General features: G+C 42.8%; 1 long non-coding RNA gene across 1 annotated transcript; it reads right to left on the reverse strand.

The window, feature by feature from the left end:
* Positions 1-18,723: 18,723 nt before the first annotated feature.
* Positions 18,724-96,407, reverse strand: LOC117877169. Its single transcript, XR_004645634.1, has 5 exons — positions 96,292-96,407; positions 52,213-52,372; positions 19,966-20,130; positions 19,385-19,447; positions 18,724-19,161 (listed from the first exon to the last, which is right to left on the reverse strand). It is a non-coding gene; the product is annotated as an uncharacterized LOC117877169 (long non-coding RNA).
* Between the last annotated feature and the right edge of the window lie 47,772 nt (positions 96,408-144,179).

A 144,179-nucleotide genomic window follows, 5' to 3' on the forward strand; every position in this document is an offset into this window, starting at 1 on the left:
GTTGACCTTTTGAATGCATTTCTGCTGGCGGGTATAAGAGTGTTGTCTTTCCATCAGAAGATCTGATATCACAGCTCCATGAAAGAGAGAAGGAAACTTTCTGTTTTACATTAGAGATGAAAAACTTTGACTGCGAAAAGGGTCAAACTTCTCAAAATGATTTAATAGGCAGCAGGTTTAAAATAAACATAAGGAAGTTCTTCTTCACACACTGCACAGTTAGCCTGGGGAACTCGTTGCCATGGATGTTGTGAAGCCCCAAAGTATAAACTGGGTTCAAAAAAGAATCAGTTAAGTTCATGGAGGTGGGTCCATCAAGGCTATTGGCCAAGATGGTCAGCAACCCCATGCTCTGGGTGTTCCTAAACTTCCAACTGGCAGAAGCTGGGGCTGGACAACAGGGGATGGATCACTCGAAATTTCCCTGTTCTGTTTGTAGCGCTGACAGACCCTGGTCATTGTGGGCCAGGTTCAAACCTGGAAGCTCTGGAGCTTAATGCACAAGCCTCCACTGCATGAGCTAAAAGAGACATCTCTTTTAGCCAAGGCTGTAGCAGACTCATCAATCTCTAGCTGGTCTAGCCGTCACTAGAAGGGGACAGAGTGCCACACCAAGCAGCCATGGATTACATGTCATTCCCTCTGAAGCATCCAGCACACATTCGTAGAAGATTATAATTTAGAAATGTTCCTTCATAAGGGACAGTATTATGAACATAGCAATTTGGAGATGTTCCCTGGAGGCGGGGGGGAGGGAGGGAATATCACATGGCTGTATGCAGCAGTTCACCAGAGTTGCTCTCCAATTTGTTTTATTCCTTTCTCATTCACTGGCTTGTTATTTAATGAACCTGAAGATCATCACAGCTACTGTTGGAAGACAGGATACTGTGTTAGATGGACCTTTGGGCTGAGGTAGTGTGACTGTTCGTATGACTCTAAACCAGGTATTACAGCACAGCTAACTATGAGACATGAAGAAGTATTGTGTAAAGTGCTCTGTGCTCCTCATGAAAGAAGGAAAAAAAAGATAAGCACAACATAGCAGGCCACAGGGGTGCAAATGGAAAACATAATACAAATTTGATTCTGTTGGGTTCTACCCATTGGCAATTCCCACTGAGACCAAACAGCTCTGACAAGACAGGCGGAATGGAGTCAGCACTGGTTTTGCAGTCCCAGCTCTGCAGCACTAATGGCGGAAGAATATGCCTCCTGCTTTCTTCTTGGAGGTGGGCTGGATATGTTGAGGGGATCTGAGGAATGCAGATCCAGTCAGCAGAGAGCCAGGCCTGCCCTTCTGGGAGCTGCAGAGAGCCTGCCTGAGTCCTGTTGTGCCACCGACCGGACTTTTTAATGGCCCGGTCAGCGGTTCTGACCGGAGCTGCCAGGGTCCCTTTTTGAAAGGAGACGCCTGGCAACCCTATTCGGATTAGGCCTGCATTGAACAAGGACGTTATATTGGCAGCTATGTAATGATGGGAACATCCCACAGTTGCCTTTCTCCACCCTGCAGCTCCTGGTTCCATTTCAGTTTTACTGTGCTGTTATACCCCTGCCTACTGCACGGTGGAGGAGACGATGTTCTTCTGTTTTTACTTTCTCCTTCTCTACTTGCGCGGCTAATCAGTACATTTCAGAGCCTGGTGTCTAATTTAAAGTTCTCACAACGTTTGCTCATCCTGAGAATTGCATAATCTTTTTTAGTAGCTAAAATGAATCTGGGTGCTGAATATTCATGCTGTCTTTAGTATATGTGGCTAGGTCAACTGACCGGGTTACCCCAAGCAGCAGATAATGGACCAGATCCTCAGCTGGTGTAAATCAGTGTAGCCTCTTAGATCCATGCCAATATATACCACCTGACAATCTGGCCCACATTTTGGTATGAGGGCTAAGCTACACTCCAGACACTGTTTTTAAAAAACAATATTTCATTGCTACTGGATACCAGGCTTAACTTTATAAAATGTAATATTTTGAATCCATCCTTTTTCCAAGCCAGATTCCTGAATATCCAGCCTTAGTAACAGCACTAATATTTATTGCAATCTTCCTACACTACCCAAGGAAAAGAAACCAGAGAGGCTGAGAAACCTGGCATGGCAAATAAAACAAGTAACAATAGACAGTTGTGTAGCACAATTTATTTTCATTGATGAGGGGAAATGCCAGGAGAGATTTAATACCTGGGGAGTGGTGTCCAATTCTTTTGTCCTGAGGCTTTTCAATCATTACAGGCTAGCTGAGATTTTTATGAGATGAGACTGAATCCTTAGTCTATCTTTAACTACACAGCATCAAACCACAGGCTGAGGAAACTGGATAAAATACACTTCATGACAACACTGCAGCATCTCTCTGCAAATGTCAGCCCTATAATTAGCAATTCAGTTATCATTAATTGTGGGAATGAGTTACTAAACATCAATCAATACTATTTCCATGTAGCCGGAATGTATATATTTTATAGAACCTAATGTGTAAGCCATATGAAATACATAAAGTGTACCCCATTTTCCATTACATTTGTCAAATGCCTGACCCCTTTTCCAACAAATGTAAATAGTTGAGCCCAGCTGTATTATGATCAGACAACTACCAGATGGGGGACTATGTGGAACAGTCAGTGAATACATTAGCTATTTGTCTCTATAAACATGCTTTTAAATTGTGATAGGTCATGAGGGAAGACAAAGGTGTATTCACTCCCAAAGCCATAGGGCCATATTATAGCGAGTCTCATATGATAGCGAGTCTCTTGTCAAAAAACCACACAACTGGAAAGGCCTGGGTATTTCAGGTTGGGATGAGGTGCACTGGCAAAGTTACATTTCATAGATGCTAAGGCCAGAAGAGACCATCGTGATCAACTAGTCTGACCTCTACCATAATCTAGGCCATAGAACTTTAATTCCTGTTTGAACCAGAACATCTTTTTTAGGAAAACATCCAATCTTGATTTTAAAATTCCCAGTAATGGAGACTCTACCACAGTCCTTGGTAAACTGTTCCAGTAGTTAATTACCTTCTCTGTTAAAAAATGTACTGCTTATTTATAGTCTGAATTTGTCAGCTTCCAGCCATTGGATCTTGTTATACCTTTGTCTGCTAGACTGAAGAGCCCATTATCAAATATTTATTCCCCATGTAGATACCCTTAACTTTCTCTTTGTTACACTCCATGAGCTCAATCTATTTATTTTATCATTATAATCCTTTAATTATTCTCGTGTCTCTTCTCTGAACTCTCTCCAACTGATCAACATTCTTCTTGAATTGTGGACACGAAAACTGGACACAATAATCCAGCAGTAGTCACACCAGTGCCAAACACAGAGGAATTATAACCACTCTATTCTCAATGAATATTACCCGATTTATACATCTGAGGATCACATTAGCCTTTTTGGCCATAGCATTGCACTCAAAGTTCATGTTCAGTTTATTATCCAGCATGGCCTCCAAGTCCTTTTCAGAGTGACTGCTTCCCAGGATAAAATAAAGAAAATGATCTTGAATGCTTATGGATCAATGTCCGAACAGATAAAGCACAAGATCAGATATTAGGTGGTGTCTCTGCCACATGTTACCTGGATTGCCTTGGGCAAGATACTTAGGCTCTCTGTGTTTCAATTCCCCATCTATACTTTGTTTCTTTTCTCCTACACATCTCTCAAACATCACTATGAGGATAAATTTATTATTCATCCATTGTTTGTGAGGGACCCACATATTAGTTAATGGGGGCAGTATTAGTAGATTAGCTCTTTCCTTTAATGAGCATCACATTCAAACATATAAGATAATCAGAAATTTTGTTTGGATGGGGGGGGGGGAGAAGAAGGTGGAAAAATTAATCTATGAATTGTCTCTCCAGCATGTGCACTGTAGCACTTCCATGGGACTGTCAAAAGCACAGAGTCCAAACTAGCTGCTTGTTTTCCTTCTGCTTAAAGGTCAAACCTGAGAACAAGAAAAAGAAGTGATTGATAACCTTCGGGCAGCGTTTCTTAATCTGTTCAGGTTGATGATCCCTCAAAGTCAAAATTTTTCATGATCCCCTTTGATTTACGGAAAAAGTAAGATGAAAACATACCAATGATAACCCTATATAGGGTGACCAGATGTCCCAATTTTATAGGGACAGTCCCGATATTCGGGGCTTTTTTCTTATATGGGCACCTATTACCCCCCACGCCCTCTCCGACTTTCACAATTTCTATCTGGTCACCCAAACCCTATATAATAAATTTGTGTGTGTTTCAAGAGCTTGGCTGAGAATACTTGACCTTGAAAGATAATGTAGGAATACAGGCCCACCTTAGATTTGGGTGAACTTTGCTTTAAAAGTGAGTTGGGATATTAGCATAAGCAATTGGCCCAAAGTAAGTAATCAAAAGGAATGAGATCACGAGAAAGAAGAATTGTGTGAAACTTGTAGTGACCTTCAAAATACCAGTGTTATCGTACTTAAGGTTTGGGCTGAAGTAATAGAAATAAACCACTTAATTGGGTACCAGGGACAATATGTAGTTGGCTATATAAGTTTGTTTTATGTATTATAAAAAACTGCTTCATCGGCCTAGCTAAGTTCTTATAATTGGCAATGACTTCACATGTTTGTTAAAGGGTATAAAAAAGTAAACTTTTAAAGGGTTCATTGCTAATACCTGCCTGACCAAGTTGGAGCCAACCAATATGGGACTAAGCACCCAAGTTAAGCCCATTTATAAGTAACCTGATTAAATGCTTATAAATGTTTTGTTACTGTTTGGATATAGTAAATTGCTTATTATTTAAACTTGTTAGGCATGTTTAGAGGAACTATATAAATACCATTCAGCCTTTAGATTTAATACCAGAATTTATGGTCAAATTAGTGTTGTGGTAATATCCTGCATAAATAATAATAATTCCAACAGGTAAAAAGTATGCAGGCAGTTTGCTTTAGATAGTCATAACATTTCCAGTGCCTTGCGGCCTCACTGAGTGTCTTTCATGACCCTCCTGGGATTCATGACTCACTGGTTGAGAAACACTGTCTTAAAGGTTCAGAGCCAGGCTGCCTCAAAGGCAAATGTATGAAGCCGACACATTCTGCAGACCCCATTAATTCTTGAGACTGTGCTCATTTTTAAAAAGTATAAATTAAAAAGACAGAATATGCAAAATAAGAAAATACGATAGCTGTTTAATGATAGAAGAACGGGGTGTGCAAAATGCATACCCAGCATTTCCATGATCACTAATGGGAAGTACGTGCACATATTGAGAGGAGAATACACTCCAAGGAATTCAAAGCATTTAGAACTTTTCTGCAGAATTTCAAACTCTGAACTTGTTATAGACAAATATTATGTTCTGTTGTTGAAATAGCTGCTACTGTACAAACTAATTGAACATAAAACCGAGATTACAGAATGGCACAATGTGTCCGGCACAGGGCGTGAATAAAGAGGAGAGGAATAGGTCTATAAAGATTAAGACTCAGATTTGCAATGAGGTTAAGGAAGTTAGATGCCTAACTCCCATTGAACTTGATGAGCACAGATTTCTCTGTTACCTACATATAAAACAAATGCTTACTTCACATGAACGTGGCCATCTTCTTACTCAAACCTCCTCAATGGCATGCTACTGGGAAAGGCTCACAAACTCCTGAATTCCAAGATGACAACTCTTGTCTGCTCCCAAAAATCACTTGGGGATTGTGTTGTCAAAGCTCAAAGAAGCAGGCCTGACTATAAAAGACTCCAAGTGTAAAATAAGACCAGCAAAGTTTCCTTACTCGGGTCACTGGGAATATGATATGGAGACTATACATACGTATAAAGGGAAAAGAAAATACGGGGACAGATGCTCTGTCCAGGAAAGAGGCCTCTGACCTGCTGCCTCTGGGTCAGCCACTGGCTAACCCTCCAGCAGTTTTGTAAGTGGGAGGAGCATCCCTATGCAAGAGGGCAAGGGACCCACTGGTATCTGATAAGAAGACTCAATTGGACTAACTAGTTCAGTGTACGCCAACTCACTAGTGTGATAATCTGCATCAAAAATGTGTCATGTAACACAGTGGTTCCCAAACTTTCTTCCCCATCGACCCCTTTGGCATCTTACTAAGTGTCCTAGATCCCTTTCATTTCCAGCACTACCAGAATGCCCCCGCCAGCGTCACCTCACACACATAGTTTGTGAGAGGTCACGCTGTGCAGAGGGCAACATTTTGAGAACAAAATTGCATCCTCCATGTGACAAAAATGTTGGCATGCTGTCCCAGTGCGTTCTGGCCCTGGCTTAAGGGACAGACCCCTGCATAACCCATGATAGACCCCCAGAGGTCTGCAGGCCCCACATTGGGAACTACTGATGTAAGGTATCTATAGAAAGCTAAAACATATTGATCATTATTATTTAATGATGTATGTACAGGGGGATAAATACAAAATTACAAACATATTTTGAATTACGTTCTTAAAATAGGGCTGAAGTCACTACACCCTACCCTAGACAAAGAAATGTGGTTATGCCACCTTGAATGTACTTCCAAAATACATGAAGAGAAAATGGGAATGTATTTACATAAAAAGCAAACAAAACCATCAAGCTAACAAGGGGTGCAAATAAAAACTCAGCAACACAGCATGGGGAGGAGATTGCAGGAACAGGTCAATTTGCATTTTAGCAAACACCAGCAGAGAAATAAACCAGCATGGAACCTCCTTCACCACCAGACCCCATGTCACCTTCCTCACTGCTTGAATAAACTTTACTTGAGTGGGTGGGGGGGAACGTAACCTTCAGAAGAATCCATGTCAAAGGTTCACTGGACTATAAAAAGAGAGGGGCAAAGAATCCTAGTGAGCTTCCACCTAAGAAGACAAAGGAACCAGCACTTTGGACTTTGTGGGAGATCCTGACCAAGGGAATGGCCAGCCATCTTGCTGACAGGTACCTTGAACCAAGACTGTAGTTTTGTTAAGTCTCTAAAAAGCACTTTTCACTTTTATTTGCTTGTAACCATTTCTAAATCTATCCTTAAATTCACATTTCCTTTTGTTAATGAACTTGTTTTACTTTTAAATTTAAATCAACCCAGTGTTTTGTTTGAATTGAAGTGACAGTTAACTACAGTTAAAGTGATTAGCTGTGCAGTTTGTCTCTTTAGAGAAGTAAACTAAACTTACTATTCCTCGGAATGGTTTAGGAAAGGGTTGGACATTGCAGAACACATGGTTTTTGGCTAACACCCCTCCCCCACGAATGTTTTTCATATGAATATAGTCTACCAGAGTTCATCTGCCTTTAAAACAATAAAAATAGTCACATCTAATACGCATCTAGGATCTTTAAATTAGTATACACACAAGTCCACATGGTTCACTCTGCAAGGCTGTGCCTTCATTAATGCATTTCCCCAGTAGTTACTCAGTCCAGCTTACACCTTTCTAATTTAGCTGTAGCCTGCTCTTCCCTAAAATAAGCATGGAACTGTTTTAGTATGACCTGGGTTGTGGAGTATTTCCGCTTCTTCTTGAAACTCACCTTTTCCTCTTGCTTTCAGCCTAAAAGGGTTAAGGTAACAATCCAGAAGGGTTTCAGAAATGGAAATCCACTTTGAGAAATGAAGGTGGTTGAAATTTTTTATTGACAGACTAGTTTCTGACATTTGTCAAAATTGAAATGTTTAATGGGAATGTGTCTATTTTGATAGATTTTTACAGGAAAAAGTCTAAATGAATCATTTGACTCTCTCATTCTGGTTCAATATGGTAAAAACTTTTCATTTAATGTTGACATCTATATTATTATTATATATTATAATCTATATTATTATCTAATAATCTATATTATTATACATTATGTTATAATGTTTTCACATTATCCAAATGAAATATTTCAATGTTTTAAAAATGAAACATTGTAATGTTTCCAAATCAACATATTTTCAAAATTTCCGTTCCATGAGAAATTTACAATTTTTGACTTTCATTCAGATTCAGAATAAAAACATATTTGAAGAGTCCCATAGAATGGAAATTCTGTTTTCTAATCAGCGCTATTGAAAAGTGTAGATGTGGACATTTCTATATTACCCTGCAGCAGCAGCTGATGTATGCAAAGTCATATGATATTACTCCACAATGGAAGACCTGCAGTGACATTTGGGATAGAATTTATCCCAGACCCAAATGCATCCCCATTTTAGTAGTGACTGTGAATTTTAAGGGCACAGCTTTGCATTCAGAGATACCCTTTGATGGGAATTACACATGCATATATCTAAGGGCAGAATTAGGCTCAAAGCTACTACAATGAGTACACTGCCACCCTAAGCATAATGGGTCAGTTTCATCTCCAATGGAATGCCAATAAGTTCAGTGAGCCAAGTTAGGGACTATAAGGTTGCATGAATATATGTACAGCTAGCATTTGTTCAAGGGTGGTTAAGGCTCTCCAAGTGACTAGAGGATTCAAATGGAATAAAAGAAATACTTCACAACCATAAAAAAGTGCTGAAGCTTCCTAGCAACTAGCTTGTGATGCTAATAACCTGGTTTAGTATACAAAGCTAAGCCATAATCTACATTTGCATTGCAAGAGATCTACTCTTCTGCTCTGTATGCGACATTCCATTGTTTACAAGTTACCATTGACGTGGGAGCTAACAAAGAAGCACTTTTAAAGTAGAGGTTTGTGATTAGCTTTTGTTTCCAATTGCATAAACAACTACAATAACAGATGGGAAAATTACTAAGGAACAGAAGAGAATGAATTTCCCATGCCATTATCCCTCATAGATGGAAGGCGCAAAATAACACCTATTCTATTACAAGTCTGGCACAATGGGCTTCTGTCTTTGGGCCAGATGTGAACTGCTTTTTATAGAAAAGTGGAAATCTAATTAGAACACATTGTAGAATGACTGACCTTACGCTCATCTGAATTTTCATTAAAGTTTCTACATAAAGCAATTGATATGTTGCAGGATGCAGCTGTCAGCTTCAAAAGCTACTTTTTCAAAGCTCTAGGAAAGAATTAATTGGAAGGTAGGGTTACCACATTTCAGGTTCCCAAAAATAGGACACTGCTGGAGGAGGGAGAGTGGGAGCTGGAGGTGGGGTAGAGTTGGTGGGTGCTGGAGTGGGTATTTGGGGGGTGTTGGAGGCGTGTGTTAGTGTACCATGAGGGGATATTTGGGGGGCAGTGCTGAAAGGGCGCGTATCCTGGGAGAGGGTATTTCAGGGGTGCTGGAGGGATATTTGGGGGGTTATGGGAAGGGTGTGTGTGTGTGTACTGGCAGTGGTATTTACATTCTTAAGTCATGTGTATTTGGTTTTTTAAAATGATTTCCTTAAACAGCCTTTAGTTCATTATTCCAAAATAGATTACATTTTTGGACAAGGACATCAAAGTGCTGCTGCACACAGAGTGACTCATGTAGGTGTCATAAGAACTGAGCATACAGTATGCGCCAATTCATTTCTAGTTCCAATTAAACTAGTAATTGTAAGTGCTGGGAGCCCAGAACTTTTTCTTGCTCTGCCAGATAGCAGAACAAAAAGCCGGTATCTAAGGTGTTGTCTGTCATGTTTTATCTGAGCAAGGCACTTACATATTTCAGTAGTGCCAAGAATGTCAGCTTCCAACTTCACATGCAAAATGGCAATTTCCATTAATCAGTGATTAAGTAGGATATAGTCCAGAGGAACAGGTTGCTCTAAAAGCTTAATATCAACTGAACATCTGTCAGTAGATTATCTAATATATCTGAGAACACTGTGTGATTTCACTAAGAATTTCAGAAGCAGAAATGTCAAAAGAAATTTTGATTATGATTAATGATCTTCTATAAATGCCAATAAGTCAATATACTAATGGTTTTCTTCTTTATTCCCCACTTGTAATTCGGGTACCCTTTCAAGACCCAAAATGTGACATTTACTTCTCAGGCAGGAAGGTTTTGAAACCTTTCTCCTCAAAAATGCAAATGTCTAGAATGAGCGTGTCCCATACTTTTTATTAGAACAGAGCAATTCTACAGATAACTTGTTAAAATTGGTTTTTGTTGGATAGAGAGCTCCTAAATTCAGAGAGCTCATAACTTGAACACAGAAAGTAAGCACATGACAAAAATATGAAATGGAGAATCAGGGATTTATTTGATCTCCTTTCTGCACATGAAGGTTTAATACATAATGAACTATAATGTTAAAATAAAGTGTCAGTCTGAAAACAACACTGACATATACACAATAGGATGTCATGAAGAAGCCCATTAAAAAAAGGCCATACCACATTTTGGAATATAAAACATTATCTCTTTGCACTTATAAAACTCCCCTCCGCCCCACTAGAGTAATATATTGCATGAAATCCATATAACAATAAATAATATAGCAATGTTTGGAGTATTCTTGAGTAATTATAACAAATATTTCCAGAGAAGTACTGACAATAGCAAGCCTGGCCCTTTTGGATCCTGCAGTACAGCTCCCAAGTCTGTTTTTAGCAATGAAATGAAATATCTTGCAATGATCGTGCAAGGGTCTTATAAAGCAAAGAAGAAATGAAGAGGTGGTAACTTGGCCAGCACAGATATTACCTCAGCAAAGTCTAGAACAGAAACCTAGGCATAGTAATCCACATAATTCATCCCTCCAAGCCGTAAGCTTCTCCATGACTAATATGTCTCAAATATTTGTGAATCTCTTTGGGCTGGATTATAGTGTGGACTACACAATCCATGCAGGGAAGCAAGGATCCCCTTTTGCTCCTGCTTGGGCTATGTGGACTTTGGGTCTGGGTGTGCAGGAGTAAGTGGGAACTGCACTCTTGCCTAACCCCCCTTCCCAGAACAGATAGTTGGGCTATAGAAGGGACTGAACAAAGCCTTGTCTCCACCTTCCAATATACCAGACAGGGTTATACATTGCTACTGATATAGGCCAGGAGCAAATTCCTACTCCCCAGAACACCAGGAAGAAATTGTTCCTCAGAGAGGTATGTTTGTGTGTTATGCCTCCCAGCACTACTCCTGGGGTGGTGGAGCTCATGCATCATCTCCCTCCCGCCCCTCCTTGCTCACAGTCAAGCCTAAAGGCACAGCCCAGCCCTTTGGCAGTGAGAATGGACAGCTTTTTCTCTACTGAGCAGCAAAAATTATTTTGACTGCCAACAAAACAAGCTGGAACATTTTTCATCCTTGCTGCACCTGCCTAATGAAATCACAGAATTCTCTGCAGGGGCAACTTTGTTCATCAGCAAAGGCCTTTACAAACATTCATTAACCTTCACAGCACTCCTCTAGGCAGGAAAGTATTAATATTCCAATTTAAAGATGTTACAGAAACTGAGGTCCAGAGAGGCTACATGAGTGAGCAGAATAGCACATGCATCACAGGGCTAGAGTGTGCCCGCATGTCACTCAAGGATTCCCCCCTGCTCTGCTGAGTAAGATTTTCCTGATCTTCTCTGGTGAGGACTGCAGCCCCGACTCTTTGCATGCTCCCCACTGCAAGCAAATAGTTGGGGAGAGAATGAAGAGAGGTGAGGAGTGGGGAGGAATCTTGGCTCTGTTCTCCCCTTCTACCATCACTCTCTGATCAGAGTCACTAGGTAGGTGTGAGGGGGGGAAAGTAATCTGTGGCCTCTCAGACACTGTAGTAAATCACTTACCCCCACCCCCGTCACTGGGAGCAAAGGGAGAAATTGTGTCCTTTCATCTCCTTGAGTTGTGCAAGGCTGAAGGGAACCCCCCAGCTCCCTCTCCCATCCCACACATACTTTCCATGCTATAAAGAACGGGTTACTGCCATACTTTTTTCCCCTTTCAACCGAGATAATTCAAAAATGGCTGTATTTTCACAAGCATGTAAATCACAGGAACCAAATCAGGCTCTTTAAAAAGCTGACATCACATTTTTTTGAGATTTCAACATTTTATCCCGCAATTTGCGATGAGGACAATTTTCAAAATCTCAAATGCTCATAGGCCAGGAAAACCATTTCCCACACAGCTCTATCTGGAGTCTTTGGATAAGACTCTGAAATTTTGTCTGTTTCTCCAAACTAAACCTCTGAGGTTCACTGATCACTAATTTTTATTTAGAAATTTAATTTCATAATGCCAGCAAGAAAAACCCAGGCAGCATAGTACAGAATGATCACCATGCTTCTGCAATGATAGATCGGTCAGCCTTTGGATGTATGCTTTTGTAATATTACTCAAAGTGTGCTATAATCACCTAGCAATACACTGCCTATCATTAATTATTGCTGCTGTTATAACGGAGACAAAGAGTAGCTTAAAGAAGCAGTTCCCTTTCAGACATGAACACTCTGGACAGATAGGTACATAAATAAAAGAATAAAGGAGGAAAATAAAAGAAAGTAGAAAAGCCAAAGTCAGGGATTATAGAATATATTTTGTTTTAACAGAGTTAAAATGTTGTGTACAAAAAAAATCATCGTTTAAAATCATGACAATATGAATTTAACAGCAAATGGCAGAGACTCAGAATTTAAACTTTCAAAAAGTTTGTTTTGTTTTCCTTTTGTTTTCTGTATTTTACTTCCTACCTCTGTCATCTGTCTCATCAAAACCTGAGATACATTGCATTTTGTCTGTCAACCAGTGTAGTTATTAGAGGGATTTGCTTTTTGTTGCTTTAACCAAATCTAGCAACTGCAAACAAATTGTCTTTTTGTGCATCACTGAGGCATTAATAATCTACTGAAGGATGAACCTGATAACCTTGATCAGTACGTGCTACACATAAATTGGGTGTACCTCATGAAGAGTAATAATACTCAATCATTTATCTCGACTAACATGTAAAGGCCACAAAGTTCAGAATATAGACGTTATTAGAAACAGTGGATGCGATCTTAATATGAAATATATTGTGACAAAGTTCCTCCTCTATCTTGGTGGGTCCTGTGCTTATTGGCGGATTTTCTTGCCTCAGAAATTCACCACGTGGGTTGGGGAACAGCCCAGAGACCTTCCCCTCTGGAAGAACCCAGAGTCCAGGTCAATTGGGAGGTTTGGGGGGAACCCGGGCCCGCCCTCTACTCCGGGTTCCCGCCCAGGGTCCTGTGGACTGCAGCTGTCTATAGTGCCTCCTGTAACAACTGCATGACAGCTACAATTCCCTGAGCTACTTCCCCATGGCCTCCTCCAAATACCTTCCTTATTCTCAACACAGGACCTTCCTCCTGGTGTCTGATAACACTTGTGCTCCTCAGTCCTCCAGCAGCACACCCTCTCAGCTCCTTGCGCCTCTTACTCCCAGCTCCTCACACTCTCGCACTACAAACTGAACTAAGCTCCTTTTAAAACCCAGGTGCCCTAATTAGCCTGCCTTAATTGATTCTAGCAGCTTTTTCTTAATTGGCTCCAGGTGTCCTAATTAACCTGCCTGCCTTAACTAGTTCTAGCAGGTTCCTGATTACTCTAGAGCAGCCCCTTCTCTGGTCACTCAGGGAACAGAAAACTACTCATCCAGTCAGTATATTTGCCCTCTACCAGACTTCTGCACCCCACTGGTCTGGGTCTGTCACATATCCCTCCCCCCTGCTCAACACCAAGGGCTTGGGCAGCTTGGGACGCCAGACAATGCACACTTGACAAGCCATCGGCGTTGCCATGACGGTTCCCTATTCTGTGTTGCACACGGAACTGGAAAGGTTGGAGGGATAAGAACCATCTGGTCACCCTTGTGTTCTTCTCCTTGTTCCGCTGCATCCATTGAAGAGGGACATGGTCGGTCACAAAGACAAATCTGTGCCCGAGCAGGTAGTAGCGCAATGTTTCCATGGCCCATTTTACAGTGAGGCATTCTCTCTCCACCACTGCATATTTTTGTTCCCTTGGAAGGAGTTTCTGACTGAGGTATAGAATTGGGTGTTCCTCCTCCCCGACCATCTGTGATGGAACGGCACCCAACCCTACTTCAGATGCATCCATCTGCAGGATAAACTCCTTGGTGAAATCAGGGGCTATCAGTACGGGGTTGTTGCAGAGGGCAGTCCATAGGTCTGTGAATGCTTCCTCTGCTGCGTCAGACCATCTCACCAGATCAGGTTCACGGGCTTTCACTAGGTCTGTCAGGGGGCTTGCCCTTGTGGCAAAGTGGGGGATAAATCGTCGGCAATACCCCACCACATCTAGGAACGCCCAGACTTGTTTCTTGCGACTTGGTCAGGTCAATTTTGGATGGCCTCTAACGTCTTCATTTGGGGTTTTACCAAACCTTTACCCACAATGTAGCCAAGATATTTGGCCTTTGTAAACCCTACAGCGCTCTTGGCAGGGTTTGCTGTAAGGCCAGCTCACCTGAAGGTATCAAGGACTGCCTCCACCTTCTCCAGGTGGGTTTCCCAGTCTGGGGTAGGAATGACCACATCGTCCAAGTAGGCAGCAGCATAACTGTTATGCGGGCATAATAGCTTGTCCATGAGGCGCTGGAAGGTAGCTGGGGCCCCATGTAGTCCAAAAGGGAGGACAGTATATTGAAAAAGACCCTCTGGTGTAGAGAACACAGTCTTTTCCTTTGAGTCTTCCACAAGGGGAATCTGCCAGTACCCCTTTGTCAAGTCTAGGGTAGTCAAGTACCGGGCATTACCCAAACGGTCCACTAGCTCATCTGTGCGAGGTATGGGGTACGCGTCAAACTGGGATACTTCGTTTAGTCACCGGAAGTCTTTGCAAAATCTTGTGGTGCCCTCGGGTTTGGGCACCAGCACGATTGGGCTGGACCACTGACTGAGATTCTTCGATGATCCCCAATGCCAGCATTTTTTTTTACTTCTGCTTTTATTTCCTCCCTTTTTGCTGCTGGCACCCGATAGGGCCTCATTGTTACTCTGGCCTCAGGGTTCGTGGCGATGTGGTGATAGGTCTCGGTTGTTAGACCCGGTTTTGTCGAGAACACATCTTGGTTCCAGAAGATCATCTCAGACACCTCATTCTTCTGGTCTGGTGTTAAATTGGGAAACACTCTCACCTGTTTGGAAGGCTTATTTTCCTGGGTTACGTCTTTTTGGACCGTTGTGCATGCCTCTTGTGCATGCCAGGGTTTCAGAAGGTTAACGTGATAAATCTGTTCTTGTTTTCTGCATCCTGGCTGCCGCACATTGTAGGTTACTGCCCCCATGGGTTCAACCACCTCATAGGGCCCCTGCCATTGGGCCAGAAGCTTGCTTTCTGCCGTGGGTACCAACACCATAACCCGATCCCCTGGTTGGAACTGTCGCACTTTTGCCTGGCGATTGTAATGGGTTCGCTGGGCCTCCTGGGCCTTCTCCAAATGTTCCCGTACAATAGAGGTAACCCGGGCTATCTGGTCTCGCATCTGCATTACATGCTGTATTATATTTCTCCCCTCATTGGGTTCCTCTTCCCAGATCTCTTTGGCGATATCTAGTATGCCCTGGGGGTGACATCCGTATAATAACTCGAAGGGGGAAAACCCAGTTGAGGCCTGAAGTACCTCCTGGATAGCGAGCATAAGGTAGGGTAGTAGGGTGTCCCAGTCCTTCCCTTCCCGACTTACCACCTTCCTTATCATAGCCTTGAGGGTTCGGTTAAACCTTTCTACCAACCCATCAGTCTGCGGATGGTAGAGTGAAGTTCTCAGGGTTTGTATATGCAGAAGCGTACAGAGGTCCTTCATTAGCTTCGACATAAATGGGGTTCCTTGGTTGGTTAATATCTCCTTCAGTAGCCCCATTCGGGCAAAGATCCCCACCAGCTCTTTGGCTATAGTTTTAGAGGCCGTGTTCTGCAGGGGGACAGCTTCTGGGTAGCGAGTAGCATAGTCCAAAACAACAAGTATATATTGGTGGCCCCGAGCCGTCTTCTCCAGGGGTTCCACTAGGTCCATGGCTATTCGCTGGAAGGGGACCTCTATGATGGGAAGGGGCACTAAAGGTGCCCTCAAGTGGGGACGGGGACTGTGCAGCTAACCCTCCGGGCAGGAGGCACAGTACCTCCGCACTTCTTCATGTACTCCGGGCCAGAAGAACCGTCGTAGGACTCGTGCTAGGGTCTTCTCTACCCCCAAATGCTCCCCAAAAAGATGACTATGAGCAAGCCTTAATACAGCATTCTGGTGTTTTTGAGGTACTAGGATCTGCTGTACCTTCTGCCCCTGTACTGGTGCAACCTGGTATAAGAGATCCTTCTTCATTATGAAGTAGTGTCCTGGTCCCTGGGTTTTCCCTTCCACAGGGACCCCATCTATTTCAGTCACCTCCTTCCTAATGTTGTCATACCTTGGGTCTTCTGCCTGGTCCCGTCCAAAATTTCCTCTCCCGGGGCTAATCTGCCCAAGATCTAGGGGCCCAGTCTCTGTTGCCTCTACTGGTTCAGAAGCATTAGGGTGGGAGTGAGACACAGGTGCTTCTCCCTCCTGCGTGGCCTCCTTTTCAGCACTTGGGTCTGCCTACCTAGAAGAGCAACTCTCTGGCTTTGGGTCAGTATTCAGGTTCCCAAGGCCTTAGCTGCCCTTCTTTCCCTTTTTGTCTTTCTACCCTGTCTAGGAGTGGAGAACAAATCTGGGGATATTTCAGAGAAGATTGGGGGTTGACAGTCTGCTGTGGATGCCTCAATTTTAGGGTTCCCATCTTTCTCCAATCCCCCTACTGGGAGTAAGTTTCCAGACCCTGGGAAGTCCCTCCCTATGAGCACCGGGTATGGGAGTTTAGGGACTACATCTGCTGCTACCTCAGTAGTGTTCCTTGGATCTCAATTTTTACTGGGATGGTGGGGTAGTAACTAACTGTCCCATGGACACATGTTATCCCCGTACGTTTAGCCTGCAGCAACTGACTATGCTTCACGAGCTTCCCTGAGATAAGCGTGATAGCACTCCCTGAATCAACCAGTGCCGTGGTCTCTACCCCATTTAGTTTCACTGGTCTGGTATACATATGTGGGGTTAGTGAGACCCCCCACAAGGTGGATTAGGGAGCATGGATCTGCCCAGTTCCCCAGGTTACACTGCATAGGCTCCTCAGCATTGGGACACTGTGCAGCTATGTGTCCCCACTCCCCGCAGGCATAACATCTGTATGGAGCCCTAGGCATTCCCCGGTCTCTTGGTTTGGGCAGTCTAACATCACGATCCTCTTCTCCCTCAGTGCTCTGACTCTTTGTGGCCCCTGATGGGCCTTCAGCCTCTCTCTTTTTCCACCTGGGCCCTCCTGGTGGCCCAATCACCCGAACTTTAGGGCTTGGTGCTGCTAGTTTAACCTGGGGTGCCTCTTCCTTAACTGGTCGGGTCAGCTCCCTTGCAGTCCTTCGCCTTTCTACCAGGGCGACAACCTCGTCATAGGTGGAGGGTTCGTTCTGGCTTACCCAGGCACGAAGGTCTGGTGGTAGTCCCCTCATGTATCGGTAGGTGACCAGAACTGCTAGTATCTCTTCCGGACTCTGGGACTCTGTTTTCAACCACTTTCGTGCGAGATGGATGAGGTCATAGAATTGGGACTGCGGGGTTTTGTCTTCCTGGTACCTCCAACCGTGATACTGCGGGGCCGGCATTGCTGTCATTACCCCAGATTTGGCCAGGATCTCTGCTTTCAGCTGGGGGTAGTCTGCCGCAGCCCCTTCAGGCAGATCATGGTAGGCCTTCTGGGCCTCCCCACACAGGAATGGGGCAAGGATGCCAGACCACTGATCTCGAGGCCAGGCATCCCGTAGGGCTGTCCTCTCAAAGGCCAGAAGGTATGCCTCTACATCATCCTCCCGTGTGATTTGCTGCAGCCAATGTCTGGCCAGTATGAGCTGTGTCCCATCATGGCCGCGATTCAGCTCTATAAGGGACTTTACCTGGTTTACCGGTTCCCACAACATAGCTCGGTCTTGAGCAGCCTGGTCCATCAGCAGGCGATTACTCTCTTGCTGCAGCCGCTCTGCCTCCTGTTGGGCGACTGCCTGGACACGGGTAGCCTCCTGCTGGACCGCCATAGCTTGTGTCAGTGCCCGCACTACGTCATCCATTGTGGTGAAAAAAAAGTAAACCCTCTCCTTTTTTTTTTTTAAATCACCCTCCTTCTTCTGCCACGCTGTGCACCCCAAGATCCCACCCCTGACACCAGTGTGACAAAGTTCCTCCTCTATCTTGGTGGGTCCTGCGCTTATTGGCGGATTTTCTTGCCTCAGAGATTCACCATGTGGGTTGGGGAACAGCCCAGAGACCTTCCCCTCTGGAAGAACCCAGAGTCCAGGTCAATTGGGAGGTTTGGGGGGTAACCCGGGCCCGCCCTCTACTCTGGGTTCCAGCCCAGGGCCCTGTGGACTGCAGCTGTCTATAGTGTCTCCCGTAATAGCTGCATGACAGCTACAATTCCCTGGGCTACTTCCCCATGGCCTCCTCCAAATACCTTCCTTATTCTCGCCACAGGACCTTCCTCCTGGTGTCTGATAACACTTGTGCTCCTCAGTCCTCCAGCAGCACACCTTCTCACTCTCAGCTCCTTGCACCTCTTACTCCCAGCTCCTCACACTCTCGCACTACAAACTGAACTGAGCTCTTTTTAAAACCCAGGTGCCCTAATTAGCCCGCCTTAATTGATTCTAGCAGCTTTTTCTTAATTGGCTTCAGGTGTCCTAATTAACCTGCCTGCCTTAACTGGTTCTAGCAGGTTCCTGATTACTCTAGTGCAGCCCCTTCTCTGGTTACTCAGGGAACAGAAAACTATTCATCCAGTGACCAGTATATTTGCCCTCTACCGGACTCCTGTACCCCACTGGTCTGGGTCTGTCACAATATATAGCAGAAATAGTTGTAACAGAGGGAATTGTAACCCTGCTGCTAAAATATTAAACTGATATTTAAAAGAAACCTTCCATTATTTTTCTCTGTGAGAAGTCAGAAATAACAAACGGAAATAACTAGCTCACTGTAGGCATAAAAGTCAAGCATTTTCTTTCTGCCCATTTCAGAAACAGCAAATCAAATCCTTGTTTATTTGGGGGAGAAGTAGGTTGGAAGAAAATCAAAGGCACAGATTGATTTCTGGCCATAATGGAAATCTCATTACTATCTGGTTGCAGACAAAGAGGGAAAAAACACTCACTTGTGCAAGTTAGGAAATGGAGATGATTGAGAGCACTTCACAGATCCTTCAGAACAGTTCAGTTCATCACATAATCTGTTGGGCAAAGAAAAGTGGTTACTAAGGCACATTTATGGAACCTTGTTTGCCAGCTGAGAAATATGGGGAGTGTTTAGAGTGGAAAATCATTTTTCACCCACCATTTTATCATTGATTATGACTTTTGCTTGGGTGGAAGGGTTTGCTAGTGGAAACTGATTTTGTTTTGTTAAACTAAGAGTGGTATATCACAGCAGGAGAGAGAAGGTTAAGAGCTCACCTTAACCTTACTCTTGTGATGCCAGCAATCATTGTCACAATAGGAGGTGTTGGAAGGACCAGTCTGAGGGCAACAGAAGAAATATCAAACCAAAAGCGTTTTATAATATTTCCCTCAAAAGGGCAAAACATAACTGTTCCTTCACGGGCTTTCACTTCACTTAAATATCCCCACAGCAATTATCTATTTTTCCTCATGAAGGCACAAAACAAGAGATGGGGGAGAGTAAGAATTGAAAGGATGATGTGAGCCAGGATGAGCGACAGAGGAAGTAAAGAGTGAGGGACATGGCACAGAACTGTGAAGGATGGGAAGAGATTACTTGACTCCAAACAAAGGAAAGCAAGCATCATTTTTCAGAGCAAGAATAAAAGCCCAGGGCAGATGAACGGGAAAATGTTAGCAATAAAGGCAGGGATAGATACGGTGAGAGAACCATTTGAGTTCATATGCACAATGAGATGACATACTATCAGGCCTTTTTCCTGTGGTTGTTGTGATGGATAATATTCAAAAGGTTTGGTTAAGCGAAGTTCAAAGGCTTCTCAGAATCTCTAACCCTAGGTAAGTCCCCCACTCACCTCTCTCCTGCCATCTAGGTGTGCCGAATCACATCTCTCAAACACGGATAGCAGGAATACTGCACTCAGTTATGTGCAATGCAGTCTGGATAGATCACTCAAGAGTTACTAGCACAGGGGTCCAGACAACTGGAAACCCCAACTCTTGTTTGAAGGCTCAGGTACCTGGATAACAGAAAGGGAAGGAAGGTCAGCTCAGAGGCAGAGATTCAGACTGAGTTGGATGGACTTTGGAAACTAGTTGAACTGAGGAGAGGTGGCACTATCTAACCAAGAAAATCACAAGAAAAAGAGAGGGCCTGAGACTGTTGCCAAAAACCTGCTTTATTACTCCCTAATTTTCACTGTTTTTCCCCTCTACTGTCACCCACTATTCCTTGTATCCTGTGTCTCTGTTGATGAGTGGTTTTGCCCATAGCCAAATACTGAGGCCAGGTCTACAGTACAGATCTATATCAGTATAACTATGTTGCTCAGGGGTGTGAAAAATCCAACATAGTTATACTGACCGAACCCCGTATGTAGACAGCGCTAGGTAGGTAGGAGAACTTCTCCTGCTGACACAGCTACTGCCTTCTGGGAAGGTGGATTAACTATGCCGATGGGAGAAGCTCTCCTGTCAACATAGGAGCATCTTCACTAAAGCACTACAGCGGCGTAGCTTCTCCCATCAGCATAGGTACTCCACCTCCCCGAGAGGCAGAAGCTATGTTGACTGGAAAAGCTCTCCCAGCTACATAGCACTGTCTGACTACACCAGGGGTTAGGTAGTTATAACACCCCTGAGTAACGCAGTTATATCAACATAAGTTTGCTTTGTAGAGCAGGTGTTAGGAAGCAAAAAGAGTAAACTCCATAACATAGAGAAGCAAGAAAGGGAAGTGGAGTTACTGAGGAAGTTAGTGGTGGTACTGATGAGATGACTCAGCTATAATAGATAGAGTTCAGCATGGACTGAACATTTGTCTGGCTTACCACCTCATCCATCTAATTTTAGCCTCCAGCCTGTTATTTGCTTTAGTTTGCTTGGCTTAGCTTGATTTTGGGGAGGGGTGGGGGGGAGTGACTTGCTCAGGGTCATACAGCCAGTCTGTTAACCAGTAGAACCCAGGTTTCCTAAACCATAGTCCAGTCATCTATGCACTAGACCACATTGCCTATCTCTATTTGTATTCGTGACCATAAACTGTGATCTTCACTATTAATCCTAACACTAACAGCCTTCAATTCAAAAAGATTCTACTAGAACTAATCACTGAAAATGTACTGGGGAAGTGTATGCACATTTACGTTGTTTACAGCCCAAGCAAATTATTTGTATAGTGCAATCTGCAGTAAAGTCTGTTTTTATTTACTTTTTACAATAGTTTGCATAGTTATGATAGTGTTTTCCAAAATAAAATATGAATTGCCTATGTACATTTATGTTAATTTATTGCCCAGAAATGAGTGCTCTATTTATCCTAAATGCTAGGTTATCCCTGAGACTGTCAAACTCCTTTTTTTTTTTTCAGGGAAGCATTTTTTTGGTTCTCTATTTTTATGCTTGGTCAGTAATTGTGTGTTCATGCTGTTTCTTTGGATAGCACCGATAAATCACAATGTAATTAATGGAAGGAAATACAGTGATGTGTATGAAACAGTCCCAGGATCCCACAATACAGAAATCCTACATCTTTTACCATGTAATTTGTTTGGAAGCCCTGAACTATTTCAGAAAGGGCCCTTTTCAATTTCTAGAGAGAATTGGTTCCCCGCAATTCTCCTAAGTCTGATTTGATCCTTCCATAATGTCACAAAGGCTAAGTCCTGTATGATGGCGATCACTCTGACAGCTTTGAGATCCACAGTGGTGTCAAACAGGGATGTATTTTGGTGCCAGAACTCTTCAGTATGTTCATCTCTTTGCTACTTTGTCATGCTTTCTCATGTGGTACTGAGGGCGTACATCTCCATACAAGATCAGATGGAAGACTCTTCAATGTTGTAATGTCTCAGAGCAAAAAGCAAAGTCAAACACCTGCTAATAAGAGAATTTCTTTTTGCCAATGATGCAGTGTTCAATGCACAGAGTGAAGGGAAGCTTCAGCAACCTTGCAATAGCTTTGCACTAGATTGTGATGAATTTGGACTAAACATCAGTCTAAAGAAACAATTATTAAGGCACAAGGTGTGTTGACTGCACCTGACTAACAACACACTAGAAGATGTGCACACAAGTTCTTCTATCTAGAATCAACTGTAATGGGTAAAGTATCTCTTAATTATTAACTTAATTCTCGCATTGGAAAGGCAGCTACCATATTTGACCTATTGACCAAGCATATGTCAGATAACAGGGAACTAATAATGAACATCAAGATGCAGGTCTACCAGATGTGCATTTTGAGCATGCCACTGTATGGTGGCAAGATGTGGACCAACTACAGCAAGCATGAGAGGAGGCTAAACACCTTCCATACCCTCTTTGCCATGGGAAACCAAAGTTTCTGACACCGACGTAAGTGAGAAAGCAAAATTGAGATATATAATCACTATTCTCAAGCACAGATGTTTCAGTTGCCTGGGTCATCTGCACCAAATGAATGATGCATTCCAAAGAAGCTCATGTCTGGAGAACTTGAGGATGCTCCAGGGCCACTGGGCAAACCTACAAGGACGTTTTCAACAGGAACTTGAAAAACTTCAACATCGACACTGCAAGATTGGAAAACATAGCTAGCAATAGGCTACATGGGAGGTCTGATCTATGCCAGGGAATCAAAGAGGCTGAAGAGAGATGATTGAGAGAGAGGAAAGTGCAGAAGGCCTCAAGCACTAGTAGAGAATCAGCTTCATTCTCTGGCCCTGAGCTTACGCCTGCACTATTTGTGTCAAGGGCTGTTGCTCAACAATTGGACTTTTTAGCCATTCATGATGCTGCAGCATGACACACAGTAACTGAATTGCTTTCGCACTTACAACATCGTCTTTCGAGATGGATGGTTGCCACTCTTTGGAAGCCTCTGGGATTCTGACAATTAATTCCATAATATCTCATTTTCAGGTACCTCTCTGGTGCCAGTTAGCGGGAGGTTGAGGTGGCAAATCTGCCCCCACCCCCATGGTTTTTGCCCTTGTTCAAAGTAACATAGGCTGCAGAGCCAGTGCAGGGGCAAGGGGCAGAGAATGGCCCAACCACTTAAGCAGTGGTCACATACTAAATCTGTACAGCTACTGCCAGAGCAGTCTGGAGCATCAACTCAACTGCATGGTCACAACATCAATGAAATCTGACCCAGCCACCCTCTGTTCAAATGAAGGGGTGCGGCCAGGCCAAATTTCAATGAGTGGCATTGTGACATAGCACATGGGGAGTCTGATCCTGTGCAGTGAAGCAGAGGGGAGTCTGCTGAGAACTCAGCTCCTGGTAGCACTGCTCATGCACTGTGTGGATAAAAGAGAGGGGAGACTCCCTAGGTCAGGGGAGACCTGGGGTCGCTGCAGGAGATGGGGCTGGTGAGGTGGGAAGTGAGTAGGGACTGGAATGGGGAATCTAACAGGGAGGAAGAGACCGGAATTTACCCCTCTACCCCACCCAAGAGATATATGAATTGGTGCCATTGCCTCTCGATGGACCTCCCTGAATGGCCAATTTGTTATAATTATCTGAAAAGCTAGAACAAGAAATTATCCCATTGTAGAAGAGCAAGAAGTACTCATGTGATCATTTCCTTAACCCCCACCCCAATTTAAATAAAACACAGTAGCAGGCCCAGCATATTTAAGATGAAGGGCTTCTCCCACCCTACTACCCCCATATGGGTATATGTCAGTCTCTGGCAGCACTGATAGCCACCTTCAGCAGCAGAGTTCCTGTCAATCCTCTGAGGGTATGTCTACACTATGAAATTAGGTCAAATTTATAGAAGTCGATTTTTTAGGAAGCGATTTTATACAGTCGATTGTGTGTGTGTCCACTAAGTGCATTAAGTCGCATTAAGTCGGCAGAGTGTGTCCACAGTACCGAGGCTAGCGTCGACTTTCGGAGAGTTGCACTGTGGGTAGCTAGCCCACAGTTCCCGCAGTCTCTGCGACCCATTGGAATTCTGGGTTGAGCTCCCACTGCCTGATGGGGCAAAAACATTGTCGCGGGTGGTTTTGGGTACATGTCGTCAGTCGCTCCTCCCTCCATGAGAGCAACAGCAGACAATTGTTTCGCGCCTTTTTTCCGCGCAGACGCCATACCATGGCAAGCATGCAGCCTGCTCAGCTCAGCCGCTGTTGTGTCCTGCGTGCTGCTGGCAGGGCCTCCAAGAGCAGGTTCCGGCCCTGGTGAAAAAAAATTTTGGGGCCCCCCAGCAAGGGCGGACTGGCTAAACAGGGCCAATGAGAGGGGGAAAGCCGGGCCCCCTTCTGGACCGCCGGGCCCCGGTAATTTGTACCAACTTCCCCCCATCTCGTCGGCCCTGGCTGCTGGCAGCAGACGGTACAATAGGGCTGCAAACCATCGTCACGCTTCCTCTGCCATTCTGCTCTCCTGCAGATGCCATACCACAGCAAGCATGGAGCCCGCGCAGATCACCGTGGCAGTTATGAGCACTGTAAACTTCTCGCGCATTATCCTACAGTATATGCAGCACCAGACCCTGCAAAAGCAGGCGAGGAGGCGACGGCAGCGCGGTGATAAGAGTGATGAGGACATGGACACAGACTTCTCTCAAAGCACGGGCCCTGGCAATTTGGACATCACAGGGGCAGATTCATGCCATGGAACATCGAGTCTGGGCCCGGGAAACAAGCACAGACTGGTGGGACCGCAAAGTGCAGGTCTGGGATGATTCCCAGTGGCTCCGAAACTTTCGCATGCGTAAGGGCACTTTCATGGAACTTTGTGACTTGCTTTCCCCTGCCCTGAAGCGCAAGAATAGCAAAATGAGAGCAGCCCTCACAGTTCTCAAGCGAGTGGTGATAGCCCTCTGGAAGCTTGCAATGCCAGACAGCTACCGGTCAGTCGGGAATCAGTTTGGAATGGGCAAATCTACTGTGGGGATTGCTGTGATCCAAGTAGCCAACGCAATCACTGAGCTGCTGCTATCAAGAGTAGTGACTCTGGGGGTCATGAGCAGGTCATTGTGGATGGCTTTGCTGCAATGAGGTTCCCTAACTGTGGTGGGGCGATAGACGGAACGCACCCTGGACAGTAGTCAGGAGCTGTTCAACTATAGGCTGAGCAAGTGTAGAATGGTGGTAGAATGTGCATTTGGACATTTAAAAGCTCGCTGGCGCAGTTTACTGACTTGGTTAGACCTAAGCGAAACCAATATTCCCATCATTATTACTGCTTGCTGTGTGCTCCACAATATCTGTGAGAGTAAGGGGGAGACGTTTATGGCGGGGTGGGAGGCTGAGGCAAATCGCCTGGCCGCTGATTATGTGCAGCCTGACACCAGGACAGTTAGAAGAGCACAGCAGGGCGCACTGCGCATCAGAGAAGCTTTGAAAACCAGTTTCATGACTGGCCAGGCTGCGGTGTGAAAGTTCTGTTTGCTTCTCCTTGATGAAAACCTGCCCCCTTGGTTCACTCTACTTCCCTTTAAGCCAACTGCCCTCCCCTTCCCCCTTCGATCACCACTTGCAGAGGCAATAAAGTCATTATTGTTTCAAATTCATGCATTCTTTATTAATTAATCACAGAAATAGGGGGATAACTGCCAAGGTAGCCTGGGAGGGGTGGTGGAGGAGGGAAGCACCAGGTGGGGTGGTGGAGGAGGGGAGGAGGGAAGAACAAGGCCACACTGCACTTCAAAACTTATTGAATGCCAGCCTTCTGTTGCTTGGGCAGTCCTCTGGGGTGGAGTGGCTGGGTGCTCAGAGCCCCCTGACCCCCCTGCATTCTTGGGCGTTTGGGTGAGGAGGCTATGGAACTTCGGAAGGAGGGCAGTTGGTTACACAGGGGCTACAGTGGAGGTCTGTGCTCCTGCTGCCTTTCCTGCACCTCAACCATACACCGGAGCATATCAGTTTGATCCTCCAGTAGGAAATGGCTTCGTTGTGTACGGGTGCAGGGTTAAATCGATTTAATGCTGCTAATTTCGACCTAAACTCGTACTGTAGACCAGGGCTTTGAGGAAGCTTCTTGCATCACCTATTCAGCACAGTAGCCTGGCAGGCGGTACAACAATCATCACTGAAAACTTAAACATTTACCCACAGTTAGCACATGATAACATAGTACAGGGAAATGCTGCTGTGTCTCAAATATCTCTCTAGGGTAACTGCAGCAACTGCTGCCTTTTAATGGTGATAACTTTAGTGAAAATTCCGAAAAGCTTAACAGAATGGGGAAAATAGTATAGAAGAAATGAGAGTGGAAGAGAAGAGGAAAAGTGGAAGAGTTTAAGAAGGAGGAGAGAAAATGACAACACTGTAAAAAGGGTTAAGCAGACAACACCAGGCGAAAGAGAAAAGGAGTAATAGAGAAAAGAAGGAAATTAGGCTGGGAAAGAGGAGAAAAAGAAAGAGGTAGATAGAGATAGAAGGTTTAGTCTACACACTAGGGTGACCAGACGTCCCGATTTTATCGGGACTGTCCCGATTTTTACTTGTTTGTCCCGCGTCCCGACTGATGTTTGGTCAGGACACTGGACAAAGAAGCAATTTTTGCCCTCCGCTCCGGCTCGCGCTTCCCCCCGTCCCGACTCCGCCCCCTTCTTCCCCCATTGGATAGCTCTCCAAATCCCCGCCCTGGCCCTGCCTCTTCCCCACGCACGCCGCTTGCGCGCCAATTAGCTGTATGGCGGCGGCGCAAGCACTGGAGGGAGGCCGGACACCAGCGTGTGTAGCGCGGCCGCCATGAAGATTAAGAAGGTGGTGCGGTGCAGCAGCTGTGCCTGGAGGCCAGCGGAGGAGGGATGTGTGGAGGGGGGATGGAGGGAGGCTGGTCGGGCAGTTGCTCCGAGTCTGCACCTCTCTCTTGGCGCAGTGGCTGTGGGGGGGTCCGGGGTGCAAGCGCTGTAACCCGAAACCTCCCCCCCCGTGAGTGGAGCGGAGGCGGCGGGGGAAGAAGGAAGCGGCTCGGCTCGGCAGTCCCACACACACCAAGGGGGGAGCGCTCCGGTTTGTTCACTGGAGCTTATGGCAGCTACAGGGTGGGGAAGGGGGGGTCTGTGCCTCCTCTGCGGGGCTCTCTCGGCCCCGGGTGGGTTCTTGCTGTCCCCTGCTCCTGCGGCCTTCCCGGCCCCACCCCCCGGGACTTTGCCTCCTGCACCAGCCTTTGTGTGCGGAGGCGGAACAAGGCCCTGCCGGGAGAGAGGCTGGCTTTTAGGGCAGAGGAGCAGCCGAGTGCTGCATCTCTGATTGCAGAGCTGGGGGCCCAGCCAGCGGCTGCAGAGGGTTGCGGCGGGGCGGGGGGGGGGGGGCGCACTTTGGCAGCTTTTTTTTTTTTTGCTCCACCCCCCGGCGTCCCGATATTGGCATCTGGTCACCCTACTAGACACCAAATGTTATACTGTTATAAGTATGGGTAAAAATCATACTCTAATCAACAGAGTACTAGTACAATCCCTAGTGTAGATGTAGTTAATATAACAGTGTCTTATAGCAGTACAGCTTATTCCCCTTCCCATATAGGAATAGCTATACAGTGTAGAGCACCTTTCTACCAGTGTCCACATTAGGGGGTTATACCACTAAAACTATACTGGTCTGGTTAAAACAACAAACATTTCTAGTGTAGACACGTCCTTACCAGTCATTTACTTCCCATTGTTAAATGCTAATGAATCTCCCTAAATTGGAATGCCACAGTCGGAAATCCAGATACCCACTTTACAGAGGGGGAGAGGAATATAGTGAGTGAATTTCACTGAATGGGAATTCTTAGTGGGTTGGCCAGTCAAGTGTATTTAATTCATCATCAGGACAAACCCTTTCTTTAAACAGAGAAGTCCTACAAAAACAATCCTCACAACTTTTTTTTTTTTTAAAGAACTATGACAACTCCTTATGTATTTTTAGACCAGAAGCAGCAGGGGGATACATTCATGATAATCATAGATTGCGTAGCTACCAGAATTTTAATGGGTTTTTATGAACAACTGGCACAAGCTCTCTCTCCGTATATATGTAATTACTCTACCGTCTTTATTTTTACACATTCAATATGAAAAAAAACTCTAAAACAACAGATAGAGCTCTCTCACTGTTGCCTCAAATATCTAAACTGGCTCTGACTGTATTTGAAACGTGAACAATATCATTAGAACTGAACTTTTTCTAGTACTTTCATTTTAGTGATATTGAATTAGTCTTTGCCCCCCCAATACATTATATATATTAAATCTACAGTAGTTAAACATATATATTGCATGCTTTTAACACATTGGTTTTGATTTTTTATATACCATAATATTGAGTATACAACACAAATACGGTAATATACCAAGATTGTCTTAAGTGATAAACTCATAGAGCTATATCCTTGGGTACACCATAGCAATGTTGAACATACACAGGGGCAGGGAGACAATTAGGGGAAGGAGAATGTATAAGTGACTTTCCACCACATTTCTGCTCACACTGACCCTGGGGGCTGCAAGAAGCTGAATAAACTCATAGAACAAGTTGGAGCAGTCTTGGGGCAGTTCTGATTTTCCCCTGCAGATAGTGGCCTTCAAGGAGGCCTGTTCTACCCCCAGTCTCCCCCAGGATCATCAAGTTCATACTGCCTCAGCCCTAACCCTGAGATATCCCCTTCCTGTCCTCAGCCCACCCCTAAATGCCCCCTATGCTGGGAGGTTTTGGAAAGACTGGACCTGGATTGGCTATGCCAGCTCAAGGCCCCCCATGTTAGGGGAATCTTCAGCTGCTGTCTTATAGCAGTTGAAACAGTGCAGGGGTGACTTATAAGAAGCCAAATATCTGCCACTTAGTGTGCCTGTTAGTGCATAAACCTCCCCTCTAATTAAATGTGTAAAATAATTTATTAGCACCAACATCGAAAGTGTCAGGGACTTTTTAACCCAGACGGCAAGGTTCATTGTCTGACCGCAGAGTGAGAGACAGGCAACACCAGCAAGGTCCAATACAAGCTCTTTATTGAAGAGTGCACACAACAATAGAGAGCGGCCCGTCTCCAGAGAGAACCAGCACACCTCTACAACAACTAGTGAGATTATATAGACAGTCCCGTCGCGTCATAGTTAAGCAACTTAAACCCCCGAACCCCCCTTTACTAGTTAAAAGCTTCTGACATCTATGCATATCTATCTTCATTGACAGTACAAACAGTTCATGATGCCTCAGCAGCTTCTTATCAATATCTTCGTCATGTGCCAGAGGCTGAGAACAAAGAAGGAGTTAGGTACAGATAAAACCCAAAAACAGGGAGTAACAGGGAGTGGGGACTCCGAGTCTCCATCTGTTTAAACAAACTGTTCCTGGTACTTCGGTTACAAGAACGCGGCCCTTCCTCCTATCTTATCTCCTACAGTTTGAGCAAGCGGGCCCCTAGGCCTCACGGAGGAAAAAAAAGAAATGGCCTACCAACTACTGTTAGCCTGACTATGATTAAGCTAGCCAGACAATGTTTTATACCCCATAATTCTACGGGCCTAACAAAAGCAAGGGGTGCTGTGATAATCAGAGTCCAGACATCCAGAGGGAGAACAGAAGGTTTAAACTCCCAAAATGAGCAGCTGAACCAACTGATTGCACATTGTATTATTGCACTATAACAGTATATTGAGTATGGTCTTTTATGAAAGCTTATAGTGTTCTGAACTTGATAGTCATTAGGAGATATGTATACAGACTGTGGTTATGAATCTGTGTATTTATGTATATAGAAAACTGTGCTCATAATGTGTACTACAACTTCAATTATGCCTCTCAGCAGGGAGAGGCACCTCCTATGCCAGGTGTTTACATGAAACTGGCTCCAAGTATCCATCCATTGTCCAGCTCAGAAAAAGACAATGATGAACCATTAGAGTTAATGGGAAGACATTGTGACATCCTGGTTATCAAGCCAAGAGAGAATCATGAATCACTATGCCAGGAGAGGGAACAAAAGAAAACCAAGGTTGGAACTGAGGTTTGTCATCCAGAAGCTGAGGGACAGTCTCCAGGTGGGAAGCTGTCCCTGAATGCTGGATCCGCCCTATAGCTAGGCGGTATGCTTGAGGTAGTGTTCAATGTCAATAGGTAACTTGTATTACGAAACGGTTTTATCTAATATGGGAGCATAAAGCCTGAGGTTGTGTCTTTATGTTTGCTTTCTGTGTAACTTGTATATGTATGCTTTCCCCTTACTATTTTACCTTTGAATCTGTGATTTTTCTATTAAATAAAGTTTTTGTTTATTTTTATCTCAAGCAGGTCCCTGTTGTGCAAACTGCATGGAGTGTAAGTGTAAAAGTAAGCTGCTCTCTGGGGGACTGGTTTCATGCTTTTGGGGGTAACAACAAACCAGAAGGGAATGGTCTGAGTGTCTGCTGCTTAAGAACTTGTGGAGGATGGATTTGGGATGACTCAGAAGTTGATAAAAACAACAAAGAGTCTGGTGGCACCTTAAAGACTAACAGATTTATTTGGGCATAAGCTTTCGTGAGTAAAAACCTCACTTCTTCGGATGCATAGAGTGAAAGCTACAGATGCAGGCATTATATACAGACACATGGAGAGCAGGGAGTTACTTCACAAGTGGCGAACCAGTGTTGACAAGGCCAATTCAATCAGGGTGGATGTAGTCCACTCCCAATAATAGATGAGGAGGTGTCAATTCCAGGAGAGGAAAAGCTGCTTCTGTAGTGAGCCAGCCACTCCCAATCCCTATTCAAGCCCAGATTAATGGTGTTGAATTTGCAAATGAATTTTAGTTCTGCTGTTTCTCTTTGAAGTCTGTTTCTGAAGTTTTTTTGTTCAATGACAGTGACTTTTAAATCTGTGATAGAATGACCAGGGAGATTGAAGTGTTCACTTACTGGCTTGTGTATGTTACCATTCCTGATGTCCGATTTGTGTCCATTTATTCTTTTGCGGAGGGACTGTCCGGTTTGGCCAATGTACATGGCAGAGGGGCATTGCTGGCACATGATGGCATATATGACATTAGTGGATGTGCAGGTGAATGAGCCCCTGATGGTGTGGCTGATGTGGTTGGGTCCTCTGATGCTGTTGCCAGAGTAGATATGGGGACAGAGTAGGCAACGAGGTTTGCTACAGGGATAGGTTCCTGGGTTGGTGTTTCTGTGGTGTGGTGTGTAGTTGCTGGTGAGTATTTGCTTCAGGTTGGGGGGTTGTCTGTAAGCAAGGACTGGCCTGCCTCCCAAGGTCTGTGAGAGTGAGGGATCATTTTCCAGGATAGGTTGTAGGTCGTGGATAATGCGCTGGAGAGGTTTTAGCTGGGGGCTGTATGTGATGGCCAGTGGTGTTCTGTTATTGTCCTTGTTGGGCCTGTCCTGTAGTAGGTGATTTCTGGGTACCCGTCTTGCTCTGTCAATCTGTTTCCTCACTTCCCCAGGTGGGTATTGTAGTTTTACGAATGCTTGATAAAGATCTTGTAGGTGTTTGTCTCTGTCTGAGGGGTTGGAGCAAATTCGGTTGTATCTTAGGGCTTGGCTGTAGACAATGGATCGTGTGATGTGTCTTGGATGGAAGCTGGAGGCATGTAGGTACGTATAGCGGTCAGTAGGTTTCCGGTATAGGGTGGTGTTTATGTGACCATCACTTATTTGTACTGTAGTGTCCAGGAAGTGGATCTCTTGTGTGGACTTCTTCAAAAAACAACAAAGAGTCTGGTGGCACCTTAAAGACTAACAGGTTTATTTGGGCATAAGCTTTCGTGAAGAATTCCACCTGGACTTCAACAATTTCCACCCCACCATCAACCTCAGCCTGGACCAGTCCACACAAGAGATCCACTTCCTGGACACTACAGTACAAATAAGTGATGGTCACATAAACACCACCCTATACCGGAAACCTACTGACCGCTATACGTACCTACATGCCTCCAGCTTCCATCCAAGACACATCACACGATCCATTGTCTACAGCCAAGCCCTAAGATACAACCGAATTTGCTCCAACCCCTCAGACAGAGACAAACACCTACAAGATCTTTATCAAGCATTCGTAAAACTACAATACCCACCTGGGGAAGTGAGGAAACAGATTGACAGAGCAAGACGGGTACCCAGAAATCACCTACTACAGGACAGGCCCAACAAGGACAATAACAGAACACCACTGGCCATCACATACAGCCCCCAGCTAAAACCTCTCCAGCGCATTATCCACGACCTACAACCTATCCTGGAAAATGATCCCTCACTCTCACAGACCTTGGGAGGCAGGCCAGTCCTTGCTTACAGACAACCCCCCAACCTGAAGCAAATACTCACCAGCAACTACACACCACACCACAGAAACACCAACCCAGGAACCTATCCCTGTAGCAAACCTCGTTGCCTACTCTGTCCCCATATCTACTCTGGCAACAGCATCAGAGGACCCAACCACATCAGCCACACCATCAGGGGCTCATTCACCTGCACATCCACTAATGTCATATATGCCATCATGTGCCAGCAATGCCCCTCTGCCATGTACATTGGCCAAACCGGACAGTCCCTCCGCAAAAGAATAAATGGACACAAATCGGACATCAGGAATGGTAACATACACAAGCCAGTAAGTGAACACTTCAATCTCCCTGGTCATTCTATCACAGATTTAAAAGTCACTGTCATTGAACAAAAAAACTTCAGAAACAGACTTCAAAGAGAAACAGCAGAACTAAAATTCATTTGCAAATTCAACACCATTAATCTGGGCTTGAATAGGGACTGGGAGTGGCTGGCTCACTACAGAAGCAGCTTTTCCTCTCCTGGAATTGACACCTCCTCATCTATTATTGGGAGTGGACTACATCCACCCTGATTGAATTGGCCTAGTCAACACTGGTTCGCCACTTGTGAAGTAACTCCCTGCTCTCCATGTGTCTGTATATAATGCCTGCATCTGTAGCTTTCACTCTATGCATCCGAAGAAGTGAGGTTTTTACTCACGAAAGCTTATGCCCAAATAAATCTGTTAGTCTTTAAGGTGCCACCAGACTCTTTGTTGTTTTTGTAGATACAGACTAACACGGCTACCCCCTGATCAGAAGTTGATGTCACCCTGCAAGGAATAATAGATTAATGAGAGAGAGTGTGTCTGCTGCTTAAGAACTTGTGGAGGATGGATTTGGGATGACTCAGAAGTAGATGTCACCCTGCAAGGAATAATAGATTAATAGATAATAAAAGATTAAGGTGAGACCTTATTCTTGTGGGCTGGCTACTAGTGTCAGGGATCTGAACCATAGCTACATGACACAAAGGGGCCCTGAAGTAACAGGGCAGGTAGTGACAGAGCCCTGTACCATCTTAGGTGGTCCCCAAAAGGTCACAGGTACTTACTAACTGCAGCTGATCAAAAATTTTCCATTAAAAAAAATGATGGAAAATTGGACTTTAGACGAAATGAAAATGTTTGCAGAAAGTGTCTGCTTTTCTCAGAAAAAGAAATCGAATTTTCGTCAGAAAACTGAAAAAATGTAAACTGAAAAGCATTTTGACAATAAAATCAAAATTTCTCAGTTTTAATTTCTTGAATAGTTCACAAAAATCTTATGTGATATATTTGAGCTTGGCACAAAGTAGTGAATTCTAGAAGTCTAACACACAATGATGATGATGATGATTTATACTTCACAGTTATCTATCAAATAATCTCAGATATTTTGATAGTATTTTCCTTTTGAGACCATGAAGGAATTTGCCAAGGGTCTATTTGGTTTAATCCAATAATATTTGTAAAGCTGGAAAACACTATTGGGTAACCAAGGCACAGAAAAATTAAGTCACTACTTCTCGGTCACATAGTTGTAGCTGAGCGTGGACAAAAATCCAGATCTCCCAGCTTCCAGGTCCCATTACTTTACTTTAGGACCATAGTTCCTATCCTAATTTCTCAGGAAGTAGTCAACACAGACGGCAGTAGAACACTACCAAGGATTTTCTGTTTTTGAAGGTATAAATATGTTTCAACCTGTAGCTGGCTATAGCGCAAATCCTATGTCCCTTTCAATTTTCATAAAATTGAAAGCATATTACACACACACTGACACACACACACACAATTTATTTTCCTTTGCCATCTGTAACAAGAAAAATCAGTTTTGTTTTGAGTACAAAGTGTTAGGAAAGCTAATCTGCTACTAGCAATTTGGCCAGATGCCAAATATTTTTCTCTTTGGACACTTAACTGCTCACACAGTAAATTAATTTATTTCCCCCTGTCAGAGCATATTTGGAATTTTGTATTTGTACTGATGAATCGCTATTTAAAAGGACCTGAATAATTATTGTAGCACCTTCTCCTCACTATTTTATCTCTTTTTCATAAATACATGGGTAAAAGGTTTAATATCTATTAGAGTATAGAACTCTACATACAGGGCCAGATTTTGTGCCCAGTACAGCTTCTTTGCACAGCACTATCAGGGCAATCTGACCATGGAGGATCATCCCTACATAGGGGAATTCTCTGGTGGTATGGAACCAGCATAGTTCCATGCCTTCCCCCAATGTAGGGGATGTGGTCAGATCAAGAAGGGTTTGGTTAGGGCTTCCCTATGCCCTGCGAAACCTAGATAACATTTTGGCTCCTTGGAGCTACTTGCACATGGAGCAATTTTCAGTAACCTATAGCCTGCTCTTACCAACTCAACATTCAGCCTCTCCAGAACTGGAAGAATACAAAGCCAATCTTTACACTACCCTCCATCTGTTCTGTATCCCCCAAGCCAAAGCCACGGATTGGAACCACAGTGTATTCATATAATGGTATCCTTTAATGAGGCTTACAATTATTCTCTTAATTACTAACAAAACAGTCATTTTGGCATAGAGCTCTTCAAATTAAAGACAGAAGTAATAAATCAAAATCCTACATACAAACAATGGGATGGTGAAGTTCAGATTTAGATCTAAAAGTCACAGCTAAATGCCTCTCTCCTTTTCACCATATGCAGGGCATGGATCAGCGTTCACATCACATTCCCCATCAGTACACGGCCCAAGCTAGGGAAGCGAATGATCCATCCAGCAGACCAAATTTGGTGATGAATCCTGGTCACATGCAACCTGAGGCACATTGTGCCTACACTCAGAAGACCATATGAACTCAGATGATTCACATGCAAACTGCTGAGCCATTGTATACTGGTTATTTGGGGTTAGATTTTCAAAGGAGTTGAGGGCCAGATTTTCAACTCCTCAGTATTCACAATGGAAACCAGATTATCCAAAGAGCTCAGGTCCCATTTTGGCACCTAATGAAGAACTAGATTTCCAAAAGTGCTCAGCAATCATCAGTTCCTGGAGTGATGCCGATGGCCAGATTTTCAAAAGAGCTCAGAAAACTGGGTACTGAGACCTTTTGAAAAGCTGACCCTTAAAGCCCATTCACTTTCCTTTTAGCTGCTGTTATACCAATAGAATAAAAACCAGCAGGATCTTATTAAGAGGGATAAGGCAAAGATGCCACATTTATTGTAAATATAATGATAAAGCAAAAGATAAAAGTAAACAAGGTTGTTTTGACTACTTATTCCTATCACTACGTATTCCTTCACACACACACACACACACACCCCTATATCTATATAGATTCATTCACACAATCATTCATTCAAGTTCTGTATAGGTGTTATAGTTACCAGCCTAGAAGTTGCTCATGCCAAGTTACTGGCCAGGTATCTTGGTCATGAGGATGGAGCCAAGTCTGTGTCAGGTGCACCTGATGCTCCTGGAGGCTGGCAGCAGAACCAGAGACTCCAAATCCTCAGTCTTGAGAGTCCATTCCTATAGGAATTAATTCCTATGTTAGTCTATGGTAGCTGTTTCATTCTGCTGTTGCTGACTCAATCAGCAGATGGCACACTCCTGGGCACATTCCTGGTGGCTCCAAACTGTTCAAAGTTTGTGTTTCTCATCCTTCCAGGTGATGGGGTGGATCCCAGTTTACCCTCCGGGGGTTCTGGCGATCCACTTTACACATTCTTCGGCCGATGGATACTTCCTTTCTAGGCTGGCATCTCTCTAACCATTCATCAACATACATTCCATATCTTAACCATATTTTAATTTACTGTCTCCACCACTTTCAGGGTGTGTGCTAATTCATTTGAGACTCCCGGCCCTTTAATTATAGAGGATGGGAGTCTAGGAGCCATTGCTGTTACAATGAAGTGAAAGTCACTTAACAGCTTATAGTGTTTGTTTACATTGTATCAATTACTTCAAGAACAAAGTCAATTAACTTGTTTGTAAGTTTTACATAGTAATAAAGTATCTTTCACAAGATAGATATAATCAATGGTTTCTACAGAGAGTAGCTTACAAGTTTTAACAGAAGACCCAAGAGATTTTTGTACTTGGTGAAACTGTTGGATTTTAAAGTGTGGGGGACAAATTATTGGGGGGGTCACTGTCACTTGGGGGAATCACTGTTAGTACCTACTTTAATATCCCTACATAATCCCCCTTTTGACACTACGATATTTATATAATCGTTAGTGTCACTTTCTTTTTAACCTGTTTAAGAGAAGGTATTGTGAGGCAACATGAGTTTGTGATTTCAATTTAGCGTACATTCTTTTTATCTGAAAACACATGCCACACATACCAATTATACAAATACAATTTAATATTAAGACTACTATCAATGAGTGTAGCATTACTGATAGGATGCCAGTGGTAGTCGGGGACCATCCAGAGATTATATCATATCAGTGGTAGGTTATTATTTGTTTCTCTGCGGTGGCAATTCGTAACATGTCCCCATTGGCATGTATAATATGAATAGTCCGATTTCCTATTTGGTTATCTGCCTGTTCTAAAAATTTGGTCACTTCTTTGCTTTTAATGAGGCTATCAGTAAGGTCTTGCCATCTAATTCCAAGGTCAATTGAGAAGTCGGCTAGCTCAGCTGTTGGTGTTAGCTGGGACTTTTTTGGCAGCGGTAAATAGTAAGTGTGATTTCTAGTAAAAACAGTACTGACATTGCATTTACATTCATCTACTGGGGGGTTGCTAACACTCCCATCCTCCCAAAATAATTCCTCCCATGAGTGGATACATACACATTGTCCATTGTACAATACTTTGGTGTCATTGTCCAATTCTTCCCACATACATGATCCCAACGAAACATCTTTACTACAAGGCTCTGGGGCAACAGGTAAGGTGAGGCATACCCACTTTTGAGGAGTCCATTTGGTACAACCTCTAGTGTCCAATAGTTTTCCTCCCTCCCCGGCCCACTGGCTTGAGGTCCGAGGCAGCCAGAATGATCCCATGTGTAATATGGGGAGTGGGCTAACCTTCCATACCTTTGCCTCCAGAGACTATTGATGTGCTATTTTTACAATTATTTCCCCAATTAACAAGTCTGATTTCACAGTGCTGGAAACATACTGCATCCAGTCATATTGGTAAGTATCAAACAGACATCATTTCCTTTGTTTTAACAAATGCATTAAAACCTTAATATTACCCCAAATTACCCAAAACATTTCATGTTCCAAAGTAAATAGGGCAAGTATCTGCATTTCAGTGCATCCCATAGCTATAGCCGTTTGCATACAGATCACTGCTGCTCTTACAACACTCCGCCCCTTGATCTATGATAATTACAGTACAGTAGTTGTTGTCGTTTTAGGGCACAGGTGATCTGTTGTAAACAAACCAAACAATTATAACCAGGTGAGTATAACTAAAATCATTACAATTGACTAAACACCAGATATAATATAAACAGAAATGCAAACAATCACAATCATAATAATTGGGAATACAATAAAACCATTACCATTACAATAATTGGGTACATTGACTAACAAAATGAGGCCCAAGTTTGATACTGCAATAGCCATCAAACAATAAATGTTAACCCTAACCCTTAAATATACACAAGAAATAAGATTTGTAGGAATACCAGTATCAATAACAAAACTTAACAAAATGCTTATTAGAGAATCTAATAAAAAATAAACCTGATGCATTGGGGCCCAAAGTCTTTTGGACACAAGTGGTGGTTGATAAGTTGGATGGACATGGGGGAAGTAGAGAGAGGAAAAGACATTTGCCCTGTCTAGTGTAGTATCCCCTCTTTGTCTGGACCCAATGCTAGCACAGGACACCACTAGAGACAGACATAGAACATGCAACACAACACAGAACATGCAACACAGAACACTGAACACAGACTTTGTCGCGACACTATAACCATGGTATTTTATAACTCTTCAGCTGGCACCAGCTCTCCTGATGTTCTGGTTCAGATCCTGAAAGATAGAAGCTTGGAAACAAATTAGCACAGTGCTCCCACCATGGCAGAACCTGATTAGTCTCTGCCACAGTGTGTTCGGTACTTGGGGCTGCACAAATGCTAATTAAGTTGTGCATTTCTTTGTGAGTTTACTTTTTTTTTGGGGGGGGGGGGCATTTTAAAATCCCCAGCCACTTTGCCATGGCCTGGAGGTCTGAGGCAGAAGCAGGCATTATTGTTACTGTTGCAATGGCATTCTGGCCCTGGGAGGAGGAATCTACCCAAATATTCTCAATATTCCCCTTCCCAAACTCCAGAGGGGTCCCAAAAATCTGCCTCTTCTGGGGTCTTAAATGTTCCTTCTTCTGATGTTACTGCTGCTGTAAGGTTTGAGAGTGTTGTTTTAACTCTCTGTACCCAACCTTAAGGGCATTTAACTGGATTTGGGTACTAATGGACATACATTTTATTTCTCTGCTTTTGCAGCAGAGGCTTGTAAAAATGAAAAACTGCACCAAGATTTACATTTAGCCAATTGAAGGAATACCTTGTTACAGGTTTTCCATAGAAGCCAAACTGCAGCTGCTTCCTTTTGTTTTTACAGAGTTTTCATGTACCATGTTATATATGCCATCGTGTGCCAGCAATGCCCCTCTGCTATGTACATTGGCCAATGACAGTCACTACGCAAGAGGATAAATGGACACAAGTCAGATATCAGGAATGGCAATATACAAAAACCTGTAGAAGAACACTTCAACCTCCCTGGCCACACAATAGCAGATGTAAAGGTAGCCATCTTACAGCAAAAAAAAAAAAAAAAAAAGAAAAGAAAAGAAAAAAAAAAGAAAAAAAAAAAACCAAAACCAACCTTCAGGACCAGACTCCAAAGAGAAACTGCTGAGCTCCAGTTCATTTGCAGAATTGACACCATCAGATCAGGATTAATCAAAGACTGTGAATGGCTATCCAACTATAGAAGCAGTTTCTCCTCCCTTGGTGTTCACACCTCAACTGCTAACAGAGCACCTCACCCTCCCTGATTGAACTAACCTCATTATCTCCATACTGATTTATACCTGCCTCTGGAAATTTCCATTACTTGCATCTGAAGTGAGGTTCTTTCCCACAAAAGCTTATGATCCCAATACTGCTGTTAGTCTTAAAGGTGCCACAGGACCCTCTGTTGCTTTTTACAGATTCAGACTAACACGGCTACCCCTCTGATACTTCATGTACCCTTGTTAAAGTGACAGTCTGATTACACAGAGCCATCTTAAGGCTTAGTGTTTCTAACAGTGCTTCTTTTAGTTTTGTGCACCTCACCCCTGCTGTTGCTTCAGAGGGGCACTGTTAATTTCTTATTCTTTTACTACTGCTCTCATCTGCTATTTTGTTACACACACATAAACACAAACACCCCAAAACAAGCAAAACAAAAACACCAAACAAAAAGAATTCAGAATCTCTCCCTATTTTCCTGGGTTTAATTGCCCTGCTGCAGTCACACCACTGTCTCCACCACCTTCAGAGTGTGTGCTAATTCATTTGAGACTCCCGGACCGTTAATTACAGAGGGTGGGGGTCTAGGAGCCATTGCTGTTACAATGAAGTGAAAGTCACTTAGCGGCTTATAGTGTTTGTTTACATTGTTCTTGAAGTAATTGATACAAAGTCAATTAACTTGTTTGTAAGTTTTACATAGTAATAAAGTATCTTTCACGGGATAGATACAATCAATGGTTTCTACAGAGAGTAGCTTACAAGTTTTAACAGAAGACCCAAGAGATTTTTGTACTCTGTGAAACTGTTGGATTTTAAAGTGTGGGGGACAAATTATTGGGGGGTCACTGTCAGGGCCGGCTTTAGGCCGATTCAGCTGAATTGGGCCCCACGCCAAGAGGGCCCCGCGCTGCAGCTGTCCACCCCACCCCCAGCTCACTTCCCCCTCCTCCCCTCCCCTGCACACTCCGCCCCCTCCCCTGCTTCCCGCGAATCTCTGATTCACGGGAAGTCTGAGACGAAGCAGGGGCGGGCCGGCAGCACGAGGTAAGCTGGGGTGGTGCGGGCGGGAGAAGGGCTCCGGGGAGGCGCGGCCCGTTCCCGCAGGGCTAGCTCCAGGCACCAGCCCACCAAGCTTGTGCTTGGGGTGGCACCTGGACGGGGGCGGCGCGGTGCTCTGGCTCCGGCCGCCAGGGAGAGTGGAGCCCCGGCCGGGCTCGCCGCCCTCCTCCCGACGCTCTGGCCACCGGGGAGAGCAGAGCACCGGCTGGGCTCGCCGCCCTCTCCTGCCGTGCTCGGGGGAGGGGGCGGCGGGAGGCTTTTTTGCCTTGGGCGGCAAAAAAGCCAGAGCTGGCCCTGATTCCAAAGCCACACAGGCATGACTAAATCTGGCTCATGACTTTGCTCACACACTTTGCCTTGCTGTATGTACTATTGGATGTGCTTCTAGTCCTGAGGTTTTGAACCCACAGAAGGATCAGATCCATACTTGGTCTATCAAAGGATTTAGACCAGAATCTTCAGAAAGGTCAGCACCCATAAGTGGGAGACAGAGTTTCAAAATTGCTCAGCTCCCATTTAGGCAACAAAATAAATGGCCAGAGGCAGGCCCCACTCACAGAAGTTGGCAAGAAGCGGGCTGCTAGAAGTAGGTGCATCCACACATAAGTGCTAATAAAAGGAACTTGTGCCAAGATGGCATCAGAACACTCCACAGAGATAACGAGGAACTGGCAGGTGCATTTTAAAGACAGGGTCAAAAGGACATTATGATGGACAAATCTGTTTGAAACAACATGATCAAAGGGGGACACAGCACCCTAACGAGTCAAGGGGCTGTACCTCAATACGTCAGTAGGGATGAGTAATCTGTCCTGTAACTGTATAAAAGTAGGTCTCAGAATGCACATCTTTGTCCGGCCTAGGGGGCAATGGAGTGTCCTGCCACTGACTGAGCTGTGTCCATTGCCAGGGGCCACATATTTGTAGTATGTCCTGTAGAGTCTATAGGAAACTATTCCTGTGCTTCGTTGGACAATAAACCTGGCTCGGGTTCCTTCATACTTTACTAGAGTCTGTGGTCTTTGGGGGTTCTCTCGGAGTTTGCTGTGTCAGCTATCTCCGCCGAACTGGGGCAGCACATAGAGGGAACATGCACTCAGCCGACTGTTATCATCATTGAACAAGAGCAGAGCACCACACCGGTAGCTACTGACAACATAAGTAAGGGTGACAGAGGCAGGCCCATTATTAATTTTGTTAAAAATCTTCTATCATTACTCCTGCAGTTCATGTGCTAGCCCATTAATAGATCAAATCAGAACTTGTAGAAGCCATATGTGTTCTTGAAAGTAACAGGAAGCAGTGAATACTCATTTCTGCCATTTTAGGGAGAGAATGACAAGAAGGTGGCCAATAGAATAACGGAATATAATTCCACCTGTAAAACACAGTTTAGCCAACAAACTTTTTTCACATTTTCAACTGTTATGACAAATATTGAAAATGCAAGTCTTATTTTTTAGAACAAATATTTCCTAAAATGGATCTCAAGTATTCTACAGAAACATTTAAATAAAAAGAGAAATTAAATACTACCATGAACAATAACTCCAAAGATTATAAACAATTGTAAACTTTCTAACACCAATGAACTTCCGGAGTAATTCCAGTGAAGTCAATGGAATTATTCTGGATCTGCATTGATGTATCTAACAAAATATTTCCTCACCATTTGGGTTTATTGCTGTATTAAAAAAGAGAGAGAGAGAGAGAGAGAGAAAGATGATGTGTCAGTAACTGTAGTGTAATGTATGGGCTTATGCATGAATACATCAAAAGGGATCTTTGGCAAACTGTCAAAGAATATTTGGAATTAGAAAATATGAGATCCTGCCTTGAATACCGTGTACTTGAATGGATAGGAAAATAATATCATTTGCTTCTACTTCACGTTCCTTATGTCAAAACCTTTATTTTTTTCATCATTTTCTGATTACTTTTCCTTCCATGCTCTTTGCCATCATTTTAGCAATTCCTTCTGCTTATTTTTCTTTTCATGTCTTTGAAAAGTAACCAAAAATCTTCAGATTTTCTTCTTCCCATAGAAATGGAGATATTTTTCAACTCTTTCATAAAAGTACATCCTGCAAATGACTTACTCTTTTCTCATCCTGTGAATAACTGATTTGCTACATCTCTTAAGGAAGAATTTATTGTTTAGAAATAACTGAAAATGACATTTCCCCCCTTTTCCCAGATGAACAGAGAGAGACATTTGACTTATTGCTGACTTTAATTAAAGTGTGAAGGCTGATTTTATTTCAGAATTTCTTATAAATCATCTTCTTAGTTTGTTGATTACTATTTTAAAAAATAGACATTTGATTTATTGCAATCATCCTAGTAGGGAGTGGAGACACTGATTCTCAAACTTAACATAAAGGAGCAATTTGAAACATCTGTTTGATAGATTACCTTCTTAACTATGAGATTGAAATCTTGGGATATTCCTCACACCTGGGAGGTTTTCATTAGAAGCAGCTATACCAACTGAAAATCAGGAGGACATTATTGGGTTTTTCCATATTTGGATGCGTCTGTCCCATTAAAAGTAGCTAATTTTCTCAAAGGTGAGGGAAGACTAAAACAAAGGCAACAGTGTAGAGACGTGCAAGGAAATTTAAGGAGAGTTCACTGGAGTGGATTAGATGTGTTAGTGGGCTGGCATGTTCTCTCTTCATCCCTGGAGATTGGAATTCATGGTCTACTGGACATTTGACCACATTTCAAAGTGTTATGCCATTTAATACAATTGATCATCTCTTTTCTGGAAAAGCTTATATTAAAATGACAAAGGAAAGGTGTAAAGGCTACCTTTCGGCATTGCCTGATCTTGCACAACCCTTGCATGCAATATGCTTGCTGCAGTCAGTGCTTAGACCCCACACACTCATAAGTGCCCAGTTCATACAAATGTTTTCTTTAAGGGCTCTGGCGCTTTTGGAAGGTTCAGAACGTTAGGGCTGGTCAACACTGAAAACTTGCATCGACATAGCTACATCTCTTAGAGATATGTAGTTAAGCTGACCTAACCCCTGGTGTAGAGAGTGCTAGGTCGACAGAAGAATTATTCCCACGACCTAGCTACCACCTCTTGGGGAGGTTGATTAACTACAACCCCACCCATCACTTTAGTGAGTGTCTGTTCCGTAGCATTTTAAGTGTGGACAAAACCCTCTAACCACAGGAATAGCATAAAACCCTACGAAGAAGGCTAGTATTTTAATATTGGGCACCTCTTTTCAGTTCCTGCCACCAGTAGTGCCGGATCCTTCTTTTTCAGACTCATTTGTGTGTCTGAGGCTGATGTGCCCGGAGCAGATGGAAATACTCTGCAGCCTGGTGATTTGAGCTGCATGATCATTTCCTGATAAGGGCTTGGCACTGTTTCTTCATGGCCTGCAGTGAGTTTTAGAACACTATATATTTTATACTACATGATTATTAGTTGGTCTTTTCTCCCTTCACCTCTATACATAACACTTTGTATAAGCGATTACATTTTTTTGTTTTGTTTTTACTTTACGCAACTGATAAAAATTTTGCATCAAAATGTCACAGGACTGTGTGATAATGTATGTCACAGATACAACCAGGTGCCCCCTTGCTGGCCACTCACCAGACTGCTGTGAAGGAGATCCAGACCTCTATGTCCCTGGATCCCACAGGTCTTTTAAGCCCCTGGAGCCACTGCCCCAACCTTGGGGTCCCCAAGCATATTCTCAGGGCACAAGCCTGCTACCTAGCACCCCATCCTGAGAATTGGACCCCCCTCTGTCCAGCCACCTAGCACCTCTGGGTGCAACACTGACCCTTCAGACTACCCAAGAGTCTTGAAGGAGTTTAAATAGCCCCCTCTCCCAGAACTTCACCCAAAAGATGTATAGCTTCTGGTTTAGTGTAACTGTCTCAGGGACATGTAGCAGTTGTGAAGCAGTTAACATATAGAAAGATACTTTGTGCAGAGTCTAACACAGTTGCTCCTTTACTTAATCATATAAAGCACAAGAGAGTACAGAACAAATAGGGTGACCAGATATCCCGATTTTATAGGGACAGTCCCGATATTTGGGGCTTTGTCTTATATAGGTGCCTATCACCCCCATCCCCGTCCCGATTTTTCACACTTGCTGTCTGGTCACCCTAAGAGCAAACAAAGCAACTACACGAACATTCCTGCCTCATTTTCCCTGCATCTAGGGCATGCTTTGGTCTGGGGTCAGAGTCCCTTGGGTTGTCCAGAGTCCTTGGCCCCCATACCCTATGAGGCTGCAACATGTTGGATGACGTGATCTCTCCTGCCCAAAGCTTTCTCTACCTGTCTGGCTCACTCTGTTCCTGTAAGGCTCATTATATAAAGCCACCGATCCTCTCAGTCTTTCTTTGTTCTGTCTTTTGGGTAACTTTCCACTGCTCCTACTTTCTCTTTTTCATTCAGAGGAGTCAGCTAAACTGGATTTCCTGCTTTTCAGCATTACCTTTATGTAGTTAAAGTACTGTCATTAACCTTAAGTATTTCACATTGTCCCTCTCTGGTGTGTATCTGCTACAGGACTTGTCAGCAGTGGTAGATAAACAGACATATAGGTACTCATTATACAGCAGTTTTTCATAATACAACTTCACAGTACCATCCAGAATTCATAAGCAGGACAGACACGGCTCCAATTTGTCACAACATACTATAAATATCAAGGAAAAAATTAAAGGCAAACTAAAGATTTGGTGTAGAGGTTTTCTAATTAGTTGCCAACAACAGCAGGGATGCTGTTTTGTTGATTCAACTATTAGAGTGATATAAAAATCAACTGGAATTAATATAGTCTGAGTGTCTTATCCCATAGGCGCAGACTCTGTGGGTGCTCCAACCCTGGAGCACCCACGGAAGAAAAAGCACCCACCAGCAGCCCCCCCCAGTGAGCGCCTTCCCCTCCCCCCAGTGCCTCCCGCCCATCATAATCAACCATTCCATGGCATCCAGGAGGTGCGGGGGGGAGGGGACAGAGCAAGGGCAGAGCGGGGCAGAGGGCGGAATGGGGCAGGAAGAGGTGGAGTGGGGGCAGGAAGAGGTGGGATGGGATGGAGTGGGAGCAGGGCCTGGGGTGGAACGGGAGTTCAAGCACCACTGGACACCTAAGAAAGACAACACCTATGCCTTACCCTGCAGAAATTTAAGCACATTAGTAACTTTTATACACACAAGGGAGTCCTGCTGAAGTCAAGGGGACCACTCATGTGTAAAATTTACTGATGTGTTTAAATTTCCACAGGATTTGGCTTTACCACAGTACATAAACTGCAGTCTTCATTTATTTCAGATTTCTCTTTAAGAAAGGTGAAAATTCATTGTTTTTTCTTAAGAGTCCAGGGCTACCCCAGTCAGTGCTGGATAATAGTTCCCTAGGCACTGTTAAGTTTAGCTGTAATTCTAGTTATTAAATTCACAGATGACAAGTATATGAAAATCCAGAAATAGGAAATTTCCCAATATGTTCTCATTTTGCACTGTAGCCTGTCAGCCTAAAAGCATGAAAAATGCACTTGTGTGGTGGCTGGTTTATGATCCACTCTGTAAGGCATAATAGCTACAACAAGAAAGATGTGAAAAGCATGAAAAATAATACCGTATGCTTCAATTTTGTAACTGAAGTGTGATACTGTCTGATATTTTGTCCAGCTTCAGAAAAGGCAAATAATAAGTTTTGCCTCTCTGAAAAGCAGAAAAATGAAATACTGAAAATGCATCTCATTACTGGAATCTTAGTTTTCTAAAATCATCCAACCTAAATTACACTAGTAGAATGTGGATTTAGGAACATATTTCAAATTAATACTTATTCTGTACTCAAATTTCTTTTCTTTCCAGTGACTTTAGTGTAAATGGAATTGACCGCAGTAAAATCCCTGGATACTTGAGTCTTCTTTAACCACAACATAATAAATAGAATGGAACATATAGTAAGGAGATATATATTGTGACAAAGTTCCTCCTCTATCTTGGTGGGTCCTGTGCTTATTGGCGGATTTTCTTGCCTCAGAGATTCACCATGTGGGTTGGGGAACAGCCCAGAGACCTTCCTCTCTGGAAGAACCCACAATCCAGGTCAATTGGGAGGTTTGGGGGGAACACAGGCCCGCCCTCTACTCCGGGTTCCAGCCCAGGGTCCTGTGGACTGCAGCTGTCTATAGTGCCTTCTGTAACAGCTACATGACAGCTACAACTTCCTGGGCTACTTCCCCATGGCCTCCTCCAAACACCTTCCTTAGTCACACCACGGGACGTTCCTCCTGGTGTCTGATAACGCTCGTGCTCCTCAGTCCTCCAGCAGCACACCCTCTCCCTCTCAGCTCCTTGCACCTCTTGCTCCCAGCTCCTCACACTCACACCACAAACTGAAGTGAACTCCTTTTTAAAGCCCAGATGCCCTGATTAGCCTGCCTTAATTGATTCTAGCAGTTTCTTCTTAATTGGCTCCAGGTGTCCTAATTAGTCTGCCTGCCTTAACTGTGGCTAAGCTGGTTCTAGCAGGTTCCTGATTACTCTAGTGCAGCCCCTGCTCTGGTCACTCAGGGAACAGAAAACTACTCATCCAGTGAGCAGTATATTTGCCCTCTACCAGACTCCTGTACCCCACTGGTCTGGGTCTGTCACAATATACATACAGAACATGAAAAGGTGGAAGTAACCATACCAACTCTAAGAGGCTAATTAATTATAGGTTATCTTAATTAATTAGCCTCTTAGAGTTGATATGGCTACTTCCACCTTTTCATGTTCTGTATGTATATATATCTCCTTACTATATGTTCCAGTCTATGCATCTGAAGAAGTGGATTGTAGCCCACGAAAGCTTATGCTCAAATAAATTTGTTAGTCTCTAAGGTGCCGCAAGTACTCCTGTTCTTTTTGCGGATACAGACTAACACGGCTGCTACTCTGAAACCTAACATAATAAATGACAGTGCAATCTTCCCCATGAGTATGTCTCAACTGTAAATCATAGAATCATAGGACTGGAAGGGATCTCGAGAGGTCATCTAGTCCAGTCCCCTGGAAATCCTTGATCTCTCTGCTGAGCCTGTAAACAGGAGAGGCGGGGGGTGGAGGGGAGAGGAAAATTTGTACCAATTCTGTTAGTGGCCTTTTCACCGGGACCTCTGTCCACTAGGAACTGGACTGACAACAAATTTATATGAGAGGTCATTGACCAATTAATAGGTGACAAACTGTGGTGTGTCTGATACTCATGAAAAGCAGCTGTCAGAAGTAGCTACTGGCTAGCAACAACATCATTCCACCAGCACGTGATCAGCCAATACCTTTGTTCAGGTTATTATTTGTATTATAACAGTAGTGAGTAAATGCCCCAACTGAAATCAGATCCCCATTCTGCTAGGTGCTATATATATTTTCTACCACTACACTAAAGAGCTTACAGTCTAAATAGGTGAGAGAGAGACACAGTGAGTGAACAGAAGTATAATTCTTCCTCTTTTACAGACTGTGAACTGAGGCACACAGAGATAGAATTATTTGCCCAGCGGCACATGAAAAGTCTCTTTCAGAGTCCTAGGCCATCATTTTAATCACCATATCATCTTGCCTTACTACAAAACTATTGGGCAAAGCCCAAGTTCTGGTGATGCAATGCATCAAACTTGGTATTCGGTGGTGGAGTACTTTGTCACTTTGTTTTTTGTGGGATAGAGGAGCTCAGATAATGCTCTCTTTGAACATGCAGTTCACTTAAGTTCTTTTTAGAATCAATGGTTTTATTGCACCCCACCCTCTTCCAGAGCCGCGCACACCCACACACACTAGAAGTAGCAACTTTCCATCAGCTGCTGGGGAGCAGGGCTGGTGGCTGGGACCCAAGCCCCGGGCAGGGAGTGGAGGCCTGGGCATGGGGCCAGCGGCCCCGTGTAAAACCTGGGGGTGCTGCAGCACCTCCTGCACCCCTAGTTCCTGTGCCTATGCTTTCAATCACTACTAACTGGGCCAGGTACCTATGTGTGCCTTAAAGGTACAAGGCTCCATTGTCCATTACCAATCCTTTGAGTCATCCACTCCCCTTTGTGTTTTCTTGTGGTCTGATCCTCTGCTCTTTATCGTTTTCTGACTACTTTGCACGATGAGCTCTTTGCAATTATTTTACTAATCTACGTGCTTATTTTTCTTTTCACGTCTAGAGAAATAACTGAAGTGTTCAGATAAAATATGACCATTTATTACTTTCATTGTTCAAACAAAAAATCTATCAGAAGGAATTTTGAGATATGTCATTATATCTATATATATATATATTGCAGAAGACATTTAAATGTATTTTTAGATTAATTCAGTCAAATGCTTTTTTACAATTCGCTGGTTGAAATAATCATTGTCTCTAACCAATGCAGAACATTCAAATTATTCACAGCCCAAGGTTTTTATTGCTTAGCATAATCTTTTTCTTTTAACTGCTTCAGAAAATCTGAAGCCTAAATGTGATTTTACTCAAACTGGGTGTCATGCTGGAGAAATCCACATGGTGAGGGAAGATTTTGGCTACTGGCATAGAAAATTCTAACAATTCACATCTGGAAAGAGATAGGAAACTCGGTGAGGATAGATACATGAAAAGAACAGCTCTAGTTAGCCTGGATTATGGTGCATCATCCAAGAGTCCTAGAAACCCACCTGTAACGTTTTACACAAGTTAGGACTCAGGAGCAAGGGAAAGCTAACTCAAGCGACCAAGATTTAAATGGGAGGTTGGCCTGGACAGAAAGGCAGGTCTAATGCCTACTTCAGCAATTCTCTTCAGCATAGAGTTTATAAATTCCACAAGCAATGGTTGACTTTCTGGACCAGTGGGAAAGTGGGTGAGGTAATATCTTTTATTGGACCAACTTCTGCCGTTGAGAGAGACAAACTTTCAAGTTTACACAAATGTTTTCTTCAGGTCTTTAGCAGTGATATATTTGTGCATTATCAGAACAAAATTAGGAAGGCTCAACTGTTTTTGAAAAATAGAAAATCTAAATTCAGACAAAGAAAACTTGAAAAATTCCAGCACAAAAAGGAAATTGTGAACAGTAAAAATAACTGAAAATGTGGGGCTAGAATAGAAGTTGCATTTTTTTTTCAGTATACAGAGAGGTCTCTTTACTATTTATATGTTATATTAGGTAGCCTATAGGTATAGGTATTTGCTAGGTAAGGCATAGGTATAAGTTAAGACAGTCATGCAATGAGCCTACAAGTGTCAAGGCTTGTAAGACAGTAGCTTAGTTAAATTAACGGAGGCAACAGACCCCAAAAGCCTCAGTGTAAGCAGCTAACCAGGAATAACCCTAGATCATAAGTAAGGCTGCGAGTCTTTAACAAAGGTCATGGAAGTCACGTATTCCGTGACTTTCCGGGAATTCCGTGTGACTTCTGCGGGTAGTGTGGCTGTCCTCGGGGCCGCCTGAGCAGCTGGAGTGGCCCTGAGGCCAGCCGTACTGGCCGCTCCTTGGGTGGCCCCAGGCAGCTGGTCCTGGGCGCTGCCCCGGAGCAGCAGTCCAGAAGCAGCAGCATCGCCCCGGGCCCCTGCCCAGAAGAGCGGCGGTGGCAGTGGGGCCCTGGGCTGCCCCCCGCTTGGCGCAGCAGCCCCCCTCCCCCAGAAGCAGCCGTGCAGCCCTGGGCCACCCCACGCCTCCCCGGAGCAGTAGCGATCGCCAGAGCACCTCCCTCCCCAGAGCTCCTGCTGGAGCGCCCGCCCCTCTCCCCCAGCACCTAAGATTTAGTTTGGGGTATTTAGTAAAAGTTCTGGAGAGGTCACTGGCCATGACTTTTGTTTATTGCCCGTGACCTGACCATGACTTTTGTTAAAATAACCAGTGACTAAATTGTAGCCTGTCATAACTATAAAGGGAAGGGTAACAGCCCTCCTGTGTACAATACTATAAAATCCCTCCTGGCCAGAGACTCCAAAATCCTTTTACCTGTAAAGGGTTAAGAAGCTCAGGTAACCTGGCTGACACCTGACCCAAAGGACCAATAAGGGGACAAGATACATTCAAATCTTGGTGGGGGGAAGGCTTTTGTTTGTGCTCTTTGTTTTTGGGGAGAGTTCGCTCTTGGGACTAAGAGGGACCAGACATCAATCCATGCTCTCCAAATCTTTCTGAACAAGTCTCTCATATTTCAAACTTGTAAGTACAGCCAGGCAAGGCGTGTTAGTTTTATCTTTTTCTCAACTTGTAAATGTACCTTTTACTAGGGTGTTTACCTCTGTTTGCTGTAACTTTGAACCTAAGGCTAGAGGGGGGTTCCACTGGGCTCTTTAAGTTTGATTACCCTGTAAAGTTATTTTCCATCCTGATTTTACAGAGATGATTTTTACCTTTTTCTTTAATTAAAAGCCTTCTTTTTAAGAACCTGATTGATTTTCCTTGTTTTTAGATCCAAGGGGGTTGGATTTTGATCCACCAGGAGTTGGTGGGAGGAAGGAGGGGGGATGGTTAATTTCTCCTTGTTTTAAGATCCAAGGGGTTTGGAGCTGTAGTCACCAGGGAATTGGTGAAGAGTCTCTCAAGGCTACCCAGGGAAGGGAATTAGCACATTGGGAATGGTGGCAGTGGACCAGATCTAAGCTGGTAATTAAGCTTAGAAGTTTTCATGCAGGCCCCCACATCTGTACCCTAAAGTTCAGAGTGGGGAAGGAGCCTTGACATAGCCTTATTCATAAGCTGTCACAAGAACGAATGTAATACAGAAATATGACTAAACTGCTGACAGCTAACCACAAGATGCCAGTTGATATCCGATTTAGATATTTTAAGTTAGGGACAACAGCAACTGTCTGACCACAAGAATGCCATAGTAACTAACTGATAATGCTAATAAGTTTGAGGTGAAAGGCCTCGTAACCTACGAGAGAAGGGTACCCCAACATTAGTAGGGTGAGGAAATACAGATAAGGAAACGGGTCTGAAACCCCTACTGAATATGAATTAGGCATAAAGGGAGTCAGCATAATGCATTATAAAAGCTGTATCCTGGCCTCTGTGCTTGGGGAGATGCCAGGACAAGCTCCAGCAATGATGATGATGATGGTGAGGATGATAAGTTTGATGAATACCACTTGGGGTTTTTCCGCAAAGGCTGGTGTGAGTATATGGATGCTCAGATGCTCATTTCATATGATCGCTACCTTCTTTGCTGGGTTGGAGTGTTTGTGACTTTGCTAATTGTGCTAATAAAGATATTACAAAGCCATAAAGCCTTTGCTAAGTGTGAGTGTCTCTACCATGCACGTCGTGTTCTCATCCTAATAACAACTCTGGGTCTGATCCTGAGGCAAGTCCTTGCCAAACCACAGAATGTTAAATTGGGCATTCTAATTAACATATAATCAATCAATAGATCAGGTAACAATTAAAATCCTTATGCTGCAAACACTTCAAAATTTAACTTTAAGCTCCTGGACCCCATTTCAGCAAGGTACTTAAGTATGTGCCTAATTTTAAACCTGCAAATAATCCCTACATGGCCCAAGTCAATGGGCACAATTCAGCAAGCTACTTATCAGCACTAGAGCTGAATGACAAAAGTAATTTCCATTCTGCAGGAAATTCTGATATTTCTATATTCGTTCTAATCCAAAACTAGGATGAAAAGTCAAAATACAGAAGGAACAAAGTTCAGAAAAAACTGTATTTGGAAATACTGAACCAATGTGTTTTGATATTTTTAAATCAAAACAAAATGTTTTGACATTCTCAGATCAAACCCTTTTTTTGTTTTGTTTTGTAAAACCAAGTGAAACATTCCATATTGGGTCAGTTTTATATTACCTGTGTCTGCTTGAGCAGCCGTAGCTCCTCATGGGAGTTGTACTCCAGATGTCTCATGCCCCGATTCTCACTTGTGGGCTGGGCTCTCTGGCTAGATGATATTGCTATGCTCCATTTTCTCTCTACTGGCTGAGCTGCTGCAGTGCAAGTTCATGTTGACCTGAACAAAACAAGTAATTCAATTTTCCTGATCAGAAATCAAAAAGTTTCAGCAAAACCAACATTTTTCCGTGGAAAATTTTGATTTTGCAGAAATCACATTTTCCACTGAAAAATATTAGGTGAAAAATTCCTGACCAGTTCTACGGAGCACATGCCTAACTTTAAGCTGTCTCACTGCAGTCAGTGTCTACTTGTGCTTGAAGAAAGACACATGCTTAAGCACCCAGTTAAATCAGGGTCCTGAATATTTCTATTGACTTCAATGGAACTACTGAGCTACTAAATATGTGTTTGCAGCAGTGTAGCCTAAAATGGCTACTTCAATCAAATAGCTATGACTAAAGGGACAGTCCATTTTATCACTAGGTATAAATACTAAAATATTTATCTACATGTTATTCTCTGCTTACAAAGAGCTTCATAGGCTCTGATCCTTCCAAGTATGCACTTGCTTAACTTTTCTCAGATCATCAATAGTCCTACTGCTTTTAGTAAAGTTAAACACGTTTGCAGGATTGATGCCATAGTTTTAGAACAGCTAACAGTTTGGAAATTTACAATTGAAAGCATCAGTAAATGACAGTTCTTTGTTTTGATTTTTTTTATTTATAATTCTTATACTAACAAATTCATCTTAGCTCAGAAGGTAAAAGCAATTGCAGAAATTCTTTTCAATACCGATAGATTTTAATGAACATTACCATTTGTAATCTGTGGAAAACAAAGTATCTACACTGTATACTTTCACTACCCTGAAGTTTTTTCATACATTTTGTAACAACATTATTATATTACTTATTATTTGTATTATCGTAGCAACCCAGAGCCCTAGTAATGGACCAGGACCGCATCATGCTAGGCACTGTAGAAACACAGAATAAAAAGATGGTCTCCACCACAATGAGCTTATGATATAGGAAAACAGATAACAGATGGACACACAGACTAAAGACTGCCATGAGCGCAAGGTACCAATCAGGCAATATTGGTCAGCATGATAGGCAGCGGTTTCCATACACTAGCAGCCTAGCCGCTGTCAAGTTTTTTTGTAGGCATCATGGCAAAGGAGAGTTTTAAGGAGAGATCTGAAGAAAAATTAAGTGGCTTTGCAGATGTTTACAGGGTTCTTCTCCCAAGTGCAAGAGAAAGCATCAAGGTGTTTGCAATTTTAACAAGTGGATGATGGAGGCTGGTTTTATGGGCCAGTTGGAGGTCGGAGCCAACCTCTCAATACTGAATGAGAGTTAAAAAGTAGTTTGGGGGTAGGCGATGAAGGGCACTCAAAATAAAAGACAAGAAGTATATGTTTTTTATCTATAGTGTATTAAATGGCTACATTTGTGTGTAGGAATAGCAAAAAGTACAATACAATTTTATTCTCCTAGGGTGACTAAAGCAAAAGTCATGTTAAATGACTTCTGAACTTTGCATCCAAGATGTACTGGATTCAGAATTAGACACAAAGAGTTTGGTTAACTAACCAAATAATTAGTATATTTTCCCTCTTCTTCCCCTTCCTCATTCATTGCCTCCAAATCTTTGTATGAACCAATCCTCTAGAGTCATTGAGGTAATTGATGGCCAGTTTTTGGACCCAATCCAGGTGACCCTGCACCTGTGCAGTACCTCATTGTCTTCCATGGGACTTTGTGTAGGCATAAAGATCTGTGTATACAGATCTGACTGAAAGATTGGGGCCTTAGTGACCCCTTCTGTCCTTTTCAATAATGCATTATTTGCTTTATTCACCCTTCGGCTATTTTACTAACTTCATTTCAACATTTTGTTATTTACAATGGAGCCAGGTGAACTTTGGGAGACTAAGCAGAAGGAGAGTCTCTGAAATTATCTATTTTGGGATGCTTTAGGCTATATTACTGTTTATACAAGATCTAGCCTTATACAGGGAACAGTGGTTCTTTTGACTTTTGTGCTATTCTGTTAGCACAAAAAAAAAAAAAACACCTATTTTCACTGAAGCTATACTTGGCATTGGCCTGGAGGCATTACAGAATTTTGTACAGAAATTCACAAAACTCTTTCCCACTCAGTATGCTATAGCACCTGCTTCTCTTTGTATCCCTCATTTTCAAATTCATTATTCAACATTAATCTGTATTGAACTACAATTATCATCTATGTGTCTAATTGATGTAAATTTGTGGTTGGGTTGGGTTGTTTGCTTGCTTGTTTGTCCTTCTTCCTTCACCACAATCCTCCTCCCCTTCTCCTGAGTTGCATAAATTCACTGTTTCTTTGAGTTTAGAATCATCCCAAATCTTAGAAATCTTAGCCAAGATTTTCAGAAGTACCTAGGGGGTAACACTGTTAAAGCACCTAAATCACACTTAGGAGCCAAAGTCCTATGCTCAAAAGTGATTTACTGCTAGATGTTCAAAAATATTAGGCACCTAAAGATTCAAATAGAGATCTAGTGGAACCTTCAAAAACTTCTCGGCAGGTGAGATGCCTAACTCTTATTAATTTCAATGGGATTTAGGCACCTAGGCTGCTTAGGCACTTTTTGTAAATCCTAATAGGCACTTATCTGCATCTGTACATGGCCAAATACCTTTGAAAATAAGCCTCTCTGAAAGTCAGTAGGACGTAGGCTTCTAAGTGCCTAACTCAGTTTTGAAGATGGGATTTAAGTGCTTCTGAAAATTGTACACCAAGTAATTTTGGCTGCTTCAGTTTTCGGGTACCCATCTTGAGACACCTTAAAGAGGCCTGATTTTCAGCATTCACTTAAAGAAACCAAGGCTTAGATTAATGCATGAAGTCCTACTGAGATACCATTCCACTGCCACTTTTAAAGATTTCATCTCTCTACTTGTTTAACTTAGGTTGTTTTTAATTTAGCCAGCTGGTGTTATCCTTGTGATATTACACACTGTATCTATTCATCAACTCCCCAATCTTCCTCCCTACACCTCCATGGTGACAGCTGTCAGTGGTTACATCACAGTTTGGAAAGGGGAGCATAGCTGTTCTGAACTGCAGTTGGAACAATTTCCTTGATCGCTTGGTAAATGATTTATTGGGACTTTAAGTTCTCTTGGTACAAAACTATAAAATATATTTATCACAAAATAATACTCCTACAAAAAATCTGCACATGTCCAGATACTGCAGTGATTATAAATTAACAGATGGACTAGAACAGTTTTAAAATGACAACTCTCCCCACCCTCCCCCGCCACTTGCTGTATGGTATGAAAGGGGAGATTTTGACTCAGGCTTGATATGTGAAATATGGGACTGTTCTGCCATTTTCAGGGTGGAAAGGAATAATTTACTACAAGTCCCAGGTATCACCCCTCATTACAAAATTCCCTCTACTCTCCCATAGCTGGTCCCAATTCTTCTAATAAATTTTACCAAAGTGACCCCAGTGCCTCAACCAATGGCCTTTGCTAACAGTCTACAGTCATACAGCCACAATCCTGGCCAGAACTAAGGACTTTTGATGCTGCTTGAGCTTGGTCAGAGCTTTGGGGGGCAGCATTTTCTTTGGTGGTGACCACGGCGGCTGGATCTTCGGCCGCGCCGGTCGTCGTCAGCATTTAGGCGGAGGGAGCTGGGCAGGAGGGTGCGGGGAGGGCTGCTTGCAGCAAGTGTGGGGGGGGGCAGCACGCAGGGGAACTCCCCGCCCCAGCTCACCTCTGCTCCGCCTCCTCCCCTGAGCATGCCGCCCCGCTCTGCTTCTCTCCCTCCCAGGCTTGTGGTGCCAAACAGCTGATTGGCACCGCAAGCCTGGGAGGCGGGAGAAGTGGAGCAGTGACAGTGTGCTCGGGGAGGAGGCAGAGCAGAAGTGAGCTGGGGTGGGGAGCTGCTGCACGGCTCCCCGGGTGGGGGAGGCGCCTCAGGGCGTGGAGGGGGTGGGGAGCTGCCGCTGGGGAGGTGCCTCAGGGGGGGAGGGCGGGGGAGCTGCCGCAGGGCTCGGGGAGGGGGCGGAGCAGAGGTGAGCTGGGGTGGGGAGCTGCCGCACGGCTCCCCGGGCGGGGGGGGAGCTGCCACGGGTGAGGTGCCTCAGAGCGGGGGGGTGGAGAGCTGCCGCCGGGGAGGTGCCTCAGGAGGGGAGGGCGGGGGAGCTGCCGCAGGGCTCGGGGAGGGGGCGGAGCAGAGGTGAGCTGGGGTGGGGAACTGCCGCACGGCTCCCTGGGCTGGGGGGGTGGGCAGCTGTCGCAAGGGGGGGGACGCCCCGGGGGGGGGAGGGGGAGCTGCCGCAGAGCTCAGGGAGGCGGGAGGTGCAAGGTGGAAGTTTCGCCTAGGGCACGAAACATCCTTGCACTGGCCCTGGGTATTCCGACTTTATATCCTACACTTCTGGGTCTCTGTACTGCAAGAACCAAGCCTGAACCTGCATTTGATCTTGTTGGGTTTCCTAGGAAACTATCCATGCTATCTCTAGAAACCTAAGTGCTTCCTTTGTCATTCCACAATTCTTACCTGAGCCACTGTAAGGATAATTGAAATACTACATGATCTATGTTTTTATCCTTTTTTACAGGGCTTTGTAATCTGCATAAACACATCCTGATCTTCCCTAGTATATTGCCCTTGAGTTTTGTACAATCATTTTTTCTACATTTACCTTTTACATCAATCCCTGCTGTCTCTTCTATGGGATCCTGTCTGCATATACAATTTCTTCAGAGATAATGTCCTTTTTTAAGTCAAATAGATCTGTTGGAATAAGAAGTCTGAATTTTCTACAGTTCCTGTATCCTTGTAATTTATTATCCCAATCATTTTCTAAATCTAGTCAGGTTTACTTGAGAATGCTATTATTTTTTACACATAAATTATGGTTTGCTTTATGTTTCCTGAATCTACATAAACATACTTGGGCTAATATTTGTGTGAGTTTTGTTCCAAGAGTGATTGTCCTTTCTTTCTTTTTGTTCAATAACATTTAGATCAGCTTAAATCTCCCATTTAAGTATTTTTGTTTGGTGGATGCATGTTGCATTCACAGCATGTTGGCTTACTTAGCTCTTGAACATGTTACTTCAAGTGTCACAATGAGAGTTCTGAAATCTGGCCCCAACTGTGGGTCCTGACTACCTGAAAATCTGGCCCTTATATAGGATTCTGTTAGAAGCATAGTGATCAAGTAAAACAATATCTGCATTTTTATCAGAGGAACAATTGCCTTAGGTATTAGTGGTTTGAGCATTGGCCTGATAAACCCAGAGTTGTGAGTTCAATCCTTGAGGGGGCCATTTAGGGATCTGAGGGGAAAAAAAACAAAAACTGTCAGGGACAGTACTAGTCCTGCTAGTGAAGGCAGGGGACTGGACTCAATGACCTTTCAAGGTTCCTTCCAGCTCTATGAGATAGGTATAGCTCCATATTTTTAGATCTAGTCATGCATACACGAATACTTACCAACCTATCAGAATGTAAGAGCTTTCATTCAGAAAATTTTCCTACAAGCACATATCAGACCCTTGAGTTTTATTCTGATGGGGATAATTTTCAGCTGAACTTTGGAGCACGTGCTATATTCTCATGCCACAAGGTATTCCTTTTTTACAATGCTTATTTGTATAATAGATCTTTTTTGCTTCTGGTACATATTGCTCTTTAATAATAAAATTATTATATCATTATATTATATTGTATTGTTTCCTCCCTTATGCTTCCAGATGGAAGATGGACTTTCTTTTTAAAAAAATGTAGGCCCAAATTCTCCCCTCAGTTACAGCGTTGTTGCATGAACTGCATGGAGTTTCACAGATGTAACTGAAGACTGAATTTAGCTTATACTATACAAATGTCTCCCCCATAGTGGTGCTAATTTGGTTTTCTTTTTGAAAATCATTATGTGGTGAAATATTACAACCAAGGAAGTTAACAATGGATGATTCAAAGCAGGAACTTTGATAATATCCCGCTCAGTCTTGTAATCTATTTTGGGATATTAGAAAAGAATAGAACCCGTTCAGCTACTATACATAGGTCTTCACCACTCTACTCTACCCTCATTATTTTTCTGTTTTAAAATCTATTTTCTAATAGATCTTTCCCTCTACTGGGTCATTCTTGCAGTCTGCATCTAACTTTGCTCATGTTTCATCAATAAATCTTTCACACACATTGATCCTCCTTGAAAACCTCTATCTCCTTGTGCACCAGAAGTCTCCAGCACTAAGCTTCCATCACATTTAGAATTCCACCTGAGCTTCCCATTGTTTTAAAATCTGTACCGCACACAGTATATGCCACAGCTCTGGTAGCTGGAACGCAGCCTGGTTCATTATGATGGACTTGCCAATAAAAACGTTTAGAGACTAAAAGGACCATCCTTTATTGCAGTGGTTTGGGGTACGCAGAGGTCCTCCAGGCAGTACATGTCAACACATCTAGATCTGTGTTTCTCAATCTGGGGGTTACAGGATGGGTTTGGGGGCAGGGGTCACAAGTGCATGGCCAGAATTACGGGGTGGCAGGCAGGGCAATTGCTTAGAGCCCCATGCCACAGGGGCCCCCGCGAAGCTAAGTTACATGCTTCAGCCCCAGGTGGCGGGGCTTGGGCTTCAGGCTCCTGAAATGGGTACAGTAGTTGAGAAAGCTTTATTGCACAGAACGCGAGAGATCAAGAGGGAGTGTGTACCAGACTAGCTTGTCTCAAATGTGACATCTTGATAGAAAACTCAGCCTCCCATTTCTACCTTTTGTGATTACAATCAAGAAAGAAATACTGGCTCGGAGAGTTAGGATGGGAAACATTAGAAAAGAAAATCCAGAATAAGTGAAATGAACATAGATTTTACATGCTAAGAAAAGTTTTAGGAAGAAGCTTCATGTCAACAATACTTCTTTTTCATTTCCTCATTCTTTTGCCTCCTGCTTTTAATTATCCCCAGCACTCAAGTTTTCTTGAAATAGTCTGAAACAGAACTATTTTCCTCATAAAGAAGAAAGAGTGGTCTTGAGGTGAAGGGGGTGGGGGGAGACTGCAGTCCTGGCAGGGCACAGCAGAGACTCCCAGCCAGAGCTCTGCTCTGCCCCATCAGGACTACAGCCCCGCCGACACCTTGCACCTGCAGGGAGTAGGGGTCACCAGTCCTGGCTGTAACAGTGCAGGGAGCCCCCTGCAGCTCCATTGTCATGGCCCCACCCACTCACTCCCAGGACAGTGGGACTGCAGAAGGCTCCTTGTGCTGCCACAGGAGCCATTCAGCAGCAGGGTGACCTCCCTTGCTGCTGGGGGTTCATCCTCCTGCTCCTCCTCCTCCTCCTCCTCCTCCCAGTCCTGATCAGGAGACTGTGCTCTATTATTCAGATCTCCACAGCACTGGACTCTCTTCCTTGCCCCCCACCATGAAATACATGGAGGACAAGGAAGGGATTCTGATAATGCGGCGGTTAGGATAATAGAGTTTTGGATAAACGGGAGTATATGATACTACAAGAAATGTTTTGTGCAAAACCTTTTCTGTCTCTGGTTCTCCGTGTACTGTATTTGCTACAGATATTTGCTATTATTCATCATTAACCAGTGTGATGGGTCACTTTAGTCCCGTGGTGTTGTTTCTGTTCCTTGATTGGAAAAAGTGTAATAAAGAAGGCATGCACTGTTTGCAGATTTAGAAAAAGCTTAACTGGCAGGATTAGTATTGTAGCCATGTTGGTCCCAGCATATTAGAGAGACAAGATGGATGAGGTAATATATTTTATTGGACCAACTCCTGCTGGTGAGTGAGACAAGGCTACATCTACACTAGAAATTTAAAAGCGCTGCTGCGGGAGCGCTCCCATGGCAGCACTTTGAAGTGTGAGTGTGGCCACGCGCAAGCGCTGCAGAGAGCTCTCCCAGCACTCCTGGTAATCCACCTCCACGAGGGGAACAGCTGGGAGCGTGGCTCAGAGCCTGTCCACACTAGCACTTTAAAGCACTCAAACTTGCTGCGCTCAGGAGGGTGATTTCTCACACCCCTGAGCCAGCAAGTTAGAGCGCTATAAAATGTAAGTGTAGACAAGCCCAAGCTTTCAAGTTTACACATAACCTGCTCTTTTTTCAGGTCTGGGAAACTAGCTCAGAGTGTCACTGCTAAATACAAGGGCTATGGCTACACTGGTGCTTTACAGCGCTGCAACTTGCTGTGCTCAGGGGGGGTGTCTTTTCACACCCCTGAGCGAGAAAGTTACAGCCCTGTAAAGTACCAATGTAAACAGTGTCCCAGAGCTGGGAGCCGCGCTCCCAGCACTGTAAGCTAATCCCCTCGGGGAGGTGGAGTACCTGCAGCACTGGGAGAGCTCCCTCCCAGCGCTGGCGCTGCGACCACACTCGCACTTCAAAGCACTGCTGCGGGAGCGCTTTGAAGTTTTGAGTGTAGTCATGGCCAAGATGGAACAGATTGTTTAGCATAAGTAGTCAACACACATTTCAAGGGACCATTCAAGTAGTTAACACATATTTCAAGGGACCATTCAAGGTGAAGTCCCTTGAAATATGTGTTAACTACTTATGCTAAACAATCTGTTCCATCTGCTATTTAGCAGTGATAGCTTGAGTTAGTTTCCCATACCTGAAAAAGAACAGGCTCTGTGTAAGCTTGAAAGCTTGTCTCACTCACCAGCAGAAGTTGGTCCAATAAAAGATATTACCTCATCTACTTGTCTCAGCAGGATTAGGGAATTTTTAAGACAACTTTTTCTTTTTCTGGTCACTTGAATCATGGCTAGCGTATTTCTAAGTCACCTTTGCAATCAGTATATTCACAATCACAGATTACGGCAGAGATGTTCACAGTCACCTAATTAGTGCCCTAACTGGCTTTGAAAACATCATCCTATGTACATCTATACAATTGTGAAGATCCGGTGCCTGTTTGCTATACTTGGAGATGCACAGGGTGTATGTGTGGGCAGAACTGAGAAGCATAAGTGCAAATGAAACACCCTAGGCTGCTAAATCATATCTTAAAAAAAATAAAATAGAATCACTGCAAAAAATATGCAGCATCCCTGCAGAGTGAAAGCAGATGAAAGTCTACTGTATTCAGGAGGGATATTTGTGTTCCTACACTCTGTATTTGTATAATACGTATCAGCACACTTTCCATTGGCAGCCTACCAAAAATAAAGAACTAAATCCTAATCAGTTTCTATATTTCTGAACTTGAGGACCATCTGGACTCTGAAGAGAAATGGTGAGAGAACTTGCAATAGGGAAGATGACTTTGACTGTAGGGAATATGCTATATCACACCAAAATAAATCTATTGTTTTGGACAATACATAGATGATGGGCAGTACAGGTGGCAGAAGAGCTATTAAAGACAACTCGTGGGGAGCTCTGACTCTTAGATCAATTAAGGTGGGAGAGCAGGAGAATGCAAGCTATTATCTTGCATCCACAGAAAAGGCTGTATGTATTTTGTTGAGCACTAAGGTTTTAGATTAGTTCTGGGCCCCCCTTGTCTTTTGGGATCATTATAAACATGTATGTATCTCAGTTGTAACACCTGGTGCACGAGCACAGCCAAAACACACAGGGTGCATATACAAAGGTGGCTTAAATTGCTCCTTGGGCTGCCTACAGCTTGGTACTGCTCTGCACATGTAGTTCTCACTGCACTACATTAAGGCAGCCTGCAGGTTGCTCTAGATTACTGGATTTAACAGCCACAGGGATGCTGCAAATATGGCCTAGGAGCAAAATGACTTAGGGGCAGCCTTCTCAGCCACCTTTTTCAGTAACTGTACCCTCACTCCTGCTATAACCAAACATCAGGAAGGGCATATGGCATAGAAGTATCTATGTTGTCTCCATACTATGACAGGGTCACTCTTCGGTGTGACTAACCCACAATATTATCCTTCAGTGGTAGGAGTTCAGGCTTATTTTGAGGGGCTTTTGTAATTTCGTGATAAAATACCGGCAGCTCAGGAATTATGCCCGAGCCATCTGACGCTTCCCTTTTTGGCTGCTAGTGGCCACTGTGCCGTTTGTGCTACAGGCAGTCATAGCACCTCGTTGAGCAGGTAGGAGCTGTAGAACAGGTGCAGGAAGACAGGGTTGCCCCATCCCCCCATATCACAGTGCAGTGCAGGAGGTATGGGGGTAATGAAAGTAGCACAGGGGAAGCCCCCTCCCCTGCAGGTTGGAGAGAGGGGGCAACTGCTAGAACCAGCTAGAGCCATGGGAGGGGCTGATGGAATGGAGGGCCGTGGGAGTCTGCTGAGAGGAATGCGGGGAACCTGCTAGAAGACTGGGGGTTATGGAAGCCAGGAAGAAGGGGGGGCTCTGGGCAGTGGGGAAGAGGAGGAAGTTGAGGAGCAGGTGCACAGGGAAGCCAATACCTGCATATATATAGATAGATAGATATAGATATATGTGTGTGTGCACGTGCGTGCATGTTGTGTTCATTTAAGATAAAATGTTCAGCCTGTAATCATCACTCACACATAGAGGTGTGGGCTGAGGGCATCCAGAAAAACAGACCAAACCCCATGATTTATTCCTTTTAAAAACAATAATTAATAACAATCACATTAGCATTAGGCCCATCTCATGATTTCTGAATTCACAGGGTTGGCTCTATTGAGGTTCCACTGCTATGGTCCTCCCTGGCCAGCCAAAATGGATTTATGGCCAAATCATGTTTACAGTGCAACATAAAGCCGTGTTGCAAACTCTCACAGTTTCATGGCAAGTTTCAGGAGTTGATGTTTTACTTAAAGCTGTAGTATATAGGAACGGGGTAGTATCCCCATTAAATAATTTGTGACCGTTCTAATAGCCCTTACTGTCTTCTATGTTTCAGAAGCCACCAGAACCCTCCCAGAGCAGAACTGTATCTATGAATCTAGGCCTTCTATGTTGTATATGTTTAGGAAACACTGTTATTTGGATCTCTCTGTGCCTGTATGGTTCCTTCATATTATGACTGCTGTGTAAAGAGTAAAAGCCACAACAAAATCCCCAAATTCTTAAAGATAAGTGATTACATGTGAGAATCTCAATTTAAAAAAAAATAATAGCCAAATTGATATATTTTGTTATATCAAGAGAATAGCTTGAAATTGTGACTGTAATGCACCCTAAAGGTTCAAAATTCACAAAACAAATAAAAAGAACCCAGAATTTATCTTTTAAAACTCTCATGATGCTTTGGGCCCTGACTCATGATTTTTGATACTTTGGGTTGGTACAACAGATAAAGAAACCACATAAAACCTGAGGATTTGGGGCTGTGCTTTGTTTGACTAATATCAAATTCAAAATGTGTGATTTCATTTATATTTTTATTGCTTGATTTTAAGAGTGCAGTTTAATAGGACAAAAGAAGACACCCTGATTCTAACAATATTGTATGTGGTCATTATTCAGGGACAACAGTTAAAGAACCACAAATCTCCAGCCAGTTAGAAATTAGCATGTTCACATATAAACAGCATGGTTGTGAAACATTGCACCAGTCGAGTCTCGCCTGGTTTTCATTACAAAAGTATTGTCCAGCTCCAGAACAATAGCAGAGAGTGGATTAAATAGCTTAATAAGTCTTTCATATTGCCAAATATTCTGGTTTGGTACTAGTAGAGAACATCTTTCACTGTAATACAGAGTATTTATCAGATAAAATTATTGCAACTGCCTAGGTCATTTTAGATAATAGAGGTAACATCTACACAAAAATGTTGTCACAAGTTCAACATCTCACTCTTTGAAAACAAAGATCTGTGCTTTGCTTTGGCATGAATCCAGTATCCTGCAACATACAGAAACACAGCTGAAAATCCAGATGGAAATAGAAATGTTCAGTTTCACTTTCTGGAGTGTAATCTGATATTTCCAGGTAGCCCAAAACCAACGGATACTCTCCAAAAATCTCCATGACATTTTTTCTTTATATCTGAAAGACACCAACCGGTGGTGGAAAAAACAATTCTCCAATTTAAATTGAGGCAATATTCAATGCAGAGTGACATGTGACCTCTAATCTGATGTCTGAAAAGCTGTTAGCTGTTTATCAATCTTGAAAATGAGGAATCGTGTTCTTCTATCTACTCACAGGTAGTAAGTTGTGTTTACTGCTACTGATTGGCTAAGAAATGCACACACAGCTAGTCTATACTAAAACATCCTATTACTTTTGTTACCTTGTCCTCCCTCACACCATCGCCTACCTGTTTGTTTGTGGTCATCTACCTGTTATGTTTTGCCTATTAAACTGTATGTGCTTTGGGGCAGGGACTGTTATTTACTACATGTGTGCCCAATGCCTAGCAGGGTAGGGCCCTGACCTGGAAGAAGCCCTAGATGTACAGTCTCAGCATGAATTAACAATAGCAATATTAAATTCTCCTCCTCCTCGGCAGCATCTTTCTACCTTTCACTTCTCATTCATGCTACTGGTCCATCACAAATGGTTTTTTCCAATCAAATGAGAAAGGCATACAGACAATGGGAAAGCTGCATGTGTTCCCTTTGGAGGACAGGCCACATTTAACAAGGCTACAGTTTGGCCAGCCCTGAAATCTAATCCTAAAATAAAAAAATAAAAAAGAGCTTTAACTATAAATGCCTGCGAGCTACAGAATACATTTCTTAAATCATTGGATCGAGGCAGCTGGTAAATTCGGTTGATATAGTATGAATAAAAAATGGTGCAAGTAAAAAGTAGATAGCATCTGTCAGAAATGTTCAGTATAACATCCGTCACAATAGTCCTGGAAATTTAATGGGATATAAAAGCCAGGCAATGTATGGTGGTAAAAAAAAACCACATATATGCTTTTGATTTACTTCAGGTGCACACATGAGGATTTTAAATCTAGCGACTTTATGCCTCTGTCAACACAATTAAGTCCTATATAAACAAATTTGCATTCCATTTCCACGGTGTCTCTTGTAATATTAAATTACCAACTGTCCTTCCTCATTTGGAAGGTCTCAGCAAGAGGTGGCTTATTTTACACCGTTCTAAAATAGACCACCTAGTACATATTTTACTTTTGTAAAAGGTTTTTTTCATTACTTTCTGATGGATGTAAACATGCTTCCAATTGGATGCAACCTTCACTTCTCTAGAAGCACATACACTGTTAAAGAGCAGGATGCAATTTCCTAAGCCTGCAGCAGAGATAGTTTACAGCACATTTTTAATCTGTTCGGTATAGTGCTGAATAGGGCTGCAAATTTTCAGGAAATGTGAAATACAGCTTGATAAACAGCTTTATGGCCATGCTTTTTTCCAAAAGTCCCTATATTTTTCAGGTTTAAATACTGTGAGGAATAAGGTTTGACATTCAGATTCAACTGGAACATGGTTAAAACCATCTGAAGATAATTTACCGTGATCCATTGCTGCCCTGCCAAGCTGCATCATTTTCTGCTCTAAATCACTTGAATAAAGCCACCCTAATGATGTAATAAATGGAGAAGCCACTCCATGTGGAGTACAGTACAAGGTCCCTAAAGAACAAAGCGTCTCTTTGGTGTTGGAACACAGAATGCTGCCTATCAAGATAAACAGGGCTGTTTTACGAACAAAAAATAATCTTTTGACTATGATTTATTCTGTGGCTCTTGTCCTAGTTCCCTCATTCATGTACATCACAAAATTGCTTGGCATTTTCAGTAGTATCTGTTAGAGAATCATGGGAAGCTCTGGACTGGAGTAGCAGTGGGTCTCATATGTCAGGAATGAGATGCATAGACAGATGAGCAGAGGACTCTGCCCTGCCCTAACTCACACTGTGCCAGGCTGACCTTACTATTTGTCCTTCAGTTCCAGGAAGAGTAAATTCATCCATAAACAAGGGAGGAATGAAAAGTTTAAAGGAAGCGACAGTTTAAAATTCATGAAAAGAGGAATGTTTGCACAGCATTTATCATTGTTGAAGGATAACAAGATAATGTATTAACCATTCACAAACACACACTCCCTTGCCCAATCCCAGCAGTTACCGCCAGCTGGAGTTGTCGGAGCTCAGAGTTGAACTCCAAGGCATTTTCAATGGAAGCCTATCATTTTTAGAACTCATTCCAGCTATGGTCCACAGTTGGGCAGCATTTAAGATGTAATGCAACTGCTTAGCCTGGTATTTTCACAGGCAGGGGATTGGTTGTTGGAGGTCAAAGGAGAAACAGGATAGAATTGGAGCTTACCAATTTCATGTCTATATTACCAAACCATTTGTAATTTTCCATTTTCTAATTTTTGTCTCAGCATCTAGATATAACATATAATAGGTACTGTATACATTTGCATATTAAATATAAAAATAAATACATGGGGATATATGGTCTCACACACAATCGGGGGTGATGAAATGCAACATATCTTGGCCTTTGGGTGTTGTAATTATAAAATTTGCAAACACAGCTGGACAGTGAAGGGAACAATGACCCACTGTCATAGACAAAACCTTTGCCATTCTGAATGCCAAATCCTGTGACTGCCAGTGTGATAATTTTATTTATTTGTTTATTTTTAAGAGAAAAGGAATACTAAGAGCATCTCCTCTTCACTCCACTCCTACAAAGCTTTCTGACTTTGGTTCACTGATGCTACTTCACCTTTTGATCATAAAAGCAAAAAAACATTTTTCATTGTTTTCAGCCAAAAATAGTTTTTCATTGAAAAGTTGAAAATTGTTGAAGGAAAGATGACACTTCAGGCAACAACAAAAAAAGTTGTTTAATTGAAAACCCAATTTTCTGTCAAAAACGTTTCAGTGGAAAAATTTTCACTAGCCCCACTCAGCATCACTAGCTGGAGCATTCAAGACCCAAACTTCCATGGATGCTTTAGCAATAGAAAGGTCACCTCAGTCTATGCAACCCGCTTCCTCATAGAAGCAAGAACTCTCAGTGATTTCACCACAAGAGTCCCATACATGAACTGAGCCCTTCTCCCACACAACTTTGGATCAATCCAGAGGATCATGCAAACTTCCAGATCTTTTCATGACCCCTTGGTTTGTTGTCTGTCCACATTATAGACTTCATAAGTTCTCCAGGTAGAGAGCCACTGGCCCAGTAGAACACAAGGAGCATGGAAATTCCACATACTTCTGCAGAATTTCTGAGGTCCTCACCTCAAGATGGAACAAACTGCCTAGGGAGGTTGTGGAAGCTCCTTCACAAGAGATTTTCAGGAGGAGGCTTGGATGGTTTAGACACAAAAAATCCTGCATCTTGGCAGGGGATTAGACTAGATGACACTTGCAGTCCCTTCTAACCATACAATTCTATATTGCTTATCAACAATTCTATATTGCTTATCTTCCGTGGGGAAGTTTAGACTTGAAATTAGACGAAGGTTTCTGACCGTCAGAGGGGTGAAATATTGGAACGGCCTTCCGAGGGAAACGGTGGGGGCGAGGGACCTGTCTGGTTTTAAGATTAAGTTAGATAAGTTTATGGAGGGAATAGTTTAATGGTAAAACATATTAGCTGAGGAATACCGAGCAATGGTAGGTAAATAGTATAATGGCTAACAAGGGTTAGGCTGGAGACTCTTGCCTACATGCTCGGGGTCTTACTGATCACCATATTTGGGGTCGGGAAGGAATTTTCCTCCAGGGTAGATTGGCTGAGGCCCTGGAGGTTTTTCGCCTTCCTCCGCAGCATGGGGCAGGGATCGCTAGCAGGAGGGTTCTCTGCCAATTGAAGTCACTAAAACACAGGATTTGGGGACTTCATCAGCAGAGTTAAGGGAAGGGTAGGGACGGTTTTGTGTCCTACAGCATGCAGGGGGTCAGACCAGATGATCATAATGGTCCCTTCTGACCTTAAAGTCTATGAGTCTAACACCACTGCGGATTACCATAGCCAGACAAACAAAAATAAAAACCTGCCTCACTCTTTGTACTTGTCTCCATGTATGTGGGAGATAGAGCAGAACACCATCATCATTACTCTTATGGGGCTAAATTCTGCCCTCTATTAGGCTTGTGTAACCCTATTTTAGAGATATTGCGTGATTATAGGTAAGGACAGAATTTAGTTCATTGTTTCCAAATGGTGGGCCATATCCTGCAGTCCTTACTCAAGACTCTACCCATTGACTGTAGTGGGAGTTGTGTGCAAGTAAGTCTTGAAGATGGCTGGATTTGGCCCACAAAGACCACTCATATAGCTGTGTGGCTTGTAGCTGCGACACTCAAGTAGCAGAATGGCAGCCAGCTTGTGCCTCATAGTCCCAATCTGTTTCCCAGTTTTCTCGTAGGATAGGAGCAGGGGGAGTCTATACCTAGTGGATCGTATTTCCCCTGATGTGCTGGCACAGGTGCACAAGGCATTTTAGAGGACAGAGCCAAGGCTCTAGCCTTTCTTTATAGACTACTGCCCACATACTTAGAGAAGATGTAGCAACCCCATAGAGGCTGCTTTCCCCTCCATGCTGCTCCTTGTGGTCAGGGTAACTAGGGCAGGGAACCAGGAGTGTCTGATGTCTCTTTACTCTCCTGAACAGTCATACAATATGGGCCACCATCTGGTGGTAAGTAACTTATAATAGCTTTCAGAGACTTCAAATTGAAGCAATGAGATTTGAAGAGATTTTGCCATGTGTACCATTCCTCCATTCAAGAAGTTCTCTGTCAAACATAAATCAGGATTTGTGACATTCAGAAGATAACTATAGGATCAAGGGATAATTAGTTGCATTCAATTAACTGTTAGTTTAGTGCAGAAGAATAATTTTTTGTATCTGGGACTACATAACAGCCAGTGAGCACTAGAATAGACGCTATGAAGATTTGTCTTAGTCTTTTGCTCACTAAAGGCTAATGGGAGTAGCCCTTCAATAGTGGTGCTCAATTGGCCAAGTTAATTCCTGATATAACTCCATTGATTCAAGACAAGGATGAATTTGGTTTATTGTTTTCATTGAGTTTTGCCCGAGTAAAAACTATAGGAACAAGCTTTGTTTTGTCATTTTACAGTCATTTGCCCGCAAGGGTACTGTAATGTTACAGCATGAATTATGAGATTTTGCAAAAGAATCACTTATTTCCTGAGTATCCATCAGTATGAACAGAAACCTGAAAATTCTCTCTGGGTATCATAATTTCTGCTAATGGGCTGCACACTGTCAATGCAACATAGAATAGCAACTTCATATGTGCTAATTATTCCAGTGGTATCAACCTGCAGGTGGCACCAAGTTTTAAAGTATTTGCACATTTCTCACAGATGGCACCAATTCTATTTCACTTTGTGGAACAAGCACTGTAGAAAGATGTATTCAGAAGCCTATTTTGCTTTGGAAAGGCTGATGAAAACTATGTTTTGCTTACAGCAGAATTCCTGAGCAAATGCTATAGGCAGTTTTGCCTGACTACAAAACCTTTGTAAAAGCAAATTTTATGTTTTTTTTCTCCTTATATGTATGATACTTGCCACACATTTCTACACGTTTGAGTTTCATTTCCCCAGGTAATCCCAAATACCTCAGTTTACAGTCTGAAATTTGGGGAAAAGGTAGATACATTCCACTCAGCAAGTTCCATGAAACAGGTGCATAATAGCTAAGAGAGAGACATTTTGCAACTGATGCTTCACGGAGACGCAGAGCAGTAATCTTAGCTGCTAAAGATTACACTGGGAAGGTTACTTACTTAAAAAAGTTACTTTGGTCTATTTGTGAAGTGCTTTATGAAAGGATTAATGGGATTAGCAAAGAGTGATTTTTGTTTAACCCAAGGTGTGAGGAATTTATATGTAACCCCTACTTGGAGTTTCCCAGCTCCTGGCATTTGGGTCTGAGCCTCTGAGGGGTTGTGTGTGTGTGGGGAGGGGCTCTATCAAAAGGACAACAACTATGATAGCTACCAAAGCCCTTAGATCACTGTCCCAGCATGCTTGGCATGAGGGCTGGAGACAGAAGAGACTAGACCCCCTTGCTGGGGCCAATTATGGAGGCTTCTGCCCTGTGTGATCAGGACAAGCAGTCCACTGGACCAGTGACAAGACAGGGCTACACCACACCAAGCAAGTTATCTGGGGAAAAGGCGACAAATTGTAAACAAAGATTTTGAAAGCTGGGAGAGACACAGCATGGTTCAAAGAGTGTGAGTCGCTGCTAAATTTCCTCTTCCCCAAAGGCAGTAGTACTGCTCTGAGACTCCGGCTGCAGGGATCCGGTGGCTCCAGCACTGCAGTGATCAGTATTGAGAGAGACCCAACCCAGCACCAGCTGCTTAGAGCCAGCTGAGACCCCAGAAGGATTTCAGACCAGGGAAAACCAGCGAGCCCATTTGGAGTCAGGAGAAGACCTAGAACCACCAAGGGGAGAAGCAAAAACAAAGTGACTTTTGTTCAAGCTGTCCAGTGCCACAGTGCTGCTACACTTCATCTCAGGACAATAGAGTCTTGGCCAAACTATCTGCCTCAGGAAGGTGTGAGGGAGGGAGTTGGATTTAGAGGCGTTTCTGAGCATTAGGAAGTGGGGAATTTGTTAGTTAACCTTAATCTTTTCCTTCCCAAGAGCCTATTTTCCTGTTCACAATAAAGTCCCTCACTCTTTTATGCTGTTAATTTTGGCATGTCGTTCCTTCGCTGGTGCTTATTTTACTTACTTTATTATCCTTTTCATACCAGGCTTTACTCTCTTTTCCAGCTTGTGGTATTATCATTGATTCCTCAAAGGACAATACACCTGTGTATTGGGCACAGCAAGGAGCCTTTTTGAGTGGAGGCACCAAACACTCTCACCCTCAAAAAACCCCCCAAACTCGTTCGAGAACTGAGGAGATGCCACTCCAAATATTGGTGGTACCAAGCACCTGGGAGAGAAAAGAGAGGAGACTTAACCCATGCTTCAGGGGAGGGGCTTCATATAACATTATGATGAAATTTCTAAGCAGGGAGCTGACATTCGCATCAAACTCCTTCCCACAGATCTATGATCTTCCAGTGTCACAGAGACACACCTTCCCCTGGCCAAGTTTAATTGGCACCCAGCTTTAATTATGGTAGGTGTATTGTAATATGCTCCATAGCCTACTCCTGGATTGCTTAGTCCCCAGGGCTGGCTTTAGGCCGATTCCCCTGAATCGGACCCCACGCCTCAGGCTCATCTGGCGGCAGTCCGCTCCGGCGGCATTTCGGCGGTGGGGGGGGGGGGGCCCCCGGGGTCCTTGGCACCTTTTCGGCGGCGGGGGGGGGGTCCGCTCTGGGGTCTTCACCAGCATTTCAGCGGCATTTCGGCAGCGGGGGGGGGGGGTCCTTCAGTGCCGCGGAAGATGCGGACCCCCCTCCACAGAAGTGCTGCCGAAGACCTGGACCGCCGCCTGGTATTGGAATCAGGCCCCGCAGGTCCTAAAGCCTGCCCTGTTAGTCCCTATCCGGTTGAATGTGCCTATATAATGGGAAAATGTGGCCCTCCTTATGGTAATATTATGGACTATTAGTCCATCTGTGAATTAGAGACATAGGGAAATATCAGAGATCTCAGGCTGGCTAAATAAAGGTTCACCTTTGCACTCATTACTACAGAGTCCAATTTTTGTATACCACACAAAAAATCTACATATATCTAAACATTTATACTGCCTTCATTGCTATGCTACTGATACCTAGTTCTGTGTGGGACTGTACAGGTATGCAGCTCAGACTCTGCACTGTTTCCTTTCTTTTTCTAATGCAGAGTCCAGGAAAATATTTTAAAATTTAGCCCTTACATTTCTGAATGTCCTGTCTAGTCTTATCTCAATCCTGTACCCCCAATGCAAGCAAAATACCTAGTGATTTCAATCAGATTTAAATAGGCTTGGCAGAATTAGATTTTTTTTATAATTTTGACATATAATATTGATGTTTATTTTAAGCATTTTTTCACTTATCTATTTAACTTTGCACAGTTGCAAGAAATGAAGGGCTTTACACATGTTTTTTTCAATTTTTATCCATTTGAATTTTCAAAATTGCAGGAAACAAGGGGTTGGGAGTGTCAGACAATTATGTAATGACAGTAAACACTAAGATTCAAACCATTAGAGTTTTATAAGCTGCCTGTTTTAGCAAAGCTTAAATACGTGCTGTATGCAACTTTCATTATAACTAATTTATACACATTGAGGGGGGCCTCATGAGGTCAAGCAGCATTTTTTTTAATTAGTCTATCTGCACATTTCAGTTATCATCAATGGAAATATTTTTTCATTAGTTTGTGTGTGTACACTGAAATTAATATTTACCAATAAAAATCTAATCCTTCCATGCTTATATTTACATGTGGACCTTGCTGTGGTATGACCATGATCCTGCAAACACATATATATGTGAACAGTCCCACTGAAGCTAACAGGACTATTGACATGTGTAAATTACTCGTATGCATAAAAATTTGCAGGATCTGTATGTATCTCTTTCCACAGGCAGAAACAGAAAGTGGTATTTTATAATAGGAGTGGAAGTGGCCACTATTATCATTAAGGCTATATAAACTTCTATTCAAACCCTGTTTCTGCCACCCACAGGTTTTTGTTTTGTTTTTTTTAATCACTTTTCAGGCTGAAATTTTCTAGTGTTGATCTCTGCCCAAAGGTGAATTTATTTGGAAAGTCTGAACAAAAACAGTACAGACTTTTTGAGAACAAAGAGCATTTAAAAAATAAAATACACTTTCCCTTTAAAAAAGTGTGATTTTGAACAGCTCTGAAGATGAAATAGCTGAGGGTTCTAAGGTTGAAATGTGGCATGGAAGGAACCTTCCCTGAAGAGAAGTGCCTCCAAGTGTTCAAGAAGCAACTGATTTTTTATTTCAAGAGCCTTTGAAAATTGTTTTCTCTTAAACTTTTGAAGTGCACAACTAAAAAAAAGCACAATGCTTAAAAAAAACCCACAGCAAAAGGGTTCTTGGGATGAAACAAGAGCTCAAAGCCCTTGCCTCAGTCATTGAGCATTGTCATTATTTCTATTTACTTTGCATATGTAAGTGTCATCACCTTCTCATGGATGAGTACAGAACATTATGTTTTAAATCTAATCAGGCAGAGACCTTCTAAAACAAGTTTCAGCTTGCTGCTAGATAAAAAGCACCCTTTCAAATATGTAATATCTAAAGACATAGACCCTTAACACTGCTGTAATAGAAGAATTGTTGAGGTAAAAGGGACTCTGGGAAAATATATTCAGTTTCACATGTTATACCAATAGAATAAAAACCAGCAGGATCTTATTAAGAGGGATAAGGCAAAGATGCCACATTTATTGTAAATATAATGATAAAGCAAAAGATAAAAGTAAACAACGTTGTTTGACTACTTATTCCTATCACTACTTATTCCTTATACACACAACACACACACACACATATATATATATATTCATTCATTCAAGTTCTGTCTGTATAGGTGTTATAGTTACCAGCCTAGAAGTTGCTCATGCCAAGTTACTGGCCAGGTATCTTGGTCATGAGGATGGAACCGAGTCTGTGTCAGGTGCACCTGATGCTCCTAGAGGTTGGCAGCAGAACCAGAGACTTAAAGTCCTCAGTCTTTAGAGTCCATTTTTATAGGAATTAATTCCTATGTTAGTCTATGGGAACTGTTTCATCCTGCTGTTGCTGACTCAATCAGCAGATGGCACATTCCTGGTGGCTCCACACTGTCCAAAGTTTGTGTTTCTCATCCTTCCAGGTGATGGGGTGGATCCCAGTTTACCCTCCGGGGATTGTCTGGTAGTCCATTTGACACATTCTGCGGCTGATGGATATTCCCTTTTTAGGCTGGCACCTTCCTAACCATTCATGTACATCAAGCATTCATCAACATATATTCCATATCTTAACCATATTTTAATTTACTGTCTCCACCACTTTCGGGGTGTGTGCTAATTCATTTGAGACTCCCAGCCCTTTAATCACAGAGGGTGGGGGTCTGTCCTAGGAGCCGTTGCTGTTAAATGAAGTGAAAGTCACTTAACAGCTTAAGGCTCACAGCAGGGGTGGTAACATAGTGTTCACTTCAAGAACAAAGTCAATTAACTTGTTTGTAAGTTTTACATAGTAATAAAGTATCTTTCACAGGACAGATACAATCAATGGTTTCTACAGATGTAGTTTACAAGTTTTAACAGAAGACCCAAGAGTTTTTTGTACTTGGTGAAACTGTTGGATTTTAAAGTGTGGGGGACAAATTGGGGGGCGGGGGGGTCACTGTCACTTGAGGGAATCACTGTTAGTACCTTCTTTAATATCCCTACACACAATCACACAAATCATTATTATATCAATTTGGCACGTGCCAAACGAGCATCCCAGAACAAAGTGCCTTTGTTCACCTCTTACAGATTGTGAGCTATGATTAATATGCAACTTAGTCTTTGTCCAAACCACGTCATCTAAAATGACAATAAAGAACTAGTGTGCAGAGTTCAAAATAAATACAACAAACTCACAACTGTCACATGTCTGTCCGTAGCTTTACTATACTTGCACCTGTTCCACAGTAAAAATGGAATGCTGGTTTCCCAGAAGTGTGTACTCAGTGATGGAATGTACCTCAAGTGCTTGATCATATGTTTCCTCTTCTGGAATGTAAGAACGTCCAAGGTATTAGCCCAGGCAACTGAGGGCATACACCCAGGCCTGAATTCTCAGTTACACTGAGGCCATTTTATACCATTCTGGCAGCACAAAGAAGTTTTAATGTTGTCACCATGCCTCACAAATGTATATGAGAATCAAGCCCTCACTCTCACCTCAAGTCAAAGATGAAAATGAATAAAAATGAAGGACTAGTCACAAGGTATTAGTAGCCATATTAAAAAGAAAAAAGGTTTCACTATAAATCTTTGAAACTGATACCAAAGATGAAAAGTCTGTCCACAGTCAATCTGACTGGTAAAACCAACAACTTCAAAATCAAGTTTTATATCACCTTCCTCCTCCCAGATGAAAATAAAACCTTCAATAAATGCCAGGCTGCAATGCCAATAATGTGGGATATTTCTACTAGCTTTTATGGAGAGATCAATGAACAGAGATACCTTGTTTCATTGTGCTTTGCAGGTCATAAATGACCATGTAATAACATATTAGTTAGTGAATGGGTAATTGGGTCACTCCCCCGCCCCCCATCTTGTAACTTTTTGGCGTGATCACACCTACTGTACTTGGATTTAGTTAAAGTATACCTATCAAGCAATCTGCCAAAATAAATCGGCACTTTTAGTCACAGATTTACTTTTTATCAGTAGCTGCAAAGTGCTATTGTTCTTATTTAAAAAAACAACAAAGAGTCTGGTGGCACCTTAAAGACTAACAGATTTATTTGGGCATAAGCTTTCGTGAGTAAAAACCTCACTTCTTCGGATGCATAGAGTGAAAGCTACAGATGCAGGCATTATATACAGACACATGGAGAGCAGGGAGTTACTTCACAAGTGGCGAACCAGTGTTGACAAGGCCAATTCAATCAGGGTGGATGTAGTCCACTCCCAATAATAGATGAGGAGGTGTCAATTCCAGGAGAGGAAAAGCTGCTTCTGTAGTGAGCCAGCCACTCCCAATCCCTATTCAAGCCCAGATTAATGGTGTTGAATTTGCAAATGAATTTTAGTTCTGCTGTTTCTCTTTGAAGTCTGTTTCTGAAGTTTTTTTGTTCAATGACAGTGACTTTTAAATCTGTGATAGAATGACCAGGGAGATTGAAGTGTTCGCTTACTGGCTTGTGTATGTTACCATTCCTGATGTCCGATTTGTGTCCATTTATTCTTTTGCGGAGGGACTGTCCGGTTTGGCCAATGTACATGGCAGAGGGGCATTGCTGGCACATGATGGCATATATGACATTAGTGGATGTGCAGGTGAATGAGCCCCTGATGGTGTGGCTGATGTGGTTGGGTCCTCTGATGCTGTTGCCAGAGTAGATATGGGGACAGAGTAGGCAACGAGGTTTGCTACAGGGATAGGTTCCTGGGTTGGTGTTTCTGTGGTGTGGTGTGTAGTTGCTGGTGAGTATTTGCTTCAGGTTGGGGGGTTGTCTGTAAGCAAGGACTGGCCTGCCTCCCAAGGTCTGTGAGAGTGAGGGATCATTTTCCAGGATAGGTTGTAGGTCGTGGATAATGCGCTGGAGAGGTTTTAGCTGGGGGCTGTATGTGATGGCCAGTGGTGTTCTGTTATTGTCCTTGTTGGGCCTGTCCTGTAGTAGGTGATTTCTGGGTACCCGTCTTGCTCTGTCAATCTGTTTCCTCACTTCCCCAGGTGGGTATTGTAGTTTTACGAATGCTTGATAAAGATCTTGTAGGTGTTTGTCTCTGTCTGAGGGGTTGGAGCAAATTCGGTTGTATCTTAGGGCTTGGCTGTAGACAATGGATCGTATGATGTGTCTTGGATGGAAGCTGGAGGCATGTAGGTACGTATAGCGGTCAGTAGGTTTCCGGTATAGGGTGGTGTTTATGTGACCATCACTTATTTGTACTGTAGTGTCCAGGAAGTGGATCTCTTGTGTGGACTGGCCCAGGCTGAGGTTGATGGTGGGGTGGAAATTGTTGAAGTCCAGGTGGAATTCTTCAAGGGCCTCCTTTCCGTGGGTCCATATGATGAAGATGTCATCAATGTAGCGCAAGTAGAGGAGGGGCACTAGGAGACGAGAGCTGAGGAAGCGTTGTTCTAAGTCAGCCATAAAAATGTTGGCATACTGTGGGGCCATGCGGGTACCCATAGCAGTGCCACTGACTTGAAGGTATAAGTTGTCCCCAAATCTGAAGTGGTTGTGGGTGAGGACAAAGTCACAAAGCTCAGCCACCAGGCTTGCTGTGGCCTCATCAGGGATACTGTTCCTGACAGCTTGTAGTCCATCCTCATGTGGAATATTGGTATAAAGTGCTTCTACATCCATGGTGGCCAGGATGGTGTTTTCAGGAAGAACGTCAATGCACTGTAGTTTCCTCAGGAAGTCGGTGGTGTCCCGAAGATAGCTGGGAGTGCTGGTAGCATAGGGTCTGAGGAGAGTGTCCAAATAGCCAGATAATCCTGCTGTCAGAGTACCAATGCCTGAGATGATGGGGCGTCCAGGGTTTCCGGGTTTATGGATCTTGGGTAGCAGATAGAATACCCCTGGTCGGGGTTCTGGGGGTGTGTCCATGTAGATTTGTTCCCGTACTGTAGCTGGGAGTTTCTTGAGCAGATGGTGTAGTTTCTTTTGGTATTCCTCAGTAGGATCAGAGGATAGTAGCCTGTAGAATGTGGTCTTGGAGAGTTGCCTGGCAGCCTCCTGTTCATAATCTGACCTGTTCATTATGACTACAGCACCTCCTTTGTCAGCCCCTTTGATGATAATGTCAGAGTTGTTTCTGAGGCTGTGGATGGCATTGCGTTCTGTACGGCTGAGGTTATGGGACAAGTGATGTTGTTTGTCCACAATTTCAGCCTGTGCATGTCTGCGGAAACACTCTATGTAGAGGTCCAGTCTGTCATTTCGACCATCAGGAGGAGTCCACGCAGAGTTCCTCTTCTTGTAGTGTTGGTAGGAAGGTTCCTGTGGGTCAGTGCACTGTTCAGTGGTGCGTTGAAAATATTCCTTGAGTCGGAGACGACGAAAGTAGGCTTCCAAATCACCGCAGAACTGTATCATGTTCGTGGGGATGGTGGGACAGAAAGAGAGTCCCCGAGATAGGACAGACTCTTCTGCTGGGCTAAGTGTGTGGTTGGAAAGATTGACAATGTTGTTAGATGAGTTGAGGGTACCATTGTTATAGCCCCCAGTGGCAGGAGTTGGAAACACCAGATGGCTGTGTGCAGCAGTTCACCAGAGAGACACTCTCCAGTTTGTTTTATTAAAGTTTTATTCCTGTCTCATTCACTGATTTGTTATTTAATGAACCCCAAAATTGTTAAAGGGGTATGATGTGGAGAGGGAAACAAGAGGGTTGGAGAGTAAGCCCACCCTGCACTCAGTCTACAGTGGCTGCTCCTGTCCCTTGGGGTGGGACTTGGCTTCCTGCTCCAACCAATTGGTTCATGTCACGGAGTCATGTGACACATGTATCTATGTGCAAGCAGGGCCCCACTCCCAAGAAAGCCCTGAAACTTTCCTGGCCCTGGTGCCGCTGGATAGCGTGCCAAGAGCTAGGCTATGGTGGACCAGATAAAATGATCTGGCAAGTGAATGCAGCCACCAGGCCACCAGTTGTCCGTCTCTGTTCTAGGCACTTTCCAAGCCAAGAAAAAGCCTTGGGCCCTGTCCCATATTGCTCACAATTTACAGACAGAAAAATAATCTGTCTGATAATAATCTAGTTAAGAGAGAAAAAATAGTCGTGTGGTTAAAGCACTGAACTGGGACTAACACCACCACACACGCACAACTGACTCATCTGGCTCCACAGCTTTTTGGAGTTATTCTATTAAGAAGTGACTACAAAGATGGAAAAAAGACATCTGAGATTCCTGATATATGCAGTTTCATTAGTTCTCCTGCCCCCATCCCAACCTTCTAGATCAAAGAAAAAAGTACAATGAAACTGATAAAAACCTCAGAGGTTGACCACAATTGTCCAGGGAGCCTTAGGAGATATATTTTAACGGCTGCTTAATATGGGGTTTACACACTGGAGGTGGCCCCACATGCTCAGTGGTTTGAGCATTGGTCTACTAAACCCAGGGTTGTGAGTTCAATCCTTGAAGGGGCCACTTAGGGATCTGGGGCAAATATCAGTACTTGGTCCTGCTAGTGAAGGCAGGGGGCTGGACTCGATGACCTTTCAAGGTCCCTTCCAGTTCTAGGAGATAGGATATCTCCATTAATTCAAATCTGTCTACATTTAATTCAAATTCATCTTGAACTGTATTGTGATAGGTGTTGGGAGGATTAATTTATCTTTGTAAAGTGTTTGAAGACCAAAGCCAAGTATATATTCCATTTTTGGCCACTATATTTTTGAAAAAGCTAACAAATTTAAGCTCTGCTTCACAAAGAAAACCACATGCAGCATTATTATACAACTTGCATAGGGACAAATCCTGCTCCCACTAAAGTCAATGACAAAACTCCTTGTTTATTTGAGTGGGGCCAAAACTGAGTGCACAATAAGCTGCAACTTTAAAGTAAACATATAATAAAACCTGAAAATCAGAAGCAGGACTCAAACTCACTTACAGATGATCTCTGGGAGGAGATGAGTCAGTGGGAGATTTTCCAATTGGCTGTTCTGTCTCAAGTGCCCCATTCCTAGTTACTCCTCCTCCCAGCAGGCAACCACTGATACTAACAACTCCTTACCCTGACATGGCCCCTACTCTGAAGGTGGCTAGCACTGCCTCTCCCAGCTTTATGGGAGTGCAAAATTCCCCTACAAAAAAGGAATTCTCCACTGGCCACCTCCAACCAGAATATAGACACTTTGTGCTGCTGAGTGACACAAATTGGCCTTAGCAGATTAAAGAATCCAGCCCTCAGAGTCAAGATTGAGTGAAATGAAGCCTGAACTCATCCTGTTTTACCAGGTCTGTAGTTTGTGTGCTGTATAAGACTTGAAAATCTTGGAATTCCAAGACATAAGAGTGAGGAATTAAGGCAAGAGTTAAGGCTTTACTCTGACTATTTCTGTCTACATGAATACTTACATAGAGCTGACACATTTGTATCAGCTCCTTGGGGTAGTATGACTGGGTCTGTTCCAAGTTCTGTGATAATGATTTAGCATTTCTCTGAAGGGAGCAGTGGTTCAGTAAAGGAAACACCACTACATAAAATAAGGAAGCTAGAAAGCTGAAAGGATGCTCCATGCATAACAGTACCCATATCCTATTGAGAGTGGTGCACTACTAAAATGTCATGCTCTGAAGTAAATTCAAAATGGCCATCTTCAGGTGGGAAGAAAGAGAGGGAAGATGAGCAGATACCTTACCGATGATTAAGCAAGAAGTTATAAAAACTAGCAGAGATAGAGAAGTCCAGCCCCACAGAAGCTTAAATGTGTTATAAGACAACTACTTCTCACAGATCTCAAAGCAGAAAGTGGGAAGGAAAGAAAGTACTGTACATCTGTAATTACAATTTCACAGACATAATAATCTCTAATGGCCCTAGGGTGACCACGTAGAAAGTGTGAAAAATTAGGACAGGGGATGGGGGGCAATAGGCGCCTATATAAGAAAAAGTCCCGAGTATCAGGATTTAAAATCAGGACATCTGGTCACCCTAAATGGCACATTCAGGCAGAACGTAGAGCAGTATGAAAAAATAAGCAGAAACACATATTACAAGGATATATTTTTCACCATTTTGGTTGGCTTAATTTTGCTCCCAAGGCATGTTTGCCATGTATGTGGATGGCATGCTTTCAGCACACCTATGTCAGATAGAAGAGGGAAACAAGGATGAAGTGATTTATTTGCAGATTCCCCCACCCCAATCGTCAGCCTTTTTACATCACCTGAAAAAACAAATAGTGGCGTGACTTGTGCAACACCTCTATTCTGCCTCTTCCAATCTGCTTTGGTGAACGCCACCTTCTGTTAGGTGTTCCACTGTACTAGGTGTGTAATTGTTCATGCAGTGCACAATCAGAATGGAAACTAATGAAGTGTCTGGCTTGGCCCATAAAATCATTATGGCATACTTGCTGTGCTAAAGAAACCTAATGTAGCTGACTTTTATTCTTAGAGACAATTTGTCAGCACTTAGATGCTTGCAAAATATGAGCCTTCCAAATAGTCAAGTCACTGAAACAAATATAATCAGAAGGAAAATATAAACAAATTAACTTTAAATCTAAGCCTGACAAGCCTTTATTGGTAAACAAAAAACAAACAAACAAACAAAAACCCAATAATTGCAAGTATGATATTATTTAAAATTGTTTGAAGACTGATCAAGGCTGGAAAGAGGATTGTAATTTTAACTAGCTTTGGTTTTAATTGATAATATTAATTATTCAATAGTAACCTTCACAAGTGTGTCCTTTCTTTTCTCATTCTCTTGTAGAATCCTGGCAGTAAACAAAATGGGTCTGAGTCTGATCTCACACCACTTTAAAATATGTGAGAATTGCTCTCTCTCTTTTTGATGACTAAAGGCTTGATTTTGCACCACTGAAGTCAAAAGAGGTATTGACTTCAAATGGGTTCAGGATCAAGTCTTAACTCTCTAGAGACTTTCAAGCTGTCAGCCTCCAGGGTGAAGCTTGAAAGAGTGAGAGACAGTCACTGGATCTTGTTATACCTTTGTCTGTTAGACTGAAAACACCATGATCAAGTATTTATTCACCATACAGCTACTTACAGACTGTGATCAAGTCACTCCTTAACCTTCTCTTTGTCAACCTAAATAGATTCAAGGAGCTCAATCTACCATTATAAGCATGTTTTCTAATTCTTTAATCATTCCCCTGGGTCTTTTCTGAACTCTCTCCAATTTATCAACATCTTTCTTGGATTGTGGACACCAGAACTTTATTCCAGCAATGGTTGCATCAGTGCAATGAAAATGTTATCTTAATTTTTCACTTTACTGAAAACCAGGTTTTCCGTAATAAAATATGGAAATAACCATTTTGATAATGATTTTGAGAATGTTTTCAACAAGGCCAATTAAAAATACCACACAAACACCACAAATGAAAATGTCAATATTAAACATATTTTTTTTCATAAAAGGCCATTGACAAAACAAAACACCACCAACTACCAACCCCCCCCCCCCCCCCTTTTCATATGAAAAATGTTGACCAGTTCTACTGTCAATTTGCCTCCTTCTACTATAGGCTTGTGCTTCCATCAGCCTGAAGTACAGCCCCATGCCCTCAGTCTAGAAGGGAAGGAGGAGGAGTCTTGAATAAGGTCACCACAAGGTACTCTGACCACACTCACCACCTTATCTTGGAGGGGAGGTTGTTTGTTTTCAAGCTCCAATAGTCACTGCAATCACTGTAAGTGACTGTCTGTAGTGTGTGTTTGTTTGTGTTTGAGGGTTACTTGCTGTGTGCTGAGCTTGTGTTTGTCAGTCTGTTTGTTTGTTTTGGTTGTTTGAAGGACTGTGTGCTGTGGCTGGCAGTTGGAAGCTGTGAGCTTCAAAGGAAGGTTTGAAAGCTAGAAGCCTCTGGTAAGTGGCTGAGCCTTAATCAGTGGGCGGGGCATTCATACAGGCCAGGACTTTATAAAGCAGCGCACAAGCGACCAGGGAGCTTTTGCGACCAGGGGCTGCTAACAGGGAGTTTCGCAAGGGACCAGGAAGGGGGCGAGGGTCCCTTGCTGGTTCTCTCTGTTTTCTCTTTATTCCCCTTAATACCTATAAACCAACTACATTCAAAACTTCTTGCTTAAACAACCCTTTCAGCGGACAGGGGGCTGCGGACAGGAGTTTGACAGAGGGAGGCTTACGATGGTTAGGAAGACCCGCAACACCTGTGCCAGCACTGCTTCTGTCTCCTCCACCTGTGCCTGTAGCCAGACAGAGCACCTGAGCATGGATGCTTCTACCCAGATCCTGGTGTGGTTTTGCAGAGACTGTAACTTGCAATTTCCACTTACTGATATCCAGGCTGGGGGGACCATCCAATGTGAGAGGTGCCTGCTGGTGGAATCTCTCAGGCAGCAGGTGGGAGAGCTACAGGAGGAGGTGGCTAGGTTGAGGACCATCCGAATCCACGAGCAATTCCTCGACAGTGTCCATGTGGAGACAGCTGAGGTAGCTGTCCCAGTACACAGGACTGCTGATACACCACTGGTGGAGGAGGAAATGGCTCAGGGTGGACACTGGCAGCTGGTTACTTCTGGCAGCAGGCAGTGCTCCACCCCTGCTCCGAACCCTCCTGCCGTGGTAATAGGTAACCATTATGCTCTTCTTGATACAGGAAAGAAGGAATCACTCCCTACAGTAAAGGAGGAGAAGCCTCGTACCCCTAAGGCTGGGAGGTCTGCTGCCACCACTGCGAATAGGAAACGTAGGGTAGTGGTGGTCGGAGACTCTCTGCTGAGGGGGACGGAGGCGCCCATCTGTTGCCCTGACATTTCATCTCGGGAGGTATGCTCCCTGCCGGGACCCCGTATCCGAGACGTTACAGAGGCATTGTCGAGGATTATCCAGCCCTCTGACTACTACCCCATGCTACTCATCCATGTGGGCACAAATGATACTGCGCGGTGTGACACTGAGCGGATCAAGAGTGACTACAGGGCTCTGGGAGTACGGGTGAAGGAGTTTGGAGCGCAGGTGGTATTCTCTTCAATTCTTCCTGTCAAAGGTAGGGGCCCGGGCAGAGACAGATGCATCATGGAGGTGAATGCCTGGCTGCGAAGATGGTGTCGCCAGGAGGGCTTTGGCTTCCTAGACCACGGGATGCTATTCGAGGAAGGACTGCTAGGCAGAGATGGCGTTCACCTTTCGAGGAGAGGAAAGACCCTATTTGGACACAGACTGGCTAACCTAGTGAGGAGGGCTTTAAACTAGGTTTGACGGGGACAGGTGAGCAAAGCCCACAGGTAAGTGGGGAACATGGAGACCGGGGAGATGGGTCAGAAACGAGAGGGAGTGTGGGCTATATTGTCAGAGAGAAAGGAGGGTCAGGACAAAACTGGGAGGAAAGATCAAACCAGTATCTTAGATGCCTATATACAAATGCGAGAAGTATGGGCAATAAGCAGGAAGAACTGGAAGTGCTAATAAATAAATACAACTATGACATTGTTGGCATCACTGAAACTTGGTGGGATAATACACATGATTGGAATGTTGGTGTGGATGGGTACAGCTTGCTCAGGAAGGATAGACAGGGGAAAAAGGGAGGAGGTGTTGCTTTATATATTAAAAATGTACACACTTGGACTGAGGTAGAGATGGACATAGGAGACGGAAGTGTTGAGAGTCTCTGGGTTAGGCTAAAAGGGGTAAAAAACAAGGGAGATGTCATGCTAGGAGTCTACTACAGGCCACCTAACCAGGTGGAAGAGGGGGATGAGGCTTTTTTTAAGCAACTAACAAAATCATCCAAAGCCCAAGATTTGGTGGTGATGGGGGACTTCAACTATCCGGATATATGTTGGGAAAATAACACAGCGGGGCACAGACTATCCAACAAATTCTTGGACTGCATTGGAGACAACTTTTTATTTCAGAAGGTTGAAAAAGCTACTAGGGGGGAAGCTGTTCTAGACTTGATTTTAACAAATAGGGAGGAACTCGTTGAGAATGTGAAAGTAGAAGGCAGCCTGGGTGAAAGTGATCATGAAATCATAGAGTTTGCAATTCTAAGGAAGGGTAGAAGGGAGAACAGCAAAATAGAGACAATGGATTTCAGGAAGGCAGATTTTGGTAAGCTCAGAGAGCTGATAGGTAAGGTCCCATGGGAATCAAGACTGAGGGGAAAAACAACCGAGGAGAGTTGGCAGTTTTTCAAAGGGACACTATTAAGAGCCCAAAAGCAAGCTATTCCGCTGGTTAGGAAAGATAGAAAATGTGGCAAAAGACCACCTTGGCTTAACCATGAGATCTTGCACGATCTAAAAAATAAAAAGGAGTCATATAAAAAATGGAAACTGGGACAGATTACAAAGGATGAATATAGGCAAACAACACAGGAATGCAGGGGCAAGATTAGAAAGGCAAAGGCACAAAATGAGCTCAAACTAGCTACGGGAATAAAGGGAAACAAGAAGACTTTTTATCAATACATTAGAAGCAAGAGGAAGACCAAAGACAGGGTAGGCCCACTGCTTAGTGAAGAGGGAGAAACAGTAACAGGAAACTTAGAAATGGCGGAGATGCTTAATGACTTCTTTGTTTCGGTCTTCACCGAGAAGTCTGAAGGAATGCCTAACATAGTGAATGCTAATGGGAAGGGGGTAGGTTTAGCAGATAAAATAAAAAAAGAACAAGTTAAAAATCACTTAGAAAAGTTAGATGCCTGCAAGTCACCAGGGCCTGATGAAATGCATCCTAGAATACTCAAGGAGCTAATAGAGGAGGTATCTGAGCCTCTAGCTATTATCTTTGGAAAATCATGGGAGATGGGAGAGATTCCAGAAGACTGGAAAAGGGCAAATATAGTGTCCATCTATAAAAAGGGAAATAAAAACAACCCAGGAAACTATAGACCAGTTAGTTTAACTTCTGTGCCAGGGAAGATAATGGAGCAAGTAATTAAGGAAATCATCTGCAAACACTTGGAAGGTGGTAAGGTGATAGGGAACAGCCAGCATGGATTTGTGAAGAACAAATCATGTCAAACCAATCTGATAGCTTTCTTTGATAGGATAACGAGCCTTGTGGATAAGGGTGAAGCTGTGGATGTGGTATACCTAGACTTTAGTAAGGCATTTGATACAGTCTCGCATGATATTCTTATCGATAAACTAGGCAAATACAATTTAGATGGGGCTACTATAAGGTGGGTGCATAACTGGCTGGATAACCGTACTCAGAGAGTTGTTATTAATGGTTCCCAATCCTGCTGGAAAGGCATAGCGAGTGGGGTACCGCAGGGGTCTGTTTTGGGACCGGCGCTGTTCAATATCTTTATCAACGACTTAGATATTGGCATAGAAAGTACGCTTATTAAGTTTGTGGATGATACCAAACTGGGAGGGATTGCAACTGCTTTGGAGGACAGGGTCATAATTCAAAATGATCTGGACAAATTGGAGAAATGGGCTGAGGTAAACAGGGTGAAGTTTAACAAAGACAAATGCAAAGTGCTCCACTTAGGAAGGAAAAATCAGTTTCACACATACAGAATGGGAAGAGACTGTCTAGGAAGGAGTACGGCAGAAAGGGATCTAGGGGTTATAGTGGACCACAAGCTAAATATGAGTCAACAGTGTGGTGCTGTTGCAAAAAAAGCAAACATGATTTTGGGATGTAGTAACAGGTGTGTTGTGAGCAAGACACGAGAAGTCATTCTTCCGCTCTACTCTGCTCTGGTTAGGCCTCAGCTGGAGTATTGTGTCCAGTTCTGGGCACCGCATTTTAAAAAAGATGTGGAGAAATTGGAAAGGGTCCAGAGAAGAGCAACAAGAATGATTAAAGGTCTTGAGAACATGACCTATGAAGGAAGGCTGAAAGAATTGGGTTTGTTTAGTTTGGAAAAGAGAAGACTGAGAGGGGACATGATAGCAGTTTTCAGGTATTTAAAAGGGTGTCATAAGGAGGAGGGAGAAAACTTGTTCACCTTAGCCTCTAAGGATAGAACCAGAAGCAATGGGTTTAAACTGCAGCAAGGGAGGTCTAGGTTGGACATTAGGAAAAAGTTCCTAACTGTCAGGGTGGTTAAACACTGGAATAAATTGCCTAGGGAGGTTGTGGAATCTCCATCTCTGGAGATATTTAAGAGTAGGTTAGATAAATGTCTATCAGGGATGGTCTAGACGGTATTTGGTCCTGCCATGCGGGCAGGGGACTGGACTCGATGACCTCTCGAGGTCCCTTCCAGTCCTAGAATCTATGAATCTATGAATCAATTTGACTCTCCCTTTACTCTTTTCCTAACTTCCCAACCTTACAGGTAAATTGGTGTCATCCAAAGAATTAGTCTCTTCGTGGATATCCTTCTCAAAGACATCTCCTGAGGCAGATCCCAGTCTCACAATCTCCATGGGATTTGCAATCTATCAGAAAAGACTCTGAAGATCTGGATTCTCCATTTTCTTCCCACCCATAGCCTGCTCCATTTCTCACCTATATAATTTTTGAGGTTAACACACAGAAAAAGAACAGGAGTACTTGTGGCACCTTAGAGACTAACAAATTTATTAGAGCATAAGCTTTCATGGACTACAGTGGGCTGTAGTCCAAGAAAGCTTATGCTCTAATAAATTTGTTAGTCTCTAAGGTGCCACAAGTACTCCTGTTCTTTTTGTGGATACAGACTAACACGGCTGCTACTCTGAAACCTGATACAGAAAAAAACCTATTAGTTTTGCATAAACTAGAATCCATGATGGTAAGTGCCAGGCACATACACAGCCCCAGTAACTATCATCAAGAGTCTGAAGATTACGTGATTGTTGGGGAATAAAAGGTACTCGTCAAAATAGCTATGCTAGGATACATCCCTTTCTGTTTCTCGGTCATTATCCTACCTCAGTGCTCCCTACAGAAGTCTTTGTTGATCTTCAGATTAGTAGGGCAGAAGAGATGTGAATAACAAATGCAGCCAAACTGCACTGATCTGCACAGAATAGGAGGGGTGGGGGGATCTCACTTCATGACAGTATCATTCAAATGATTTACACGAGTGAACCAATTAAAGCAGCCTCTAAAGAAAGTTCACTCTCAGGCAATTCTGCAGATTACAACTGATGAGCATGTAAATTGCTCCTGGCAGCAGATTTAGATAATGATGATGCACATGATAGATTAGTGGTGACACCACAAGCAACAACTTGGAGTTCAAACAAAGAATGTGTGGTCACAGGACCTACAGGATGGCTGGCTCCTCTCCCACCCCCATAGGTTCTATGAAAATAGCTCTAGTCTTAGGGCTGCATTGTGTTCATTTATCATCTTGCTAAATGGTTAGTGTCAGTATAAAATAGTAGGATTTAGAAAACATATGATCTGAGTCTAGTATTGAATTATTTGTATTGAACTGAATGAATAACATTTACTTACCACCATACATCTTGGAACTTAGAAAATAGTAGTACAGAAACCCCGGAATCTATATACAAGGGTAGAGCAGGGCAAATAATTTGCTATCAATAAGAAGCCTGATTCTCATTCCATTACACCAGTTTTATGCTATTGTAACATCATTAATTTAAACCATGGTATGATTTCAGTGGCATTATCCTGATTTAAAACTAGCATAACATTTGAGAATCAAGATCAGGGTTTCTCAAACAGGGGTTGCCGCTTGTGTAGGGAAAGCCCCTGGCAGCCCAGGCTGGTTCATTTACCTGCCCCGTCCACAGGTCCGGCCGATCGCGGCTCCCAGCAGCTCCCATTGGCCCGGAGCAGCGATCTGCGGCCACTGGGAGCCGCGATCGGCTGGACCTGTGGACGGGGCAGGTAAATGAACCGGCCTGGCCTGCCAGGGGCTTTCCCTACACAAGCGGTGACCCCTGTTTGAGAAACCATGATCAAGATCAACTTTTTTTTTCAATTAGTGTTGTTTTTTCTGTTCACAAATTGTCCATGAAGTGATAGCAACATTTTCAAATTTGTTATATTCACAAAATGTTTCAGTGAGTCATTCTTGTCTTGCTGAGCATTCATGTACTGCAATTATTTGTGATTCATGTTCTACTGGTCCCTTACATTAATACACAATGTTTCTGTTCCTTAACAGTTCTAGGATTATATGAATCCTGCAAAAAATTGAAACATTGTCAAATTGATAAGAACATAAGAACAGCCATACTAGGTCAGAACAAAGGTCCATCAAGCCCAGTATCCTGTCCTCTGACAGTGGCCAATGGCAGGTGTCCCAAAGGGAATGAATAGACAGGTTATCATCAAGTGATCCATGCCCTGTCACCCAATCCTAGCTTCTGGCAAACAGAGGCTAGGGACACCATTCCTGCCCATCCTGGTTAATAGCCATTGATGGACCTATCTTCCATGAATCTATCTAGCTCCCTTTTGAACCCCATTATAGTATTGGCCTTCACAACACCCTCTGGCAAAGAGTTCCAGAGGTTGACAGTGCGTTGCATGAAAAAATACTTTCTTGTGTTTGTTTTAAACCTGCTACCTATTAATTTCATTTGGTGGCCTCTTGTTCTTGTATTATGAGAAGGAGTAAATAATACTTCCTTATTTACTTTCTCTATACCACTCATGATTTTATAGACCTCTATCATATCCCCCCCTTAGTCGCCTCTTTTCCAAACTGAAAAGTCCCAGTCTTATTAATCTCTCCATACGGAAGCCATTCTATACCCCTAATAATTTTTGTTGCCCTTTTCTGAACCTTTTCCAATTCCAATACATCTTTTTTGAGATGGGATGACTACATCTGCACGCAGTATTCAAGGTGTGGGCGTACCATGGATTTGTATAGAGGCAATATGATATTTTCTGTCTTATTATCTATCCCTTTCTTGATGATTCCCGACATTCTGTTCGCTTTTTTGACTGCCGCTGCACATTGAGTGGATGATTTCAGAGAACTATCCACAATGACTCCAAGATCTCTTTCTTGAGTGGTAACAGCTAATTTAGACTCCATCATTGTATATGTATAGTTAGGATTATGTTTTCCAATGTGCATAACTTTGCATTTATCAACATTAAATTTCATCTGCCATTTTGTTGCCCAGTCACCCAGTTTTGTGAGATCCTTTTGTAGCTCTTCGCAGTCTTCCTGGGACTTAACTATCTTGAGTAGTTTTGTATCATCTGCAAATTTTGCCACCTCACTGTTTACCCCTTTTTCCAGATCATTTATGAATATGTTAAATAGGACTGGGCCCGGTACAGATCCCTGGGGGACACCACTAGTTACCTCTCTCCATTCTGAAAACTGACCATTTATTCCTACTCTTTGTTTCCTATCTTTTAACCAGTTACCAATCCATGAGAGAATCTTCCCTCTTATCCCATGACTGCTTATTTTGCTGAAGAGCCTTTGGTGAGGGACCTTGTCAAAGGCTTTCTGAAAATCTAAATACACTATATCCACTGGATCTCCTTTGTCCGCATGCTTGTTGACCCCCGCAAAGAATTCTAGTAGATTGGTGAGGCATGATTTCCCTTTACAAACACCATGTTGACTATTTCCCAACAAATTATGTTCATCTATGTGTCTGACAATTTTGTTCTTTACGATAGTTTCAACCAGTTTGCCCGGTACTGAAATGAGGCTTACTGGCCTGTAGTTGCTGGGGTCACCTCTGGAGCCCTTTTTAAAAATTGGCATCACATTAGCTATCCTCCAGTCATTTGGTACAGAAGCTGATTTAAATGATAGGTTACAAATGACAGTTAGTAGTCCTGTAATTTCACATTTGAGTTCCTTCAGAACTCTTGGGTGAATTCTATCAGGTCCTGGAGACTTATTACTGTTTAGTTTATCAATTTGTTCCCAAACCTCCTCTAATGACACCCCAATTTGGGACAGTTCCTCAGATCTGTCACCCAAAAAGAATGGCTCAGGTTTGGGAATCTCCCTCACATCCTCAACAATGAAGAGTGAAAAGAACAGTACAAAATCATAAAGGCTAAGGCACAAAATGAGTTACACCTGGCAAAAGACATGAAAGGCAATAAGAAGAGGTTCTTTAAATACATTAGGAGCAAGAGAAAGATGAAGGAAAAATGTGGTTCCTCTACTTAGCTGGGCCTGGGAAGGAGAGCTAATAACTGCTGGCATCAAGAAAGCTGAGGTGCTTAATGCCTATTTTGTTTCAGTCTTCACTAAAAAGATTATAGATGATCAAAAACTCAACACAATTAATCTTGATAACCTGGGGGAAGGAATGCAAGCCAAAATATGGAACAAACAGATTAAAGAATATTTAGAGAAGTTAGATGTATTCAAGTCAGCAGGGCCTTATGAAATTCATTGTAGGTACTTAAGGAACTAGCTGAAGCAATCTTAAGGCCATTAGCTATTATCTTTGAGAATTCCTGGAGGATGGAGAGGTCCCAGAAGACTGGAGAAGGGCAATCATAGTTCTTATCTTTAAAAAGGGGAACAAAGAGAACGCAAGGAATTATAGACCAGTCAGCCTAACTTTGATACCTGGAAAGATACTGGAGCAAATTATTAAACAATCAATTTGTAAGCACATGGAAGATAGTAGGGTTATAAAGAATAGTCAGCATGGATTTGTCAAGAACAAATCATGCTAAACCAACTTAATGTTCTTCTTTGATAGGATTACTGACCTATTGGATAGAGGAGAAACAGTAGACATGATGTATCTTGATTTTGTCACAATTCTTTATGACATTCTCATAAGCAAACTAGGGAAATGTGGTCTAGATGAATTTACTATAAAAGTTGGGTACACAACTGGTAGAAAGACCATACTCAAAAAGAGTAGTTATCAATGGTTTGCTGTCAATTTGAGAAAGCTTTTTTAGTGGGATACCACAGGGGTCAATCCTGGGTCCGGTACTATTCAATGTTTTCACTAATGACTTGGATAATGGAGTAGAGCATATGCTCATAAAATCTGCAGATGACACAAAGCTGGAAGGCGGTGCAAACACTTTGGAGGACTGGTTTAAAATTCAAAATGACCTTAAACTGGAGAATTTGGTCTGAATTCAACAAGATGAAATTCAATAAAGACAAGTGCAAAGTACTTCATTTAGCAAGGAAAAATCAAATGCGCAACTACAAAATGGGGAATAATGGGGATGAGAGTACTGTTGAAAAGGATCTGCAGGTTATAGTGAGTCACAAACTGAATATGAATCATCAATGTGATGCTGTTACAAAAAAGGCTAATATTCTGAGGTGCATTAACAGAAGTGTTATATGTAAGACAGGAGGTAATTGTTCTACTCTACTGGGCACTGATGAAGCACCAGCTGGAGTACTGTGTCCAATTCTGGGACCACAATTTTAGGAAGGATGTTGACAAATGGGAAAGAGACAAGAGGAGAGCAAAAAAAAAGTTTTTGAAAACCTGACCTATGAGAAAAGGTTGAAAAAACTGGGCATGTTTAGTCTTGAGAAAAGAAGACTGAGGAGTGACCTGATAACTGTCTTCCAATATCTTAAGGGCTGTTATAAAGAGGATGGTTGCTCTCCATCCAATGAAGATAGGACAAGAACTAATGGGCTTAATCTGCAGCAAGGGAGATTTAGGATAGATATTAGGGAAAACTTTCTAACTATAAGGATGGTTAAGCTATGGAATAGGCTTCCAAGAGAGGTTGTGAAGTCTCCATCATTGGAAGCTTTTAAAAACAAGTTGAACAAACACCTGTCAGGAATGGTCTAGGTTTACTTGGTCCTGACACAGTGCAGGGGACTGGACTTGATGACTTCTCGAGGTCCCTTCCAGTCCTACATTCCTATGACGGCTTGGATGGCTTACATAACTAACCAGCACATCACAAATAGTAGCTATCGTAGAAAACACAACTATAGAATAAAAATTGGTACTGTGTTGATTATTTACATAATTCATCCAATCAGCAAACAAAAGCAATGTTACAACATCACCACCAATTTAGCTAACCATAAAAGTATAAATTTCAAGTTTTAATTGTAAGATTCTTGATTTGGGATTCTTTTTGTTAATATGGTTGCATAAATCCAGGGCTGGATCAAAGTGATCCAGGATCCGAGGTACTCCCTGACCTGATCCTGCACTGTGACTCCACCTTTCCCCTGGAGTAATGGCAGTGGCAAGGGCTCTTTCAAACAGAACTATGTTAACACAAACTAGGTACCTTTTAGTTTGCAATAGCAGCATCCACACAGGGCAATTAGCGCAAAACATTTTGGTGCGCTCTGCAATTCACACTCCCATAGTCTGAACTACAGCTCAGTGTAAACAAACCCTTACTCTCTCTGGCCTCAGTTCCCCATCTGTAAAATGGAGATAATAGCACTATACTACTTCAGAGCAGTACTGGGTTTACCATGGTGCCAGTGGCTCCCTGGTGCCGGGCCCACACTCAGAAGTGGCCCATAACACCTGCTTCCTCCCCTCTCACAGTGCTGCAAGAGGCCCTTAGAGCAAGGAGCAGCATCCTGGTTACCACAGTGCCCAGCCTCCAGCCCCCGAGAACATTTACACCCTCCCCCTTCAAGGCCCTGCCAGCCCCCTTCCCCAGGATATGATACAGTGTATCAGGGCCCTGATACATTGTATCCCCCTCGCCACACCCAGAGACAGGCAACAACGCAGGGGTGTTGGATGAGGCAGTGGGGGGCAGTCAGGGGCAGGGGTTCCGGGGGTGGTCAGGGGACAGGGAGAAGGGGTGGTTGGATGGGGCAGGGGTCCCATGGGGCCATCAGGAATGAGAGGAGAGGTTGGATGGGGTGGCAGGGGACAGGGAAGGGGGGTGGATGGGGCCAGGGATTCCGGGGGTGGGGTGTCAAGGAATGTGGGGGGTTGGATGGGGCAGGAGTCCCGGGAGTTTGGGGGGGCACAACCCCCTCCTGGGGTGAGGAGGTGGGAACCGGTTGTTAATATTTTGGCAGCTCATCACTGGGCCCAGCTATCACCCTCAGAACACTTCCCCAGATAGGATTAGGGATGACTGCTGGCAGCCCCCAAAGAAGGAATTAGGTGGAATGAATGGACAGTGCACCTCTATCTGAAGCCAAGCAAGGGAGGTATGTGGACCCCCACCAGGAGAAGTTAAATGATAAGTAAGGGAAGGAAGGTTCCACTAGAGGACCTGGGCAACTTTAGGTATAGTACCAGGCATGCAGGAGGATCTGAGTCATGGAAGCAGAAATTGGCTTTTCCTTTTCAGATTTATCCAATATCCAGAAAGGGAATCTAGCATCTGCCTTCCAGATTTTAATACTCTCAAAGTTCAGGAGTGCTCAAGTTCAATTTGGGCTGCTCTCTATTATTTCATTTCTCTCCAATCAAATGCGTATCCACTGTAATTTGCTGTAGAGAAAGTAGGATAAACTTGAGCAACAAATGCTAGCATCTTTCCAGTGCTAACTAGGACTGGAATTGCTATTTTCAACAACCATTACTGGGTTGTTGTTTTTTAGTTTCATTTGTTTAAAAAGAAAATGACAGTAATTTTGCATTGGCAAGTTCCCCACAGGAACTAAGGCCTTGTCGACACTGCCACTGACAGCACTGAAACTTTCTTTGCTCCAGGGTATGAAAAAACACATCCCAGAACGATGCAAGTTTCAGCACTGTAAAGTGGCAGTGTAGATAGTGCTACAGCGCTGGGAGCACTTTAACATTGGCTGTATTGACATACCCTAAGAGTGGAACAAAAGAACAGCAAAGGCACCTCAATTTTTCCTCATTATGTGGGACAGTCTTACAGTATGGATCCAGATATCTGCCAATCACACAAACAGAACTTTGCTGCAGTTCTGTAACCATGTGGGAACCAGTCCTGCATTCTGTGCACATCGAAAATGCCTAATGAATTCAGAAGTGCCTTGCTTTTGTAACCATACCACCTGAGATTTTCAGACCTTGTAAGCTAAGCAGGTTTACATTTAGTAATTGGGTGGGAAGTCTCTCAGAAAAAGTTAAGTGCTGCAGGAGGTGTTGAGTATTCACTAGGTAATGTGAGACCCTCCTGTTTACAATAGTAAACCAGTGCAGCATAGTTTTAGGATGCACTGTGCTCCTAGAGTCTAGAATAAAGTCCTTTGCTTCTATACACAGCCCATTAAAGACAATGAAAAGACTCCCACTGACTTCAACGGGCTTTGGGTGGAACTGGTTATACATGGGGCAACTCCACTATCTTCATAGGGTCCTGGTCCCACAGCAGAGGGGGGCAGTGTGAGCTTGTTGCAGAGCTGCTGCTCAGGGATGAGGAACCTCCTGGCGCCCCAGCCTCCAAAATCATCCAGGCTGCACCTTCTGCATGACTGTGTGTTAGCTGAGGGGTGCATGGGAATTGGGGGCCCCTGCTGCAGGTGAGGGGCATCTCAGGTACTTAAAGCCATGGCCTGGAGTAAGGAAGTACTTTACTACAGAGTCTGCAGCTGCCTAGGTCCAGCGCTAAGGATTGAGACAGAGTCCCTAGTGCTGCTGTTGCAAGGTTCAAGCATGCCCAGCCTTGGAATTGCCACCCCTCCCGCAGCTAGTAGGTATAGCTGTCTAAGGCTGGCCTCTGGCAATTGGCCCCATGGCTGTAGCCAGAGAAGCTACAGGTGGCTCTCTGTCTACCGGGGGCCATTAAGCTAGGAGCAGATAAACTGGAGTTAACCTCAAGGAACCAAGGTCAGTCATAGGAAAGGAATGTCAAGGGGAGCAGAGGAAGAGGAAGCAGGTCAGGCTTGCAGGGGGAGAATAGGACCCACTGGCTGGAGAGCACAATCAAGATAGAAGGGAAACAAGCATGGGGAGAGGTGGTGGTGACCACATAATGGAATAGCATGTAGATGGGAGCAGAGGGAGAAAGAAAGCTGGTGACTTAGGTTCCCAGGGGCTAAGTGCTCACTGAGCCAGGGTTGGGGAAATGGGGTTTGCAAGTGGCTTGCTCAAATGGCAGGAAGGGTGCTGGGGAAGGGATTTGTCAGAACTGATCAGGCATTTGCTGGCTGTGGAACTTTATTGAGCTGAGGCCAGGACCATGTACAGTGACTGGTGAAATAGAGTGGTACTGGAGACAAGGCTATAGAATGTCTGAATGAGGAAGGAGATAAATCTGTGGGGAGTTTCCCTGTTTACTATGAAAGTTCTGCTCACTGTGGACATTGGTAAACCCACATGGATATATAGCTTAATGACAAAAACTGGGGGCTGAGAAAGCTGTGTATGGCAATACACATAGTCTTGCAGAGGTGCGAGATCAAAATGAAAAATGTCTCTGAGATTCAGTATCAGGTATACCATGGAGCCAATGGCACAGCCACATCGGGCCCACACTCGGAAGGGGCCCATAACAATGGGAGCCCACAACTATGATTGGTGCTGGGCCCTCAAAAGGTTAATCCGGCCCTGCTTCAGAGAGGTGTTCTGAAGATAAATGATTATGAGGTGCTGAAATACTCTGGCAATGGGGACCATATAAATATTTAAGGCAAATAGATTTCTTGTCATTTTCAAGGCCCAATGTAACATCAGCTGAAGCTGAGCCAGTTGGATACAGCAGGGAGATAATAAGGTCAATCCTGATATAAGCTGATCTAACTTTCACTGAAGTCAATAGGAAAGTCACCTGCTTATATCAAGGCTAAATTTGACCGAATTTTCCCCCAGAGCACAGGAAAAATAAAATCCTACAGGCAATCAGAATTTAAATCCACATTGTCCCCTGCATGAACACTCTGCGTGTTTCAATTATCTTTTCTGCCCTTTCAGTCTGTCCCATTGACAGGTTGCAAATTAAGCACCACACTTGAAAATTCAGCATATTTCAGAGAGAAAAAACACACACCTTTGTTGTGAAGATATTTGGCAATAGTTGCCTAAGTCAGCAGTAGGTAACTCATTTGTCCATTGAAATCACAGCAGGAACATATGAAATGGTCATATATATTCCTCTCATTAGCTGTAAACGAAGAAAGAACACAGACATTATTATTAATATAGGAAAAGACACTGTTTTTAATACTGCAGAGCAATCAAGGAACAACTGCAAGTCAGTATCCCCTTCCTGCTCTATCATGCTCCACATATCCCATTTGAGTATATAATTCTCTCTCTAATTTGAGGAGCTGTAACTTTTTAAGGACCAGTAAAGATGCAGCAGATGCTCAGAGAGGATGTGTTCTCCAACAGCTGGAGCATGACCCTGAGAACCAGGACTCCTGGGTTCTCTTCCTAGCTCTGCCAGTGACTCACTCTTTTACATAACCTCTTTATGTCTGGTTTAACCATCTGTGAAATTAATGTAATACCTGACAGAGAATGAGAGAGTTAATATTTGTAAAATATCTTGAAACCTTTGAATGAAAGGCACCATATTGGTGGAAACTATGATAATTATCTGAGAACTCATCAACTCAAGGTGTGTAAACAATAAATTATGTGCCAGTTCCAGTTATCTGCATGTCCAATCACAGTTCTACATTTCAGTGCCCAGGTTAAGAGATTTTGTGATGGTTTTGTGGCTGTACCTTTTCACTACTACAGCACTGATGTAGGGCTTTTTATTCTCAGTTTACAGTCATCAATAAAGCTGGTTGAAACGCAGAAAAAAACTGTCAAATATAACACTTTATAAATTTTTACTGGCATTTGTTAAATAATCTATTTGCCAGATATTATTTGACCAGCACTTGTAACTGTGAGATAATTTCATGCCAATGACATCAGCAGAAACTACTGGACACTCAGCAGTTTTTAAGAGCTGATGTAAAGCATTGCACAAAGGAAGCCATATGCAATGCAGGGCCAGCTCCAGGCACCAGCTAAGGAAGCAGGTGCTTGGGGCGGCCAATACAAAGGGGCAGCACTCTGTCGGCTATAGGGGCGGCCCATGCAGGTCTTCAGCGGGAATTCGGTGACGGGTCCCTCGGTCCCTCTCTTTCTCTTTGAGCTGCCGCTAAAGAGGAAGAGAGGGAGTGAAGGACCCGCCGCCGAACTGCCGCCGAAGAATGGAGCGGCGCGATTGAGCTGCCACTGAAGTGCCATCGATTTTTTTTTTTTCCGCCGCTTGGGGCAGCAGAAAACCTGGAGCCGGCCCTGATGCAATGCATAACTGTATTGGTCCTACAAAACCCAGGAACTATGCTAAATACTATTGAGCGCAATCTACTAGCACTTTATCTTTTACTTTTACAATTATACAGCCAGAACATTCTTGTGACAAGGAACCTAACTTTAAGACACCCGTTTTTTTAAAATACTGACCCATATATTTTCACAAGAACAAGGAAAAGAAGAAAGGGAATCAATAGAAAACTGTCCTTGCTAAACATAGTTTATATGAGCAAATTCTTTAGTATAGTTAAAGTTGAAAATTTTATGGGAAATAAACTGAAAGGGACATGATTAGTCAGAGGTAGGAATTTAGATTTTGTATTAAAAAAAAAAGAATAGAAGTACAAACACACAAAGGTTTTTACTTTTTACCTAGCCAAATTTATGAATTGTCATAAAATTTCAGTGTAAACAATTTTTAAGTTTGGACTTAAAACTCCCCTGATTTTTTGTCAGCCTAAATAAATGGTTTGATGAATCTATTATTCTTTGTATTACAATAGCTCCTGGAGACTCCAAACAAGACTCGGCCCCCTTTGTGCTATGCATTCTACAGACAGTGAGAGGGATAAACAGTCCGTGCCTTGATGAGTTTACAATCTATAGAGACATAGAGTGGGATGTGGATCAGGACCATCACCCTCATTTTCTAGATTAAAGGAAACTGAGGCACTGAGAGATTAAGTGTTCAGCCAAAGATCACAGACTTCCCATGACAGAGCTGGGAATCAACTCAGTTCTGCTGAGTCCTAGTTCAAAGCGTTATCCAAAAGCCTATCCCCCCAGTAGTACTGGACAAGATTTGACAAAAATGTTTTGTGAAAGTGTGATTTTGAGCGGTGGCGGGTGTGGGGAATGGTGAGGTTGATAAAGGTGCAACCTTTGTTTCATCCTCTCTGGATTTCTGTTTCCCTGTATGCAGAATGGGACTAATGCTTGTCCCCATATATCTTCGCTGGACATCTTTTGCCACACATTTCTGATTTCAGCCTACGGTAAATACCATTTCCCTCCAACCCATTTTACAGAAGGAAATATTGAAACACAGAGGTGAAGTGTGGACTAGGCATGGGCCTAGCAATCTAATCCTGCTTCTGACATGCTTCCTGACCTTGGGCAAGTCTACATCCTCAATTTTTAATATACTTTATGTCAACAGTGTGTTTCACATTCAATGTAAAGTTTATAACAACATATTTTTTTAGATATGATGCTGCCTAAAACAATATATTATTTACCAATAGCCCAATCTTGCAATTATTCTGCATGTAGAATTCCCACTAATGTCAAATGGATTTTTGAGTGCAGATCAGTTGTGAGATCAGGCCCTCAATGAATTTTTAAAAATGCAAAAAGTCAAGATGATTTAAAATGAAAATACAGAAAAACTCATAATATTGGATTTTCAATTTATTTCAGTGGCATGGGAGGATATTTATATGCTTCATCCAAAATGCATAAACTTACAAAAAAAGTTCTGTCATGGAAAAAGTCACCCACTCATTGATTTTAGTTCACAGACTCAAGCCTGAGGCCCGTTTATTGCAATACATACCAATGCATTGGGGTAGCAGTCCGAAAACTACTACCCCAGCACATGCAGGCTGCTTTTATTCCATCAAACCGCAAGAATAGTACAAATAATAGGTCATTTATGCGAAAATAAGAGTTGGGGTCTGTCCCTTTTCCTGGTAGCTTCCTCATTATTTACGAGAATTGGGTCTCCCCCTCCCTCCTCTGGTCATAGCCCATGACCGTATTTGGCAGGGGCCTGTACAGCTTAGTTTTGTTCAGACCCTGGCCTGTACTGTTCTATGTAAAGGCCATCTGTATAGTCAGCGTCTGTCAGAGGGTCTGAATTTGGGCCTTCGGTGTTACTTTGGCTGCCATAAAGCAGGCCACCTACTTCTTTTCCCCCACAGTTTCCCTCCTCTGATGCCATGTAGGCATCACCAAGATTCGTTTTTGCTGGACACGGCCAAGAATCATGAACTGGTCAGCTTGGGAGTGCCAAGATTGGTGCCGGCCTGTTTAAGGGAGTAAATGCTAGGGGTACTGACACTAAGTGGGCCTACAAACTTTGCCCCATCCCCCATTGCATACCGTACCTCCCTGAAACCAGCTTCATTTTTCTCGGGCTGGGTGATGGGGAAGAGCAGGGTCTGAGAAAGGGGCGGGGGTCTTTAGACAGAAAACAAAGGACATTAGTTTAGTGCAAAGCATAATAGTGCGGTAGCACTAACTATAAATTGGTTACATGCATTTTTTACGGATTTGAAAGGATTTGGTATGCAGGAGCCCACATCCTTTTAACCAGCCTGTATGCTTGGAAGGAGCACTGCGAATGTTTGCACTTTCACCCAGAAAATTTTTAAGTATGTCTTCATGGCAACAGATTAGATGGTACTTTCGAGGTGTCTATAAGGGCAGTAGGCCACACCTGATGTTTAAGATTGCTCCAAACGGCCGTGAGCTGGTCATTCAGAAAATCCCGAACGTTTGAACATGGCAGATCTCACTGCAATGCCCCTCTAGACTTGCCGATACTTAATACCATTTTTGTTAGCAAGTTTTCTGGGTTATTGCACTAAGGGCGGAGATAATATGTAATTTGAAAACTGGATAAGGACAGAGTGAACTTAATGGTCCCTAATGTGACATTAATTACAGTTTATCGGTGTTTCAACACACTAACACATTTTTCCCTGTGAAGAATTATACCACATTTGTTGGCTAAACACCTTTACAAAGGGCAAAGAGGCACTAATATTAATGGTATAAGTAGGGGTATATTGCAATATGATACAGGATAAATCGGAGGCTACTAATTGGCTAAGATTTAGAAAAATATTACTTTTCCCTCCCCACCCCAAGCCCGCCAAGGAGGAGAGGCTGAGGAACACCAAAAGTTTCATCTTCAGGTAGTTTTGGCTAGCTTCCGCAAGCTATTCTTCGAGATTTCGTAGTCTTAGTTCACTTAGCTATCCAGCAATGAGGCTGCAAGGGAGGGGTTACTAGCACAATCACCTTGCTTGGTTGGAGGCTTTATTATGTCCTCAGGTGGAGAGGTTGTTTTCTTAGCAAGATCCAAAGGCTCAGTGGGTTTGTCAGCGGACAAAGGAGAGGTTACCAGCTTTTTACCTTGTTCTTCACTTTTGCCGTCCAGAAGGAGCAACAACGATAGACAGATCAGTCGAAGAGCCATTTCAATGAAAAACATGGGCGGGTAGTCAATTCTCAGTACTTTACAGTGGTGTTGATAATTAACAGGACTTAATAAGAGTCCCTTAGCATGGGGCCAGGGCAGTTCTCTGCTGATGGACCTCTATGTAGACCCAGTCTCCTGGTTTCAGTGAGTGGCAGGACTGATGTATATAAAAAGACCTAACACATTTTGTTAGTGCCTGACTATTGTGTAATTTATTAAACGACTGTTTAGCTGAGCCAGGGCCAGCAGGGCACTGCCGGTAGTCGCATCGGGCGATTCTGTTAGAAATTTATGAGAGCTGAGTTTGGTTTTTTGATTTAGAGTGGTCTTTAAAAGCATTTGGCCATATTGATAAAGCTGCACACAACTTGTTACAATTTGTTTAGACATGCCAAATTATGATATAAAATTCCTAAACCAAGCTCCACAACAGCTTCAGCAAACCAAGAAACACCTTTGCCCAAACTGCTGCAGCAACCCATCCAAGAACCCTTACCATTTTCCTGGCTTTGTCTGCCCTGCTGCAGCCACAACTTTGGTTTTATTTAAAACAATTTAAATTTTGTAAAGTATTAAGTTACTTTAAAGATTAAATGCTAAATACCAAAATCAAACAACACTAGTTTACCTTGTTTGGCAAAAGTATTTTTTGGTTTTACAACCCCAAAGCAACACCAATTAATTTTAAACTCATAAAACAAAAATTGTACACACCAGGAGTGTTTTTTTTTTAGCAAATTTGAATAACTTGTTTATAGTTAAATGATTTCACTTAAATAATCCTTTTGCCTGGATTCCTTACAGACACTCCCAAAGGAATGGCTGCAAAGAAACCAAGAATTTTTTTCTCTTATAATACCTTCTTTTAACATTTATGTAGTGTTACTGCTTAATTTTTTCCAGTAACTACAGAGTTAACTCTTTTACTTTCTTTCTTTTAACTTCCTTAATCTGCGGTTGCCTGCTTGTCTGGGCCCGATCCTTTTTTCTTGCTGGTTCACTTTTTTTTCCATGGGCACAGGCATTGTTTTACTACCAATTCAGCAAAGAGGGTGGCCTTTTTGGCTAACCCCCCTTTTATTTATTTATACTTTTTAGCTAAATTAAGGAGGTGATTAATTTAACGCTATAATATTCACTGAACGATTAAACAATACAGGATTACTGCGATAAGCCCTGGCCTCCTTATCCAGGCGAGGCCAACTCCTCAACATTCACACCAATGGGGAGGATTTATAAGGGAGGTCCTCGCACACCCCCCTTTCGGCAAAGAGCACCAGCCCGTCCTTTAAAGGAACAGGGTAGGGTACCCTATTGCCTCCGGTACGGCGGGCGATTTCCAGGGACTTCCCCTCTCTCCAAGCAAGGGGAGGGAGCCCTCGGCTCCAAGAGGAAAATCTGGGGTAAGGTTTCGGTCGTAGGTCAGCCACACAAAGGGTTAGGAAAGGCACGGTCCCCGCACACCCCTCCTCTGGCAGAGAGCACCGGCCCGTCTTCAAGAGAAAGGGATGGGATACTCCTACTGCCCAGGAGTATGTGGGCGGTTTCCTGGGGCCTCCTTGCTTCTCGGCAGTTCAAGGGAAACAGGGGTAGGGCCACCTCACGGCCCACAGTCACACAGCACACCTACTTCGGGATATCTATTACGGCATCTCTCACCACTACTAGCCTATTGCTGGTGGGAGCCCTGCCAACCCCCTCGGCCGCTCCGGGATTCCCTGGATTTCCGGGCTACCCACGGTAGGATCCAGGGATTCCTTGGATTTCTGCCCTACTCACGGTAGGATCCACTTTTCCCAGGGTCACCCAGCAGCCGGTCAATCGTCCTCCGAGGGGACCAATCCCCGAAGGCCGAGCCACACGAAGCTAACTAACACAAAACAAACAAAACCCAACACAGACAAGTTACAGAACAGACACACACAAAACGAACAGGCGTCAGGCAAATGAGTCTAGCCTTAAAGGTTCGGATCACAACGCGCCCTTACCTGAACCCAGAGCCTACGGGCAGCTCCCCACCGAAGCCCAAATAGAGACAAAGGTCTCTTACCTGGCGCCTGGGATCGGTGTGGAAGCGGTCCACGGTCCTCTGGTCCGGTGGGACGTCGAGTGATCCCGGACGAGCCCCCAAATTGTCGTGGAAAAAGTCACCCACACATTGATTTTAGTTCACAGACGCAAGCCTGAGACCCGTTTATTGCAGTACATACCAATGCATTGGGGTAGCAGTCCAAAAACTACCACCCCTAGCACAGCATTCAGGCTGCTTTTATTCCATCAAACCGCAAGCATAGTACAAATAATACGTCATTTATGCGAAAATAAGAGTTGGGGTCTGTCCCTTTTCCCGGTAGCTTCCTCATTATTTACGAGAATTGGGTGCCTATTTGGGTGGGTTTCTTGATGGTTTCTGACATGGGTGGTACTTCGCACCAGTTGGAGTGTTGTTCTCATCAAGGTACATATTGTTTTTTCCGGGGTTTTACGGTTAAGGACATAGGGGTTTATTACGGGACGCCCAAAGATGATATATGATTGGCTAGTTTGGCAATTAGCTGGAACTACAGGGGAAGTTGACCTTTACTAGGAGCAATTTCTTCATATAGGCAGTTATTATGTTTCATAAACAAGCGGCTATCATGTTTTTCATAAACAAGCGGTTATTATGTTGCTGAAGCCTTTTGCATTGCTCCCTCCCCTTCCCTCCTCTGGTCATAGCCCATGACTGTATTTGGCAGGGGCCTGTACAGCTTAGTTTTGTTCAGGCCCTGGCCTGTACTGTTCTATGTAAAGGCCGTCTGTATAGTCAGCTTCTGTCAGAGGGCCTGAATTTTGGCCTTCGGTGTTACTTTGGCTGCCATAAAGAAGGCCACCTACTTCTTTTTCCCCCACAGTCCACTGTTAACTTAAACTAAACCTAATTTTATTGAAATTCCAGTGTTATAAACATCTCTTTCTAATTTAGGGATGATTTCATAGCTTCCTGCTTCATTGGGTTTAAGATACCTTGGTTGTAAAGACTTTCTAAGCTACTTTCCCTGACAAACAGTAGGTTATAGTGGAATAATTTCTCTGTAATATTTTCTCAGGCTAAAAAACCAAGAGATGTTTCTTTTCTCTCTTTTTTAAGATGAAATGCTGCCCTCGGATGACTTCAGTAAGTGCTGTCTATTGCATACCCATGGAAGGGGGAATTTATCACTTATGTCTGATTTTCTGCTATCAATAAGGTCCTGATCCTGCAAATGTTTGCGTCCATGATTAGCTTTACACATGAGTAATCCTATTCATATCAGTGGGAGTAAAGTTAAGCAAGTGAAGGATCATCACCTAATAAAGGTATTAGAAGTTTCTCTCTTCTTTCTTATTTTCTATACCCTATTCTTCCAGTTGCTGTATAGTAACTAAAAATAAAATGCTAGAGAGGCTTATATTAACATGGAACACTATGCAAAGAAAGGATGATGACGACTATTTATGATGGAGTTGCACCTCAATGTCAATGTACAAGGATTCAGCAACCACCACAGATGAACACATACCGTATATGCAAGGTCAGACCAATGCAAGAACCACAAACAGAATTACCCAGACAGACATGATTGTTCATGACCATTGCAGACTGTTGTAGCCTTGTTTTGCACTGTTCACGATTTTTACACAAAACATTATTGTGCTTTGCTTCGAAGCAGTTAACAGTGATATGAAAATCTGGCTTCACTTTGTCATGGGCTGTTGCTTCCCAGTTGCTGGGGCCAATGAGACATGCTTTCAAGTTTGACTTCAGTGTACCTTAATATTATTTGTACTGGCCACTACAGGCCCACCGACAGGGGGGGCAAAGGGGGCAATTGCCCAGAGGCCTAGGCAATTTAAAAGGGCCTAGTGACCCCAGGGGCCAGCAGCGCAGTGGGGTTAAGGCAGGCTTCCTGCCTGTCCTCTCTCCTTGCCACCCCTGGAAGCAGCCAGTACGGCCCTACGGCCCTTGGAGTGGGGGCAGACGGTCTCCACGCACTGTCCCCACCCCAAGTGCTAACTCCACAGCTCCCATTGGCTGGAACAGCGGCCAATGGGAGCTGTGGGTGGTGGTGCCTGCAAGCAGCGGTGTGTGGAGCCCCCCGAACCCTCCACCTAGGAGCTGCTACCAGAGGGGGGTGCCAGTCGCTTTCGGGAGCCACCCAAGTAATCGCTGACCCCCTCCTGCACCCCAACCCCTTGCCCCATCCTAGAGCCTGCATCCCGCACCCAAACTCCCTCCCAGAGCCTGCACCCCTTCCTACACTTGAACCCCCTGCCCCAGCCTGGGGAGAGAGAGTGAGGGTGGGGGAGAGTGAGCGACGGAGGGAGGCAGAATAGAGAGCAGGGGGCGGGGCCTCAGAGAAGAGGCAGGACGGGGGCATGGCCTCAGGTAAGGGGTAGGGCAGGGGGGAAGGGTCTTTGGGTTTGTGCAAATAGACAGTTGGCAACCCTAGCATGTGAAAGCCCTGGCCATGCTGGAAGAGCACGCGCATGCATTCAGTGGCTTGCTGGGCACCAGCCAGCGAGGCGCAGCACTGCTCAAATGTCAGGCAGATCATGTCCGCGCAGGCACAGCTTGTGAGTGCGTGGGGTCCATTGACCGTTCTGCCCTGGGGCCCGGAATTGCTGTCGGTGGGCCTGGGCCACTATGCCTTGCTTTAGCCTAACCAATCAATGCCTAACCAAAATATGGCCTTGGGTATTCTCCAGTCAACTATACAAACGAGATGCCCAGAGCAATGCAGCTTTTAAGAGTATACTTTGAAAGCCTGGAGCCCCAAAAGGGCTAAAGCCCAGAGACCCAAGTCCCAGCGCTTCCCCCCAACCCCCATAGGCCTCTGGGCTTTAGCCCCGCAGGGGGCACCGGGCCTCAGGGCTACAGGCTTCTGCCCTCCGGGGCCCCACAGACACCCTGACACAGGCTTGCTGCCCCCTGGAGGCCACGGACCCCTGATTGAGAACCACTACTCTAAAGCCCTATGCTGATAAAAAAATATGGATCTTCAGCTGATCAGTAAAGGTGGTAAACGATACCACTATATCCGCATCCGTGGATAGAAAGCGGATATCCATGGATTTGCAGGGCTCTCTACCAATGAGTAATCTCATCACAAATTGAGGCATGCTACGACAGCATATTCCCTAGCAAAACTTCTCCACAGACTTGAGAGGAGCATTGTTAATCTTAATAAAAGGGTAGATAGGTGCATCCCCCAGCACAGGTTGGTATAGTATTACAGTTTTCATTAATTTGATTATGAAATTAAAATGATTGCCTGCAAAAGTGATCAGTTATAAATTGAATGTTAATAATAGGATAAGCAACCCATGCAGTGTCATTAGCAAATAAAAACTCCTTAATGAGTAAATCCACCACATTTGTATGGCCATGGAAACATTGCAGATTGAACAGCTTTCCATCAGTGCAGAACAGGATATATTTCTCGTCAATATCATGAAATACAGCCATAAGCATAGCTGAAACAAGGGATGGAAAAGAATGTGGGAGACAGCACCCACCTTGCTTGATATCATTGGTGACCAGAAAGGGGTCTGATAATTTTCCACAACTCTGGCTATCATCCTACCATGGAAGGACAGAATGACAGAAATAAACTTTGCAGGGCATCCAAAGAAGAACAAAACTTTTGAGAGTCCCTCACAATTTACAGAGTCAAAAGCTTTAGCTAAGTCAACAAACACTATGAGACACAAGTTTTGCCTCAGTCTTTTTCTGAAGCAGATGGACTGTGAAGATCATGTCTGCAGTTCCCCATCCAGACCGAAATCTCTGCTGAGACTCGGGGAGGATGGTTTCCACAAGACCGGTATTAAGTCTATTCAATATGATCCATGCAAGAATTTTTTCAGCAACAGAAAGTAGGGAAATGCCATGGTGATCACCACAGTTTGCCCTATCACCCCATCCTTTACATTTAAAGAGATGGACAATGTTGACATCCTTGAAATCCTGTGGTGCCGACTCTTGCTCCCAGATAATGCAGAAAAGTCATGTGAGCTGCTTTGCAGTGTGGTAGCCACCCTGCTTATAGATCTCTACTGGAATGCTACTGTCTAAGTGCTTTCCCATGTGCCTTGTTTGATTGCTGTTATGGTCTCATATAAGGAGGGAATAGTGCAAGATCTTCTTTTAATGGGAGTTCTTGAAGAGCATTAACTGCTACAGAAATGGTCAAAGGGTAACAGAGACACACACTGAAATGATCCATCTATGGGTCAAGTATTTCTTTTTTGTCAGTTAAGATTTGCTTGCCATCTAGTGTGCATATAGGGCCATACACAGTCTGAAGCCCAGGAAAAACGCTTCTGGTGTCTTTGCAGTCTGGTTCTAGTTGCAACTCTGCCGCTACATTTTCCAAACACAGTTTTTTCATTTGCCAAAGTCCGGATCTGAACCATCTGTTTTGTTTGATGATATGCAGCCTTCCTAGCAGCTGAATCCTTGTCTGCTATGTAGGCTCGATGGGTAGCATACAGGGAGTTCAAGAGAGGTCATATTTCAGGGTCATTCTCATCAAACCAGGTCTAATATTTCCTTTTAACAAAGCCAAGAACTTCAGCAGCCATGTTCTATGTCATGTCCCAAATATGTTTCCAGGATGTCTCAACATTCACTGAGGCTTTTATAACTCAAGGAAATGCTTCCATGATTTTCTGTTGAAATTCAGACTGTCACAGTTTTCCAGGCTTGAAATATTGATTTTCTTCACTGGTTTGAGACAGTCAGAGTTGCTTGAGAACAATGCGGAGAGACGTTTGACTTCTCACAAGTCTATGGTATGACCAGCAGTCAGCATCTCTCATGATGAGAATGAGACTGACATTGTGGAGATCTCTTTGCCATACAATAAGGTAACTGATTATATGTCAGTGTTATAAATGAGGGTGCATCCGAGATGTCTTATGCTTGTTGGCCTGTTGAAACACTATGGTGGTGATAACTACGTTGAACTCTGCACATTTAGAAAGTAGTGGCAAGCTTTTAGAGGTCGCATGACCATCTCCATGATGACCTATCACATTGTCCCATGATGCATAGTCACAACCAACCCCGGCATTGAAATAATCTAAAACGATCAGCTCATCATTATGTGGAACTGACCCGACAGTGCTATCAAACATTTCATAGAAATCCTCTTTATCCTCATCTGGATAGATCATGGTCAGTTCATATGCACTGATGACAGAAACCTAATGACCTTTAGCAAGGTTGATGCAAAGGGGCAACAAATCTGGGGGCTTTTCATGAAACTTTAAATTTAAAAAAATATTTTCCTCACTAAAAAAAGTGTTATTACATATAAGGGTTGGATTTTTTTCTGCCATGGTATCAGGAAGAGAGGGGCAATCTCTGAGGTATCAAGGACTCAAACCATTTAAAGCAATCGGTGATATTGCACCTAGAAATGAAGGGAAAGTTAGTGCAAATGATGGTACACAGGTGTAATGTGCTCCCTTCAGGACAGAGCAATTAAACGGTCAGTTGTATTCTGCAATTGAGGTAGGTGTGGTAATATCTTCTCCTGGACCAACTTCTGTTACTGGAAGATATAAGCTTTCGAGCTACACAGAGCTCGTCTTCAGGTCTGGGGAAGAAAGCAGAGTGTCTGAGCTTATTACAAATTGGGACAGATTGTTGAATAGAAGGGATAATGCATGTTGGAGGTCACTTGAAATGGTCAACTGGGGGTCAGATTGTTATGCATAAAGGTTTTAAAGTGGACAATTAAGGGTAGCAGGCAGTAAGATGTGTTACAAATTGTTGTAATGAGCCATAAAACCAATGTCCCTGTTAAGTCCATGGTTTCTGGTGTCTAGCATAGTTATGAATTTAAGTTTCCTGGCTTGTCTTTTGAAGGCGTTGTGCAGATTTCCTTTGAGGACGAGTATTGAAAGATCAGATAGGGAATGAAAGCTTTATGAAAAGCGTTCGCCCACGGGTGATATGGTGTTTTTGTCTTTTATCATTTTTCTGTGAGCGTTCATTCGAGAGTATAGTGATTGCATAGTTTCACCCTATAGTTGTGATTGGGGATTTTGATGCACTGGATAAGGTACCCCACATGTTATGATAAGCATGTTGCAGTCTGCTGAATTTTCTGAGGGGAGCCTGGAAGGATGATAAAACCTGTTGATGAAATGACAATTTTCATGCTAAAAAAAAATTGTGAGCACAAAACACTGACATTTTTTTTAAGTGCACAACTTCTCTGCTCAGAAAACAGACCTATTTTCACTCAGAAGCAAGTCTGGTTTTGTTTAAAATGAATAAAATTTAATCATCTTAAAACAAAACCCCCCACTCCCTCCAAAAAAGGTAGAGGGACCAAAATGATGCAGAATAAATTGAGATATTTTCCTGATATTTTTGTTTCACGGAATTTCACATTTTGTATAGCTCTGAGCACCCGCTGTACCTGCTTCTACTTCCTGCCCTGACATTAGTTCCCTTTCTGCTCTTGGCTAGGTCACTTTACCTCTTTGGCCAAGTTTTCCTCTTTGCAAAAAAGGGAAATATAATAAATAATAATATAATAGATGTCTGCTTAATCTCACAGGAGAGTTGTGTGAATTAATTTGTTAGTGTTTGAAATGCAGTTAGAAGTTGTAAAGCACTATTGAAGTGCTAAGTACCATTCTTCATTTTCTTGTGCTGAATATGCAACAGAGATCTGCAGTGCAGGTGGCAGAAGAGAAATGTGAATGCCCATTTGTTTACAAATACGGCATTACACAAGACAAATATCTAACACTTCATATATTTTATTAACTTCTTTACTTCATTTACTTGATATTAATAATGGCCCTTGGTTCCAAAGAGTCTTCAGCAGCTAGTCTTAGTCTGATGAGATGTCTTCAGCTTGCAACAGTTTTTAAATTATCCTCAATTTGGCAAATCCTGGAGACTCAGTGGGAACATTTAGATATCAATTCCTTTGATACTCTTTACAAGTTTTTAATCTTCCTTGCTGTTCAAATTAATTACAATGACTAAATTATTTTTTCTGGCTTTGTTCCTACCCCCTCCTTTGAAACAGAAAGCTACTCCAAAATATGCTTATACTGGCTTTCACAAACCCTGACTCCTGCATGAAGCTAAAGTTGAGGGAGTTAATGAAGTAAAATTAATATTTTTACTTTAATATTTCACTTTAAATTTCTCTTCCCAGTGAATGTAATGATCCCTTTTTAGTCAGACATATTTTTATTCTAATAGCAAGACATGCTTTACCCTGATAATTATGTAGAGTAACAAGATCAAATATACTATAAATGCCAGGAATAACCCCTGGACTCAGAACTGTACAAGGAAGACATCCCCCACAGGGGAATTATGATCTCTGGGGACACCCCCTACCCCCGTCTGGCCTATAGCCAACGGAAGGGAGGATCCAGCCAGAGACTGTAGCAGCAGCAGCTGTAGAAATCAGTTCAAGCAGTGATAGATGGACATTGATGATGACATCAGACCGCTTTCTGCAGTTTTCACGCTAAACATTTTCTCCCTTATGCTGATTGGCTGTTTGCTCCAACCTTTCCCATCTCCTCCCTTCCATTGTTTTTCCATCTCGCTAATCCCCTCCTAACATTAACCCTACTGAAAGGATTTAAACTAAACCAAAGAAACTAGGACACTAACATGATGTTTGCTGGAACTGCCATTGCATTGTTTACTCTGCTTCTGTGTTATATCCCTTTCCCTTGCCTAAAATATGTCTTGTCTATTTAGATTGTAAGACTTCAGGGCAAGAACTCTCATAATGTGTTTACATAGTGCTTAGCTATTTTTGATTGGTTCTTAGGCATTACAGAAATATAGAAATGGCCATCTGTGAACTACAGTATTTAAATCTGTTCGCACAATTTTGCAACCACATGTTTTTGGTTGTGGCGAGGGTTGGTACAAAACTTTCCTTTCACAGTTTCCTGACAATGCCAAGATGCAACTCATGTAGTTACAGCTGTCATTACAAACTTCAAACTCTGTCCAGACCAAATTCTAAACATTTGAGTAGAAGTCACCTACTACAAGACTGACCCAACAAAGAAAGTAACAGAACATCACTAGCCCCCAACTAAAACCTCTCCAGCGTATCATCAAGGATCTGCAACCTATCCTGAAGGACGATCCCTCACTCTCACAGACCTTGGGAGACAGGCCAATCCTCGCTTACAGACTGCCCCCCAACCTGAAGCAAATACTCATCAGCAATTACACACCACACACCAAAAACACCAACCCAGGAACCAAACCTCGCAACAAACCCCGGAGCCAACTCTGTCCACATATCTATTCAAGGGACACCATCATAGGACCTAACCACAGCAGCCACATCATCAGGGGCTCGTTCATCTGCACATCTACCAATGTGATATATGCCATCATGTGCCAGCAATGCCCCTCAGCCATGGACATTGGCCAAACCAGACAGTCTCTATGCAAAAGAATAAATGGACACAAATCTGACATCAGGAATTATAACATTCAAAAACCAGTCGGAGAGCACTTTAACCTCCCTGGTCGTTCGATTACAGACCTAAAAGTGGCAATTCTTCAACAAAAAAACTTTAGAAACAGACTCCAACGTGAAACTGCAGAACTGGAATTAATTTGCAAACTGGACACCATCAGATTAGGCCTGAATAAAGATTGGGAGTGGTTAGGTCATTACAAAACCTAAACCTAATTTCCCCCATACTAATTTTCCCCCAGTGTTACTCACACCTTCTTGTCAACTGTTTAAAATGGGCCACTCTCATTACCACTACAAAAGTTATTTTTCCTCCCTTAGTATCCTACTGTTAATTGAATTGTCTCGTTAGATGGACCTCACACTTGGTAAGGCAACTCCCATCTTTTCATGTATTTATACCTGCTCCTGTATTTTCCACTCCATACATCCGATGGGTTCTAGCCCACGAAAGGTTATGCCCAAATAAATTTGTTAGTCTCTAAGGTGCCACAAGGACTCCTCAAATTAAAGGTGTGTCCCTCATTTCTTCTGTTTCTATTAAGAACTTCCAATATTCAAACCATAGTAAACTGGGACAGAGAAAGGAAAACATCTCTAGTGTAGCCAAATACTACAGTGCTGGGGGACTGCTTTTGGCACTAGTCATGTAGTATTTTTCATAATGCTTTCTTCTTTAAAAAGCCTAATTGTGAACTCCCACCTGTATAAATCAGAAGTAACTGCTGACTTCAACTATGCTACACTAATGGCAAACCAACGGGAGATCAGAAGCAGTCTCTTAGTTTGTGATGCTAAGGACTTGAGCCTGATCCCACTGAAGTCAGTCGAAAGATTCCCATTGACTATAATGGGTTTTGAATCAATTTAAAAAAAAAGTGAGAACATGTTTCTTTATTTAGAGCATCTTCTTGATAAATATACAGAATGCCAGGAAAGAAATATTCCACAAGTCTCATTTCATATATGCCTTGATCACCAGGGGAAATTATAGTCTGACATGTTTAGTTGCTTATCACTAATACACCAGTATTTATTGTATTTATAGAATATGAAAACCCTGCAAGTAACCAAGGCCATCATTCAAATTCCTGTCACTGCTTAAAAAAAATATGAGACACCGCAGTGTACTGAGCAATTTGGTGTTGCTCAAAAAGCCATAAATACCTACAGGGATTCTCATGATTCAGGCATTCCAGAAACAGAAATACATTTCTAACATATTTATTATCATTTTGTTTTTGCTCTAAACTTGCCCCCAAGGTTGTGGAGAGTGTAACAGATGCAGCTTCCTTTACACTGCAGGACTCTTGCACACCCTTTCCTTCACTCTACCAGAAAATTGAGGTACTTGGATTTTACTCTTAATGACAAGTCCCAGTTGCTAATCCTATAATTTATTAATAACACAGCTGTAGTTTCCTCAGTGTCAATTAGATGCCAGTAATTACTCTATCTCTTTTTGTGGGAAGAAATGTACTGTAGGGCAATACTTGTTTCCTCTTGAAGATTGTGTATCTGCCTGGGGTGTAGCTAGTTAGCTGGGTCCAAATTATAATCTTAAATCCAGACTTCATATTTGAGGAAAGGGGTTGATTTCTTCTGACAGCAACTTCCACAACAAATGCTCAGTGTGGCCACAACCTCCCCTGCTGAACTCAGGGCAGATCTCTAGTTCCACAGCTCATTGTCAGATGCTTTGACTTTCTAGGACCTGGTCTATCCTATGAAGTTAGGTTGATATAAGTCACCTTGCATTGCCCTATTAGTGCATGTGTCTACGCTCAGATTTGTCTTGGGCCAAAGTAAGTGCCCAGTTATGGTGATGCAGTAAAACCACTTCCCCAAATGGCGTTGAGCCATGGTCGACTTACTGAGGTTGAATCAGTGCAAGTGTAGATACTGAGTGACATACATCAACCCTAACAGTCCTCCAGCAACTGCCACATCATGCCCCAATCCCTGAGACAGTGCCCACTCTGGTCACAGTTGTAAACTCTGCTGCCCCAGGGTCACAGAGACCAGAAGCCCCCCCACACACACACGCACTTACTCCTGACGTGAGATATCAGCAAAAATCACCATTGCCTGAGGAAAATATAGTGCCAATATTCAGTGCCATTGTTCTGTACTTGTACCCAGGGAATAGGGACTGAAATTTTATTGTTTTATGCAACCAAAATTCCCTCCAAACACAAATGCTGTTGAGCCTGATTGACCTAGAGGTCCAACAGTCACAGACTTGCCACCCTTTGGAGAACTCCATGATAGAAGCTCCCTACAACCCCAATATTCCATAGGGCATCACGTGCCATGTACCTGCCCCTACCACTCCATGCTGGAGCGACAATAGGGACAACCAGAGCTTCACATACGTGGCAACCACAGTTGGCGTATGTGTAGCCAAAATGGACTGCATTTGTGCACTGATGTGGACAGAAATGATTGATGCCTTTCCAGTTTTAAAGTTCCATTCAGTTAATTTATGTTAAAAGTTTGCATTGGATTGCCTTTTTTATTTTGCACATTGTTCTTCTGCACCCTTTTTGCCACTCAATACATTTCTGTTTTTTAAAAATAAATTATCTTTATTAGTTCGCAATACATATTACAGAATGCACAGTGGTATTCAAAGCATCCACTACTTGTAAATGTACACCACCACAGAACTCATACATTCCAGAAAACACCCAGTCATATGAATAAACATAAAGCAAGCACTGCATAACTTACAGCTTCAGTAAAACACACAGCCTAATGTTAATAAATGCACAGCAAGTGCCACATAATTGATAGCTCCAGTAAAACCACAGTAATATTTATAAATGTTCAGCAAACGCAACACAATTCCTGACATTCCCCCAAACCTTCAAGGTGAGAGCACAGCCCAGCACACCACATTACTGTGGCTGACCATTGAAGTGTTCTTTCAAAGCCCTCCTCAACCTCATAGCTCCACGATGAGCTCTTGTAATGGTCCGTGTCTCTGGCTGTTCAAAATCAGTTGACAGCCACTCCACTTCCACTTGGCAGCAGCTTTTCCCCCTTTGTCTCACAGACATTATGCAGGACACAAACTGCAGCTATAACCAGCAGGATATTTTTCTCATTGAGATACAATCTTGTGAATAAACACTGCCAGTGTCCTTTCACAATCTACCAAAAGCACATTCAATTGTCATTCTGCACCTGCTGAGCCAGTAATTGAATCTTTCCTTGGTGCTGTCAGGGTGGCCAGTGTGCCACTTTATGAGCATTGGAAGCAAGGACTAGGCTGGGTCCCCTAGAATCTCTATTGGCATTTCAACATCACCAATGGTAATCCACCAGTCAGGAAAGAAAATGTCCCTCATGCAGTTTCCTGAACAGTCCTGTTTTTAAATACGCAAGCATCATGTACCTTTCCGGACCAACCCACACGGATATCGGTGAAACATTCGGAGTGATCCATCAACGTTGGCATAACCATGGTAAAGTAGCCCTTGCTGTTGATGGACTCTGTGACAAAGTGGGATGGTGCCAAAATAGAGATATGTCTATTGCCCCACTGCTGCAAATCCATCCACTATGCCCTGCACATTGCTGAGAGTCATAGTTCTGTATCGGAGGAGACTCTTAATGGCCGTACACACTTGCATGACAGTGACCCCCCACTGTGGATTTTCCAGCTCCAAAATAATTTCCCAGTCCAGTGTTGCGAGCTGCCAGAGTGTGGTCGCCACTCACTTCTCCACTGTCAATGCACCTCTCATTCTGGTGTCCCTGTGCTTGGGCAAGCTCGGAGCACAGATCCAGGAATGTGGCCTTTCCCATCTGAAAGTTCTGCAGGCACTGCTCATCATCCCAAACCTGCATTTCAATGCGACTCCACCCATCAGTGCTCATTTCTTAGACCCAGAAGTGGCCCTCCACCATCCGCAGCTGCTCTGTGAACACTAACAACCTTGAATTGTTTTTCATGGTGTCAGATGGGGCACAGTGGGATACCTATCCATGGTGCATCGCACTTTATATGGACACAGGCACTTCTGGTGAGTACACACAGTTCTAATGCAAGCAACCTAGTACACGAGCCCCCGACCGATATATTAACTTTGGCAACTGTGTGCCGACATAACTCGTGTCAGCCAAAGTTTGTAGTGTGGCCATGGCCTAAGAGGTCAAAGAGGCTGTGGTTTACAGTCACCAGGTAGAATGTTTGATACAACTCACAGAAACCAGAGATTTTACACATGGGGGAGAGATTAAGCTAGCTTCTGAAACCCCTTCTGATGGGCAGCCACTAGGAAAATGAGATAACTCATCTTGTTCAACAGTCTATAAAGTAGCTCTTCAGGCCTGCCTCTCAACCCCTCTCACACACAAGCCCCACTATGTGTTTATAAGAATTGTAATTCCCCTGCAGAATGCACTCCAAGTCCTACTCCACTGAAGTATTTTAGGACTGTGAACTCCCATCAATAGCCCTCTTAAGTTTCCATTTATCTTTTTTGCTAAAACATTGTTATTTTATTCATTTATCTTTTTTGCTAAAACATATGACTGTTAGTTTGGAGGTCATCTTGAGAAATAATATTTGGAGAGGAAGTGATTTAAGGCTAACTTTTAGAGATTTTAGGTACTTATTTAGGTGTGTAAAATACACATTCAACTCATGTGGATAAACACCTCAAAAAAGAGTGTAAATATCTGATCAAATAAAAATTGAATTCACTTCAGTGGCATTTGACCTCACCTGTTCAATTTCTACAAATGTTTGAACAAACCTGTTTACTTGGTAGGTATGTTTGTGAAAGAATGTAAATTTTAAGTGCATATTAAAGAATATATGCAGGAGGTACATTGTAACTGAAACATATCTATTCCCACCATAAATCTGAATATAAGTGTTACAGACATCAAATCAAAGAACAAAAACAGTATGTAGCCTATGTGACCACCCAAAACTAACCAACATGGTTCAAAAATTTGAATGTAAAACACTCAAAATGAACCAAAGAGCTTACAGACCAAAATTCTTTCTAGGTAATTTGGCAAATAATTTTGAACAATTAATTTCAATAAAATATTATTCTGTTTTTGAAAAAAAGTTGGCAAAAGGAATAAAGGGATTAAAGTAGTCAACTAAAGGATAAGTTATGCATTATTCACTTAGCTTAATTCATGTGCATAATTCCTCACAGATATCAGACCAAATAATTCCACATATTCATTTGCTTATTCATTCTCATACATAATTACTTGATTTGCACATGGATTAGTGGTAATTGTAAATACAAATTGGATACAGACTTGTGTGCATATTTTGTGTATACATATAACCTGCACTTTTGAAAATCTGACTATCTTTAGGTATGCACAAAAAGAACAGGAGTACTTGTGGCACCTTAGAGACTAACAAATTTATTAGAGCATAAGCTTTCGTGGACTACAGCCCACTTCTTCGGATGCATACAGAGTGGAATAAATATTGAGGAGATATATATATATATATACACACATACAGAGAGCATAAACATGTGGGAGTTGTTTTACCAATTCTGAGAGACCAATTAAGTAAGAGAAAAAAAACTTTTGAAGTGATAATCAAGGTAGCCCAGTACAGACAGTTTGATAAGAAGTGTGAGAATACTTACAAGGGGAGATAGATTCAATGTTTGTAATGGCTCAGCCATTCCCAGTCCTTATTCAATCCTTTGTTGATTGTGTCTAGTTTGCATATCAATTCCAGCTCAGCAGTCTCTCGTTGGAGTCTGTTTTTGAAGTTTTTCTGTTGTAATATAGCCACCCGCAGGTCTGTCATTGAATGACCAGACAGGTTAAAGTGTTTTCCCACTGGTTTTTGAGTATTATGATTCCTGATGTCAGATTTGTGTCCATTAATCCTTTTGCGTAGAGACTGTCCGGTTTGGCCAATGTACATGGCAGAGGGGCATTGCTGGCACATGATGGCATATATCTCATTGGTAGATGTGCAGGTGAACGAGCCCCTGATGGTATGGCTGATGTGATTAGGTCCTATGATGATGTCACTTGAATAGATATGTGGACAGAGTTGGCATCGGGCTTTGTTACAAGGATAGGTTCCTGGGTCAGTGGTTTTGTTCAGTGATGTGTGGTTGCTGGTGAGTATTTGCTTTAGGTTGGGGGGTTGTCTGTAAGCAAGGACAGGTCTGTCTCCCAAGATCTGTGAGAGTAAAGGATCATCTTTCATGATAGGTTGTAGATCTCTGATGATGCGTAGGAGAGGTTTTAGTTGGGGGCTGAAGGTGACAGCTAGTGGTGTTCTGTTATTTTCTTTGTTGGGCCTGTCTTGTAGGAGGTGACTTCTGGGTACTCGTCTGGCTCTGTCAATCTGTTTTTTCACTTCAGCAGGTGGGTATTGTAGTTTTAAGAATGCTTGATAGAGATCTTGTAGGTGCTTGTCTCTATCTGAGGGATTGGAGCAAATGCGGTTATATTTTAGAGCTTGGCTGTAGACAATGGATCGTGTGGTGTATCCTGGATGGAAGCTGGAGGCATGTAGGTAAGTGTAGCGGTCAGTAGGTTTCCGGTATAGGGTGGTATTTATGTGACCATCGCTTATTAGCACAGTAGTGTCCAGGAAATGGACCGCTTGTGTGGATTGATCTAGGCTGAGGTTGATGGTGGGATGGAAATTATTGAAATCATGGTGAAATTCCTCAAGGGCTTCTTTTCCATGAGTCCAGATGATGAAGATGTCATCAATGTAGCGCAAGTAGAGTAGGGGCGTTAGGGGACGAGAGCTAAGGAAGCGTTGTTCTAAGTCAGCCATAAAAATGTTGGCATATTGTGGGGCCATGCGGGTACCCATAGCAGTGCCGCTGACTTGAAGGTATATATTGTCCCCAAATGTGAAATAGTTGTGGGTGAGGACAAAATCACAAAGTTCAGCCACCAGGTTAGCTGTGACATTATCGGGGATACTGTTCCTGATAGCTTGTAGTCCATCTTTGTGTGGAATATTGGTGTAGAGGGCTTCTACATCCATAGTGGCCAGGATGGTGTTTTCTGGAAGATCACCGATGGATTGTAGTTTCCTCAGGAAGTCAGTGGTGTCTCGAAGATAGCTGGGAGTGCTGGTAGCGTAGGGTCTGAGGAGAGAGTCCACATAACCAGACAATCCTGATGTTAGGGTGCCAATGCCTGAGGTGATGGGGCGTCCAGGATTTCCAGGTTTATGGATCTTGGGTAGCAAATAGAATACCCCTGGTCGGGGTTCTAGACATGTGTCTGCACAGATTTGTTCCTGTGCTTTGTCAGGGAGTTTTTTTTAGCAGATGGTGTAGTTTCTTTAGGTAATCCTCAGTGGGATCAGAGGATAATGCCCTGTAGAATGTGGTGTTAGAGAGCTGTCTAGCAGCCTCTTGGTCATATTCCAATTTATTCATGATGACGACAGCACCTCCTTTGTCAGCCTTTTTGATTATGATGTCAGGGTTGTTTCTGAGGCTGTAGATGGCGTTGTGTTCAGCATTGCTGAGGTTATGTGGCAAGTGATGTTGCTTTTCCACAATTTCAGCCTTTGCACGTTGACGGAAGCAATCTATGTAGAAATCTATGTAGGTATGCAATGTTGTTGTAGCCATATTGGTCCCAGGATTTTAGAGTGACAAAGTGGGTGAGGCAATATCTTTTATTGGACCAACTTCTGCTGGTGAGAGAGACACGCTTTCAAGCTTCTTTGGGTCAGACCTGTGTAAGTTTAAAAACTTGTCTCTCTCACCAGGAGAAGTTGGTCTAGCAAAAGATATTAGCTCACTGCCCTTGTCTCTCTAATATCTTTAGGTATAAAATATATACTTTTTGTACCTAATTTTAATAGTTTGACAAAGTCAAAGTAAGGTCAAATACTGATAGTAAGGGATGACCTTATGTAATTGTAGAGTAGTATTTGTGACTTTCTGCTTCTTTGGTGATAAGGCAAAAAGCAAGAGCCTGTATTTGAATCCAGATTTTATTTTGCTGAATGTCAGATAATTCGTTTCACTACTCATCTGAGATGGGATGTACAGAATGGGAAGTCAAGTGACCTTTTACTTTTTTCTTAGCAGCTGCCATCCTACTTTCCTGCAGCAATAGATCTGCTAACACAAGTCAGGCATTCCTATCTAGCTTTATTCTGGAATTTTTTCATTTAATTAACTTCTTGTTTAGATAGAAAGATAAGAAAATATACTCAGCAGTTAGAATTTTTGTAGCCTACTATATTCAGTAGTTTGTTCTTATTTTCAGTTTCTTTAACTACTAGTGCAGCAGCAATTTCATCAATCCAGTTTGTATGTTTAAACAAGAACATGAACAAATTTTCTTTGCAAGCTAATCCTCCAACGAGTGCCTATGTAGATCTAAGACAAATAATTTTTTATGTAATTTCATTGCCTTGCCCTAGTGCACCAAAGGGGAGAATTAGGCACAATAAAGCTTAACCACACATTTTCTAATGATTAGGAAGTTTTTATGTGATACGTGAATGCAGTGTCTTTGTTTTCAAATTTTCATAAAATCATAGAATATTAGGGATGGAAGAGACCTCAGGAGGTCATCTAGTACAATCCCCTGCTCAAAGCAGGACCAACACTAACTAAATCATTCTAGCCAAGGCTTTGTCAAGCTGGGCCTTAAAAACCTCTAAGGATGGAGATTCCACTACCTCCCTAGGTAACCCATTCCAGTGCTTCACCACCCTCCTAGTGAAATAGTGTTTCCTAATATCCAACCTAGACCTAGACTCCCACTGCAACTTGAGACCATTGCTTCTTGTTCTGTCATCTACCACCACTGAGAACAACCTAGCTCCATCCTTTTTGGAACCCCCCCCTTCAGGTAGTTGAAGGCTGCTATCAAATCCCCCCTCACTCTTCTCTTCTGCAGATTAAATAACCCCAGTTCCCTCAGCCTCTCCTTGTAAGTCATGTGCCCCAGCCCCCTAATCATTTTTGTTGCCCTCCGCTGGACTCTCTCCAATTTGTCCACATTGCTTCTGTAGCGGGGGGACCAAAACTGGACGCAATATTCCAGGTGTGGCCTCACCAGTGTCGAATAGAGGGGAATAATCACTTCCCTCAATATGCTGGCAATGCTCCTACTAATACAGCCCAATATGCCATTGGCCTTCTTGGCAACAAGGGCACATTGCTGACTCATATCCAGCTTCTCGTCCACTGTAATCCCCAGGTCCTTTTCTGCAGAACTGCTGCTTAGCCAGTCGGTCCCCAGCCTGTAGCAGTGCATGGGATTCTTTCTTCTTAAGTGTAGAACTCTGCACTTGTCCTTGTTGAACCTCATCAGATTTCTTTTGGCTCAATCCTCCAATTTGTCTAGTTTCAGAGTAGCAGCCGTGTTAGTCTGTATCCGCAAAAGAACAGGAGTACTTGTGGCACCTTAGAGACTAATAAATTTGTTAGGTGCCACAAGAACTCCACAAGTACTCCTGTTCAATTTGTCTAGGTCACTCTGGACCTATCCCTACCCTCCAGTGTATCTAGCTCTGCCTCCAGCTTAGTGTCATCTGCAAACTTGCTGAGGATGCAATTAATCCCATCATCCAGATCATTAATAAAGATTCAATATGACCCATGTGTATTTATAATGAAACCAGCAGCAAAATACAAAAAACATCAGAGTAAATGTCTTGTATCCCCTTGTGATAGGATATCATCAAATGGAAAAACCTGTCAACTCACAAGAACTGACATCTTTCCTTTTTTTCCTATTTTGCTCTGCTCTGTCATTTCTGTACTCCAGCCCTAACACAACAAAGCACTTAAACATGTGCATAACTTTAAGTACATGGGTAATCCCATTGATTTCAAGGAACTAGTCACATGCTTGATTGAACATCTGTCTTGGAAACCCTGATTTCTCTAGGTATGTCTGCCTGTGTAGAAAGCCTAAAGGCATCAGAAAAATAAACGTACTGCCAAAATGCTGAAATTTGATAATAGTTATTTCAAGTATTTCTAACTGGATGAAAACTAAGGTATAGTTAATTTTGTAGATTCATTTTCATTTCTTTCCAATTAGTATATAACCATCAACTTTTTTAAATATATACAAAAGTTTAATTTTACTTCATTTCAGTCTTGTACTTTCTGTTTTTGCAGCTTCCACATTTCATAGTCAGTAAAAAGGCCAAAAAAGGGAATTTCCAGAAAAATGGAACAATCTGTTTCACCGGCCAGGCCAGCCACCAGTACAGCAGCAGGCAGCCTTCCTGCCAGGCAGAGAGCCTGGGAGCTTGTCCATCAGGGTGCCAGCAAGCCAGGCAGCTGTCCTGTCAGGCTGGGAGCTGAAAAGCGAGGGAGCCCAGGAAGCCAGACATCCCGCCAGCTCACCAGGCAGGGATCCTGTCCACCTGGCGAGCCATCAAGCTGAGTAGCCTGCCTGGTTTCCTGCCAGCTAGCCCACCTGCCATCAAAACTTTTGACAGAATCAAAATGTTCCCACAGAACATTTCAAATTTGTTGAATCAGCATTTTCCAACAGAAAAAAATGGTTCCGTCTGAGAATATTCAACCACCTCTAATATTCAGTAATGGAAGCTAATTTAGTTTTAAAAACATCAGTGAATCTGCCACTTCTCCACTAGGGATTCTCTCACCCTTGTTATCCTGTGCGTTAGTTTACTTTCCCTCCTCCCTTTGACAAGTCCTTCAAATAGATTCAGAAAGATAAAAAGCACATAGTCTAGCATATGGTGCTGTTCCATAATAGTTCCACCATATGCAAGCTTTCCAGTTTGAATTCCTTTCAGTCAGTTATACCAGTCAAAGAACTGTGATTTCATTCCATTTTGCATAAAAAGCAAAAGAAAGTCAGACACATTACAATATGTTGTTGGTCCGATAATTTTCAATATAAAACATTTAGAGATGGAACTAATTCAAATTGGAACCCCAACTTTGGGAGGGTTGTCAGGAGGTTTCATACATAGATTTTTGGTCCTATTAATTTTACTTCGTACTTCCACAGTCACATATTTAGAGCATATTCAACTATGAAGTTCTACAACAAAATAGCAGCACAAAGCACATCTGTAGCTATAAGTGATATCTGTATTTATTAACATTATTCCATAGTTGAAATTTAGGGGAAATTTCAAAGTGTGCATGTGCAAAATAAACCCATTTTCAAGTCCCTTTATAGCCCCATTACTTTTATTCAAAATATTTGAAAAAAATGGTGAAGAACAGCACTCTGTGATGACCACCCACTGTGTATGCTTCAAATAGAGTCTTTTTCTGGAGGTACACTTTAGAATAATGACCTGTAGTTACATTGCAATTACAGTGAGCACTGTGGCTAATCTTTTTGATAATTAATTACACTAATAGAAGCAGAAGTTAAACTACATAACTGACTATGCATTACCTTTTTTAAAAAAAAAACAACGTAAACAGCAATAGTAAAAAGTAAAAAAATAGTAAAAGTTGTGTTAGCCGGCACTTTACCAACCAGAAAGCTCTAGAAACCAGCATTTCTGATATCTCCCAATACAAATCTTCAATAGGGTTGCCAGGTGTCTGGTTTTCAACCGGAAGGCCCGGTTGAAAAGAGACCCTGGAGACTCCGGTCAGCACTGCTGACCGGGCCAGGAAAAGTCGGGTTGGTTCAGGGCCAGCAGGCTCCCTACCTGGCTCCGTGTGGCTCCCTGGAAGTGGCGACATGTCCTTGTTGCTCATAGGTGGAGGAACGGCCATGGTGGCTCCATGCACTGCCCCCCACCCTGCCCCGAGCTCTGGCTCTGCAGTTCTCATTGTCCGGGAACCGCGGCCAATGGGAGCTGCAGGGGCAGCGCCTGTGTGCAAGGCAGCACGCCTGGCCACGCCTCTGCCTAGGAACAGCAGGGACATGTCTCCGATTTCAGGGAACCGCCCAAGGTGAGTGCTGCCCAGATCTATCACCCCAAAACCCCTCCTACCCCAACCCCCTGCCCTGAGCCCTCTCCCGCACCCAAACTCCCTCCCTCCATTGGTAAGTATAACTCTTCGTTAACAGGAATTTTTGACTAATTGGCACCCCCCCATTCCGCCAACATGCTGGATAGCAAAGTTTTTCCTGTGTAAGCTATACATACATCAAGAACAACAGGAATAGATAGGTTTAGATATCTGCAATATGAGTTTATATTTTCATTAGAACTTTCAAGTTTTGCATTTCCTGACTTTTTTAAATGTAGTTTTTTTTAACTGAAATCATAGCCACACAAATCTGACTAAAAGAACCACACATTTCCAAGATACGTTCAACTTGATATATACATTCAGTGTAGGCACCAATCCAGCAAAGTACTTAAGAACATGTGTAACTTTAAAATAAATGGGACTATTCATGTGCTTGAAGTTAAGCAGGTACTTAAGTACTCTGCCGGACCAGAGCCCAAATCTTGGACTTGTAGCTTTCCTTTTGTCATAAACACACATGATCTGTATTTGTAAAATGGTACTCAGACTTAAAAAAAATAAAATATTATAAATGATGCAATAACAAAATCAAGTCTCTGGTAATACTCAGCACTGGGATGTTTACACTAGTAAATGCACAGGAGATGTGGGATTTCCAGTAGTGCTCAGTATTGGCCTAACTGATCCAGTTGAAGTCAATAAGCACTTTTGAAAATCCTGTCTACATTGGAACTTTATTGGCAAAACTTTGTCGTTCAGGGGCGTTAAAAGAACACCACCACCCCAAACGACAAACCTTTTGCCAACGAAAAGCACGGGTGTGACAAAGCTGCTGCCGCTTGTGTGGGGTGGAATTTTTTTGTCAGCAGGAGATCTTTCTCCTGCCGACAAACAGCAGCTACACTGCGTGCCTTTTAGCAGCACGGCTGTGGCGGCACAGCCATGTCGCTAAAAGTGAGGTAATGTAGACAAAGCCTTAGTTGTTTCAAGGAAATTAAAAGCTCTGGTAAGCTGAGCAGCACCAGAGCAAGGATCTTATAGGCTCTACTGGTACAGAGAGCAGGTTATTTCATTTTCATTTTCTTTCAGAAACTGCTTGAGCACAGTTTGCTGTCTAGTGTCTTCCTTCACATACAATAACTCAATCATGTTACCCATAGGCGTGCACAGCTCATTTCATTAGGGTGTGCACCCAGAGAGCCCCGTCCTAGCCCCGCCCCCATCCACTCCCTCCTACTTCCCGCCCCCTGACTTCTCTCCTCAGAACTCCCAACCCCCCCTGCTCCTTGTCCCCCCCTGACTACTCCCTCCTGGGACCCCTGCCCCGAACTGCCCCCCAGGACTCCACCCCCTACCTAAGCCTCCCTGCTCCTTGTCCCCTGACTGCCCCCCTAGGACCCTACCCCCTACCTGTCCCCTGATTGCCCTGACCCTTATCCACACCCCCACCCCCAGACAGACCCCCGGGAATCCCATGCCTATCTAACTGCTCCCCACCCCCTGACAGGACCCCCAGAAATCCCAACCCATACAACCGCTCTCCACACCCCTGCCTACCCCAACCCCTCTCCACACCCCTGCCTCCAGACAGCCCCCCCCCAGAACTCCTGACGCATCCAACCCCCCCCAGCTCCTTGTCCCCTGACCACCCCCTCCAGAGACTCCCCCCACTAACTGCCCCCCCAGGACCCTCCTTGCTCCCTGTCCCCTGACTGCCCTGACCCCTATCCACCCCCGCCCCCTGAGAGACCCCCAGGACTCCCATGCCCCATCCAATCCCCCTTGCTCCCTGACTGCCCCCTCCAGAGACCCCCCGCCCCTAACCCCCCCCCGGGATCCCCCCCCATCCAACCCCCATCCAACCCACCCTGCTCCCTGTCCCCTATCCACCCCCCGCCCCCTGACAGACCCCCAGACTGTCTCCCATGCCCCATCCAATCCCCCCTGCTCCCTGACTGCCTCCTCCAGAGACCCCCCCACCTCTAACTACCACCCCGGGATCCCACCCCCTATCCAACCCACCCTGTCCCCTGACTGCCCCCACCCCATATCCAATCCCCCTGCCCCCGGACCCCTTACCATGAGATGAGGCTCCTAGCCTCCCCCCGGAGCCAAACACTGCCCCGTGGGAGCGCACAGCCCCGGCCCCCGGAGCGCTGCGCACGTGCAGTGGCATGGCTCCAGGGGAGTGGGGGGAGCGTGTCTGATTCCCAGCGGAGCCCCGGCCCCCAGAGTGCTGCGCGCGGCGGCATGGCTCCAGGGAGGGGGGAGCACGTCTGCCTCACCACAGAGCCAAATGCTGCCCCGCAGGAGTGCGCAGTCCTGGCCTGTAGAGCGCTGCGCGCGTGCAGCAGCATAGCTCCGGGGGGGTGGGGGGTGGGGAGGCGGGGGAGGGGCCTGCGGCTTGCTGCATTCGGCCAGGAGCGCGGACCACGCGGCTTGCCGTGCCGGGAGAGTGGAGCCATTTGCCGACCCCTATGATGTTACCCCCATTCTTAAACAACTCCACTGGTCTCCCATGGTGACAGAATACTCCTGTATTCACACGCTGCACACTACTGTAATAATCTTTGTACAAAGCATGCCTTGTGAGGTTTCATTTGAAAACTCATAATTTGCTGGTCAGTATTGTCCTGGTAAAATATGTGTGTCAAAACTGTATGTGAAGTTATAAGATTTCCCTGCATGAAGTTATTAACACATGTTCCAAACCCCACAACATTGCCCAAGCAGAAGTGGGCACACAGGTCTGTCCTAAACAAAGAAATGTTTGCTTGCCTTCATTTGCATTTAAGCAGCAAACAGAGTCATCAAGCAGGAAGAGAAAACAAATGAAGTTCAAACAGGTGAAAAACGGATGTAACTGCTATTTAACTCTAGGTCTCAGGGAAACTGTATGACAGGTACTACACAAAATAATATGGTATAGCTATGGGACAAATATTTTATATCCTGCTGTTAAAAAGAGACTAGAGTTTTGCATTAAAATATTTTTTTTAAAATGCCATATGAAAGCCACTATCTTAAATATCTAAAAGTAGGTCATGGAATGTTGAAGACCAAAGGAGCCAATAAATACAAATGGCACAAAGAATAGAAACACATCAGATAAAATTTTCAAAAATGACCCATTTTCAAAATTAACATAGGCATTTAGGAACCTAAATCACATATAAAGTCAATGGGATTTAGGCTGTGTCCTAGGTGCCTAGATCACTTTTGAAAATGGGTCTTAGGTTAAGTCATTTGTTTTGTTTTTCCCCCCTCCAAAGTACAGCTATTTACCCACTATCTACACTGAACACCTGCAGCCACCCTTTAATAAGAGGGGACTACAGCATTCAAATTATACTTAACCATTCCAAAACGATTATGTAGAAGTGAGTGCCGCTATGGAAGATAAAAGTAAGATAGGATTTTGTGGTCATCAACTCAATCAAAGCAGTCCTTTGTCATCATTTTGAGATGGACATTAAAAAACAATCCAACCCATGAATTCCACCACTCTAGAGTTAATGGGAATCTTTTTTATAGAGGAAGCCTATTCACATTTTAACAGCTTTGCCTAAAAATGTCTTAGAAAAGAGAAAATGTCTTAGTGAAAAGAAAATGGATTAAAGCTACGTAACTCAGAATACCATCATCAATGTGCTGCAAACCAATCCATCTAGGTTTTGTAAATCTGTTGAAACCGCTCTGAACACAAATGGAATTTTTGACTAGGGGAGCTGTAGGGCTAAGGTACCATGGAAAGTGTAAAGGTCAAAAAGACCTGATAATAAAAATGCATGAAAAATAAATTCTCTGTCATAGATTAATGGTTAAAAAAAGCTTCAAAAAGCCATCATAGACATTCAAGGTATGTTGAGTTATGCTTGCTGTCAGGGGCAGTTCCAGGCACCAGCGCACAAAGCACGTGCCTGGGGCAACAAGCCGTTGGGGACAGCCTGGCAGTTGCTGTGAGGGCGGCAGTCAGGGACCTGGTCCTGCGGCTTCGGCAGCAATTTGGCAGTGGGTACGCCAAAGCCGCGGGACCGACGGACCTCCCGCAGGCATGCCGCCAAATCCGCGTTACCAGCGGACCTCCCGCAAGGGCGCCACCGAAAGCCGCCTGACTGCCGTGCTTGGGGCGGCAAAATACATAGAGCCGCCCCTGGTTACTGTATTTAAGACTATAATAAAGTAACTTCATGAACTCTAAAGTAACTTTATGAAATGACAGAAGTCATTCTTTCAATTATGAGCCCACTCCTACAAGGCACTGAATGCTTGTACCTAAGAGAGAGGGTGGAGCTTGCTTTCTCTCTCCAGAGCCTGAAATGCAGAGCAGGCTGGGGAAACCATGGAGATAGGACTGTGGTAAAATGTGCCCCTAGAGGTGCATGAAGGGAGAAGCCCCTGATATCGCTCAAGTTCAGGGAGAGCAATTATTCCTGGTCCTTCCATGGGATATACAAAGGAGGAGAAGTATGAATGCAGGGGACTGAACTAGAAGACCTCTCAAGGTCCCTTCCAGTCCTATGATTCTATGAATACTACAGAAGTAAGAGGAGACAATTCCCTAAAGGACATATGGTCTAGAGTGGAATGAGCTCAAGTCTTGAAGCCCAGAACTCTTAAATAGCAGAGATGAGAATAGAACTTAATGCTTTGCACTTACACACCTCTTTAGAAATATTAGTTACACTTACATCCCTATTAAGTAGATAAATATTATGACCATTTTACAAATGAAGAAAGAGAGATCAGGAAGAGTAAAAGACTTGCCCAACATCACACAGCTAGTAAGTCTCAGAACGAGGTCAGAATTCTGCCCTCTAGTATCACCAATGGCTTTTTTCTAACTGGGCTTAAGCAATGGCATAGGGACAGCAAAAAGTCAACAACAAAAAATAATTCCATACTATGGAAACAACATACTTCAATGTCAGTCCAAACAAATACTCTGAGTCCATAGTCCCCAAACCAATCACTTAATGAGCAGCTATTCAATACTTTGTTTTCTTCTCATTGTTTAATATGTGGCCCCAGGCCTTATTTACTGCACACTGTCCAAACCCTGCTGTGAAAACAGAATTATTAATTTTACTTACACTAGATAGCACTTTACTCTACATATTGTCCCATTGACTTCTTTGGGACTATTTGTGGAGTAACATCCTATCTAAAATGGAGTACGTGTATCAGAATCTTGCCCAGTATACTTAATCCATCCACAAACACTCTCTGAAGCAGATGATGTAATGGATGTTTGGATTAGATGATGATGCTATCTAAGAGATCTAGTGCAACAAATGAAAATAAATTAATGAAGATGAAAAAGTGATTAGATACTCTTTAATTTAATCACATCATAATAGTTTACAATAGGAAACTAAAAGAATACAACTGACAACCATTAGAAATGCTGCTATTTATTATTAGAAAGACAGTACAGTGAATGGGTTTTCTGGAAAAGTATTTCTTTTTAATTGAAGACATTATGAGTAAGATTAAAATGAGATTTCCATTATGGCCAGGAATCATTTGTGCCTTCACTTTTCTTCCAACCTTCTTCCTTCCCCAAATAAACAAACAAGACTTTGATTTGCTATTTCCAAAATGGGCAAAAAGAAAACTCATGTCTTTCATTTTCCTACAATGATCTAGTTATTTCCATTTGACATTTCTGATAATTCACAGAGAATAGTAATAGAAGTTTTCTTGTGAATATCAGTTTGATGTTTCAACAGCTGGTTACAACTCCCTCCGTTACAGCTCTTTCCTTTATATATATATATATATATATATATATATATTAAAAATGGATATATGTGTTTGAGGTTATATTTGATATATATTTGATGTTAAGATTGCATCCACTGCTTCTAAAAATGTCTATATACTGAACTGTATAACCTTTACATGTTAGTATAGACAAGTGAAACACTATTATGAATCTTTATGAGGTACATGATGAAATGTTCACCCAAGTTATGTATAGCACATACTGTTCAGGGTTAACAAGTTCATCCTTCAGTAGATTATTAATGCTTCAGTGATACACAAAAAGCCAATGTTTGCAATAGCTAGATATGGTTTAAAAGCAAATCTCTCTAGCTATAAAAAGCAAATCCTTCCAACAGTTACACTGTTTGACAGACAAAATGCACTGTGGCTCAGGCTTTGATTAGAAAAATGACAAAGGCAGGAAGTAAAACAAATCAAAAACTTTTTGAAAATTTGAATTCTGGGTCACTGCCATTTGCTGTTAAATTCACTGTATCGTGATTTTTAAAGGTGATTGTTTGTACACAACTATTAACTCTTAAGATAAAATATAGTGTATATTCCCTGACTTTGGCTTTTCTTTTTCTTTTGTTTTCCTCCTATAGTCTCTTATTTTTGTGCCTCTCTGTCCAAAGTTTTAATGTTTTAAAGGGTGGAGCTTCTTTAAGCTTCTCTTTCAATGCCTCTGTGCTAAAACAGCAGCAATAATTAATATCAGGCAGTTTATTTCTAGGTGATTATAGCACACTTTGAGTAATATTACAAAAGCATATGTCCAAAGATTGAGTGATTAATCATTGCAGAAGTATAGTAACTATCCTGTAGTGCACTACCTGGGTTTTCCTTGCTGGCATTATGAAATGTATAAATAAAAAATTAGTGATCAATGAACCCCAGGAAGTTCAGTTTGGAGAAATAGACTGCAATTTTGTCTCATCCAAAGACTCTCAATCTCAAGCAGAGCGGGTGGGAAATGGCTTTCCTGGCACACGAGAATTTGAGATTTTGAAAAATGTTCCCATTCTAAATCACAGGACAAAAATGTTCATGAACCAAAAATTCAAAAACAAAACAAAACAAAACAAACAAACAAACAAACAAACAAACGAGTCAAGTGAAACAGGTTTTGATTTCAACCTTTGACTTTTTATTTTTTCCTTTTTTAAAAAACTATATCTTAACTTAAATTTCAAAACAACCCCCCAAATAGAACTTTTCATTAGAAATTATAAAAACAAGATGTTTGGACAGCTTTGAAACATTTTTCAAAAAACTTTTTTTTAAATAGGGTTGGTTTTGACAAATGCCCTTTCTGTGAACAGCTTCAGTTTCAACAAAATCAGCATTTGCTGACCAAAAAAAAAGTTTCATCGACAAATTCCCAACCACCTCTAAACTAGGATGAACTGATAATAAATAATGGAAACACTTAGGGTCTGATCATTCACGAAGAATAGTAATAGAAGTTTTCTTGTGACTATCAGTTTGATGTTTCAACAGTTGGGATACAATTTCCTCTGTTACAGCTCTTTCCATTATACATATAATGATGTTAAGATTGCATCCACTGCTTCTAAAAATGTCTATATACTGAACTGTATAAACTTTACATGTTAGTATAGACAACTGAAACACTATTATGAATCTTTATGAGGTATATGATGGAATGTTCACCCAGGTTAAGTATAGCACATATTGTTCAGGGTTAACAAGTTCATTCTTCAGTAGATTATTAATGCTTCAGTGATACACAAAAAGCCAATGTCCTTACTGGAAGGAGTAAATCTGGATTGGGTGGAGTGTTGCTTGCTGGATAGTTGCCTAATTATAAGTATTATAATGCTTGAGCACAGCAGCTTGGTTCAGGCTGGACATTCTCATGTGTAGCATGGTGACTTTCTGCTACCTTTGGCTATGGGGACAAACTGTTCCCTTTCAATGTGGGCTGGGAACCGAAGGCCTAGCCATAGGTGCTGGAACTAGGAGTGCTGCCGCACCCTTGGCTTGAAGTGATTTCCATCATATACAGGGTTTACAGTTTGGTTCAATGGTTCTCAGCACCCCTGGGCCTACCCATGTCTCTTTGGGCCCACGCTGTAGACAACAGTTACTAGAATTCACACACTGACGTGTAGTTGGGACTAGAACCCCAGTTCTTCAGTTCCCAAACCCATAGATTTCTACTACATACACTAAGAATGATCTACCATAACATGTAACATTCCTATACCATAGTAAACTTCTACAGAGTAGAATAGTAATAACAGTTTTCTTAATTTCTATATAGGCCAGCCACTAGAATGTAACATCCCCATCTCCCATACACATCCACAGAGCCAATACAATAGTGTGCTAACTCTTATGATTGTCAAGTCTCTTCCTGGCAGTCTGGAGCACTAGGACTAGAATCCAGATAACTTACTGCATAGGTCTGGTACACCCCTTTCGCTAGAAACGTATCATCCACACCCAAGAGATCAGATGCTCTTTGCAAAATTTCCAATTCTCCAACAGACATATGTCCTGCCCACAGAGACATTCTCCAGGGACAGCAGGCTTCTCTCTCCCAGTCATGCAAAAACAAGGTGGATAAAACCCAAATCAAAACATTTTAAAACCTCAAAAAGAGGTTGAATTTGATTCTTATTTCCATACAAAATCATATTGTTCGTCTATTATGAAAGAAAGGAAAACAGGCATGTGCATTTACTAGGCACCAGACATGAGTATGACATGCTGATACAACCAACCAGTAAGCTCCAAACTTCCAAAGTCATTTCCTACTAAATAAGTATGGATTAGTACAGTATGGTGGATTAACTGGTTAAATTCAGCACAGAAATAATGGATGCTGAAACTTCCGACATTTAATTTAAAGTATTTTTGATAGTTATTTAATATTAAGCTGCTGCATTACTATAGCCTGCAATTTTCTACCATGTCAATAAATTAAACTTGTTCTGATGTAGTTTGGACCTTCAATTATAATGATGCTCCAACCTTGTCAGACTCAATCAGGCATGAAATGGTTTGATGATCCTATATACAGAGGCACTCTTACTCTAAAATATAAAATGGTAAAGGTTAAACCTGCAGTTAAAAACAAGAAAAATGGCTCTCCTATGACACTAAAATAAGGAAATTCCCATTCCTCCCCTTAGGAAGTTAAGCACCGTACTTTAGCTCAAGAGTGATTAATAATTTTTTTAAATCATTACTTGCCTCTGCTTATACCACAGACATAATAATGGCAAGCGAGCTCACTTTGAAAAGAAGAAACCAGGACCTGTTCAACAAGACACTGGGCAAACCCTGAACCTGCCCCTGAAGAGTGCAAAATAATGCCTTTATTATGGAATAAATGGTTGTAACTTTACAATATTGGCAGTGTAAGGGGCAGTGTTTAACTGCATCACCCCAGGAACAAGCCAGAGATTGAACTGTGGTTCAGAAGTGCTATTCCCTCCCTTGATGTCCCATTTCTCATCAGAGGATGAGTATGCGACTTAACTCCTTTGTATGGAGCACCATCTCCATGCGGCATGCCTGGCCAGCTACTCCTGTTCGTCTCTTCCCCCTTCTCACCCACTTGTTCACAGAGGGGGAGCATCAGGTAGAAGGCACTTTCTCCCTTTCCCCCAACACACAGCCAAAGTCACACTCTGAGCGGGGGCTAGGAGTGGGGCAGGTTTAGTTCCCCTTAATGCTGTGTGGGGCAAAGGGCTGGGAGTTGTCTACGCTGCTATGATCTGTGGTAGTTTGCAGGTGGAAGAACAGATACACAAAAAAAGAGAAATTTCCCTTTCTAGTCACAAATAGTTGCAGTCATTATATAAGCCATTTAGAAGACATCTACACAAGTTATTTGCAAGTGCGACTAACTAGATACTGTGACATACTATAACCAGTGTTACCCACATGTTCACCCTTGCTATATATTTTGTACAAAGTATACCTTGTGGGATATTATTTGAAAAGTTTTGATTTGATGAACCTCATTATCCTGTTGAAATGTATGTATCAATGTATATTAAAGTTATGAGAGATTTTGCTATATGTTAGTCACTGAAACATATTGAGAGTCTGGGAATGCCCACAGACTAGCCCCTCAGGGAGGACAAAGAAGCCATAAACACAGATGCCTTACATGCCAAACTTCATATAGACAAAAGGTGCAAGCAAGAACTTGCAGTTCATAATGAAGGACTGTCAGCAGAGCACCTACATGATGGGGCTGCCTAAACTCCAGGGCAAGGATTTTTCTAGCATTTGGAGAAAAGTATAAATGAGGGACAATGACATCACCACTGAGCCTGCCTCTTCTCTCCCCCCCCCCCCCCCCCCCCCCCCCATCTGTACATAGGGAAGCAAGATTATCTGGAAAACAAAGAGATCTCCACTGAGATTTTGGGAGGGGCTGGACCTACCTGGAAGGCATTCCAGTTAGCATGAACTTCAGTGAAGATTTGAGTGAGAGAAATCCTTTTGCTTTAAGAATTATTAGCCTGCTGAAGTTTAGGATTTAGAAGATTGCAGTTTTGCTATTTTATTTCCTTTTGTGACCAGTTCTAATCTTCTATGCCAATACCACTTAATCACTTAAAATCTACCTTTCTCTAGTTAATAAATTTATTTGGGTTTTTAATCTAGACCAGTGAGTTTGTCTACAGTGCTAGGGGAATCAGTTCAGATTACAGAGTCCAAGTCACAACCTAGTCACTCTGTTTAATTGTTATATTCCAAAACAATCTAGACGCATCTTTTGGATCAAGGCTATTTTATTATTGAAAATGACTGTGAAGTTATTAAAAAAAAATCCAAAAGGTGGTTAAAAGACTTTATGATGGTGTTAGTAACAAATTAAATGAGGACTTCCAGTTGGTAACCCAGAACACATTAGTGCACTTCCTAGCATAAGCATGGTTAATGCATAGAAAAGCTGTATGTATCCTGAACACAGCTGCAATAAATTCTTGCCAACCTGTTTTAATCTATGTCTCAGAGGACCTTGGGAAGTTCACTTGTTATTGTAGTCTAGAGTACATGATTATTTCAAGACACTTAGCAGAAATGCGAGAAACAAAGAGATAATCCAAAGTATCTAGACCAAAATATTCTTAACATCAAAAGGCATTAAACATGAGGAACCAAAAGAGTGACCAAAGAGGCCCATGGAATGTCAAATTACAAGTATCATGACTGTTTTCCTCCCCCGTCTCAATAACAACATATTCCATTGAGTGCTTTTTTTGTTAAAACTAAATTACTAACCATCCCTGTTAAGTAAGAGGGGTCAAATTCTCTGCTTGTGTTATGTAAATGAGCTTAACACCCTGGACTTCAATGGAGTTTTTCCCATTTTACTCCAGTTGGGAATTTCACTTCAGATAATTTGTAGACACCTAGAAAGCGACCATGTCCTAAAGTGTTCTCTGAAGGAGAAAGAATAAATGTTTTGCTCTTTTTTGTCATCTTTCAGATCTACAGAATCAGTTCTTCCTGACCAGACCTCCTTATTGTTGCCTTCCATGGTGAGCTACTTTAATTCAGTGACAGCGGTGAACGATGACATTCAGGCCTGTTTTGATTAAACTGAAGAACTTTACTCTCAAAGTATTGGCAGTTGTTTTGAACGCAATAAGATTTTATTTTTAAAGTAACTTTCATAGTATTAAGGTATCAGACAAGTTGGCAGGACTGGAGTAGAAAAGCTTTGAAAGAACTCATGTTCTTTTCCCTCTCCCTTCATGTTAATCATCACTTGAGAAGCTAGCTTGATCATTGTGTTGTATCCACCAGACAAGGTATTAACAAACTTCAACAGAACTTTATTTACAGTGGAAATCTCTTTACCAAGCTATAGCTGCACACTCTGTAACTCTCCCAGCCTCCTCAACTCCTCCCTCCTCCTTCCTGTTTCCTGTCCTTTCAGACTCCCAACAGCCAGTGCTCCCAGTTCTAATAATCACATGCAGCATCTAAACATTCCCTCCTCTCTTAAGAAACTTTCCAAATTAAAATAAACATTGTTGTTCTAACCACAGGAACAAATATGAAACAAGACACTATACTGTTGACAGGAATATTACACATTGCCTATCTCCTAAATGTTTTTTGGGGTTACCACAGCCAGTCTGTGAGTTGGGAGGCATCTGAAGAGACCAAGATTTCCAACTTTTGTCACAGGGGAATAGGCAATAAAAATGCCCAAGCTATTATTTTGAGAATCTCCTGCTCAATAAAACTTATTGCTGCCTTTTGTGACTCTGAAAATCCTTTGCCAACAGTCAATAGCAGTTAGGAGTATTCAAGCTGTTTTCTCATTTCAGTTTTAATTGCTGTACTTCAGCTTTGTACAGAACTGCTGACATAATGTTGCTATTGTACACAGTTTCCAGGAAGGTTTATGTATACTGCACTTGAGAGAATGGTACAGAAAGCTTTGCCAGTAAATAAGTACTGAATATCAATCAAATCTTCCCCTCTGCCCCTGAGATCTTCATCTGGCACATATGGGTTTGCAGAGGTGGCAGGAAGAAGACTGAAGGGATAAAAATGTCAGCTCCCTGATCCTGCAGAAGTTCCTCTCTGGGCACACAGACTGGGCTCTCCAGATTGGAGGAGAGCGAATCCAGAACAAGAATATGGCCGCTCTACATAGCATAATTCCCTTCCAAATTTATAGAGAATTCCCACTTAAGACAATACTGCTGGTGGTGAATGTCCCAACTGCTAATGAGACATTTAGAAGCTGTAGAAAACAGGGAGGCATTGGAAGACCAGATTTTCATGAGGCTATAGGGACCTTCACAGATGAAAAAAGATTTAAAAGAGTTGAATGCCCTGCCTATTCCATGAGGGGAGAAAACCCTGCTTCTTTATGCAGTGTTGGTGACTGAGAGGAAACGCCACAAGTGGAAGCTTAAGAGATTTCCTGCCACATGGATTTTCTTCTTTATAAATTCTTCCATGTGTCGTACTCTAAGTGTCAATCATGTTCAAAAATGTTTTTATGTTGTATTATGCCAAGTAGGATTTTTACAGGATGCACATAGGTTAAAAGTGGCTCATCACCTATTATTTATATTGCAGTAATGCATAGAGGCCCAATCTCTGACCAGGGCCCCAGTGTGCTAAGCACTGTAAACTGTTAAAAAAAAAATGGCAAACAACTTACAATCATATAATGGGAGCATAAACCAAAGGAGTTATAGTGTTGTTTTCACACCAAAAAGACTATAAATATTGGGTGATAACATATATGTCAAGATTAGATTTCTTTCTAAAAGATATGCTCTAGCTCAACCATAAATTGTTGGGCTTTATGCAGGAATTGATGGGTGATATTCTATGGTGTGCATTATCCTGAAGCCAGACTAGATAACAGCTGGGATTGTCTCTTTTCATTGTACGGTGCCCAGAACAATGGATCTCCAATCCTGATCAGGGCCTAATATTTAGTTAATAATAATGGCCTTTATAGGCCTTAACATCTATGACTCTAGGACAATATAGTAATAATCCCAAATTTTAATATTAAGTCATTGGAAGATTTGTTTCACGTGTAAAAACATATCCACTTAAAATGGATTGACAACAGAAATACAAATCTGAAGTTCCAACCACCAAATGAACCTTTTATTTGAAGGGGCAGGGTGTCAAAATCCAGACAAACTCAAACATGCATTTCACCACCAGGCTCCATTTGTACTGCCTTATTCAAAAAAAGTATTATTAAGGCTGGTGTTCTTGGTTAAAATTGGGAGAAAGTGCTAAAGATCAGAGAAATCAGGACAATTATGGGAAGGCCCTAGCCTGTTTGGTGGTATCTAAACTATATTTGATGAACCAGACAGGATTCCAAGTTTCCATCTCCGCACCCGCCTCCCCACCTGCTCCCCAAATATCTGAATCCTACTCCCCACCCTCAAGTAAAATAGGCTTGACTCAAGAGCATGTGGGAGCAGCCTAGATAACAGAACCCTTTCCCCCTTCCCAGAGCCTCAACTGCTGCCATGGAGCTGGGAGCAGCTGGCTGATGGAATCATTTGCCCTTTAATCCTGCGCACACTTAGCTATTGATCGCATCCCTTGTCACAGAGGAACTCTTTATAGAGCCAGGCTTCAGTTTTTCTTCCTTACTCTCTTTAAATATGACTAGGAAACTTACCAACGACCTTGCTGGCATTCACCTAGCTGTTCTCAATGATGTAACTCCAATTACAGCTGGCTGAAATATTTTGATGAGGTTTTACTTTTAAATAAAAAAAAAATCACTTTTTTTTTAAACAAAAACATTTACATAAAATTTTAGTTTCCTTCAAAACTGTCCAGCTTTTCAAGGTTTTCAAAAAACAAAAAAACTGAAAAACTGAAAAAAGATTATTTTTTTATTTTTCACACAGAAAAGTTTGAGAATTTATTGAAAATATGGGGAAAGAAAGATTTTTTTTGTTCCTTCCATAAAAAGTTGGAAAATGGTCAGAATTTACTCCAACCAACATTGGTTCCATCCCAGTGATCCTCTACTATTCCTATCCGTTTACAAACGGCACCACATGTAGGGGGAAAGCACTGATATTTGTGCTTGTGACCCAGACAGTCCCTCAATGACAGCTGGCAAAGGGCATGGCATAACATAACACAACACATCAGACCTAGCCCCAACACATTGGTGTCATGTGGGGTACCATATGTGATCTGGTAACACACTGGTCATTAATATTATGATTTATGTATGGGTGAGAGTATAAAGAATTATAGATGGGTGTGATGGAAATATGTTCTTTAAAGTTGTTTTTCAAGCAGTGCTTAAACCCAGCCTGTCCTAGACAAAGGAATGTTGTTTCCCCCATTTTCCTGTGTCTCCAATGTAAATTGAGCCAGATAACACCTCAGAGGACAAAGAAAAGTACATCTAAACAGAAGGTAAACAAAGCTATCAAGCTAAACAAGCAGGGTGGGGAAGACTTCCTAATGATCATGATGGGGGGATGGAGCCTGCACCCCGAGGAAGCCTTCCTGATTCTTGAAACAGAGACACTAGACTTCAGAAAAAAATAAGTAAAGGCAGAAAGCCATTTTGGCATACATTACTGGGCAGACAAAGGAGGCCAGAGCTCTTGTAATCTGAGAAAGGTGGATCCTTCAGCCAAGGGGGTTGAAGTCTCTGGGAACTGACTGTAGGAAAGAGACCTGCTTAGACAAAGATTGTAACTTGCTGAAGTTAAGTTTTAGGCACTAGAAAGGGTGTTTTGTTTTACTTGTAACCATAACTGTGCCTTCTATTCTTATTTATCATCATTTCAACCTATCTCCTTTGTTAATAAACTTATTCTTGTTTTATTACAAACGCATCTCTGTGCTTTGTGTTAAACTGAAGTGTAGGACTTCAGTTAAACTAACAGACTGGTGTGTGTTCGGTTTCTTTGGAGGCAGCAAACATAACTTCTGTGAGTGTCCAGTGAGAGAGATTGGGACACTGCAGAAAGATATCTCGGGGGAACTCAGGACTGGGGTTCACTGATTATTACCTGCATGGCAAAGTTTGGACTGGCAGAGTCCTAATGAGTTTGCTGGCAAGGCAGGCAAGCAGGTGTGTCAGGCTGCTGACACATAGCTTAGCAACAGCGAAGCTCATTCTCACTGAGGCAGAGTGGTAGCACAGGGGCTCACCGTTCTGGGTGACCGGAGCAAGACATCACAGTGCCTTGATGCAGAATACCCAGGGAATCCATGATTCTCACAACAAAGAGAGCTGGTCAAAACTCAGTCTTACCATTCCATCCAAAATACCTACATTTCAAAACTTACTTTTGTACCAAATCAGAAGGAAAAATTGAAATTATCCACAAAACAAAGTTTCCAAATAAGTTCATTTTGGAACTATTTACTTAACCTTATTGAAGCACTTTATTTCAATCAGCTCAAAGTGCTTTGCTTCCAATGTATCATTTCAACTTTGATATAATAAAAGCACTGTGACCTTATTGAAACAAGATGTTTCCGTAATTTTTCAGAAATTTTGATGAAATCAAAATGTTTCTGTGAAATGTTTCAATTTAACTGTTCCATCAGAAAATTTTCAGCCAGCTCTAATGACAAACTTTCATGCCAAGTTATCATAGTACCTACAACTAAGTATTACCAGAGTTTAACTGCTAACATTGCATCAGAGTAAGTGCACAATTACAGCATGTAGGTTGCAATGAATATAGAATAATTTCTTCACGAGTAATCAAGGAGAATGTTACTACCTACTTAAGTCAGTAAGCCCAGATCCAAGTTGTGCCATTTCTTGTTTCTCTTTCAGTCTTTGCCTCAAGAATGAGGTGTCGGAGTTTTAGTGCCTCATTTATTCTGTGAAAGATGGTAGTAAACTTTACTACTGTGACCTTTTCTATGTTGCTTATTTGAATTGCTGGCCATGCCCTGTTCTCCCTGTTCAAAATAGCAGTAGCCTGTATAAGTTCATGTATGCGAAAGATTTGGAATAAGCAGTCAATCAAAATATAGAATATTAAAAATTTTAAAGTCTGTCTTTACAACTCTTTTAAACTTTATAGTCTTTTACTGACTTTACTAGGTAGTAACATTCTCCTACATCACTGGAGATGAAAACTGTAGCAGGAATACAATTTAACTGCTTTGCTGCAGCATTTCATTGCACCATCCTTATGTGTCAATATTCCATGGTGTCACTGGCTCATCAAGACAGATAGGCCAGGCAAATGGGACTACACTGCAGGTGTATTTTGACCCATGTGTTATGACCTTGTGTCTTTTACAATATTTGTACAATTTTGCCTCCTTTTTATTGTACTATTGAATTTGTGACCTTGATGTGCTCCTCAGATATTGTAACACAGCCCTTGTATTTACCTTTCCATGCATCTCACCCTCTGTTGCAGTTTGGCTGTCCAGCTATATCATGTTTTCCATTTCTTCCAATTCATCTTGCAAATGTTATCCAGCATTACTCCTTCCTCTTCCCCTCACCCCTCCCACTTTGATAAACTTCTAACTCTTTTAGAAGGATGACTGGGAAAGTCAGCTCTATATTTGTTTCTGAAATTATAACTGAAAAGTTGAAAGTATGAACATTTGAACTTGAAGGAGGAACAAATCAGTAAGTTCAGATTGACTTTCAGTCACCCTGCGTGAAAGGCTGATGATCAGATTTTCAAAAGGGCTGAGCGCCCAATGGCTCCCAGGAGAATCGGATATGCTGGGTGTTTGCCACATTTGCAGATGAATAAAAGCACCTTATGTATTCATGCTTAGACACTGCCCTGCTTATCCTAATTTCTGGGCACCTCAGCGTCATCTAGAAATTAACAAACTGGAGGGAGTTCAAAGCAATGCAACAAAAGTGGGGGCATGAGCGATTGATTTATGGAGAAAGGAGAAAAGCATCAGAAATGTGTAGAGATTGGTTAAGCAACATCCAAGGGTAGGACATCAGAGCCAATCATGAGTATCTGCAAGGTGTAGACATCCAGAGGAAGAGAAGTTATTTAGGGTGCTATACAGGGTTAGAAATGGAAGTAATAAGTGCCCCAAAAGAGGTGTGTACCCTCTTCTCCTGAGCTCTCTAACATGGCACTCTACAAAGTGCTGTTTTGTCCCTCAGCCCATGTTCAACATTTGTGTCACAACCCTGGGTAGAGTGCAAAGTGTTAGGATCTTAAATGCCAGCAATATGCAATCATTCAACAATATGTTTTCACATCAAATGCAAACCTGGACATTTCCCAGCTCTCTCACAGTTAGGACAAGATCATCTCCTGGTTAAAGAGCAGCTGAACAAAAGTAGACTCGGGCAAGACTGAGGGAATTCCAGTTGGTGTCAAATCAACTTGCCAAAATTACAATCACCCTCAATAGAGCATGCTTCACATCATAATCAAAGTGGCATGCAGCCAAAAATTCCTCCGGCACCCCCTATTTTACACTGGGTATTTTGCAATAGCAGCAAAAAAAAATGCTGTTCTGTACCTCTGGCTGGCTAGGAAGCAGACCACATCCTAGCCTGTCAGATGCAGTCTTGGACACAGTAATACATGAAATTCTGAGGTCTAGATAACAGTGAGGACATGTACTTTAAATCTATAACAAAAGTTAAGCAGAAGAGGGATGGGAAAGGTTCTAGGCACACACTGCCATGAAGCAGAGAGAGATGAGATCTTAGATACCATTTTCCTTATTGTAATAGATTCAGGGTTAGGAAAAAATGGTTCTTTCTTTACCATTGTCACATGACAATTCTGGCAACGTATGATACTAAGGAGTAAAACCATAAATATTAAAATATTCCAGCTAGTATAACATGCAGCAGTCCACCTACTGAATATCACTCTGGCACTAGGATCACTTCACAGAGGATCCACTTTAAAGGTCCTGGTCACAGTCTTCAAAATGCTCACTGGGCTGGACCATCCCAGACACCACTTCACCCTCTATAATAGCGACAATCTTCAAGAGCAACACAACTTTCAACAGCAAGACTGAGCATAGTGAGAACTGAAGACAGACACTTCTTAATAGCTGGTCTACAGCTGTGCAACTCCTTTCCATAAACCTTACTGTCCTCCGGACAAAACCCACTTCTTTGTCAGAGTTTTTCATAGTAAATAATAAATAACTCCCCATTCTTGGAAATGGAGAGAGAAGGAGGAAGATAGGATCTTAACCCATGTGTAGACCACCTGTGTGGATATATGTATTTTGTAACATGCTTGGATCCCAAGGTGCTGAGTGTGGTATAAATAATACCCTAGTAACCACAAATGCAAGTTAAGGGGCTGAGTACCAGGAAAAATGTCCTGACCATCAAATTTATTAGGTTCTGAGTAATCTCCCAGGAACGTGATGGGAACTTAAAAGCATGTAGGTTACAGTCCTGCATTAGCAGACAACTGGACTGGATGACCCAGTAGGCTGCTTCTGATTCCACTTAAGATGCACACTGGTTCCTTTTCTGTCCTGAACTAGCCCGTGTGACTCATATACACCTGGGGGTTGTTTTTTCTGACAGAGGCTGAAACAAGAATGGACATTCGTCTCCTTCCACCTCTTTACTTTGCTGTTACAATTTAAACTAAATGTTGGAAAACCAACTGCATTCCTCTCTCAGCCACATAGGTGTGACCAAATGCAAGCTATACTGAATGTGTCAGGTTGTTTCAATGTAAAGCTTCCTCAGCAGCAGTTTAGAAAAACCTCATTATCTCCTACATACCAAATTCAACAACAATTAGGTTTGATTCCCAATCAAAATATTGTAATTTCGGATTTGTCCAGAGGCATTAAGAGAAAGGCAGTAAAATGCTATTACATTAATTATAATTATAAGGCAAGAAGAGAGGGGGAGTTCTTTTTGTTACACATTTACCAGCAAGACCTGGAAACAAGTACATATCTGTACAAATGCAGGTTGTAGAAAAAGCACATATATATTTTAATTTTTCTCCAGTAACTGTCTCAGGATATTCACTCTTTCATTCATGCACAGTATTTGCAAGCTCTTGCTTCCATTATAGACCACTAACAGAGAGTTAATAGATTGCAGACTGCCAACCACCTCTCGGCAGCAAGCTTCTAAGCAATCATTTCCTGCGGCTAATTAAAGCTATGACTTTTACCCAGTATGATAAGAAATTCTTTGCATTCCTCCTCTTGTTTTATCCTCTCCAAGGAGCTAGGCATATGTGAAACTTTTAGGTCTTCACATCTTCCGTAATGAGAAGAAAATCTCTATGGGGGAAGTGACAATGTGAATTAGACAGGGGGCAAGAATAGGAAGAAAGACAAAGCAACTGAAAATTTGACGATCTGAACAATAAAAGCCTCTCAGGCTATGTATTTAAAGAGCACATGCTGTATAATTTGCAAGTCAACTTATTATTAGCTCTGCACTGCATATGAGAAGCATGCACTTATTTTTGTATAAACCACAGCATATAGGATCCTTTTTGGGCTACAGAATTTAGAGTTCTTTGTTTGAATTATTTTTTTTTCTCCTGGGAGTTTCTACAGATATATCATAGCCCATAAATATTACCTACACCACCTTTTCCCCACACACATTTGTAACCCATGCCTCCCTAGCATAGTTCACTGTCCCCCCCAATGGTACCTAGGCAATCTTGAGATTGATGTGTCTGCTACAGCCTTGGTTAAGAGCTACATGGCGTTTAGTTCATGCATTAAAGACTCATACACTAAGCGTTAGAGATCCCAGGTTCAATCCCACCTGCTGCCAACTGGTCTAGATGCCACTAGACGGGGACAGAGCACCACACCAAACAGGCATGGGTTACACATCCATACCCTCTTAGTTATCCTCATTTCTACCTTTCCCCCTCTCTCCTTCCTTCTCCCTCCTTTTTTGTTCTGACTTTATCATCATTTACCCACACCACAATACATCTCTACGTTGGGAAATTTTTCAAAAGTGATTGAGGCACTTAGGATCCTAAATCCCATTGACTTTCAATTGGACTGGGGCCCCTAAGCCATCTAGGCACTTCTAAATTGTTTTGCTCATCTATTGTGATAATGCCACTTTTGTTTTCCACATTCTTTATCCGTCCAATATATTATTCCATTATAAGAATGTAAACAAAAAAGTCAATCAACACTTTTTACTGCACCTGTATTCAAATTTTTTAAAGAAATGCTTTTTAAAAAAAATTGAGCTAAAAAAAATACGTTGTTATCCAAGTCCATTGCCCTCACCAGCACTGGATTGATCCTTTTGAGCATTAGAGAATTAGACGAGGCACGCCTCAGAAAAGAGCCACTCAGAGACTGAACCCACCCAGGGATAAAGATGGGAAGAAATCCTCCAGTATCAGATTATCAGGGAAGAAAACTAAACATTTGGAGATAAACCTGTATCTAAAACATTGATCTGAGATAGAACTCTTGAATTTTGGGATAGTTGGGTCTAGATCCAAACTGTGCAGATCAGTCCCATCTCTACAAAATATATAAACAAGGCAATTCATTTTGCAGACTGGATGGATATGTTCACATAGTGGAAAATTAGGTTAGCTTTGGATATTGACCGTTCTTTAGTGAATCAGGAAAACATGGGGACTTAATCTGTATTTAGGGTTTTTTGTAAGGCTACTGACACGAGATACTATATGTTTAGCCAAGTCTACCTGTTTATATTGTAAAATCAAATTTTCTTAATCTG

The sequence above is a fragment of the Trachemys scripta genome, chromosome 4 (assembly GCF_013100865.1).
Source record: "Trachemys scripta elegans isolate TJP31775 chromosome 4, CAS_Tse_1.0, whole genome shotgun sequence".
Lineage (NCBI taxonomy): Eukaryota > Metazoa > Chordata > Testudines > Emydidae > Trachemys > Trachemys scripta.